At 41.4% G+C, this 143,173-nt stretch overlaps 5 protein-coding genes and 1 long non-coding RNA gene across 13 annotated transcripts in view; 3 read left to right on the forward strand and 3 right to left on the reverse strand.

Moving 5' to 3' along the window:
• Positions 1 to 39,243: 39,243 nt before the first annotated feature.
• Positions 39,244 to 64,703, reverse strand: MEMO1 (mediator of cell motility 1). Of its 2 annotated transcripts, XM_068676395.1 has the most exons (10): positions 64,494 to 64,606; positions 57,077 to 57,149; positions 54,426 to 54,507; positions 52,442 to 52,510; positions 50,424 to 50,536; positions 48,984 to 49,095; positions 47,932 to 48,074; positions 46,679 to 46,755; positions 41,253 to 41,357; positions 39,244 to 39,949 (listed from the first exon to the last, which is right to left on the reverse strand). In XM_068676395.1, exons 2-10 carry the CDS (start codon positions 57,105 to 57,107, stop codon positions 39,818 to 39,820), a joined length of 864 nt encoding a protein of 287 aa, XP_068532496.1. In that variant the 5' UTR covers positions 57,108 to 57,149; positions 64,494 to 64,606; the 3' UTR covers positions 39,244 to 39,817. The 2 variants fall into 2 exon arrangements, with proteins under 2 accessions (XP_068532496.1, XP_068532495.1); XM_068676394.1 differs by lacking the exon at positions 57,077 to 57,149 and having other exon boundaries at positions 64,494 to 64,703.
• Positions 64,704 to 64,772: 69 nt separating this feature from the next.
• On the forward strand, positions 64,773 to 71,517 carry LOC137853709 (uncharacterized). The gene is made up of 3 exons (XR_011094676.1): positions 64,773 to 66,735; positions 67,459 to 67,548; positions 71,393 to 71,517. It is a non-coding gene; the product is annotated as an uncharacterized lncRNA (long non-coding RNA).
• DPY30 (dpy-30 histone methyltransferase complex regulatory subunit) lies at positions 71,050 to 74,921 on the reverse strand. The gene is made up of 4 exons (XM_068676396.1): positions 74,688 to 74,921; positions 74,566 to 74,613; positions 73,356 to 73,498; positions 71,050 to 71,341 (listed from the first exon to the last, which is right to left on the reverse strand). Exons 1-4 carry the CDS (start codon positions 74,721 to 74,723, stop codon positions 71,269 to 71,271), a joined length of 300 nt encoding a protein of 99 aa, XP_068532497.1. The 5' UTR covers positions 74,724 to 74,921; the 3' UTR covers positions 71,050 to 71,268.
• Positions 74,922 to 79,510: 4,589 nt separating this feature from the next.
• On the forward strand, positions 79,511 to 115,485 carry SPAST (spastin). Of its 6 annotated transcripts, none has more exons than XM_068676398.1 (17): positions 79,525 to 80,214; positions 83,370 to 83,453; positions 84,764 to 84,847; positions 89,867 to 89,962; positions 96,921 to 97,108; positions 97,887 to 98,020; positions 98,327 to 98,420; positions 101,338 to 101,412; positions 102,575 to 102,646; positions 103,157 to 103,232; positions 103,798 to 103,889; positions 104,601 to 104,680; positions 105,479 to 105,521; positions 106,182 to 106,261; positions 109,653 to 109,723; positions 110,546 to 110,586; positions 111,658 to 115,485. In XM_068676398.1, the coding sequence occupies exons 1-17, from the start codon at positions 79,788 to 79,790 to the stop codon at positions 111,778 to 111,780; spliced, it is 1,860 nt and encodes a 619-aa protein (XP_068532499.1). In that variant the 5' UTR covers positions 79,525 to 79,787; the 3' UTR covers positions 111,781 to 115,485. The 6 variants fall into 6 exon arrangements, with proteins under 6 accessions (XP_068532501.1, XP_068532500.1, XP_068532504.1 ...); XM_068676397.1 differs by having other exon boundaries at positions 79,528 to 80,214; positions 83,367 to 83,453; XM_068676400.1 differs by lacking the exon at positions 89,867 to 89,962 and having other exon boundaries at positions 79,511 to 80,214.
• Positions 115,486 to 118,229: 2,744 nt separating this feature from the next.
• Positions 118,230 to 134,679, forward strand: SLC30A6 (solute carrier family 30 member 6). 2 transcript variants are annotated; one of them, XM_068676411.1, is made up of 14 exons: positions 118,230 to 118,371; positions 119,308 to 119,394; positions 120,232 to 120,316; positions 121,248 to 121,290; positions 124,003 to 124,068; positions 124,518 to 124,598; positions 125,758 to 125,793; positions 126,907 to 127,001; positions 127,825 to 127,873; positions 128,718 to 128,837; positions 129,119 to 129,221; positions 129,498 to 129,545; positions 130,155 to 130,223; positions 131,723 to 134,679. In XM_068676411.1, the coding sequence occupies exons 1-14, from the start codon at positions 118,369 to 118,371 to the stop codon at positions 132,218 to 132,220; spliced, it is 1,383 nt and encodes a 460-aa protein (XP_068532512.1). In that variant the 5' UTR covers positions 118,230 to 118,368; the 3' UTR covers positions 132,221 to 134,679. The 2 variants fall into 2 exon arrangements, with proteins under 2 accessions (XP_068532512.1, XP_068532510.1); XM_068676409.1 differs by lacking the exon at positions 118,230 to 118,371 and adding an exon at positions 118,750 to 119,002.
• A 1,976-nt stretch (positions 134,680 to 136,655) lies between these two features.
• Positions 136,656 to 143,173, reverse strand: part of QPCT (glutaminyl-peptide cyclotransferase) — a 13,978-nt gene continuing 7,460 nt past the window's right edge. The window contains exons 4-7 of the mRNA XM_068676408.1: positions 141,083 to 141,259; positions 140,106 to 140,205; positions 139,506 to 139,622; positions 136,656 to 137,396 (exon numbers count right to left, since the gene is read on the reverse strand). Coding sequence (XP_068532509.1) covers positions 137,248 to 137,396; positions 139,506 to 139,622; positions 140,106 to 140,205; positions 141,083 to 141,259 — 543 coding nt within the window. The 3' untranslated portion in view covers positions 136,656 to 137,247. The remainder of the gene's footprint in view (positions 137,397 to 139,505; positions 139,623 to 140,105; positions 140,206 to 141,082; positions 141,260 to 143,173) is intronic.

Here is a 143,173-nt window from a genome sequence, read left to right on the forward strand (position 1 = left end):
ATTAACTTCATTGTAGTGCACACAGGGTTTTGCAGCAAATTATTTTTAATACTGTGCTTGCGTCATTACTGAGATAAATATAAAAAACTGTGACAAACAAAAGGCCGCAAACAGGAGGGAGAAACATAATATTTTGAGACTGGTTTTCCTTTCATTTTAGTTTTTCATGAACAGCATTGGTATAAATCTGCCAGAAGATCAGAGCCTGACCACTGGTTTTCTCTTTTAACAGCTCGTCCTTTATCAGGTGACTTTCTTACCATGTCGATTGGTTTTCATGTTCTGTTCCCTGAGAACACCGGTCTTCCAGCAGAGAGGGAAGATGCCTTTACACCCACACTGCCCCACCTATTCCAGTTTGTGAGCGTTAAAACATTCTAGCCACTGAAAGTTACAAGAAGGTGAGGAAACACACTCAACTGTCTCACTCATGGCCGTTGAGACAAAATCACAGAATGAAAAGCAGGGGGAGCTTGAGGAGCACGAGAGAATCTTCCTCATCTGGTGTCTGGTGTGAGCGCTGAGTCCCCACGGCACTGAACTGCAGTTTCTCTGCTCACCAGAAGTTGGGTCATCATCATTGCAGACAGTCCCTCCTGGGAAATCAGCTACAAACGCCAACATGTTTCTCCTGATCACCAGAAACCAAGTATTTTCAAAGGCTTCTCACTTAGCACGTCCCAGATGTGAAGGCCACCTCCTGTCAAATGTCATGTGAGTGCTCCAGAGCTTGGGGGTGCTAGAACAGCTCAAAGAAAATGTCTTTTTTTTTTTTTTTTTTTTTTTTTATTGTGGTTAGCTATTTTCTTGCTATTTTCTTTCAAAAACAGTTGAATTGTTGGCTGACATTTTCCAAAAAGTTTGAGCGCACACCAAACTTGGGAAACAGCGGACTGTATGGTTAGAGCCGGCAAAGTTATAAACAACTAAAGATGGGGCATAACAATGGGAAATGCCAGGCATTGTTAACAATTTTGGGGATTTTTTTCCCCTAGTGGCCATGCAGCATGTCCTGGTCATGCAGCAATTGAGGCAGAGCATTTTCTGTTGCGTTTTCATGCCTGCAGCTCAGCAGCAGGAGTTGCCACCCAGTGCTGGTTGTTGCCATCCCAGCATGGTTCCTGGGTAGCTTGTGCTGGCAGCACACCCCGCTGAAATTTGGGTCAGGCTGGCGTGTTCTGTTAAAATTGGGAACTTGCCTGCAGTGTGCCGCAACTCCCAGCTGACGTGGCTGAGTTTCTTCTCCATGGAAATGGAGGGGTGCATGGTGGGGATGGGACCTGGACAGAGCAGGGTGGTGTCCTGGGTGCTCTGGGTAGAGTATGTTACCTAGCCAGCAGCGCAGCCAGGTCCTTGCGTTGACATGTTTATGCCTCAGTTGCCTGTGCAGGGTCTGTTTCCAACTATGCTGATTAGATGGATTTTGATTCTTGAGCTCTTACAATGGTCAACAAGTTCAGAAACAGGAAGTTTGTTGAATATTTTAGGTTTGTGGCTTGCCGAACATCTAGCAATTGTTTTGTATAACTGGGAGGCATGGAAAGTTTTCTTTTCTCACCAAGAACCCGTCTTCCTAGTTGTCTGTGCTGTTTCATTCTGGCTGTTGGCTCTGCACTGAGACTGCAGTCCCACTTTGGCTTCTCTGAGCCACTCCAATATCCAAACTATCTTCTGATGGCTCTCCATATCTAAGGAGAATCTACAGGCAGAATTTGAGCCACAGCAGTGCTCCAATGGTAGAAGTCCACAGGCAGCCTGGGACAAACCAGGGTAGCCCAAGGCCTTGCTCACAGGAAGACTGTGGGCTGCATGGAGTAATTCAGTGTGATGAACAAGACAATTGTCTTGGGTTTTGCAGTATGGACATCTGTGTTACACAGTACTTTAAACACTCACAATTGTGATAGAACAGTGCTAGCAGTGTTCTGACAATCCGTACTTTATGGTAAGCCAGCTCTGAATTGTACCTGTGTGATAAAGAAGGACGATGGTGTCTTGGGCTGCATGAGGAGGAGAGCTGCCAGCGAGCTGAGGGAGGGGACCCTTCCTCTCTAGTCTGCACTGGTGGGGCCACACCAGGGCTACTGTGTCCACAGGACAAGAGGAAATGGGCACAAACCAGAACACGGGAGGCTTCTCCTGAACATCAGGTTTTTTTTTTCACTGTGCAGGTGACAGAGTGCTGGCACGGGTTGCCCAGAGAAGCTGTGGAGTCTGCCTCCTTGAAGATCTTCAGAAGCCACCTGGACATGGTCCTGGGCAGCCATCTCCAGGGAACTGGATGAGATGAGCTCCAGAGGGCCCTTCCAATCTCAGCCATGCTGTGAGTCTCCGAAATTCTGTGGCAGTTTCTTCTAAACTGAGGTAGGGAAGCTACCAAGGAACCATCTGTTATTTGAACATTACTAACACATCTGTTTCAGTAACTAGATGGAATTCTTCATGCTTTTTGTGCATTTTCATTTTACCATATTTTGTTATCATAATCACAGTATATATAATCGCATTTTTATATAAAAATTGCTGGTCTTTCAAGTTATTTTGTTTTCCATTTTCAGTTGTTTAGTCTGCCACAATTACAAGACTTGAATGAAGCTAAAGACCTCATATAATCTCTTGAACCTTATATTTAGGACATTATGACAAACCACAATTAAAGTAGAAGTTGCAATTAAATTAAGATGATAATGCTGTATCACTGATGTAAATTGTTTAGTCTGGACAACTGCTTAAGTCTCATCTAGATCAGGGCTGAAACAAACATTAGTGAAGCAGCTGAGAATACGGGCATGTGGATTGCAATCCCAAACCGAATCTGATCTTTAGCAGCCTATTGAGAGGAACAGGACAGCTCATATCTTTCAGTGATGGTACTCCAGGCAGCCCGCAGACTCCTGAACCTATTCCTGCACTGGTCTGCCCTCAGCAAATATCCAAATGTTAGTTGTGAACTGCATTGCAAAATTAACTGTGCTCTGGACTGTCTTCCAGAACAGAGATCAGCTGGCATGAAATTGCCTGTATTGGTACAATTAAACTTTCCTAACCTCCAAAACAGGGTGGAGGCATGCCGGTTGTCTATGTGGAAGAGACCCTTGCCAACACTAACTGCCAAACCGTGCTTTATAATCCCAGTTGAGAGTTATTTGGTTTAGTCCATGCCAAAGATCACTCCAGCAATTTAACAGTTGCCCTCTAATGCACCTAGGAGCAATTTAGGGCATTATCCAACTTAGATGTGGCCAAATGTTGCCAGAATGTATTTATTTTTAAAGACTGACTATGTTCCACTGCACCATTCTGAAGCCCTTAGCAGTTTCTAAAACAGATTTAACACTCATGAAATCAACATGTTATTGTTAGTTAAGTTTTTAAAGAGATAATCTAGTGAGTGCAAACAATGAAGGACAAATGTCTCCTTGAACCATATATCAGAGCACAAAGAATAACGATGCATTTGTCATTCCAACCCCAACTTCTGCGGAGCTGCTGAGCCCCCATCTGTTAAGCTGACTCTTGGCCCCTGGATGTCCTCCCTGCTACCTGGCAGAAAAGCCCCTTGCTGATTTTTGGCTTCCTATCATCCTTTGCAAGCTTGGCTTTCACAAGCTCTGTAAGAACAGCACCTCACTTACTTCTCTAAAGCAAGTGTAAGCAACTGTTTCAAATAAATTTGCTTTGACTTGATGAGACCTAGCGGGAGGCCCTGTAAGATGAGGACCTTCATTTCCTGACCACATGAAAGAGTAAAGAGTTCTGGTTTCACACTCTCAACTTTTTTCTCCCTAACTTGAGTTACTTTGGGCACTTTTAAATCCATATGGTATTTACAAGTGATGGTGCCAGTTACAAGGGGAATTCTGTTTCCAAATCTGCCAATCATGTTTTTATAAAGAATGTTTTTAAAAGTGCTGAAATGAGCTATAATATGATCCTTGGTCTGAAAAAAAAAAAAAAAAAAAATCCTATAGCAATATTTTAAAGTTACTTGTTTTTTTAAGATTGAGAAGTGTCTTTATACATATGAAAGTACCTGGTGCTAAATGACTCTTCAGCTTATAAGAAAAATGTGTAACAAAAAACTGTATCTGGAATTCAAAACCAGACAACTTCAAAAAAAAAAAAAAAAGTCATATATTTTTAAAACTGGAGGCAACTGTCATAAAATACAATTTCAAAGAGAAGCAGTTGATTCTCCATTGCTTAATGCTTTCCAGTTAAGAATGGCTGCATTTCCAGAAGGCATACTTCAGGTCAGTGTAATTATCAAGCTCAATACATGAGTAGTTGGATAAAATAAAGTGGCCTCATTTAGGAGCTCAGATAAAATGAATTAGGTTCTTTCTGGCCTTGAAATGCATGGGTCTATGAAAAACATGAGGAAGCCATTGCTGGATCTATTAAATCCACTTCTGTTCTAGTTATAAGCACTAGCTTATGCAGCTGTACTGCTCATACCAGAAGGACTGTTCACTTCTTAGGTTATTGAAGAAGTTGGGATTAAACCTATAAATAAAGTGCTCTCCAGAACAGCGTGAGCCCCTAACAATACGCAGCCACCTCCACCTGTCATATGGAGCAGAAGACAGAGAAAATCAGTGCAGGCACGAAGCCACCAATGCAACCACTATCCCCTACCAGCCCAGCCTCTTAAGTTCAGCTTTTCACATACTCCATTGAATGGTTCATAGATTTGATCTCTGCAGCAACAGTAAATGTAGTATGGTATTAGATTATTTGAGAAAAGTTATGTGATCAAGTAATCAGGTGGACTGTCGCATGCAAATGGTATCTTATAGGTACAAGCCTACATGTAAATAACAGTGTATTTAATTTAAATAGGGCAGTGATGACAGAAAAGGTTGTGCGATGTAGAAGTTGGGAAAGCACAGTCTTGTTTTACTTGGTCCTCTGGAAGCTGTTTTCCTTGATTATACCTCTAATTCCTTATCCGTGTATTTTGTCATCCTCAAAGTTTGTTTTAATTTTGGCTCATTTACAATACTGGCACTGATCTAGTAACAGGACACCACATCTTTCTGTGCTGTGACTTCTAAACACTTGGCTGGAAAATCACTCTTTGCCATTTCTACTGACTTTCTGGCAATCTAATACACAGTAGGCAGACCCTTATGAAAGCATCATGCAGAATGAGAACGAGTTGTGCCTGGCAGTTACAGTAAGAATGTGGGTAACACTCAATCTGGGTAATCAAATGTACCCAGACCAATGTGTTACCTTTATACCAAAATCTGAAAAAGGCAATGTAGATTGTTGTCATTACAGCTAAAAGTCTACAGCCCACCATCTAAGTGCCTGCATGAACTGGAGGGGAGACACAAGGAGGGTTGGTCATGGACTGCAGAGACAGCAGTGTTTGCTACATCCACAAGGGCAAGATGTGGGGAAGAAAAAGCATGTGATGTGAGGACAGAGCATCAGTGTAACAAACATGATTAAAATTGTTTGTGGATTAGACCAAAAATGACCTGGTATGGAGTGCTCTCTACAGGGATACCAGGCGACATACATGTAGCCAAAAGGACAGTTTGCTGAACTGTAAGCCAACGCCAAACACTATGGCCTTTTTCCACATACATGTCTGTAGTTTTCATACTCCAGTTACCCTACCATCTCTTTTACATACTCTTAATCTCTGTTTGCTACATGTCTCTCCCCTCCCTCCATGAATTCATTGTAAATTCGTTGAAATTACTCGTAAAGACTTCTAGGATAGAGGAAAGACATAGGGCTCAGAAGTCCTATGGACTTCTGCAAGGTTCATATGGCCTTTTCTTATATTTCAAGCAAATGTTATACTAGTCACTGGCTACCCTTTTGTATTGGATTTAATCAGTACCATTTGAGAGGACACCCTGGGGGCATGCATTTTCTCACATTGTTTCTTCACACTTTGCTCATGTCCTAAGCATATACTCAAGCAGACAATAGAAATTTAGCAAGAGAAGGAATGGTTCAATATTTTACCCAGCACTTGGGAGATCTGCGTTGACTTCTCAGGTCTGCCTGAAACTCCACAGGTAGTTTTGAGCAAGTTCAGTCTAAACTACTCCACAGGTAGCTTTGAGCAAAAGCTCAGTCACTTTTTTCTTCCATCCCTGGTTTGTGAAATGGCAACCATAGCACTCCATTGAGTCACAATTCCCTGGCCTGCAAGGAAGCTAGTGTGTTCAGGATTATGAGCATCTCAAACGCTACAGTGCTATGAGCTACTTGCTTAAAATAGAAGACATGGGACTAAGCTGAAGGAAGTGTGCATCACCAACCCTGCAAGACCTTGTCATTGGCAGCAATGCTCCATGGCTCTGCCCATACATATGCCTTGGTACACAAAGCAAGGAAACAAAGTTGGCTGTGCTGGTGATGGAGCATTTCTGACTGCACAGTTTCTGAGGCTGACACATTCCTGGCATGATCTTAGACAGTATGAGCCACACTCATTTTATGACTTCACTATTGAAACATATTTTTTTATTTTCCCCATGGCAGTATTCTTTTAGGAATAGTTTGCCATTGTTCTTACTTATGTTTTAAGCATCTTTGTTTTTTCTTCTATTTCAGCATTTCCCTTTTGTGTGCTTGCAAGCTGGTATACAAGCACTGGTAATGGAAGGGCCATAACACATTTTACCTCCATTTTGCCAAGCTGCTCTGGCTGTTGTGCAGGAAGTACAAATCTTTATGTTTTGCACTTCAAGCACTTGATTGCTTTCTCGTTGTTGCCTTTCCAGAGTTGCTGAGCGTGCCTATGCAAAGGATTGACTGTAGCTAAGGGATATGTCAAATTTATGCTGTTTTTATTATTGTTTTTGTTTGTTTGTTTGTTTGTTAATGTGCTCCTGGCATGTCTCATGAGGGTGCCCAGAAGAAAAACACCTCCTGCTGTCTCTTTGGGAAGCACAAGCTGCCCCAGCCCTTGCCGAGGCCCTTTCCACCTCACACTGACATCAGCTCTGCTGCATCCTATGCCCCCTGCAGCCATAGCGCAGAGCCTGGGTAAGGTTCATTGCCTGATTCCTTTCACTAAACCCCATGGGTCTGGAGCAAAGCGGGGCGAGTGGAAGGAACAGGAAGGAAACAGCTTGTGAATCAAATGCTGGACCTCTGGAGTAGTAGAGTAGTAGTGGAGTAGCAGATTTGCTTATATTGTCCCCTGTAAACAAATTTTCTCCGGTGTACAATGGCGTTGCCAACAGCCCTTCCCAGAGGCTTAGCCTATATCAACACCTGAGCAGAGCAGAGCCCTTCTTCCCAAGCCTTTTGCTAGGTCACAGTGGTGGGACCCATGGCTTTCCTCCATCATCTCCCTATCAGCTGCATGGTCCAAAACATCACAGCTCAACAGCACATTGAGACTTGGCATGGGCCACTAGAAAAGGAGACTTGACCTCTACTTAGGGTATTATGGCAACTTTTTCTTTAATTTGTATCTCTCCCATGTTTAGAGACTGAGACTTGCAGTTTAGGAGCACTTTGGATCTGGGCTGTCTTTCAGAAATGTGGCATTTGCCATTCTCTCCAAGATCCACATAGGTTAGCTCAAGTTAGAAGTATTGTTATCATTATCTAGAGTTAAAGTCAAAGCTGATGGCTTTTATTAAGAGAATTCAAATAAGACCAACAGGATTCTGGCAGAATTAGAGGACAACTATAGCTGACATGCTGACCTACATAAAGAATGAGAACCAACGAGAACCTTTTCACTTGGTGTCAGTGAAAAGAGAGAAGCAACCTTCCCTGCACCAAGCCACATGCCAAGTCCAGTAACTTAGAAGTTCTACATATTGGCAAGCATACAGGACTCATGCCCTTTGAAAAGTTAGCAAATGCCTCCTTACGGCTTCAGGGAAACTCTAAAAATGTTTAATTGTAATAAGAACTGTGATGTGTATGCCAGTGGACTAAAATTAAATTTCTGGAACTAGAACCTACACTTAAACAAGTGCATATGCAGGAAAGATTTGGGAAAAAAAATAGTTTCTGACCAAAACATTCTGAATTTGTACATTAGATATCAAAGTATCATGTGCTTTTACAAATACACAGGGATTTCAACATATATGAAGTTATAAATCTTCATGATTTCTACATGATCTTAATATAACTTCTATCAGTCCCACTGAATGCAACTGTTACCGAGTGAGCAGCTGACTGACCTGCAGGCTTGCTGCACTGACTCAGCATGAGCCGTGTCTTCCTTGCTGTAAGACAGAGCTGGATAGAGAAATGTCTACTTTTCTTGGACAGCCATAGACACAGAGTGGCTGTTCAGTCCCCAGCCAGATGTCTGACTACGTACGTCAGCTGTAGTTCGGTTACTACACATAGCTACCAGATAGCTAGCTTCTGGTTGCACTGGGAAGTAAGTGAGAACTGATCTGCACACGGGATAAATAGGATCTGGAACCAATTCATTACTCTGGAATTAAAACACTGTAACTGGAAGCCTTTGGGAGGGGAAGGGGGGAATATCTGATTTAAACATCCCTTGCTAACATGAATGCAGAAAAAGACGAGCGTGTGCATCTGGAGCCAACAGTGGTGCAGTGACAGCAGCTGGCACAGCTAGGATCTGCAGAGCCACACCAAGTGAAGGTGCCTTTGTTGCTCAGCTAATGAAGCAGTGTTGCAAGTAGCAGGTTGTTTTCCGTGTTGACCTGCTGCCTGCTGGAGAGGGATGGAGACAGCCCTCACAAAGATGTTTGGGAAAACCCATGAGAATGGCAAGAAAGGTCCTACTGAGTTTCCAGGTGTGGGATGGGTGCTGTTCGCCCAGCTGATGGAGATCGCGTGTGTTCAGCCTGCCAGGAGGGCCTAGGCTGTGCTCATTGCAGACAGGTGTCTGGAGAATTAGCTGGCAAATTTCAAGAAGTTTCTAAAGAGTCTACAAGTCATCTTGAAATTTGGACATGTTTCAGTGTATTTCAGTGGGGATTGTCACCAGGATAAATTGCTGCCAAGTGCAAACTCGTAGATCTAAAACACGGAGGCTTTTTCTCACTTTAACAAGATGTGAGAAATTTCTGTCAGGGGAAATACATTACTTTTCCTTGCATCTCATTTTCAGAAAGACCGGTATCTTTCTTTGAATTAGTTTTTGAATTATTTTGCTATGATTGACTGCATTTTAACTAAAATATTTTGATTTTCCTAAAACCAAGGGGGGGGAGGGGGGGCGGAATTTATTGTGTTTCCCATAAATGTGATGTCCTCAAAACTGCCAAACATTTCACCTTTCTTTTAATCAGTCTTAGGCTGATAACAGGTATAGAAAACAGAGAAAGAAATAAAACAGAGAAGTGTTAGCAACATTAAACAGAGGCATTATTGCTGGCACTGCTTATAGCAGCTTCTGGAATAACAGAAACAAGATGGGCCTTCTCCACTGTGCTTATTTTGTTTTATTTATGCAAATTGAAGAAATTTGCATAAATATTAAGATTAAGAAAAATTTTTTTCTTCAACTATGTTCAACTATGTAAGAACAAGAATATTTGAATAGGGAAGATGAAACCTTATAGGCAACTTAAAAGAAACACACTAGCAACATTTCTTTCTTTCTTTCGTTCTTTCGTTCTTTCATTCTTTCCTTGTATAAAGACTTTAGTGATATTGTCCATTCCCCCTTCCCCATTTTTTTTATTTTTTTTTTCAGTTTAGCTCATATTTTGTCTCAAAATAAGTGGAAAGAACTCTGGTATTTTGTTAAAAATTGAAAGTAAAATATGTGTGAATGATGTCATGCTGATGTACATGTAAACTTGAACACCTGCTGCAATTAGCCCTGCCTCAGCCATCCCACGAGGTTGTAGCTTGTACTTGGACTGGCCTGCCTCATCACACTGCTCTGGCTTGACCAGTTTTTCTTGGCATGTTGTTGGCATACGCCAAAGAGCTCATGGACGAACTTAACAGAGGATCAGGCTCTATTGTAACAACTTGTTGAGGGTCTTTCCACAGAGAAGAGCATCCCTGTTGGCTTCTTCCCAGCCAGACTGTAAAAATGTATCAGGAGCAGAGAAAAAAGAGGTAGGAAAAAAAAATCTCCTGAAATGCATCAGGTGTTGTGACAAAGCCAGTGAACTGCAGTAGATTTGTACAATAGTATAAAGATAATGTCATCTAATCATCATCATCAGAACATCTCCAGTAAAGCTCATCTGACAAAGGAGCATTAAATTAGGGCACATAATACAATGGTACAAGAAGCTTTGCCAGGAGATTTAGCTGGAAAAAAGCCTTTCCATTTTCAGGCACTCCCCACAATGAAAAGAGCAAAAAGAAATTAGATTCCAAAACTGAAAAAAAAATAAGGGAAAATAACATTTTATCTATGCTGGCAGTTGGCTAACATTGTTATGCCATGTAACTGTGTGGTTTCTCTGTTCTGGTAACCCCTGCCTGGGCATGGCCTCTGTAGAAATGCTTCTTGGTCTCATGAATCGCTCCCAGGAGATGCCAAACATGACTAAAAGACTTGAAGACAAGACACATGCAACAGGACAAGAACCAGAAGGACTGCAGGATGACTGAAAATCTGTCAAGGGAATATCTATGCAATGACTGTGCAGGGAAAGGGACATGAAGGAAAGATGCAGGACGTGATCGCAGCAACCTTTTGCCTGTTCCTCCCTTGCTGCTGCTCACTTGCAGCCCTGCACAGAGCTGAGGGGTGAAGCAGTTGTCTTGCTGGTCCCAGCTCCAAGACCAGGAGACTGGCATTGGGCTCTGTGACATATACCTACCGCTCTCCATCGCACACATACGCTGTGCAATAGTTTGCTTGGCTCAGAGTTGACATTGTCTTGCTATTTATGAAATCAATAAAAGCTTTTTGTTTATTGGGCATATGTTCTTGGTTAAAAGGTTTATTGAAGCACACTCATCCCTCAGAAAACATGTGGATGTCTTCTGGGACGGACAGTCGAATTTTTAATGTCATAGGAGGTCGTATTCAATTACAAATACCATAGCGTATTAACAACACATGTACAGCAGCTTCAAAATTGATAATGTGCCATAACAATCTACTAAAGTTCACAAAAAGGGTTGGAGGCTTTTTGTGAATCGATGCATGACAAAGTACCGGGGCACGCGAAATGCCCCCGCACCCTGCTTTTGAAGATAAAAGTACGTATGGCTCCATACACTTGCCCGACTGACGCAGGCGCTGAGCAGACACCTCTCCTTCTCTCCTTCTGTACTCTGCTGGGAAGAGTTCTCTGTGATTTTGCCACCCACCGAGTAGGCATTTGCCTTTAGAAACTTCTAAAACACAATATGCATTGGTAACACAAAGCAGAAATGTCTCACATGCTTCAAGCGACATCCTGACGTTTCCATTTTTCTTTCCCTCTTCCAGAATTCGTGGTCATTCTTCAAACATTGATACTGTAGCTCAGAAGATATTTTTTTTCTCAGACTGCCACTTATTGAAAAGTCTATCACCCTGAGAGCAGCTAAAATCAGATTTCTTAAAATAATAGCACTATTAAGAGAGAATTTAATGTCAACAATGTGGGGTTGTGGAAAGTAGAGGGATGCGATACTTATGTAACCAAACTAGAGTTTGGAAACATCTTGGCATCAGACACTACGCCAATACTTTGTAAATCATTTAGCTTAAAGCAGTTCAGGGAGAGCAATATGGAAGCTTTTTTCAGATTCAGTTCAACACTTCAAAAAAAGAAGCAAATGAAGAGAAAAGATTAGCCCACGGAAGTCAATCATGCATTTCAAAAGAATGTTTTCATTTAAAAAATGGACAAATAGTAGTAGTAAAGGAGCTTAAAAACTACAGAGCATAAGCTAATATATCATTTAAAAAAGAAAGGAAAACAAAACCCTGCTATTTTGCCTAGTTTTTGTTTTGTTGAAAAAGAAAAAGGCACTAATCAATTACTTGTATAGCTCTGTCTGAGGTTGGCTGTTGTTTGACATTTCCTTTTCCCTTTGTTTCAATTTTAACACCTTTCTTTCAAACACCTCATCTTATCTCCTTTTTATCCTGCTTTTTCTTTTAGATTTATATATATATACTTACAGGTTTTTCTACTTGCTTTGAGTCTAACAGTGAAAGATGTTCAGAAGATATATTGTATAGGTGTGTTTTTCTTTCCTTTTTAACCTTCTCAGCTATGTTCTTCAATAACAATTCTTGACCCAGATTTCTGTATAAAAGCAGCATAAGCATAGTCACTGAAAATTAATTATACACTACCAAAAACAGGATTAAAAGACGCAGCAGTCTATTCTAGAATATGTTATTGTATTGAATAGCTTCAGCTAGTGTGGGTTGTTGATTTTGCGTCATAGTCTTTTAAAAGGTCACAAAAATACATATTTCACATATTTCTGCTAATATATACATATATATATAAACGTATTATCATGGGTCCATTAATTTCAAAATATGGATCCAATGGCAAATGATTCTTTTATCTTTCTTGGTGCAAAATTTAATAGGATCATCTCACTGTAGATCTAAGCACCTGCTGTGTTCTGTTTGCTAGCATACTTATGTTTCAGGTTTTGTCTTAACTTACTAAAAAACAAGTTTTACGCACATCCAGCCACGGTATCACCAAATTTCTATTTCTATCAGTAAGACAAACAATTTTTTCTTCATGGGGGAAAGAAAAGCAGGGTTAGCAGTAAAGGAAAGCTCTAGCAGAAAAAGTTCGCAAGATAATTAGAGTTGGCTGAAAACCAGAATTGTCATTGTGCAAAAAAAGTCATTTAAATTTAAAAAGTTATTTCAAATTTATTTCTAATTTAATTGAAATTCAAGACCACAATTTCTTTGCTTAATGTAACAGGGGCTAACAGTACTGAGTTTACTTTGCAAAACTAAACTTGGATTTACTTTGGGTTTGTGAACACATTTTTTCCTTAATATAGCACTAGTAGTATGGACTGAATAGGACTTTCTTTTGTGATTTCCATGCTCCTGTATTATTGTAAAAGCATCAAATAAATTGCCACTTCTTGAGTGACTGGCATCTGTCACTGTTACAAATCAAATGCTGAAGGACTTCCTCCTCCACAGAGAACTTTCATTTTTTTTCAATTGCAGTGGTTTCCGTGATGCGTGTGATAGGATGCTGAAGGAAGCTTTGAGGAAGACTTCCTACCTCCTGCAGATTTTAAATATAGGATGTTTTCCTGCAGAAACCCATTGGCTGCCTCCCTGCCAGACCCTCAGTGAATGGCTTTGCCAGGAGGCTGTGGAGTGACGGAGCAGCTAGGCCTGGGGCTGGGGACAGCTGTAGGACGGTGCAGTGCCCACAACCCGCCACACCAGCCAAGGGACACTGGGAGCCCCTGGATTTCGGGCACCTGGCAGCTGAGCTGCCCCAGACTCCTCTTTGGATGTTTTTACTCTGCTTGGAGGAGGATTTTTTGGAGGTGACATTCAAGCTCATGTCAGAAGAAAATAGCACTACCTCACCAAAAAAAGAAAAAACAGAGAAAAGAATTGTCTGTATGTTTGCCTGTTTTCACTCATTGCCATTGAAGATGGCCAAAGGAGCCCAGGAAAGGAAGGAGCCATGGCCCCACTTGGTGCCAGCAGGGTGCAGGCACCTAACCCTTCGAGGTGCCATGGAAAATCCCAGACCATTATGAAATCAAGCGATGCTCAGCTGTCAGCGCACATTCCAGCAAAGGCTGTATGTCTCTCATTTGCAGGCTCCAGACTGTCTCTAACTGTTTGTGCCTCTCTTTTTAGCATGGGAACAGTGCTGCTTCAGGGAACAACACCGCGTTCCTGGTGCATTACAAAGTAAGACCCTTGCTGCTCTGAAGGCGCCCGTGGCCGGCGATGTGGGGACAACAGATCCCACTAAAGATAGGTTTATAGTTTGGGTGTCAAAATGCCTCTCAAGGACTGGGCTTCCTGTTCAAGCTTTAGCTATATTCCCTGGTTTGCATTTTGCCACTCATTTTTCTCCATTCCTCTGCAGTGAGCTATTTTTCATGAATATCTAGCCAGCAGGAACCTACCCTGCTTCAACTTTACAAGAATCTTGACAATTGAAATGCTCCCCATCATGTGTTTCAAAGCAAATCTCAACAATTCTCCATCTATCCCCTAGCTGCGAATTGCACGGACATCTGATCCAAATTATGGCTTCAGCTGTCAGGAACAGGGGTTTGCTCAGTGCAAATCAATTGCTTCCAAACAGTTCGCTTCATCTGTGCAATATTTTTAAATACAAGTTTGAAGACCAGATTGGTAAGAACTCTCGGTTATCACTTATTTTCCACTAAAGACTATGAATTCCTACACCGTTTTCAAAACAAGTGGAAAATTTATTTCCCTGGAATCTCGTTGTTTAATGGGAATGTATCAGTTCTTATGCAAAATTTAAAAAAATAAATAAAATTGGAATTGCTTAGCAGGAAAACAGGAGATTGCTGAACAACTCTCAATGTCTTTTTAGCTGTCTCATTTCCCTTTTATTGTTACATTACATTTTTTTTTTTCATGTCAGAAATGCTCTTAAAAGGTTGTTTCTATGTCTTTGACATACCCAAAGACAAACCTAGTTGGGAACCTAGAATTTTTATTCTAGGTTTTGTTTGTTTGTTTAGATTTTGACTTTTCATCATAAGTTGGAATGAAAACAAGCTTCAAAATGTAAGAATTCACCTTGGAGTAGAAATTTCTTCCTCTAGCAGATCTGAATTTGATCACAAAACTGGCTGAATCATCTCATTGATAGGTCTCACATCACACACTGGACTCCAAAGAACTGGCCACCATTCATCTCCATCTCCAGAGAGATTCACTGCCTCAGTCTCAGGCTCTCTGAACCTGGGCTGGGACACACCTCTGTACCGAAGAGCTTTCAGTGAGGGCCGATGTGGCTGAAGCACATCACTGATTTCAGCTCCCACGTGCTTTCAGGTACTGAAGCTAATGGCATGGGTCATGCAATGCCCTTCCTTGCATATCTGCATTCCTCAGGGATCCACCTGTGCATGGGAACTTACAGTTCATCACTTACTTCTTCCAGGATAACAGGGTGAAAAGGGACACAAGGCAGGTGCAACAAAGGGCACCTTTGACTCCTAAAGATCCTAAAAACTTATGCACAAATTATCCTGAGCTGCAATGTCTCCACAGGAAGCCCCATCCATGCCTGTAAGTCTGAGATTTTTTAGGCTAGGTAGAGCTTCTCCACCTCTCCTTTGCTGCAGACCTTCTGGGGCACCTGCTCAGAGCAACACGTTTTCCTGACTCTTGTATACCCATTTCCTACCCAGCCAGCTGGCAATATCCAGTCTTTGCTTGTCGCCAGGGAGATTCTGCAAAACCTCCCTGTTCCACATCACTGCAGGCTGGGCTTTAAGGTCAGCTGAAGCAGATAGCTCCAGGCTGGGCGCCTCATGATGGCCCTTCAGCACATATCAAGTCAATTTTGTCTGAGCAAGACTTCTTCTGGAATTCCTTTCAATATCTTTGGTCTGACTAAGTTGAAAACTTGGTTCAAGATAGAAGGGTCCTAAAAATGGAGGCACCTACTGCAACATGGATTTCATACTTGGGTGTGATGTGGGGATGCTGCTCGGATAGAGGTTTGTCTCAGGGACTGGCCAGGCACAGACTTTGTGACCCGTGCACACTGCTCTCCCTCCATCCAGCCCTGCTACCTCCAGCACAACTACTTGTTTTCTCAGGTGTCCTTGCTGGGGGAAGCCAGGAAAATTCTTTGAGAAATTCACCATCCAGCCAGCTAGCTTTTGCATTACTGAGTAACCTTTCTAATCTTTTCCACGGCAACTTCCATGGGTGTAAGACCAATACAAGTGATTTAAAGGCCCAATTTTTATGTAACTTCCTAATCTCAAATCTTCACCCTGCTGACCTTGAGGACAGCCTGGAAATAATCACCTTTCCTTTGTAAGACTTTTTGCCTCCTCTCTTAGTAAGTCCAAACATCTGCTGTCCTTCCCATATCAATTAAAGTTTATTTTTTCTTTTATCTTTTCTGGAAAGCATGGTAGTGCTTAGGGTATTGGTCACATGAGCTCATTTTACTAGGCTAGATAGGGCTGATAACATTTGATGTCTACTTTGGATCGTTTGCTATTACTATTGGAGAAGCAGACAGATTTTATTTTACTCTCAACCTGCTTTTGCTACATGTTGTCTGGCCTTTATGTTCCAAACCTCTTATATTTTAAAACCTTATCATGATAAAGAATATCAGATAAGCTTCTCTTTTTGGAAACGTATCCAGCTTTAAAATACATATACTTCATGAGGGGAAAGAATAGGTTGGCTGTTTTAGAAATGAGCAAAACAAAATAATTCTATTAAAAATTACATTTCTGATTTATGACTTTTTCTAACGGAAAGTGTTTTGCCCTTTTTAAAATTCAGAAATGTGAAGTATGCATCATACCAGCGCTACACAGATTTATCTGTTTCTCTTGGGAGGGCTTTTGTCTTTTTGCAAAAATCACTCATTTAGACTCATTCCTTGATGGCCTAGGTTGTCTGCATGTTCTGGGGATGTTCTTTGTCAAAGGAGGTTGTGGAATCATTCAAAAAGAGAAAAGCTTTTCCTTAGGGGAAACCCTAACTTTACCAGACGCTGTGTATGGCTTTCGCTCAGTGCTTTCAGGGTCTCATACCTAAAAAATCTCAAAGAAGTAGCATTTACTGCCCAGGGCTAAGGATTTCATGGGTTATGGATCTTCTGGTTTGACCCTTGGGAGTGTGGAGGCAATGGGGTTAACGAACCTTCAAGACAAACATGCGAGGCTTGGTTTCCTCTCCTCTTGTCAGCCATGCACAGATGTCTTGATCAAGTGCTCACCCACCATGGACACCCTGTGCGATGGCAAGAGCAGAGCTGCCTGCTCTGGCAGGAGCTGTGGGCCTGGGCTGCAAGAGCCGTGCTGGAGCCCTGGCTGTGCTGTGAAGCCCCACTGACGCGCCCTGCGGGGACACACAAGCTCACTGTGAAGCAAACACGGCTCTGCAAGGACTGTTCAGACCCCCAGGGTCTGCCTGTATCCTACATCTATTTTCTATTGGCATCACAGTGTCTCAATAGTTTGTCATGAGTTTCCACAGGAGAGTTCATGTCCTGCTTGAACACTGTCCTTCGCGGCAGGAAACAACTCTACCAGCACCTTGTAAAGTCTCGTGAAAGCAATCCTGTCAGAGGCACCTCGTTAGCTTTCCTGATGGCTGCAGCCTCGGGAAAAGATTTGATGCAGCTGCCATAAACACAAATGCAAACAGATCGGTGGGCGGCCAGGAGTCAGGCAGGGGTCTGGGAGATCCACCTGTGCCCAGAGGAGGAGCAACACCGAACTCCAGCCTCATGTTGTCCCTCACATTTCCACAGCATGAACCCTCCACCAGTGACAACTGCCTCCTGGTGCCAGGTCAGATACTCACCTGCACAGGATCACACTTTTCTGTGTCATGGCTTATCTGCTATGTGCCATCATCTAAACAACAAGTAGAGGTTGTGGCTGGCACAAAGAATGGTATTTGGTGGTGCCACTTGCATTTCTCTTTCCAACCCACCTCAGCGTTTCTGAGTTTCTACTTTGACGCACGTGGTTATTCTCAGCCTTAAACCAGGAGGCCAGCTGCTCTGAGCATGGGTTTAAGAGCTAGACATTTACCTGTTGCTGCAATGAGAAGGTTAAAAATGAATTTGCTAAAGCAAGTTCTTTTACCAACATGTCAGCAGCATCATTTTAGCCAACAACTGCTGTCATGTCTTACCTAGATCTCCAAGGCAAATTTCCAGCATGTTATTTGGGAGTGAAGGAATTGCCACGTGAAAGAAGATCCGGAGTCTGCTGGCCTTCAACAGCAGCTGGTGCTGTGTGAATCGGAGAAACCCTGTAACAGCTGGCACACCTAACCAGGGCTTGTCCTGACACATGAGATGTGAGACATCTGATTTTAATGGGAAGGCCAAAGGGCGGTGCTTTAGAAACTTCTCATGTGATTAATGTTAATGAAAATACTCTGCACACGTGTGTCCCCTCAGTGTCTAACTTCTGTATGAGCCGTGAGTTGTGGGTCTGAGTGACATCTGGCTTGGCAGGGGGGTTACAGCACCAAGCCTGGGAACAGGGACGTGTTTGGTTGCACCATGCCCAGAGGAGGGTATGCTCAGCTGGGCGTTTGGATTAATCTGAAAACAGGATAGAGTTGATATATCTTTCTGGATTTTATTTTGTTTTAGTTGTCTGATCCATTTATCTTGGGACAAGTCTCTACCAAAAGCCTGACAAGTGGAAGTGGTACAGACTGAAGATAATGACAGCCACTGCATGCGTTGGGCCCGTGACGATGCCAGGGCTAGTGGCTGTGGGCAGCTTGGTTCTCAGTAGTTTTCTTGGGGGTTGGCACTTGGCTCCTCTTTATTTTCTGTAAAAAGTGTCACTTCATGAGCAATTCAAAGTGCGCGGCTCTTCAGAGAGACTCTTCTTTTTATAGCGCGTGTTTCTAGAGGCGATAGATTTATGTTTTGTGCCAGAGGTGCACTTGAGTAAAGACAATTGAACTGATGTTTTATTGAGTAGAGAATAGATGTTTTTCTTCAATGTGGTGTAGAGCGTGCAGCTCTGGCTTGATTTGATTACTGTTCAGGAAGATGTTCCAGGTTGTTTATTGGTGTTTTGAGTTCCTCTTCTGAGCAACATAATAGTTCCTTTAATGAATGTTTATGCTTCTTCCATACAGATAATTTGTTCTCTTGGCAGATTGTTTAATGACTGATTTTTTATTTTATTTTATTATTTTTTTTTCTGGGGGAGTGACTTGAGACGCTCTTAACTAGAGGTTACACAGGAAACATTTGGAACAGCATCCTTTCTGCTAAGTGATTTACTCTTGGCTCATGTTTGGTGACATTTCCACCCTGAGGAAAGACAGTATAACTCACTGAGGTTTAGTGCCACTCTTTTTTTGGTCCATTGGGCGGGCTTTAATGCTGTGGTAGATTATTGTTTTTCTATCTTTATTGTTTCTAATGCAGCTGTAGATAAGAGTTGGAACTAGTACTTGATAGCTTGTCTTTTCTTTCAAACCCTTTCCTCCCTTAGCTTTCTAAGACTCAACTTAAATGAAACGTAGTTGTGGTACGGTTGGCTTTCCTCCTAAAGAGATGGGTTTGCTTTGAGGGATGGCTTTTCCTCTGTTTAAGCATTGCTGGAAAGTAGGAAAGTGAATATTCGTTTCCTGTAAGCAACACAGAGAGCAGACAGCCCTGGGTCTTTGCCACAAAACGTGAAGTTCTGGGATCTGTAGAGCCAACAAAAAACTTTTGAGGTGTAACCTTAAGCGCTACTAAAAGTACAAAATAGCAAAAAACAATCTGATAGAATCACAAAATCAAAGCATCATACAATCATAGATTCACAGAATGGTTTGGGTTGGAAGGGACCTTAAAGATCACCTGGTTCCATCCCCCTGCCACGGGCAGGGACACCTCCCATCAGACCAGGCTGCCCAAAGCCCCATCCAGCCTGGCCTTGAACACCTCCAGGGATGGGGCACCCATAGCTTCTCTGGGCAGCCTGCTCCAGGGCCTCACCACCCTCAAAGTAAATAAATTCTTCCTAATACCTAATGAAAATCTACCCTCTTTTAGTTTAAAGCAATTCCTCCTTGTTCTGCCATGCCACTCCCTGACAGAGTCCCTCCCCAGCTTTCCTGCAGGTGCTGGAAGGCCACTGTAGGGTCTCCCCAGCACCTTCTCTTCTGAACAACCCCACCTCTCTGTCTGTCTTCATAGGGGAGGAGAATAGGAGCTGTGAGATGACAAAGTTTGGGGTAAGAGGTCTGTGCTCAGCTACTGACACCCCCAAATGTCTGCTCCAGCTCTTTTCTGTCTCACTCTGGGCTTAAGTGTGGGAAGAAGAAGGCAAATGGCCTTCAAATCCCTCCTGGCAGGGATTTGATTCTCTCCACGCTGCCCCCTGACCCTAGCAGCCGTGTTCCCAGGATGACACCCGGCATTCGCGTTTTGTCACGAGTTTCACAAGATCTGTTAGTGTCTTTTTCAGGCCACCTGAGAGAGACTTGGGGAAAAGTTTTGCCACTCAGCTATCACCAGGCCTTTATCCTGAGGCCTATGAAGAAAAAGAAGAAACCCTGGGGGTGAAGCAATGAAGAGTTTTGTCCTTTCTCTGGATGTCGTTGTTAGGTAAAAAGTATGGCAAATAGACTGCGAGCTGCATGTCATTTGGCTGGGAACACTCATCATTCCTCCTTTGATCTCAGTTGGGTTTACTCTCTGAAATATGCAACTTTTGCCTAAAACACATGTGGCTCTTCCACCAGGTCGACGTCTGTTGATGGGGGATGTATTTTGATTGTGGATTGAGGGCCCTTGGTCTCTGTTCCAGGTGGTTTTGGAGTAAAGGCTGCATTTATCTCCTGTGTTCAGTTATTGCATAATGCTTAGGAAATGAGACAGGTCGTTTGTCTTGTCAATCCCCATAACTTGTTATTACAGCCTCTTTTAACTGAATCTTGTTTAGGAAAATTGTGAAATTGTCTTTCTGACCTTTTCATTTTGCTTATTTTAGGCTGCATGTGAGTAAGCAAAAGCTTCATTTTGTAGAACATGCAAACAGGATTGTTTCTCGTGAGTGTGCTGTCTCCATCTCCCCTGCTCGCGATGCTCTGCTGAGCAGCCTTTTCCAGCATGAATCTCATCCTGGAAGGAGAATATGTTGGTGATTGCTTGGCTTCTTCCCTGTCCCGCCTTCCCTAGCTTAGCATTTCTTGTCACCTACATTTTTGTGTGCTTTTCCTTGTTATGTAGAGGACTTGGCCAGAAACTTAGTTTCTGGGGCTGAGGTTTAAGTTGATTTTATGAGAGCACTTTGAAAGAGTTTCCAATCCTTAAACGTATGAAAGAAGCACGTAGAAAGTGGACAGTGGGTCAGATTACGGAGGGTGAGTATAAACCAGTAGCACTACTTGTATTGATAAAATTAGAAAGGTGAAAGGTAAAATTGAGATGCAACTAGCAGGAGGCATCAAAGATAGCAGAAATGTATTAATAGATAAAGACCAAGCAAAGCATCAGTCTGCTAAAGGAGGCAGAAAGCTGTTGTGAGACAACATGAAGAAAGTCACAATACTAAAGGCCTTTTAAAACTAACTACAAAATGTTAAGTATAAGCAAGTACCCAAATAAATCAATATCAGCTGCAGAGGAGAAAGTTTTCATTCTAAAACAGGCAAAGAACGAGGTAGAAATTAATCAGATATTTAGAAGTTTTTGCAGTGGCTGGGACTGAGAGACTTCAAGTTGTGATCCTGAAGACCCGGAAGAAATAACCTCTGAACAATGTGATCACTGCAAACACTCAAAGGGCAAACAAGGTGGCCTGAAGATAAGAAAATGGAAAATGTGATGGCTTACTTTAAAAAGTGTAGAATGAAGATGGGAAATTATCAAATCAAATAATCACAGAGTGGCCAAAGGAAAATGTCCCTGAAAAAAAACTCTTGATGGAAATAGTTGAACAAACTGCAGCTATCTGCAAGACAAAGAAGATGAGTATCAGCCAAGATGGATTTGCCAAGCATAAATAATATTAAACCAGTTTTATTTCCCACTGCAACAGGGATAATAGGCCTTGTGGAAGGACAAAAGCAGGAGTTTCTACATACCATGATTCTAGCCAGACCTTTCTTGTCTCTATTTCATTTGATATTCTCATTATAAATTAAAGAAGCATGACTTGAATGAGATGTTTTCACTCTTTTCTAACATAGATCCATGAGGAAGCTCAGAGTGATCCACAGTAAGCTGCAACTGCTGAAAATATTCCTACTTCTCTTTGTTACATTTCAGAAACCACCTAAATGTAGCCCCTACCAAAGCCTAAAGACAATAATTTCAAAATCACTGGTTTACACAAAACTACCACAGGGCCAATAAAAAACTGGTTACACATACATGCCAACAAGTAGCCACTTGTGTCCACTGTTAAAATCCAAAATATATAGACAGGATTTCTTTGGAATCTTTTCTAGGTTTGCTCTGTTACTAGCTAATGAATAAAAAGTGCATGGGTCTCTAGAGCCACAGATCACAACTAGCAAAAGGAAGGTACGAAGCTTTCTCCAGAAAATAGTGTGAGAGGATTAATTAAATAACTTAATAAGCTGAACTCTATCAACAGTGCTGTTTTGGTGGCGAGAGGGCAAATACTGTTCTTGTAAAAGCAAGACTTTTTGTCTTGATTGTAAGACATAAGAAAAGACCACCCAATTCTACTCAGTGCTTGCTAACAGCTCAGCTGGAATACTGCCTGAGCTGCTCTAGTTTATGTCTCTGCAGACAGAGAAAGTCCAAGGAAGAGCAACACAAAATACTAGTGATCTAGAAAATACAGCTTATAAAGAAAGATTGAACGAACTGGGTTCTCTGGCCAAAGGAAAAGAAGACCAAAGAAGTAAGGAAGAACTTTTGTGTCCTTACATACATTTAAGGTTGCTGTAAGGAAAGGAATAAGCTGTTTCCTATATTCACAATGAAAATTGTAATAAATAATAGGATTAATTTATTAAAGTGGAGTCTGAGGGCTCCCCAGTGCTGCAGGTCTTTGAAGAAAGATCTTGCATCTGGGAAGAAAGGTGCAAATGCACTTGATGCAGCCTTAGGGTGATGGGCTGGTCTCAGACACCCACCCCTTTACAGCCTCTATTTCTAGAAATCTGTGAAGTTGTCCAAATTAAATGCTAAGAAGATGATTGCTGGTGGTGGATTTCAGCCAGCCAATGTGGCCAGCTCTGTGCAGCTTAAAAGGCAGAATAATTTACAATAGGCAGTTTTTAATAGTACTGCTTTATAGTACTACAAGCAGGTTTATATATTATTTTACTTGAAAATGACATAGATGGGACTATTTATGAATCCAGGTTGTAGCTGCTATTTGTTTTGCACCTGGGTTTTATTTCAGTTGTATCTTGAACTTTTTATGACTTTGTGCATTTTCACTGTTAGCAATCTACTTATAAATCACCATGTGTCTTGAAAGCCTTGACTGAAATCAGATGGGCACAGTCTGTCTGAACAGCTTTGTAGTCAAAGGATTTTGTTGCCCCACTGTTCACATCTGATCGTACACGTACATGCTGAAGAGCCTGGGCCCCAGCACTGATTGCCAAGAAATTCCTGGTCTTACAACCATCAAACTACAGAACGGTTTGATGAACCTTAAAAATCACCCGGTTCCACCCCCCTGCCATGGGCAGGGACAGCTCACACCCGACCAGGTTGCCCAAAGCCCCATCCAGCCTGGCCTTGAGCACTTGAGCACTTGAGGGATGTGGCATACACAGCTTTTCTGGGCAGCCTGTGCCAGTGCCTCACCACCCTTGGAGTAAAGAATTTCTTCCTTACATTTAATCTAAACCTACCCTATTTTAGCTTGAAGCCATTAACTCTGGTCCTAATCACTCTGCTCAGTGACAAAGAGTTCCTCCCTAGCTTTCCTGTAGGCCCCCTTTACATATTGAAAGGCCACTACAAGGTCTCTCCAGATGTCCCCTCTCTGTTGAGAAAACCTTGTTTTCTATTATTTTCTATTATTCAACCAGTTATTAACACCTTCTACACCCCTTTCAATTTCATTCTTTCTCAAACACTTCCAAGAAACAGCATGGCTTTGCTCTGCACAGTACGGGCCCTTTACCACCACACCATGTTTGTCTGTGACTGCGTCTATTCTGTGCCGTGTCCCTGAGTGGAAGTCGGGATCGCTGATCTGTTTCCTGGTTTAAAAATGAGTACCGCATCTGTCATCTTCCATTCCTGTGGCACCACAGCTGAGGTGCTACGTATGGATGGATTATGTATCACAGCAGTAGTTTGAAGACGTTATATCTGGGTTCCAGCTATATTCAGAACTCCTGTCTGTGTGAATACCTCCTGGCCCTGCCAGCTAGCCGTGATCCGTATTATCAGCTGTGCTGAAGTCTCATTTATTCACTCGAGCTGTAGGAAGCTCCTTGCCCTAAAGAAAGGACAATGCAGTGCACACGGAAAATTGACCGCTAACTTCGTTGCTGTGGCCTTTTGCCTGTCTTGCTTGCTCCTTTTACTGCTTGATATCGTATCAGCCAGGGGAGCTGGTCTGGGCCGCCTCTGGAGAGGGGGTACAGCATGACGCGGAGCAGTGCCCGTGCCGTGCTGTGTGACACCAGCCCAGCCACCCACCAGCTGAGGCTGTTGGCTCCAGGAGGGCCCCAGACACCCAAGGCCCTGGCCCAGCTCCCTTTTGGGCCCAGCTGGGGCTGGGAGCGCTGCTGACAACAAGACTTTAAAGCCAGGACCAGGGCTCGGCCCCAGCTGGGGTTCCCGGCCTAGCGGGTGCCATGTCCTTCGGCCTGCCACTTGTGCCCATGACTGGCTCACAGCAAGACAGGGCAGGTTTGTGGGGACGGGGCTCGGCACCCAGCAGGGAGCAGCCTCTTGCACACTTCTGCAGTTCCCGGAGAAAGGCTTTGGTCTCTGCAGCTGGTAATTTTATTGCAAAGATAGAAAACATCACACTTACCGGCTTTGCCAAAAGCACTTGAAAACAACTTCAAAGGAGGACATGGATCCCCGCCCCACGCTCAGAGGGCAAAACATCCCTTTACAGGGAGTTAAACCAGACCTATTGCATGGGGGGGGCACATCTTCTCAGACATTTGTTGCTCAGACAAACTCCTCCGTAACCATTTAGATATTAAATGTGACTTTGTGCTGACAACGGCTGCGCTTGTGTTCAAGCCTCAGAGTTGGTTTCTATGGTTGAAAGCTTGAGCTTTATGCTGTTAGTCACAGCGTAAGACACTTCCAGTTAAATTTCACACAGATGTAGCAGCAAACAGCAAGGTATGAGACCTACCTTCCTGTTTAAAGCACTCCTCGTGCTAGAATGAGCTTTGCTTACCAGAGAATTGGTTGTTCTCTCATTCTTTGTCATGAATTGAGCATCAAGCCCTGTGTTGCCAGCCTGGCAGAGCTTGCTGCCCCTGGGAAAGCATCTCTTTCCATAGGGACACCACAGGGAACAACAGGTGCTGCAGCACAAATACAAATGCGTGGCAGCATCTCCACAGCAGGTCCAATGCAGCCACACCTGGGGGGTTCAATGCAAAATGGACCTCAGGGTCTTAATTTCTAAAATGTTCATATGGTGAGGCACACACTAACTGATAGTATGCACAGATCTTGTTCCAGAGCAGTCCTGTTCACAGCATTGCCAACTGCACATGTCCAAAAATCACAAATCAGGCTCTCCCTTCATATAAAGGGACTGGTTTTATAGTAACGGGATTAAGAAAGAAAATAACAGTGACCTTTTGCATTGCTTGAACCCTTTAATCAAAACCAAGTTACAATTTCCAACTTCTCGCTAGCTCCTGACAGCTAGAAATTGAATTATTGCTTTTAATCAAGCCTGGGTTTGCCCTGTGCTCCCTAGGCTGTGGGTGCCGGGGCTCTCGGAGCCCTCTGGTACCATGATAGCTGCAGAGAAGCTCCTCGTGTCCACAGAGCACACCTGCAGCACCAGAATAGCAGCTCTGTGTATGGATTTCATTCTCAATAGCTATGGGATGAGCTTGTCTTCTCTTTGTAGCCATTTAGAGCTGATATTTCCAGCGGTAAGAACTGTAAGCCAGCTTCTATATCAGTGTGTGGTGATCAAACACAACCAGCTGCGTATTTACACGGAGATGCTGAGCTCAGCACAGCTGCCTTGGTGAGGCGAAGTGCCTGTAGTTTTTACCATAAAGGCGGCAGATGAAGGCACAATAAAGGCTGTGATACATAAATACACGTGGCCAGCCTTCATGCTCGCTCCTGAAGCCATGGGGCCTTGTCTGCACCTGGTTTCTACCAGGGCAGTTTTATTCCACGGCAGCGGCTCACAGCATGTGCCGCAGGGCCAGGAGGCACCTCCCTGGGGCAGAGGCCAAGCACAGCTCTGCAAAGCACAAAGAGGCCAGGTAGGAGGATGCGAGACTCAGAAGGCCATTGAGGTTCTGGTCTGTGTTCCCAAAATTATTTTCACTTTTTAGCCAAAGACTCGAGTGCAATGCATAAGCAGACCTGCCCTCCGTGCCCCAAGGACAGCCGCTCATCCCTCAGCCACACAGCCAGGCTCTTTCTTGCTGATTCTCTCTGATGTGGGTTTGAACATCCTCCAGCTGAGAAAGGCTTAAAACCCTTGTGTCTCATTTCCTGAGCACATGTTCAAACCACTAACTTAAAATTGAGCCATTAACCCCGATGGCAGCCTAACTCTGCTGTGCCAAGCATACAGCACCCAGCTGCGGGTCCCAAACTCCACCTCAGTAGCCTCGCGACTGCGAGCTGAGCGGCAGCCTCGTGGCCCTGCAACTCACCAAGGGCTTCAGAGAAAATCATGCAGGCAGGGACTGGTGGGACAGAGACCTGACGGCTCTCCCTCAACGCCCACCGCACAGGGAGGCTTCACGCTGAGTGTGGTAGCCCCCAGCTATTACCTCAGTCTGGTAGAAAATAGACTTAGAGCGCTTAAAATGAAACAAAATGTGTTCTACAAACTTTAAAATAGCCCTGTTAATTTCAATGGAGACTGTGCTTCTGCTGTCAGGTGCTCCGTGATTAAAGTGTCATCAGAAAACACACTTAATGAAATTATCCCCTTTAAAATAATCCTATCGCATAGCAAGAGCCTGATTAGTTTCCTTTTTAATAAAGTACCTAAGACTTCTCCATATGGATTTAAGAGGCTAACCCAACTTGGAAGTGTCCAAAAAGAAAACACTTTTTATGTGAAGCTGTCTTGTCCAAGAATTTAATTTTAGCCCCGTGTTTTTGTAGAAGAAGATTTACCATTGCTGAGAAAACCTTGTGCATTGTCACTCTAAATATAGATCTGCATGCTGCAGGAATACCGAATAGCCTGTTCTGATCTTCAGGACAAAATAATATTTTTACTTCAGCACGAAACAGTGCTCAATCTTCATCCCCTTTGTGGTTCCAGATAAGACAGTCTGGCCCACTGCAGACAGAAAAAGCTTTTTCTGAACTGACATGGAACAATGTTTTCTTATTCCAGTACAAATTTAAAAAACATATTCCTTTTCAGGGTGAGTGTTTTATCACGCCGAAAGAGGAAAAAATAACAGATAAACATTTATTTTGTCATAGACAAGGAGTTGCTTAGAGCTGTCCTTAATTTTCTAGACATGAGATCACTTCCAAACGAGACTTCAGGTCCCCAAAGCGATGCAGCAGCCCAGCCAAGTACCCCAAAATCCGAGGGGATTCATCACATCATCCCACAAGCCAGCGTGGGACTGGGATCCTCATGCTGGTGCCCAGCTCAGCTTCCCTCACTGCTACCCCAGGTGATGCCCTTGGCACCCCAAGCTGCTGGGAGGCTGGCAAGAGCTTCAGCCCCTTACATCAGGCTGGATGAACATAAAACTGTGTGTCTGGGCGGGTATCAGTGGTGGAGGTCCCCCCTGACCCCTCAGGTGTTGTGCCAGGAGCCCTCCCACCAGGGACGCCCATCCTCCTGCCCGCCACCGAGGCTGATGCCCTCCATCAGCACGAGCCCAGCCTCTGCCATCTGCCCGTGAGGGATTCTGTGCTTTGTTCATATTTTTTTTCATTTTTTTCCCTCTTTTTTTTTTTTTTTGTTTCCCATAGAAATATTTCACAACTATGGATGGAGGAAAATGGCTCAGGCCGGCAGCTCTGTCTGCAAGCTCTCTCCCACTTCTTGGCAAAGGAATTTATTGGTGGTGCTCTGGCACCATCGTGCACTCCCAGGCTGAAAAGATTAGTTGTTTTAGTTGTTTCTAATTAATATAGAATTTTAAATAAGTTTTCCACATAAATTAGACTCTTGAACTCTTCAGTAGTGCCAGATGGACAGAGTCATCTGTCAGAGATTAACAGTCATTAAAGGACCACTTAGTATTAAAACGAAATAACAATTCTGTAGAATTCCAAGAAAATTTTTGCTTTGTACATGGGCTGAACTAAACAATTGCATGGGAAACTGCTCTTGTTTTCAAAGATCAGCATTTATGACTGCTTGTATAATGCTTTGCTGCACTTGAAACAAGGGGTGGTTGCATGATTAACCCATTTTTACCGCTCGGGGACATTTCTGAGGGCCACTCGTCTGGGATGACGCTGCAAATGCTGCAGAAAAATGTGGAGAGTGAGAGACAGCACAGCTGGCACGCATCCATGGCAAGTGACAAGCAAATTGGGATTGTTGCAGGAAAGGGTTAAGCCCTGCATAAACTGCCTTTCCCTCTGACTTCAGAAGACAGCCCTGTATAGGGTCAGCAATGGCATTGCTCAGCTCATTGCTCAGCCTGCTTACCTGCAGGCTCCCCCCAGAGCCATCAGCACACAAGAAACCCCCAATGGCACAGGAATACAAAATGTAAGCTCCCAGCTCTCCAGAGGCTCAGCCCAACCTTTGGGTACCGGCAGCACAGGGTGGGAGCCTCACAGCAGGAGCTCGCTGGGGCGCGAGGTGCAGAGATCTGTGCAGTTTCGGGGCTCGGGTTATACCTGACAGCCACTGGAGATGGGGCTTGCTGGACCAGGGGGCCCTTCGCCTTCCCGCGTTTCTGTCACTTAAATCACTTAAAGATGCCACCAAGGACAGTGCTTAATAGATTCTTTTCTGTTTCCACTGGAAGAGTCAGGTGTGGTCAGACAGGTGACAGGACTGCCACCAAAAGATTTCAGGTTGCTAGAAAGAAGAGGAAGTTATCTCAGTTTACCTGAAGGGACCATCTATGTAAACCAAAAGTTTTCAAACCGGTTGTGCTAAGCACAGGTCACTGTAGGTATTTCCACCACCGACAGAGGCCAGCTCAGAGCAGGCTGAGGCTGAGAATTTGGGAAGGGCGACCAAGGTCGCGCAGCACTGAGCGGGGCAGATGTAGTGCCTGGCTTTATGAAGGGGGGACAGATGAGCAAGACAACCAGAGATCAGTTGGCTTAGCTTCAGCGCACAGAAAAACACTGGAAGAACAAACCTGATGACAAGAAAGATGCCAAGCTGATGAGTGATGGCAAACACAGATTAATGAGGAACAAAATGAAACCCACTTCAGGTTCCTCCTGCCAGAGGATAAAAGTGGAAGCTGTCATTCGACATGAGCAACAGACGTGCTCTGACTGCAGGAAAGCTCTGGTTATTTCCTCACATGGCATGCCTGCAAGGGGAAGTGACTGAACCGAGGGGACACTGCTGTAAGGTACATTCAGAGCCAGTCAGAAAGCTAGTCCAAATAGCCAGGAAACCTGTGGTCAGACTGGCAGGGTGCATCAAGCATGGCTCTCAGTGAAGCCAGCCCGTCTTACTATACACTGTCTTCATTAATGCTTTCGACACTGAGAGTCGACACTGGAGTACGATTATTAATTTTGCAGGTGATGACTAGGGTGGAAGGACTAGCGGTACCCAGGGGACAGCTGAGGCATTCAAAACAACCTTACCAAACTGGAGAAACTATCTAAAAACAGCAGGTGCTTTGACAAGGACAGGAGAAAGTGCAAGCCTGTCAAGGGCTTCTGGATGAACAGACACTTGACAAGGCAACACCTGGCTGCACAGCTTTTCTGCTGAACATGGGTGTTAGCCTGTGCCACAGCACCTCGATACTGTGGGGAGGGCAAGCATCACGCGGGGTGGCACCACGCAGCGGTGAGATGTGCGAGACCACGAGGTGATGCGCCCCCCTTTCGCACCAGTCTGGCCTCAGCAGAAATACCACGCCACTGGGGATGCTGCGCTTCAGGGAAGTGCTGGCAGCCTGGAGGAACGCAGCAAGAGCAACAAGTCACGGTGCAGGAAAGGAGGGAGAGAAGTAGGGCTGCTCCTGGAAGGAAGAGGAAACTGAGTAGAGGTACGATAAAGGGTTTTGTATTAAAAAAGGGTCAGTACAAAGGAGGTAAGCGTCTTGAACCAGCCTGCTGGGGCAGGAAGACAATACACGGGATTAAGTTGCAGACTGGAGATCCCAACTCAGTTCCCTCCCAGGAAGGGCAGAAAAGCCCTGACAGGACCATGCCAGGGACTGCAAATCACAGTGCCAGAGGCTTTCTGTGGACACATGAGAGAAAGGTCTGCCAAGGGTAATTCAAGTGTGCGCACTCTGAACCAGAGGTGGCATGGAGGACGTCCTGACTGTCACACTGTGTGACACTGCCATCTCTCCAAATGCCTGCAAGCAAAAAAAAAAAAAGACCTTGGCAGCTGTGGTGGAGCTCACTGATGTTTCTGTGTTGCTCGACTTCTAAGGGAAGTCAAGTACCACTGCTTTTAATGAGGAAACTGAGGCACGCATCCCTGCTTGGGTGAAAGCTTGGTGTTCGACCAAGCACAGAAGTGGGCGAGAAGGCCGGTGTGCTCTCCTCCAGACTGTGCACCCCCACCAACAGGGATCTGGGGGAGCAGACGCCCAGCTGGAATCTGCTTTTTGATGAAATCAAGATTAGTCTCGGATTTGTGGCTATGCTATGTTGCTCAGGGAAATCATTAGGAAAAACATTGTGTTTCATTTATATCACAGTTTAGAAGAACTTTAATCCCTTCTGTGAACCGTATGTGTAAGAGAAACCTGAAGGTTTCATTACACTTCATTTATCTGTTAAATCCATGCACATCCCCCCATCTCCGAGGGGGTCCTTTCTCCCCTGTAAATTTCTTTTTAGAGTCACACACTGCAGGAGGTGATGTATTTGTCTGTTAGGCCGAAAGGAAAAGGGCAGTTGAAACAATAGACTTAATCCTTCTGATCTGATGGGAGAGCTGAAGAAGCTTCAACCTCTTTTGAAAAATCCCAGGAGGGCAGGGGCTGAGAGCTGTTCCTAAACCATCCTTACAAAGCATTGCAAAATCCCTTGGTGAAAAATACCCCAGAGCAGTGACTACGTAACTACCCAGCTGTGCTGTACCAGCAGTGGTGCAGCCAGCAGATGAAGGGCTGCAGTTATTCCTCATCTCACCTGGGCCCTGCGTCCCCTTTTTATCCCCCACATTCGAGAGGGACACTAAAAAACTGGGGCACACCAAGATAGTGATGGGGTTGGAGACCTTGTCACGTGAAGACGGGCTGAAGGAAGCAGGGTCAGGCCAGTCTTTCGGTATTTGAAATGTGTTGGTGGAGATGACGATGGCACTTCCTTCACAGTGGGATGGATGAGGTTTCGTCAGCCCAAATTTTGTCACTGGATAGAAGAAAAAGTTCTCCACCGTGACACCAACCAAAGGTTGGGATATGTTGCCCAAAGACACAGCAGAATTTCCCTTGGTGGAAACCTGCCAGGCGTGGTGTGACGAGGCCTCGGATGGCCAAGCGTCCAGCCCCGCTGCCAGGACACGCTGACCCAGCTGCTCGCCCTGACCAGCCTGGGCTTTGCCCCAGATTTTGCTTTTCTCAGCACAGTGAGCTGCTGGAGACCTTCGCCAGGCTGGCTGTTGCCCCATGTCACCTCTGCTCCTACAGAGACGCAGCCGTGTGGTAGCACCAACAGGGCCCGAGCCTCCCTCCGGCTGGAGGCAGGGCGGTGCCCGAGGCCAGGCGGCAGCGGTGTGCGTGTGGAAAGGGCCAGGGAGGGCACAAGGCACCAGGGCCGGGGGGGCAGCCGCTCGCCAGCAAAAAGAGCAACTCGGCCACGGAAAGGGAAGAACAGGGATTTCGAAACGTCTTCACTGACCCAACGCTGCTCCAGCTGAAGTCAGCTGGAAAAAACGCGGACACAGTCTTTCTTTCTTCTCTTCCAGGCCTAGTTTTTAGTCCCTCACCTTCTGACTTCATTTTGGAGCACTGCTTGGTTATAAAATGAGCTGGATCCAGCCTGAGATCTCTCTCTCAGATAAGATGAGTTCAGCAGCTAAAAGTACCTCTAGTAATGGAAAAGCTCAAAGCTTATCTGTCAAGAAAATGTAAGCTAGCAATGTGATTAAAAAAAAAAAAAAAAAAAAAAAAAAAAAAGGCAACAACAACAAAATAATAATCTTGTAAAATCTACTGGCAGATGGGATAAATGAAACTCCTGCCTGGGGTCAGATGGCACGGACATTTGTCTCCAGCCACAATCAGAGCACCTCGTCCCTGTCCCCAGCTCTGTGCAGCGGGGGGAGCTGTCAGCAGCCCACCCACACGATCTGCGACTGGCACAGTTCAGGGCTTGGGCTCAGACTGATGAAACCTATCACACCTCTGCCACTGCCTCGTGCGGTGACAAGATGGCTTCCCTAACCACTTGCCCATACCGCCTCGTGCGCTGGAGCTCACAGGAAGCCTCTGTGTTTCCTCATCAAACCCATAGGGTGAGAGCAGCTCCAACCTTTAGCAAACTCCCACCTGGCCCCTAACTGAAGAGCAGTCTTCTGAAACACCAGACAAACCACAGCAGTTGTGCATGACTCCCTAAATACACGAGGGGCCATGGCCAGACATCCAGCCAGAGGTGCACCATCGCTACACTTTGTATGATTATTTATGAGCTTTGTCAATTAAAATAGTTGCATGTCATGGATGCTGTTGCCATATGTTTAGTGTGGATTGGGACAGAGGTAACTCAGTAGGTAAAGATCTCAAATGGCATTTTATTCCTTTTTTTTTTTTCAATACAGTATTGTAAAAGGACAGCGTGAAGATGGGCTTTTAGATGTAGCCAGAAAGTTCAGGATAAACTAGAAAATGAAACACTGATGTTTTACAAATAATAAAGTGCTACTGACTAGCAAGGACAAAAAGTACTGCAAACTTCTGTCAGGACATACATTGCACATTTCTCCACCAAAAGCCTCTACTCTTCCCCAGACACACGGAAGCCCAGAGAAGCACGACACTGACACCTAGTGTTAACCAGGGCCCCCTCCCCCAAGTAAAATTTAATGTAATTTAATATTCGTTAACTGTCTTCCAAGAAAGGTGCAGGGCACTCAGCTTTCCCTTTGTGGTCAGCATCAGTGAGATCACTGAAGTGCTCAAGCGTAGGCCAAGCGCTATTATTTTTTTGCTATTATTTTTTTGAGATTTCTCCCACGCTCTTGCATTAAGCAAACAGCAGAAGCAAGGCTGTTATTCTGCTCATCAGAATGGACTGCTTCCTTCCAGCTGGGTCTCTGCGAGGTGATGGCGGGGCAATTTCTTGCACGCACCTGGAACTGCCAATTCCTATAACGCTGCTCAGAGGCAGAAATGGTGCCGCGAGTATTTCCTTACGCTCAGCCACCGCAGGCACAGGGCAGTGCCTCGGGCACAGCCCACCAGGAGGCATGGGGGCAGGCAGCCCACAGGCCAGAGGGGCGGTGGGGGCCGGGAGAGGCCATGGCAGCAGCAACCTCCCATGTTCTGCCCAAGGGCTGTGCTGTGATGGGAGCAGCCCTGGGCCCCGTAGGCCTTTAACAAGACGCTGCCTGCAGAACAGGCTTTGGTTAAGACTTGTGCTGAAGGTCACACAGCGAGCAAAGGCAGGATTTTGAAAGCCTTGCTGACTCCTTCACTTAGCAGAGAAGGCCTGGGCCTGGCCAGTGGAGCACCCACCCACGTCCCATGCTCCTGGGGCACGGCCTCCCCCCCAGCCTTGTCTAGGCCCTCCTCAGGAGGCGAGCACGGTTGGAGTCATGCCTACCCCCAGCAGAAAACTGCTTATGTGTCTTTTTGCTTTACATGTATACATCCACACATTCTCTAAGTGAACACAAAAATACTCTTTAAGTTTCCATAAAGTACATTTGTGTCTGCTGCAATCCATGTTATCCACTTTACTGGAATAATTTTTCCATACAACCCCAGCATTTTGGACAGCGGCTTGGCAATGCATGAGACACACACAGGTGGTGTGTTGTGTTGCTCTGTCCCCGCTGTAACTTTCCTGATGGACAAATGTTAAACACTGCCAGCACTAGGTGCTCATATGCAATAACCAAGGTCATTTATTCCAGGACGGGGTGAAAGCGGTACTGTCAGCTCTCAGCCCCACAAACTGAGAACATTTTTCCCAGTGCAGAAAGCATCATTTCTCCTTGAATGTATCGTGACACCAGCTGGCATTTCCCAGCCATCCATTCCCCAGCCATCCAATCCTTACTGACAGGATTGTCTCCTTCAATTGTGATCATGAAGGAGAAAAAAAAAATAAATGTAGCATTAAAAAAGACACAGGAACTCAACAGCAATTCACCCCAGCTGAGCTTAGAGGCTCACTGTCCAAACCTTTGTAACAATTTCTGGAGATAAATGGAAAGTAATTGAGTCAGCAGTTGAGCATCAGCCAACACATCCCAGGACCTGCCCCCAGGGATGTGCCCCACAGATCAGCAGGAAAAAAAAATATCTGAACTTTTTACCCAAGCAGAGACTTGATGCAAGAGCACTGTTTTGTCGTTGCTTTACAATTTGCCACAGAGAAGATCTGAAAAGTTAAAATAGGAACTCTCCCGCCCTTAATATTAACACTGTTATATTTCTCTTTTCATTTGGGTCTTTGCCATATGCAGAGCAGATACTGTACCAGGGAAATCTGAAGCTGCAATGCTGGCATTGCTGACGGATTTGTGGCCCTGAGTCGTTTTGCAGGGGGACTTAAATGCAGAAAGTGAGATTGGGATTTTAATTTGTTTGAAAAGAGTACTTATGCAATTTTGCTTTCACAAGCTTTGGAAAGCACATATGGAACTGTTTGTTGGGAATACGTATTTACCACCAATGGCAATGGCTGAAATGGTTATTTTCCTCTCAAATCTACCACACACAGCCACCATCAACTTAGAAACTTGGGTGTTGCGGGGTGATGCCCATCAGTCACCTTTGCACAAAGGCCCAGGCACCTTTACCTACCTGTAATTTGAAGGTATCCACGTAGGATTCTCACCTTCGAGCTTCAATTTGTTGAATCCAATGCTGCCTCTCTTCGAAGCAGCAGTGACAGACTGCCCACCACTGCAGCAGAGGGGGCAATGTTGCAGCACGCCAGCTGCTGCACAGGACAGTGAACCAGCTGACATTAATGACAAGCTGCAACCATTTTCTTCCCACCAAAGCCTGTTCTCCTCATCTTTCTCTGCTCTCCTCAAAAAGATCAAAGTCTCTAAAAAAAGCAAGCAAGCTAGCTGATAATTGCATCTAAATTTAGCAATATCACCACCGTATCATTTTCATTCCTGAGGTAGAACAGGAGAGGGATCTCAAACCTTGCATCAGGGAGCACTCAGACTGAACAGGCACCCAGAAATGACAGGAAGAAGCAAATACTAAGTTCACAGCTCATACTTGAATAAGATAACCCCAAATGACACCAGGCATCTGGAAGCTGTCTGCAGTATGCACAGACAAATTGTTCCCAGAATTGGATAAAATCAAATAAGGAAAAAAAAAAAAAAAAGACACCAAAACCCCACAACCTTGAAAGAAAAAAGTTCTAAAGAGTTAGAATAGAGGTAACAGATTTTGCATGACATTTTGCAGTACAAAAAGATTACAGCCAGCTCATCACTGCAGACCAATTCAAAGCCACAAGGTTTTGCAACCATCTATTGACTGGTGCCGGTTCCTGCACCTGGGGTGCAACAACCTCAAGCAGAACTGCAGGCTGGGAATGAGTGGTTGGAAAGCTGCCAGGCAGAGAAGGACCTGGGAGTATTGGTTGAAAGTCGGCTGAATATGAGCCAGCAGTGTGCTCAGGTGGCCAAGAAGGCCAACAGCATCCTGGCTTGCATAAGAAATAGTGTGGCCAGCAGGGCTAGGGAGGTGATCGTCCCCCTGTACTCGGCTCTGGTGAGGCCGCACCTCGAGTACTGTGTTCAGTTTTGGGCCCCTCGCTACAAGAAGGACATCGAGGTGCTTGAGCGGGTCCAGAGAAGGGCGACGAAGCTGGTGAGGGGCCTGGAGAACAAGTCCTACGAGGAGCGGCTGAGGGAGCTGGGCTTGTTCAGCCTGGAGAAGAGGAGGCTCAGGGGTGACCTTATTGCTCTAAGTACCTTAAAGGAGGCTGTAGCAAGGTGGGGGTTGGTCTGTTCTCCCCTGTGCCTGGGGACAGGATGAGGGGGAATGGGCTGAAGTTGCGCCACAGTAGGTTTAGGTTGGATCTTAGGAAGAACTTCTATACTGGGAGGGTTGTGAGACATTAGGATGGGCTGCCCAGGGAAGCGGTTCAGTCACCATCCCTGGAGGTCTTTAAAAGACATTTAGACGTAGAGCTTAGGGATATGGTTTAGTGGAGGACTGTTAGTGTTAGGTCAGAGGTTGGACTCGGTGATCTTGGAGGTCTCTTCCAACCTAGACGTGTGACTACCTGGCTGCACTGCACACCCAAACCCAAAAGACCTCTCCTCTTTGAGGTGCACTGAACTGGTCACTGAAATTCAGTGTTTCATCACAAAGGAGATCTTCTCATCAGCTAGATTCAGGTTCAACTTCAAAAAGTTTCTCATAGAGGTAGGAAGGCAAAAGGTCACTAGACAAGCAACTTCAGCTATTTCACCATGAACATATTAGTTTAGGCAATTTTTTGAAAGCAGATCAGATGCTAGGTAGCACACTGACTTCAGCCCAGGCAACTAACACCTGCAAATTATAACGGGATGCCATTTGAAAGCACAGCTTCCTTTCATGCAGAGGAGGATTTTAATTTTTTTCAGGGGGAGGGAACAAATCCATTAAATGGGGGGGGGGGAGGAAAAACAGGGGAGGACAACCAACCCGGCACCAACTGCATGGTACCAAGCACCATGGGGCTGCATGTGCAAACATCAAATGAATCGCCAATGCCTTTGCTGCCCATCGTGCTCATGCTGAGACTTCCTTGTGCTCCTGAACTAAAACCTAGGCCAGGGAAGAAATACTGCTCCATTTAACTGCAACAACAGGAAGCTGAAGAATTTTTAAAACCACCTTTTATAAAGACAAAATTAAAAAAAAAAAAAAAAAAAAAAACACACTCGAGGAAGCCCTTTTGTAAATAACATGAACACAGGAAAGAAGAAAAAAAAAAAAAAACATTTTTTGATCATCTTCACATACTGGAGATTTTTCCAAAGTGTCAGAATTTGAAAACAATCACCCTCCTGGATGGGTTCATCACACCACAGCAGGAGGGTTAAATCCCAGTAATCCTATGCACAGAGAAAGCCTCCACAGCAGTGAACAGGACGGTGAAGGTTCGCTGCTGTGTAAGGCAGATACTGTTTGTCCCAAAAAGTTGCATTCAAATGTGGATTTGAGTGAAAACAAAATCTGTAGTAAAGACAATAGTGGAAACTGGAGTCTTCAGTGAAGATCTTGTCAGGAGCTCCTTTATTCTTTGTTGCCTTTCCTTCTGGCATTTTAAACTGAAACACCAGGAAACAGTGGTGAAGTCAACTACCTCCAACCCCAAAGCATTAAGATCCCCAACACTGAGTTCTTTAAAACCAGATGTATTCTGCTCTGAGCTTTTACAAAAAAAATAAAATAAAATCCTGAAGTTCGGGCAGACGTCACAACACAAACTTCGAAGTGGGCTTCTGAACTGCCATTGCTGGTATTATTAGTAGGCACAGAAATTCCCATTTTAATTAGAAACTTTATTTTGAAATACATTACACCGTTTACATGTGAAGTGCTTTCACTGTAAGGTATTTCATAACATGGCACTGAGTGAAAAGGCTGACCGTTCTCCTTGAAGCTCCTGCAGTTATGTTTTGCTCTTATTAACAGGCTCTTCGAGAACTAAGATGCACCTTAGATATTTGTATTCAGAAGCTATTACTGTGTTTACCTTAGGGAGAAAGCATATATTTAACTCTTCCAATTAACTGTGTGCTTCAGTAACAAAGTTAAGCATTCAGCATTAAGACTGAAAGAAATCTGAGTCGTAATTAAGCTTGTATCCACCACAGATTAAAAAATAACTCTCATCACCAAATCATTGTTAATAAGGCACAGTCAGACAAGTACTAATAGACTGGCTACCAACTCAGCTCTACTTGTACAGCCTTCCTGCTGGTCTGTCAAAAACAATATCAAAGTTGTTTTTCCTGTCTGCTCCTGGGAATTTTCAAGAACAAGACCGAGCAATGAGGCAAGTAAAAGAACAACCATGCAAGGAGGTTTGGCATTTGTGACAGATTCTGAACATCTGCAGAGGAGTTCATTCTGTAAGTGGTGTTCACCTCTCATTATTAACATGGTGGCCAACTGGGATAGGGAAGACAGAAGTGGTATAAACAGTGCCTGTTTGTAACAGAGGCTCTTGAAAGGATTGTTTTTGTTTTTAAACAGAAAAAAAAAAGGTGTTCGGTATGCTTTCAGGTGAAGACATTGCATGCAGCAATTCCCACAGCTTTCAAAGATAATCTAAATTGGATTCTGAAATTCCCCTCTGCTACCCAGAAAAGCTGAATGTAACAGGAGGTTGCTTGACAACAGGTCAAATATCAGGGAAAGAAATCTCCATTTAGATAATGAGCCGGTACTGCCATCCTATTTAGCATTCCTTATTAGAATGAAAGGACGTTTTGGGAATGATAATAGCTCAGACAACCACACCAGTATTTTGGCAGGCAGTAAGTTCAAGAACTCTGAAGATGCCGAAGACGAGATGATGTTTGAAGAACATGAAACTATTCATACCACCAGTCAAAGAATTATAAAAACAAAAAAGGGTGGGGAGGGGAGATTGGGGGACAGGGACAGGACACAGGAGAGAAGCCTTACCTTCCCCTCTCAATTAAATCTTTGAGGACTAATTGTTTGAGCATAGCACTGTATGGCTTCTGTGGACTACGGATGCGTCACAGATACTCTTAAGAATCATCACTTAAAGCTGTTTGTTTTCTGTTTTAAGTCACTTTGAACAAAAATACTGCATCCATTCCCCTTCAATAACCAAACTGAGCGTAAGAATCATTGAGAGCATTTCTGATACAGAAGTGTATCACATACTAAAAGATAATATTTTATAGATAATACTGTAAATCAAAATTAGAATATACAAAAGAATTTTAAAAACCTTTTGCATAGCTGAACTCATAGTGCAGGTTTAAGATAAGAAATCTTTAAATGAAGCAGTCATACCACATGTTGAATATCAAATACATTCTAAAGCACTTTACGGAATGCCTGAGTTATCAAGCCTAGGAACTGAGGATACAGGATGTTAATGACAAGCAGCCACATACAGAACACAAAGCAATAAGTTTAAATCAGACTTTTTTGGTTTGTGTAGCCCTTTATTAGCAACTAAAATAGAAGATATCTGTTGTACATCACGGGTAGTAACTGACTATACTGGAGTTTTATTATATTCTAATACAGGATCATTTATAAATGCATTGTTTTCCTTTTTTCTTTTATTAAAAAGCTTCCACCCCTTTTTCCATTTACAACTTGCAAAACTATTCTGAAAGCTGAGTACATGTGCACAGGTCTGCAAAGAGTGCAAATTTAGGATATGGTAAATGCTTTACATGTTGCATTTTTAAGGACTGTCTGCCGCCATACCTTCAGAGCCATTACCTTTTTTTTTTTTAAAAAAAAAAAAAAAAAAAAAAAAAGAACAACCCACAATGTTTTGATACCAGCCTTCCTTCCATTGTCCTAAACAAGAAAGCATTTTTAAATGAGTTGAAACTAAGGAAGGACTACACCTACTAGAAAAGAAGAAAGTTCTATTAGTTTGAGGTTTCAGTATACCCAAAGACCAGGGACTGTATCTTTGTAAGGGCTAGGCTGGGACCCCGTATACAGAGTGTGTGCAGGTGCCATCCCTGAGCATTCAGAGGTTCAGTGGACCATAAGTGCTCCAGCTGCGTAACTCACTGAGCTGTCTTGCCAGTTTCGACACTGGCTTGACTGAGCATAATTCAAAAATGAAAAGCTCATATTCATTCCATTCTTCTGGAGCTCATTGATAGCCTGAGGAGAGTTAAAAAAAAAAAAAAAAAGGATCAGTGAAATATTTCATGACATTTTCTAGATCTCAGTCCTCCCACTACCCCCCTGGGAATTCCTTCACACTCCCTTAATAAAACAAGAACCTCTGAGTAACTTGTGGAACTAAGCCATTTCTGTGCTGTTTCATCCACCAATGCTCCCCACACCACACTAGGTATATCCATGGAGCTATATTAAGCTATACCAAACAATTGTTCAAAACAGAACTAAAAGCATGGTTTCCAGAGGATCTCTGGGGAATTTACACAGAAACAGGCATAACCAGAAAAAAACACCACTATTAACACTTCTTCAATAGCTTTTTTTCCGTTAAGGAAAAAGAATGTATCAAGTATATTAAGTGTGAAAACTGAAAGAAACCAACAGTTCAGCTGAGATTAATTGCCTAACTAATCATTATTTGAGGTTAAGAATTGGGTATTTATGTAGCGTTCAGCCATAGTACTGAATTTTGGTACATGCATCCCCAATATTGGTATTGCTCATATAAACTTTTAGAGGGCTCACTTTAAAAGATTCCTCTTGATAATGTTCATACATTTCCAGTGAATTAAGTTTTCCCCCATAAAAAGGTTAACATGCCTCATGTTTTAGACTTAAATGACATTAAAAATATAGTAGAGATTCACTCAAGCAATATGATGAATCTGCAGCACTCCATAAGTAAAGCAACTGTGACCCAATTTAAACAACTAAGTTAAGGCAGGTTTATGCCTGCACTGCATCACCAGAGCAGAATATGGTAGCTAGAAAGTACCACTTTACTCATAAATTTATGGCAATTACTTCAGATTAACAGTGCACTGCACTCATACTTAGAGGCAATTTCTCATCATATTTGTAGAAACTCAAAAATACTGTCACACATCACAAGGCATCTATGATAGCTAGCTAACAGCAATACTGAACAAATACATACATAAAGTCTGTTTGTAAGTATTGGTTCATAACAGTATGTACTACTTCATGGAGATGGATTTTGTTTTAAGTGCCAAGAGAAAGTGAATGATTATTGCACTGAAATTCAAAACGAACGCGGTACCTCATCTCCCTCAGGCAACTGAAAACCTTTGCCCTTGTAAGAGCGTTTGCCTATGTGCAAGACGAGGAAATTAGAAACCAAACTGAGAACACTTGGGGAAAAATAAATTAATTCAATGCTTGCCACTTTAGGGCTAAGGAATACTCCAGCAATATTACATTTAAAACAAATGCAAATATTTTGCTAGAAGTTGTACTTTGGAACACATCAAAAATTACTTACATTTAATAATACGCCAATAGGATGTCTTCCACATATTGTATTATGGTATTTCTTCAAGTAATTGCTAAAAGATACAGGATCTAGTTGCTCTATAATGTTCATACCCTGAAAAAGAATTGATAGCCGTGATTACTTCACACATAAGCAGGTGTTCATGCATCACCTACTTATGACAACATAAAGCACTTGAGAAGTAAAAACCCTCTATGTTCTAACAAGGGTATCAAGGGAATCTCAGTGTGTGAGAGTCTAGCTTGTAGTCTTCATGTTGCCATCTCCTAACAAGCAAAAAGTGCAGGAACTCTTCCAAAGCTGTCAATGATCCGAAGATCTGTGAAGCTATCCTTGTAGACATCAATGAAGCTGATGTTAAAAAAAGCTCCTCCCGCAGACTAGATGACCCCCACCTCCACAGATGCCCTGCTTTCATAGGATTTTGCACTCCAATATCAAGTTTACAAAAAGAGCAATGCAGAAGGAAGCTTTCCTCCATCTCTTCTCCCTATTAACAGGGATCTTTACAGAGCACTTGCCTCAGACTTACAGATATCCAAACACCCTTGACAAACCATCAATACACACGTACCCTGGACACATCAAGCATTCAAGGCAGTTGACCTGTGCACAGGCTGGTCGTCTGCTCGGAGCATGAAAAGCAGATGCAGAACATTTCTAACCACAATGGTGCACAACAGAACCCTATGAGCCAGGAGACGATGCCCCCACGTTCCATGAGGCCGTCGCACCTAGACGGGCTTTTTTTCCATCTTAGTGAGACCCATGATCCCACAGTTAGTTATACTGTCGAAGCCAACACTTTGGTACAAAATAAAGCTTTCCACACATACAAACATTTGCATTCTCAAAAGGCAAAAAGAAACCTGCAACTGGCAGATACAGACTATTCTTGCTCTATCCCCATCTAGCAAAGCAAATACGATTAAAGTAGTTTAAAGCAGGTCTAACTTAATTATTGTCTGGGTTTCATCATGGCTTTGCTATTTTAGCTTTATTAGCCTCCATTCTCTGCTGTTTTTCCTCCCTCTGAAGATGATTAATCCCCTTCACCAGGTAAATGAGCCCCAGACACTTACTAATTCGGTACAACAGACAGCTATGCCTCTTGCATGTAGTTAAGAAACAGAGGTTTTCCTCAGAGACCATAAAAAATACACTTTGCATGGGAACAATAGGAAGTCTAATATTAGAAAGCAAGATCAGAGGGAATTTCTCCAAAGGCTTCTCTTTCTCTGATTGTCCCAACCCCTTCCCCTGCTTTTAGGGAAGTGTAGGTGAGAAAAGGAGAAATCCTGAAGCAGTCAGTCTGTCTGAAGTCTCCACCTCAGGAGTGAAACCTCTCAAATACTCTGCAAGGGCGTCGGCTGATCTGGCAGAGACGCCAATTATTCAGGCTGGATCTCAGCTTAGCACGGAGGAGCTAGAGCTTCCCCAGAGAGTCAGGGAGGATTAGGTAACAGCAACCATAACCACCACCTCTGTGTAGCTTTAAATAAAAACAGACATCAGATGATTTCATAAAGAGATCGATTTTATCGAAGAAATAAAACCGAGCTATGCTGACCAACTGCTGGCAAGAGTTCAGTTCTTCCAGGGTCGTGGACAGGGTGTTTGGGCCCCTGGCTGGTAACTACAGCTGTTACTCAGTCCAGACCTACAGAACCTGAACGATTGCCAAAAAACACAGGTAGCTATTCTCTGACCAGCAGTGATTACACAGACATCATCGCATTTGTAAGACGTTTAAGAAACATGTCTTTGAACCTTCCACTTGTTTGTAAACAGCACATGGCAATATACAGCTAGAGAAAGCAGACCCAAAATCTTATCTGTATTCTCAAGTGGGAGCAAACATGCATAAGGCACTTCGTCAGATACTGAGCAGCTCGTAAGGACATATTTTATCCATTAGTAAACACTCCTGTGGCTTTTTAAACAAAGAAGAATGGCTGCTCAATTGAGGGGCGTATATTATAGCTGTAAGTCATCAGAACACACCGTGCACTTGCATTTGAGCATTTGCCTCAAGTGAATGGCCATGGATTTGTCAGAATGCCTTGTAAGCTTATTTCAATGCACAGATCAGCACTGCAAAACATTTAGAGCTACAACACAGTTCATCCCAGCAAATATCATCTGAACTCCATATACCACGGATTTAAGAAAAGCCATAGGAAAGTGGTATTACCCTGTCAGCATTCAGCTGTACTGAACTAACGTATATTTAAAATTTTTGAATTCTGGCAAAGAAGCAAAGATTCCCCAGGTTGTTTCTCAGTCTAAAATGACTTTGAGGACGAAGGGAATATTTCTGTCAGGTTGTGTTTTGTTTATTCCGGAAAAAGTATGAAGCTAGTCAGAAATTACCAGCATTCAATGTAACTGTTCTGAATCATGTTCAGCTGTATTAAAATACGTGACAAAAAAATCACATGATAAAGATGCAAACTATCGCACAGCTCTGTAGCTTATCATCTGGTTATTATGGCACCCCACAGCAATAGCACAGCTCAGTTACCCAGACATTATAAGTGGCATCTGCAATACCCTAGCGTACTGCATATCATATCATTAAAAGCCCTTACAGTCTACAAAATGATCCCTCCAGGACCAAGTATCTACCAGTTCACAAAAACTCTAGAGACACCCCTCACAGGCTTATTTTACACTATAAACCAGTCAAAGGGTGGTAGAAGTTCAAGTTTGCAACCAGATACCTCAGCTGCTTCTTCATACTTAAATACCAAAAAACTAGTAGTAGCACACCTACGGAACTGGGAATAAACTTATGTTCAGCACCAGTCAGTCCAACTCCCCTTGCACGTATGAATCACTGGGACCAGGAGATGAACAAGCAAAAGGAAGCTCACTGGCTGGACACAGTAAAGAACGGAAGGCACAAACTCACTGTCTTGGATTATGCCCAAGCTAAAATTTCCTCCTGGGCTGAAGCACCACGGGAGGTGCTAACACACCGGAGCAGCACCGCAGAAACCTCTCGAGTTCAGCATTTAGTTGGAGCCACCTCAAAAGCAGCGAGGCTGCGCACTGCTTCTGCACAGCTCTTTGCCTTATCCTCCCCCATGTCCCTTCCCCTCTCAGTACTCAGGGAAAGAAAAACCTCCCATTGAATTGATCGAGGTGGAAGGTTTCACAGCTAGATAGAAAATGAGCAACCTGGCAGAGCGGATTGAAGCACACAGTCTGCATTTTCTGGCTAGCCATAATCAATGCATAATTACTCTTCAGTGATCTATTAGGGAATACTCCCCAGCTCTTCTGTAAGAAGTTGACAGTATCAGGCTGTGATTTACAAAGAGTGTTGTGCATCAGCTGCCTCACTGCAGCTCTTCATTTGAGGATTCCTCCCCAAGGCCCCCCCGTTAATCAGGAGGACACGTACCCTGGCTGTGGTCAGGCTGCAGGGTGCACTGAGGCACCTCCAGGGCAACGGCGAGCTCGCAGTAGGAGTTGCCACGGAGAAGCTGATGCTTCCCCAGCAGTATTTAGTACTCCGCATATTTTATGCTTGAGTCTAAGGGCTCTAAATAAAATAAAGTAAATGAAATTCCTCACGGTGGTAATAGATTACTAAATCTTCAATGCCCAGAACATTTCGCGTTGCTTATGCACTAGCTAGGAAAATCTCACACACACTTAAGGTCTGGTCTAAGTAAGTAAGAGACTGTTGTCCCCTAATAAGGGGATTTACATTACTTTCTCTTTGGAGAAGCCTGGTGGTTATAACAATTGAGTCTCTTTAGCACGCCAAATCACATCAGAAAAATTTAACATTCATCTAAGGAAAGAGGAGGTAGCTGAGCAAAACACGTAAAATTGAATGAACTCCTCTGGCAGAACATTACAGGGAGATCTTTGTGGCATTGTGCCCGATGTCCCAATGATCACATAATACTGCTAGAAAGAAACCTCCGAAACTCACAAGCCTAACCTGCTCTGCACGGAATTTGGATGTGGAATCATATGTCCACATATGCGTGGTATTAGCCCCCAGGGGAAAAAACAGCGTATTGCCATGCAGCATGTTTAGTTTTGAGACTGAAAAAAAGTACTTTTAGAGTTAGTAAACCACGTACAGTCGGCATCATTTTCAGCAGTGTTACAAAAAGTGTCATTTCCTGTTGGCTGAGTAACTACAAAAGGTAAGATTTAGCACAAAGCAATGTATTCACCAAGAGTAATTAAATGCCAAAGTCCAGTCCTCCTACAAGCTTTCAGTGCAGAAATTAGCAAGAGAAAACCAATGTTTGCTAATGCACCTTAATCTGCTCTCCTACAAAACAAACAGAGCTGCAAATTCTGGGACTCCACAAAAACACTCGTCCTCATAACAGAGAGAAACCTCTCAACTGAGAATGGGAATTATTAGAATTGGCGGAAGTAGAACAAAGGCAAATTTTATTCTGTTTCCATTCCAGCAATGAGTGGTGAAAACTGAAGATGTTAATACGGATACAGAAAGCAAAAAAAATCCAGAGATTTCTCCAACAGACTTATTATTTTATTCCTTCAAGACAAGTGGAGGGGAGAGGGGGGCATGAAGAGGAGGAGATAATAAAAAACATGCCCTAAATAACAACAGCTGTCTCTTCCAAGAGATTTACAAAAGTTACAGAAATGATCTGATATTTTTAGTTGAATTTTAAAGCCATTTGTTTCCAGGAGAATTGCTTCTCTTCTGTAGTTTAAATATAGTTTTGAAAATTAACAATTGTTTTTTCATTTTAAAAAAAATCCTTGGCTCCTGTGATTGATTGCAAAGAAAATGCAACAAAATTGGCATCATGCTCTTTTGTGCACTTAGCATTCCCTCCAGCCCTCTGCCAAACCTGGAACAAAGTACAGCCTAGTACTCTTCCCCACCACCTACTACAGCGTAGAAGGGGGGGGAGGGTTAAGACTGCTCCCAAGGAAACAGGGACTTCCATTTTCCTAACGAGCACAATCCACTACAGACTGCCCTCTTCAAAATGAGCGATGCTGAAACCACTGACATAATGACAGTGCTCTTTCCATATACAGTTATCACAGCTATCAAGTCTGAACTACCACAATACTCAATAAGTTTCATTGCTTCCCATAAACACAAGAAGGTGTATGGACAGAAATTCAGTTACACTAGTGGATTTCAAGTAGGTGAACATGCATTTATTCTCAAGTGATGTTTACTAGATTATACCCACAACAGACTGTGCACACTCAGTAAAACAGAAGATATTAGCTAAAAACAACAGCTAAGTTCTTTCTCTGGTAAGCAAAGGAAAAGTAAACATTTCATGAAAATCACTAATCTGCAATACTTTGTTAGAGAAATTTCTAAAGTGTTCAAAGTAATGTCAAGTACAGGAGAAATTTGTTAGTTAGTTCCACCAAATCTGAAAACTTACCATTTTATCTAGGTGCTCAATGGATCTATAAATTTCTCCTTGGGATTCATCATAGTAACTGTAACGGAACCTCTGACCTTGAAACAAAAATCATGTATAAAATAAAAAAGGGAAAAATTGTAGCTAAAACACTCCCTAGTACTTACAAAGTAATTGAAACTATAACATCTGTAAGTAGTAATCCTCATTTATTTCATACTTTTTAGCTCCACTGAGGAAATTCTAGGGCAATCATCCAAGCAGCAGCCCAGAACTGAAGTAAAAGAACTACATGGGAAGGGCAGCTGTACTTGAAAAGAAAAACCTGCTATGTAGAAATGACACTGCAGTACCACTTATTAATTGCCTGTTAATGCCTTGGACTCCAATTCTATAAATTAACAAGTAAAGCAGCATTTTATTTTATTTTTAAACTATCCCTCTTTAGGCAAAAGAAAACTCTGGAGTCAAGCTACTTGTGTTTGCACAAGAATACCCACTGTAAATAAAGGTTAAAGGAAGAAGTTCATGACAATTCAATTAACAGTTCTAGATGGTTTGTTAGCCACAACAGAGCACAGGTCATTCTTATATAGCTCCAGCTATTCCACAGTTCAAAGATGAGTAAAACATGAACTTAATTACATAAGATGACCAAAGATGACCATGAAAAAAAGAGAAGAAGGTCTGTTGTGTAATATCAAACATATGTTTCTGAAGCAGATCCTTTTCCAGTTATTGTCACACTTATAAGGAAAACAAAGCATTAAAGCAGAAGGACAGAAGTCAAGGCTTTTGAAGTTCTGCCACCAAGATGAACTGGGGTAACTCTGGTGAACTGGCAGAAATACTCCATTTGCTATCTTACCCAGCAATAAAATATACAAAACTTATTTCCAGCAAAGGGGGATGTTGCCATGTCTAGCGACTTTTTACCTAGTTAGCTTTGCAAATTCCATTGAGATGCTTAAGGGTAAAAAAAAAAAAAAAAAGCAAGAAACTTCAGATACATTTTATTCCAACAGTGAAGAGATGCTTATAAACCATACACCTTCACCACTTCTTTCCTCCACTATACTGAAAAGATGTTACATTATTTTTTAATCTATTGTTCCAAATCTAAAAAGACTTTTTTTTTTTTTAAGCTTTACAAAGGTGCTTACGTTTCAAAGCTACATTTACAAGGAATTAAAATACTTTTTACAAAAGATATTCTTTAAAAAGAAATACACAATATTTATCGTACTACTATAATGGAGAGATGCGAAACTTACCCCAATGGCAAAAGTCAGAAGAAACCACAAAGAGGTTACTAGGATCAGCTAGGTATTTACTGAAGAGTTTTCCAAATTCCTGCTCTTTTGTCTCACTCAGTGCTCCGACCAACACAGGAATAATAGTAAACTCATCCTTATGGCTTACAAGCAAAAGAAAAAAAGGTTGTAATTTAACTGGCATCTTAAGGTTTTTTAGGGCTTGTTAACACATGGCAGAATGACTTACAAGGACACTACTGAACTAAAAATAGAAATAATTTGATAAAATCAGACTATGAAGTTGTTTTAAAGCCTCAAACTACTTCAATTTCACAAAACAACTCCCTCCCCAAAACAGCATCTATTTTTGCTGCAAGGTGAAAACACCAGGTCAAAAAAAAAAAAAAAGATGCAGTGGAACTAATTAATAAGGAATGAAATTCTCTCTGTAAGCGCTGCACAAATGTTGGGTATTTTCCAAGAGCTGTGAAAATGCTCAAAATGGCAGCCAGATATATATTGATACTCCAGCAGAAATATAAAATGCCATAGAGGAAAAGTAAAATAAGACAGGAAATGAAAAGATTGACAAAAAAACACTACTTTTAATAATCATATTTTTTTCTGAAGTACTCATCTGAAATAGCAGTTGTAGACAGACCCCTGATGTCAATGATCCAAACAAATTTAAACTTGCACAGGGAACACCCATAACTATTTAAAATTTTCAGAAATGCCTTGCAAAAAGGCAAAAAACTCAGCTATTCAGGAAGAGTCCTGTAAGAATGTCAAATACTAACTCTATTAAATCAATATAAACGTATAAACTCTTTAATAACGGGTGTTCCAATTTCATTATTCAGGAGTTTGTTCCACTCACAGTTTCTATTACTGCAACAAGTCTTCACCTCTAAGCCTTCCTCCCCAAATTTTTTACTGGGAGATGAGGGACTGCAGTAAGAAAATCCCTATAAAGGGTATTAGTTCTTCCTACTGTACCTTCAATGTTTCAACTGCAGTTTAATGCGCCTAGCGCTCACTCTTGGACAAGTAGTAATTAGCCCTAGTACCTTTCCATGGCTTTAGCAGTATAAGGCAAATGCATTTCAATACTGTGTTCATCTTCATCTGTCTGTAGAGACATACGCTCAAACATTCCAGTCTTCCACAATTCTCCATAAACTGAAATGAATCAAAATAGTTATTTTTACCTCCAAACATAAAAGCAAAATACAGTGCATCATTATCAAAACCAAGTCCATTAAATCAAGTTACCTGCCTCCAAGAGTTGTCAACATAAACCACTTGGGTTTTTTTAATCAGTTTCGGATTAAAATTACATTAAAGTCAGAGACACAGACATAGCTTACTCAATTCACAAATAAGTGTGTTAAATCAGTGGCCTAGTTAGTATACAGAAAGATTTTCAGTTATGATACAAAATCTAACCAGCAGAATAAACCATTTGAAGATACGCATGCATGGGTCTAATCATTGAATTCTTATTTTCCCATACTACATCATAATGTTTCAAAAAGAGTTGATTAGCTGAGTCATTGCTGGACATATTGCTCTTTAATCAAATTTACCATTAACTGAACTATGAGGTCTAGAGACAGCAAAAACTGACTAAGTAATCCACACCTATAGGTTATCTTTCTTCCTCTGAAGTGCACTTGGTGAAATGCAAACAGAGTGATCTCTGCATTGGAGAACAGTCCACTTGCTGAACAGTTTGACGTCTGCTTTGTTCTCCATTCCATGAAGAAGTTCTACAAAAACTGAAACATTTGTTACCTACGGTAATGTCTGCAGGCACTGTGCAGAAAGCCTGAACTAGCTTGATTCATCACAGCCATAATGAAATAGCAACACAAATTTGGCTAATTAGCTCTACCGAAAACGCTAGTGTATTATTTAAGTATGCCTTGAAATACATGAATATTAAAACATCAAGATCATCTTCATTGCAGTTCTAAGCTTAGTCTGAAAGATTGGTGTTTCATGGACTAAAGGTTTTAGTTCTCTAAGTATTTCACTACTTTGAAAGTCACGTGCAAAAGAGCATCCAAACACAGCTAGCTTGTTGTTCCATCAGTAGAAATAAACTCGAACCAACTCAAGTGCTATCTTCTTTGCAGACAGAATACTGTACAGAACGGTTGAAGAGGTGTGTAGGGGGCTATTACTCAAATGTAACACTTTTTAATTGAGATCCTTTTTAAAGATCATTTGCCATCAGGCGCACACTCATAACGGGAAAGATAAGCAGAGACTGAGAGTTCTTTACATGCAGGAGCAAAAGACACATTCAGATTTTAATATAGCGATGCCTGCAACCACCAGGATCTTCCAGAAGTTAGCTTTCATTGGAGTAAAAAGTTTTACATTTGTATGCCACAAAAAAGCCATGACGTGCCCAACAATGCGAGGGTCCTCAGCACTGCACTGCCACGGTTAGTACTAAAGCCTCAGCAGTCTACAACACGTAAGCTTTATTAGGCACTTACTCTTTTGGTCAATTCGGAGATCATACAGAGGTGTTCTATAAATGTCCACACTGGAAAGTGCACATCGGGAAAGGGGCACGTGATGGGAAGGCCCAAGAATGAAAATTTTTCGGCTACAACGATTAACAAAAAAGCCCAGAATTTAGACAACAGCAATTGCACAGAGACCTGGTTCAGAGCAACAAATTTCAGAAAAACGCTGACGTACAAAGTGATACTTTCAGCAGTTACCCGGTGGTTAATGGTAGAGTTTGTCTCTACTGTGCATGAGACCACGGATCAATCAATGACCCAGCCTTGCTCAGTATCTGAGAAATGATTTGAGATCAGTTCAATAATGTGTCACGTAGCCTTAAGCCTCTTACACAGGTTACAGATCAGAGGGCACTAATCCATTAGCCATTGAGAAGACTCATTTGAAGGCTGAATTGTAGCCCCTTACAATTGATTTTTGGTTTCTTGCCATGGACCATCTCAACTTGCAGTTACACATCACTGTCAACAACTACAAGCATGTACCTCCAAACTGAGGATTATCGATTTAGCATCTTTATAGAGCCTTTCACTTATTTGATTGGCTTAAATTGGGATTTGGTAAAACTTGACGTAAGGCTATTCCCAAAGGCTGTTGCCTTAACGACAGGGATTTGGACCCACACTTTCATAGCATTAGCTGATACTGGAAGCTTTCACCCATCATCATCATTGTATCATTTCATCAAGTCATCAGTTCCAGGCTCTTGATTAGATGTTAGAGTTCTCCTGCCACAAGACTTGAGAAGATCTATAGGAAATTCAACTTCTTCCAAATCAAGATCCTAAGATGTTATTTCTGCACTCAGCTAAAGCAATGGGATGCATGGAAAGATTTTTTTTTCCCCTTGCATGTGGAATGTTATAGCAATCAATATTAAAATACTAAAGCTGTTGACAGTGCTCACACAAACAAAAAATTCAAGTGTTCAAAACTTTGGCTGAAAGATTAATTATACTCTGCCAAATTCTAAACATTCAAAGCAGTAAACCAGCAAACGATCCAGAAAGTTCAGTCAACTCACTGTGTCACTGAACCTGGGGAATGCAACTCGGTCTGAAAGCTTTAGAGAAACCAGTTCTCTGTCACAGTGTAAGTTATCTTCACTTTGTTTACAATAGCTTCGAATGTATACAAAACAATGTCTTTGGGGAGTACTACGTTTTCTCATAAACAACTGATAAACACAGACAGCTTTTATGATAGCACTGCCAAATACACGCTCCAAGTAAATACTGGAGACATTTTTAAAGAAATGTTGCAGTCCAAATATGTAAGAATTTTAATTATTTCTAGAATAAATGACTTGGTATTTTCAGAGGCAGGCACAGACTACAGAGGGGTTTTGTTTTGTTTTAATTTGGAGATTTTTAAACTGTGGTACTATTAGTAACAGAAGTCCATTTTAAATTATTACAACAAATAACTTTCACTGACTTCAAATATCATATACACACAATGGTCACTTTTTCTCCACAGCAGAAGAGAATCCTGGTAGCATTCAGCCCATAATCCTGCACTGAAAAACCAATGCAGAATTGTGATCAAATATTGTTATACTTAAAAACAAACAAACCTCCCACAAAAACAAACAAACAAACCACAAAAGAGAAACAAAGACACCCTGCAACCAGTTAAATAAACAAGGCTCAGACTTTTATAAAAGCATTGGAGCATCAAAGTAAATTGTGTGTTATTTGCTAGAAGAACACCTTTGGCCCCTCCCTTCCAAAGTAGTTGTCAACAATTCTGAAGAATTTTTGAAAATATCGCTTTATATTTTCTTCTTCAAAAATACTGCAAATTTTTTTCTTTTGTAAGATCCGATCAAACTGAGCATTTACAAGGTGGAAAAGGAGTAATAGATGTATAAAAGACTAAAAAGAATAAAAAAAATCAGTACTTCAAGGTATAAAAACAAAGAACAAGAAGAATTGCATTAAGAATCATCTCAAGCTTTCTAAAGAAAAAATTCAATACTTACGTAATATTAGGATCCACTTGTTTGTAAGCATGGGCTGCACAAGATCCACAATAGGTGTATCCTGCATGGCTGCAAATCAATATTTAATGCGTTAACATTTTGTACAACATATATGATGTTTTAACTATTGTTAAATGTTAATATCTTTATGCCCAAACAACTAAAAATAACAAGAATGATCGAAAAAGCAATTCATGGAAGAGCTGGAAAGCACCGTTACAGTCTTCTACATGGGATATATTTGTTAAATAACTGGCAGTGATTGGTATGTCAGCTTCCTGATCAAAGTACCTATCCTTAATTGTAAAAGATACCAGTGGGCAGACTATCCAACCACATACTACCAGAAACTCATGGGAACCCTAAGAGCACAGCCATAAGACATGGTAACAGCCAGCTGTTGGAGAAAGCTCTCCTGACCATGCTCTGGTGACTGAATAAGGACAGAAGGGTCTGGCAAAAACAAACCACATGTTACAGCAGGTAAAGGGAGTACAGAAACGGTTTTGTCAATGAAGAGCACCTCAGCAACAGAATAAACAGGCACATGGGAAGGAGTGGAATGCAGCACTGCAGCTTCTACAGCAGAGAACAGGACATGCTCTTATTTCCTATCATTCTCACCTACAGATTTTGCCTCATGTTACAACTCCGCTCCAGAAACACCTGTAATTATTCTGACTACTTGTTTCAAACACAACATCCAAAACTTCAGATCTTTAAAGAACATCCACTGTCCAAGGTTCCAGGCCAGGTGGTAGAAAACAGCTCATGATCGCTCAGCAGCACCTTGCAACAGCTCAACTTGAGCTTTCCAAACAACATTTTTAGAGAATGACACTGAAAGTGACGTGTGCTACAAGTCCTGGAACACGCAGAATGTTTGAAGATGCACACTCCCCACTGGCATTGCTGGAGTATTTTGTATTTGTATGTACGTGTGCATTCACATACATACCTGTGATACCTGGAGCAAGTCATCCTCAAAATTACTCCTGGATTTTACTCCAGAACAGTACTATTGTACACACTAGGTACAAAAACAGCAACTGAGATCAAGTGCATCAGCGAGGTAAATTATTTGACAATGCCAACAGAGCCTTCTGAAAGGCTGCCTCTGTTGCAAAATTTTTAAGTCTTTCACAAAACGTTATTAGCTCTATCCCACTTCACAAGAAAGGCATGGGTGAATGAAGCACTGTGGCAAGACCATAGAAAGATATCCAGCAGTTCTGGAAAAAGAACCCAAGTTACCTAACCCACAGCTGAAAGGGCTCTTTACAGATATTCCTACGACAGACTAAGGCAGACCTGGGACAATTTCCTCCACAGATTTAATACTAGTAAGGAATAGTTCTGCCATTATGTTAACACTGTGTTACGACAGGAAAAACAGGAAGTTAATTAAGGTACTTTTTCTAGCATTTCCTTCCTACTCATAATGAACTGGAATAACCAACATACTTTTCCTATACATCTCAACTACTAGAATTAAATTTAATGACATCTAAATAATTCAGACTGTCCCTGTTTCTCCTGTGACCAAAATAAACAAAAACTTTAAAAAAAAAACTCCAACACAAAAGCAAGCCATTTTGGATTGCTGAAAAATGTTTCACTACAGCTGATAAGCTTTGCAAAGTTGTCTTCTTTTTGTTGCTTTTTTGTTTTTTTACCATGCATAGCAGTTCTGTACTACAAGCGCATTGAAAGAGCTGTCATCTAAGGCTGCCATTCCACCTGTCTTAGTGGGTCACTAGGGAAATAGTATGTCTTCCAAGCACCTGTAAGAGGAAATTAATCATATACCAAAACGTGCATAGATTTATGCCACTTCCACTGCAGATTTGAAATATTTAGGAACCGCACAACATTCTTTTCAGTTACAGGCAAGTCTTCACCCATTCTCAACTATCACTCTGAATAAGCAACTGTTTAACAACTCAACGCATACATATGCACCAAAAATAAAGTTCAAACTTACGGTGCAATAATGGCTCTAGCAGGTCTCTTTGTGGACTGTACTTGAGAAAGCCAGCCTTCTAGTTGTGCATTCAGCTGGGGTCCTGTAAAGAGACAAGGAAATACTGAAGCCATAAAAAAAAACTAGAATACCTCCAAAATTAACAAATACAGTCCAACAGATTTAAAGTCATCTTAAACCTCAAACACCATATTTCAACCTTAAGAATGAACAAAAAAAGGGTAAAAACCAACATGCACATAATGTTAAAGTTCATACTAGAAAAGCTTCAACCTCCTAGGCCTTGAAGATCATTTATTGCACATCCATAACAAATCCTCATTGTTTCATGCTGTCTGGATAGATGCACATCTAGAAAGGGTGCCTACTGATCTCAAAAGGGAGGCTAACAGATGATTTATTCTTCCGGTAGTCATATTCCCCAAATTCAGAAGTAAAATGTCGAGACAACATTTGCCAGGAGAAGCCAATATGGAAAGATGGCATGCTTACATACTGTAACCTGGAAAACTGTAAATGCACAGCAGACAGACAAAGTGGATAAAGTGAGGAAACACCGTGCTAATACTAATTCCATAACCACTTCTGATCACTCAACATATACTACAAGTACCTATATTCCTGGCAACATTAGCTTGGGTAATCAGTCAACCCAGCATCCAACATTTTGTTTCCTAAATTCTGTCCATCAACAAATGGCAGTATCATTTGTCAGCTAGCTGAACAGAGAACAAAAAGGCCTTCTAGAAATACAACATTACAAGGCACATTTTTAGTATTTTTCATTACAAAGAAAGCTTTGACATAAACTACTTCTGAAGAAGCAACTCTGGTAAGTACAGCACAACTTTCTTTAACATGAAAAATACAAAAAATCTCCAAGTAAAAATCATTAACCTGCTATTGTTACAGGCTATTATTAGCAAGGAGGGAAGAAAAATACACTTTTTTCAGTTCACTCTGCTTTTGGCAGAACTGGATGTCAGCAGAGTTTGTGTGTAATTTATGACACAGTAAGCTGCTTTTCCTCCACCGTGCACCACATGCATCTTCCCCATGCAGGTGTAAGGCCACCAACTGCCAGGAAAAAAAAAAAAAAAATCAAATTAAATCCCTGAAACTATTTCACAGCCATGTTCCAAACTGACCAGATCTCCAGTTGACAGCTGTCTAAATAGCTGCCCATAGCTGCACAGAACTTAGCAGAGATAGCAGCTTCTGCAGGAGCCAGCCAGTCACTCCTCAGGGATGAAGCTGAGGGATGGAGGGGAGGAAGAAATCAAAGCCACCATTTTTTTTTTCTATCAAGTTTTCCCCATTTCATGGGGAAGGGTGGGACCCTCCTTTGTGGTTGCAGAGAATGAGGGTTTGATGTGGAATGATGAACATCATTTATTGGCTCGGCCCTGTCCAGCAGCAGGTCCCTTTTGGAGCTGGCCCTTATCTAACAGGGGGCACCTGCTGGACTCTTCTCACAGAGGCCACCCCTACAGCCCTGTGCTACCAAAACTTTACCATATAAACCCAATACACAGGTCAAAAAAACAGCATGGAGTAGCCATTGTCACTGCTGTAATGCAGTAACTTTGTGAAATGGTGAAAATATAAAAAAAAACATCAATTTTGTTCCACTGCTCCTGTTGCTTGGGGAAATTACAAGCAGCAGAGACACGCAATGGAGACAAGGACAGAGACAACTTAGAAAATGGAAGCTGTTAGGGAAGATAATGAAAAATAGATAGATCTATTTCCATCTTCTTTCCAAGCTACTAGGAGACTAACAATGCAGTACTCTACTCCAGGCAGCACTGTTGTTATACAGCTAACAGGGAAGATACTAATGACTTTGTAAAAAGTATGACTTTCTAATTCTCCCAAAATCCATACTAGTACTTTCTGAAAAAAGCTCTTTGGGAGACAACTTTTCCAAATATCCATTAACCAGAAACTTCAACTGCCCCATCTTCCCCCTTCTCCCTGAAAGAGGCCCGGTGGCAGCCCAAGTGCAGAAATGCCTGAACCTTTGGGACAGCCCCAGAGCGCCCCAGGACACTCCCTGAGCCAGGCAGGGTACGTGGCTTCCTCTGCTCCTTCTCGAGCAGCTATTTTTGATGAAGAAAGCAGTTAAGGCGATTTATCTTTAGGACGAATCAGGTAACTCTGTGAATAGTTTAAAGACCGAGTGCAGAATTTCTGTAATTTTCTAAAATTGCACATGAGTGTTCCAAGCTTGTGATGTTACAGCCGAGTAAGGCCATGTAGGAGAGCACAATGCCAGGGCTTGCTTAGTCTGTGAGTACAGACAGATTGACAAATTAACATTTTTTCCTAGAGGCAATAAAATACCTAACCTATCTGTATAACCCAAGGGACGAAACTTCTGTCAGGATTTCCTTAAAGACCAGATCAATCTGCTTTCAGATTTCTTCCCCTTTGCTGCAACTTTATGGTGCCTTTTTAGATCCCAAATGCAAGTTCCCATATGAGCAGATACGCCTTTTTTGTTCAGTGTTTTTTTTTTTTTTTTTTAAGTTAGCAGAAATAAGAGATTTGATTACTTTCTCCAAAAGAGTAACCCAGAGGCAGCACAGAGAGTACAACACATCTGTGTGACTTTTTAGCTAAACCCAACCCAAGAGCTCCCAGCCTACCTGCAGCTTCCTGTTCTTGCAAATACTTCATGAGGGACAGCCTAACACTGGCATTTTCTTGTTACCAAATTACCTAAGGACAAAAAACAACTGGTAGCATCAACTTCAAGTGTTTGGAGAGGCTTTTCTTCTAATTTATCAAACATGACAGTGCTTAAGGCATAAGTCAAAATATTTTAATTAAATTTATACAATATAAACAAACCCACATCACCACAGTAGGTATGCTCTGCCATATGGAATTACATTAAAGGAGATGAAGAGCTTCTTCAAGAAGAGCACTACGTTTTGTTCATGTGCAGATTTAGGCTGAACTAAAATAAAGCCTTTACAAACAGTCCTTGAGACAAGTGAAGTAGTTAGCTCCTAAGCTGAGGAGCAGGGAGGAGGAATAGTGCTGCCTACTGAAACTACGGCAGCGGTGGGACACAGGAGAGGTCCCTGCCTCTTCAGCAGTAGGTGGAAAGCCCAGCTTGAGGAAAACAGCAGATTGAGCACTACTGGGTTTTTTGTTTGTTGTTGTTTGTTTGTTTTTTAAGGCTAGTAGGACAGAAAGCTTTAAATGGATGCAACTTCCATGCTCAGTCAACTTTTAGGCACTGGCATTTGTGCTACAGCTTCAGCATTAATGCTGTAATAGAAGAGGTTCCATTGATGTACGATAGATTAGGCAACAAAACACAAGCTTCACTGAAACATAATATTGTGACCTGATTTCAATCCTATGACATTAGCTATAAATACAGGCTTGTAAACTAAAGAATGCTGAGTTATCTGCGGATATTTCACATCCTGTTTTGTTTAGGAAGCTAGCAGAAGTTACACCAAATCAAGAATTATTGCAAGTACAGACCAAGTTTTCACCAGACAGATTTATGAAGACAGCTACAGACAGCTTCTGTACAAATCTCCTGGCAAAAAGACGTTGTTTTTACAATCAGCATCATCCACTGCAGTAAGCAAGAAGGAATCCTTCCATGTTAAATACACGCCAACGTTATCCAATGAATCAGACACCTGGCAGTCAGGCACTTCGGTTCATCACCTCAATTTACAGCTGTCAGAGTACAGGCTTTGTGGCTAAGCCAACCTAGCACATCTTCCCCACAGCCAAGCTCACCTTGTGGGATGAGACTGAAGCGCTCCTGTGCCACGTGGCAATGCAGCACGCTGGAAGCTCGGTAGCAGTGGCTGCTGTGGCCAGAGAAATGCAAAACCTGTCCAGGCTGCTGGGCCAGATGCGGTGCTTGCTCTGAACCATCGTTCTCAGTGAACGCTGCTTTTGTTGGACGAGCATAAAGCTCAACCAAAATTCTGAGCAGCACCTGGGAAACCTGCTCGGAATCTCTCAGCTGCACGTACACAGCACTTGCAGCAAGGCAAGCAGTGGTGGAACACAACGATAGTAATGACTTTTTTTTTTTTTTTTAAATGTTCTGTGCTTTGTTTTCAGAAAATGGCGAATAACCAAAATGCAGAGCCTGTCCCCAGCTTACACACTTCCAGCTGGTCCTCATCTAATTATCTGCTACTCTACAGGAACTAACAGTTTTTTCTGCACCTTAGTCCTTGTATCTTTGCTTTACCTTTACCCATAGATGAGGAAGTCTACGGCTTAGAAGGATTTATAATACGTATCACAGCAGATATACTTGTTAAGTCTTCGGAATTGGGAGGTGTTAGAAAAAGCAAGGTAAGTAATAGCAAAACCTCGTGGGGCGAGCACACATTACTTTCATCACTGGAATTACTTTCATAACTGCTGGCTCCTCAACTTTGAAGAGGAATACATAACATTTAATTGACTTGGCAGGCAAACTGCAATCTGAAACATGACAGACGGCTAACAAGTTTATCATCATAGTTAAAACTGAAGAAAATACAATGGTAGTTTTACAGAACACAGGCCCCACTTGAAAAAAAAAAAGAACTCGAAAAAAAAAATGTTGCAGTTTCTAAACTGCAACAAAGGCCAAATCCTTGAATAAAGAGCAAGCTTTGTATGTACAAAGACTAGGATTTGTCAGGAATAGAAAATGATTTTCAAAGATTCCTGTTGATGAGCACATTCTCTGCTGCTGCCATATAGGCTCTTCCAATCCTGAATGCTGATGAAACAGTGCTATCAGCCTAAAAGCAAAGCAGAAGCTTACTTACGCAAACTACAGAACTGAAAAAGAAAACATTAAGATACAAGTGAAGATTATACTCAGGCTACACAAACTCCTATTACACACATTGCAAGAAGAACATAAAACAGCAGGTAATGCTTGAATGAGGGAAAATAAAGCTTAAGCTGTAACAAAGCATTGAAACCTGCTTTGGTGGCAGTTCCCACTAGCCTGTCCCAGTTTTCCTGTATTCCACCAGCTCTTCAATTGCTTTTGCTGAAAGCTATTGGGAAATAAAGTCAAACACTGCCTCCCATCCGCTATGAGCATCGGCCAACACGCACCTCCACAGCTTTATGAAATACCTTCCTTCCTTCCCAGTTAGGCCATTCCGAGATCCAAACCAATGCCCTTCTGCTTTGTAGCTCCATCAAAGCAATTTGGGCTCTAATGAGAAAATGCTTAGGTGATAAATGCAATCTGAATTTGTCAAAGTATTCGCTAGGTGATACTTGCAGGCCTAGTTTAACACCATTGGGAGCACGCCAAACGTGAAGCTCTTTTTCACTTTCAGTTGTACTGCAAAAATTGAATCCACATTCTTTACTTGGAGTGTCTTGCTTCCAAGTGTATTTAAGTGACTCATCCAGAAACAATAGCCCGGAAATTTTAAATTATTTTGGTATACTTTTGCAGTATACAATGTTGAATAATACAGTTGCATATTAATGTTGTGTTCCTTGATCAATTTGTGAAAGATAAAGCAGTGACGCACTTTCCACAGGATTTCAAAAAAAAAAAAAAAAAAAAAACACAGAAGGCCAAGTGGAGAAGAACATAATGCTTATTATTTAACCTTGCAAAGCAAATAATTTATATATTCGCAAGACAGTGCAGTTCGTTGTTGCAAGGTAAGAACACTTGTGCTTGGCTGTATTTGAAACACCCCAGCTAATATCACAACATTACAATTTTGTGATCAGTGAATTAACAACCTTGCTCCTGCACAAAGCTCCTTTCACTAGTTCTCACAACAGGTCGCTGCTCCCTCTCATTTCAGTGACCCTCACATGCATTTTGTATTTATTTTTCTGGATCCACCCATTCAAGACCATTCACAAACATCACGGTGATGAATTACTCCTACATTACGTTTATGAATGAGCCTTGATGAGTTATTCCAATTTGTGGGAATGTGCCAGGGCTCCTGGCACACCAGAGGTAAGGACTTCCAAAAAACTTGCATGAAACAGTGTCCATCTTCCTCAACGCCCTTCCTGCATCTGTGTAGGCTCAGACCCAACACTCTACAAAGGAGCGCCTCTGCGCTGAGCTGAGGTAGGATGCCGCAACTCTGAGGGTCAGCAGAAGACATCCCAACAGCAGCATTCACCCTGAAATTGTGGGCAGCAAGCCTGCTGAGAGGACAGCAACTGTACCAGGGCAGAAGGTGTTATATACCTACTGTGTATTGTGCGTTCAGCTTCCTCTGGGGCACGTAAGCCAAGGCAGCAGTAATGAGTACTGTGAGGTTTAACCTCTCTTCAAACATGATCTGTGTGCAGACAGAACGCTGGCTTGGCTCATCACACCAAACTCTCTGGAAGACAGTAAATGCAACGGCCTTTCAAGCCAGTACAGCAATTACTCTGACAACTGGTGTTTGCATCGATAAGCATATGGAAATTGACTTTCTCTGAGGTCAAAGGCTACCAGAAAGCACACCTCTGACCACTAAGGCTTAGTCACAGAGATCAGAGAAATAAACCATACCAACGACAAACTCGTTTTCCAGGACATATTTCAGCCCGTGCAGTAGTGCTATTCACACACTCAGTTGGATTTTGCTTGTGTGATCTGCAAATGCTTGCTAAAACCCTTGGTGTTTGTCTGTATCAGCACGCCACTGACGGGGAAAGGCTGCGACAGGACTTCCCAAACACCATTAAGCAGCGCTACAGCACTTGGTCAGCGCCTCCAGGAGGCAGGTGAGGCAAGCCAGCTGCCTTGGGCACTTAACCAAGCACATTAAGTGCCCTAACGTGTGATATCTCACTTGTGATGGCATGCTGTGCACGGAGTAAGGAGAAAAGCGAGGTGGATACACACACGCTAATAGTTGTTGTTGTTTCTTCAATGCGTGGATCAGTTCCACACAGAACTGGCTCAATGCTTACAGCACCTACTTGCAGGAAGGAGTAAGCTGAGAGAGAACATCCACACCATCCTGCAAACAGCCCATATTCAGGACAGCGTGCCATGCCTGTTACACTTTAGCTGCTCCTTTTGTATCTAGGAATGCATCTGTCCCGAATTTGAAGCCATGGGAAATGATACCATTTTTGTTTCATGTTGTCCTTAATCTTCTCCTTCCCCCTGCTGGTCAAAATCAATTTCTCAAGAGGTCTGGATGATAGGTGGTTGAATTACCCCAGCAGGATTCTCTTCCAAAAATAAATCAGTGTAATATTTTTCACCACAGAGCGATGATATTTTAAGAAAAAATTCTATGTGAGATCAGTGCAACAGGTTGATCATTTCCAGAGTATGCTTCTCTCATTTCTGAGAGTGTTTTCAGCAGCTGCCATATACCAGGTTGCTGTGCCAGAGAAGCAGTGGCCTGCCACAAACCATTTTAAACCTTTTTTTCAAAAGCAGACACATGGCTCAAAGCCTGCAAGTGAGAAAATAGGTTATTTAGACCAGTAGCCTACTATTGGCAACAGTCATATCACTATTTCAGTCTGGAAGCTTACCTGTAGAGCTTCCCATTCTCACTGCTGCGGAGGAGGAGGAGGAGGAGCAGCACCTCTATCTGTCTGACCGAGCTGACCTCTGCAGGGCCACATCTGAAGCCCACTGACACGCTACACAGACTGCTGTAGCATCAACACGCACTTCCCCACACCAAGAGTTCTTTCTACAAGAGAAGGTCTGAAAAATTCAGCCAAGACTGCCAACATCCTCAACTGCAGAACCTTCCCAAGCAAGTTCTCCCTTACAACAAGGCGTTCTGGATGAAGAACACACAGGAAGCCAAGCGATACCACCACTGCAAAGCAACTTCATCAACGAACACAAGTCGGGAGTGCTTTCTACCTGGGCCATCACTTTCCCTCGTGTAACCAAGTTGTTTACTTGCAGTAAGTCATGACATGCTAACATGCAGATGTGCCTGGGTGTGCTTAATTACGCAGCCAGTCTCACTGGCTCCGAGAAGTTTATTAGCATCATGTAATTAGGTGATGTATTCTCACTAGAGCACAGTGCATGTTTATGTTTTCCAGTGCAGAACAGCTCGAGAGTGCCTATCCCATCGCTGGAGAAAATGGAAAGGGGAACGAGAGCCTCCTTTCAGCAGAAGCAATTGCTGCCCCACAAAAACGATCAGCCTCTAAAGACAAGGGACAGTATTTCTTGTAAACCCTTCTACAAGGAAACAACAAGAAAAAAACACTCCAGGACTCCAACAAAACGTCCAGGGTGATGCCTCAAGTTCCACCCTCGGGTACCAGGCACCTCCGGATGAGCTGCCATGTAACTGAGGTCATCCTCACACAGCCTCTTCAAAATGCTTTCAGATGTAATGATTTTGAACACGTGCTTCAGGAATCACATTTCTTATTGCCCTTCTGGGCAGGCGGAGAACGCTAATACAGTCATCTTAGCTATGTAGCAGGATGAGGGTTTCCAGAGCATCTGCTTGCCCTGTGTAAGCAAGCTCAGCTCTATAGAAATAGAACAGTTTGCTGCAAATGGGAAGCTTAAATGCTAACTGGTTTATATATAAAACCCATAAATCACTTCTGGGCCTAGATGGTAAGCACAAAGAGAGTAGGTAGGAAGACTTGACAAGATAGTCCCTGGAGAATCACAGGAATGCACCCAAGAACTATTACAGCTCCAACTCGAATCCCCGCCTCAGCTGCATCCCTGGAGCTACGTAGGTTGAAACCACATGGTAGAATGCAGACTTTCCCCAGGCAGCAGAGTTGAGGAAACAAGCCCATGTTGGGCTAAAATACAGGATGCTACATCACGTCTATGGTGAACAGATGCCCTCTTGGTCCTCTTTTGTTCCCTCTTCAGTTTTTATGGACCCTCCCTAAACGGCCCTCAAAAACGAGTCCACCAGCAGCACACACCGGGCAGTCCCCTCGCGGAGCGGGGAGGGCTCCTGCTCTCACATACCCTGTGCTGATGGCACGTGATAGCTTTATGATGTCTCTTCCTGTAGAGCTGTTTTCTTGTTTAAGGAAAGCCCTACACAGGAAAATAACACCTCCCAAAGCTCCAGCCTATGCAACGTTAACCACCCACCCCAACCACACACACCCCACAGTTACCATTTACCTTATTACAAGTACAGTCACCAGAACTTGTTACAACATGATTCAGTTTAATATTGTGTTTTGTTTTTTTTCCTGTTTTCCTGCATCGGAGGTGCCTGGGCAGCCACCTCACACCTCCTTGACGAGCAGTAACCAGAAGGCAGCCCAAAAGCAACCAGAGCAAGGTGCTTCTGGCTGCCCCATCGCAGACAGGTCGTACTGGCCAAACAGGTCACGCACACTTACCATGGGGCAGCCTCACGGAGCTGGGCACTGAATTAGTATGGGGAAAGAAAAAAAAAAAAAAAAAAGAAAAGAAGAAAGCACAGTGCCTATGCTTTGTAAATGAATTATGAAGAAACTCAAGATCTTGTTTCATTTGCAGTATCTTGGTATGAAGTCCAGTACAAAAAAGACACAGAAGTGTATGTAAGGTCATTTAGCTGTTCCACTGTGCAAGGCATTTAGCTGCCATACGAATAAACGAAGATGGAAATAGCACAAAGGAGCTTGGAAGTTCTACCACGAAGCCTTCGCGTTTCATATACCCTTGCATACGTTTACATGCACCTTTGGCACGGCTTTGTCTGCTTGCTGTACGGAGCGCTGCCTGCCTCTCCAGCCGGCTGGGAGCCCCGTGGCGATGCAGTGCGAGGAGCAGCACAGCCCGGCTCGCAGCGCCAGGCCCCGCAGCCCCCTCCATTGTTGCCTCCAGCCCGCGGAGCCACCCCCGGCGGCCCGGCCCCTCCCGCAGCAGGACGAGCACCCCTGGGGGCTCCTTCGCTTCCCTTCCCCATTCATTCCTCGTTCTTTTATTTCCCTTCGCACCTCGCCCATGGCTGTGCCGAGCCGGGCTGCGCCTCCTGCAGCCAGGCACCGACCCCTGGCCCTGAGGCGCGCTGGCAGCGCCCAGCTCCACGGCCCCTGCCCCGACACCCCCCAAATTTCCCCTAAACCCCCCCAAACCCCCGGTACCTGAGGCTGTGTACCAGCTGCCGGCGTGGCTGGCCTCCCGGCAGAGCACGCGGTTGGACATCTTGCTGCCGGAGCCGCCTATGGTGCTCGGGGGAGGCGCAGGGGGACGGGCCCGGCCGCGGCGGCGGCGGCAGCGGCGGCGGCGGCGCTGCTGCTCCCCGTCCTCCCCCGGAGCGGCCCGGGCCCGGCGGGCGGAGGAGGAGGCGGCCGGGGGCGGCGGGCGGAGGGCGAGGGGAGGGGAGGGAGGGGCGGAGCGGGGCCCGCGCGGGCCCGGGGGGGGGGGCGTGGGGACGAAGCCCGGGGCCGCCGCCGCCGCCGCCAACTCCGCGCCGGGCGGGTGGGGGACGCGCAGCGAACGAGGCCGCGGCCGCCGCTGGGTTTGGCCCCGCTCGGCTGCCGTGCGCTAGGGGCCGCGCGGCCGCCGCGCCCCCATTGGGCGCCGCAGCCCAAGGAGCGCTCCCATTGGCTCGCCGCGCCGCGGAGGCCCCGCCCAGCGCCGTGACGGGGCCGGGAGGGAGCGGCGGCGACGCGCGGGGGAGGGGGGGGGGAAAGGGGAAAGGAGGCGGGGTCCGGCGGGGAGAGCCGCGCTCGGATTGGCTGGGAGCATGGCCCTGCTTGCCGCTTCTGGCGCGCTGATTGGCCGGGCCGTGTCTCCGAGCGGCAGGGGAAGATTCCGGGCGGGGGTCAGCTGAGGGGAGCCCGGGCGGGGGCTGAGGGGAAGCCCCGCCCCCTGCCCCCCCCCCACACCGTGCACGCGCGGCGACCGTTACCGTTACCGTTACCGTTACCGTTACCGTTACCGTTACCGTTACCGTTACCGTTACCGTTATCGCAGTGCCCCGCCCCTGCCCCTCCGTCCCCTTCACTCCCCTGTATTTCCCATCGCCGCAGCGGGAGCCAGCCCCGTGCCTGTGTTCGGCGCCCCGGAGCTCCCCGTGCCCGAGCTGCCGCGGCAGCTCTCTGAGGCGATTCGTGCCTCTGACTGTCCCCTGCTCAGTCCCTGCTGCCCCAGCCCGTCCATGTTGTGTAGGCCCGGTGAATGGAGCGCTGCCATGGAGACGCCAAGCTCAGCCCCAAACAGCTAACAAGGCGGAATTGGAGAGGGGAGCGCGGCCGGTTCCACAGGGGGGAAGGGGAAAGGCGACTTTAGGCAACGCATCCTCCCCCTCTGCCGTCCCATGTGCCGCTGCACGGCCTCGGAAAGCCTTCCAGCCGAGGCCATACACGCGGAGCTGCTGTTATCTGTCAGAAAGCAGAACAAAGGAAATGCAGGGACAAAGGCACCGGCCTGACACCAGAACGGCTGGTGCTGCAGGGTGAGGGAGGATCCACCCATGACACGGGCCTCCCAGCGCAACTGGGGGGCGATAACTGGGGTCCCATGAACAGCGTGTGTGACGAGGAAACGGGGACTGAACAGCCCAGCCAACGTTGAATGGTTTCAGTGGCCTTCACTGCTCTGCCTGTCCTTTCATTATTCAGTTGTCATTTTAGAAATAGCGCTTTGAGAGAGGTTAATGTGAATTATAACCGCTGCCGAGACCAGCAGCATTATCCTGCCTTACTGAGGTAACGTAAAACTATTTTGGCCGTTAAAATTCCCATTTTTATAAACGGGAGTTAATTCTCAAATCTTTTACACAAACTTCAGCACCGAGAATATTTCCTGACCTGACTACTAAAACCTCAATAAACTAAAGTATAATCTTTACTCTGGGTGGGGGGGAAAGTAAGAGTTGTGATTATATACCTACCAAAAAGGCCATGCCAGGGGATAATTCAAGTTTTCGATGCACTGTTGTCCCACCGTCCCCCAACAACAGCTTGAGGAGGCTGCTAGAAGGAATTCTATTTCAGAGGAATTAGAGGTTATTATTTTTTTAATTATCTGCTATTTCTTTCTACCATTTAGAGGAAGAGCTTCCACCTCCCTAAGCAATTCCTCTCCTTTAAAATTGAAAGATAAGAATTTCCAAGTGGTAATCTAGAGCGCGTAATGAGTAAAAACATTGCTATCAGATTACAATTTCTGTATAAGAAGAGGCAAGCACCAATGCCACATAATCAAGCGCCTTGTGTATTTCTAGACATTCAAATACACCCACATGCACTCTTGAGAGACACCATTAATGTAATCACAGCAAGCAAATTATTTGCCTTTTCTTTACTGTAGGTCATAGATCATCTATCAGAGCTCTGCTGCCATTTTCTGTGCCATTTTTACAGTCATATTACAGTTTTGGTAAGTAAACACCCTTCTCACAGCCTTCTGAGTTTGTTTTGGGTTACAAGCATACTAGTTTTTCTAAGTGACTTTTTTCTGGTTTTACTGCATTTCTTTATGTAGTGTTTTTTTGTTTTGTTTTGTCTATTTTCTTCTTCAGCTTGCCTTTTTAAATAATTCTTGGTTTTATCGTTGTCCATCACCTTGGGATGGATTCCTCTTTATGCTTTCTTTTTAAGTTTCCTTCTCCCTTGCTTTTCTCATAAACCTTTACTTCCTTTAGTGTAGATGAGGTGTAGACTAGGATGAAATCTTTACATAACATGAACGTAATATCATTGTAGATGCAGAGGAATAAGTGCAGCTCAGTGTTAGCAGGTCATAGAAAACAAAGGCTATTTTACTAATACTTTGCTTGTGGCACATGCCACAAACACTACAGTAGCCTGTTTTCTGGTGAATATTTGTCCTCTATTACCAACTGGCACTGTCCATTCAAAGCCCAGTGAAACTGGAGGACATCCTCCTCAATTTGTACTTTTGCCTGCCAAAGCTTGGCATCTGTAGTACCACAGGAGGAATTTTCAGTTTCCACTGGCAAGGCTGAAAGGAGGATTATTTTTTCCATCATTCCCTATCACAGGTGGGCATAAGCAGCATTCAGTGGTTAGTGTTCTGATTTGTGGTTTCTTCATAAACTTTTAACGATCACGTCCTGATCATGAATTGTTTGTTCAACAGCTCGTAAAGAGGCAGAAACAGACAAGCAGGCAGCTCTTCAGGTAAAAAGAAGAAGGCAGCACTCGGCTTCCGCCTGCTCAGGACTCAGAGGTATGAAAAATGTTCTAGCCACAGGCTGAGAAACTGGCCTCAGCTTTCAGGGAATGCTGTTGGAGCACGGGTTAGGTTGAGAGATACTCCTGCTTTGTCTGCAATTATTTTGAGCGCTGTTTGTAGGAGAAGTAACAGAAGCACTTGCCTGTTAGATCAGTTTCAATCATTTTTCTCTGATGTGCAGGGCAGAGCAGACACAGTGCACAGGCAGATCCCTCAGGTCAGCACACCCTTTGAGCACAGACAACCGCCTCACATGTATTTCTGCTGGCAGCTTTTTCCTTACCTGGAAGAAAAGCCTGAAGGCAGTTGCTGCAAGAACAACTTACCATTTAGAGTGCCCTTAGCGTGCAGGGTTTCCTGGAGTAGCATCCTGTGCTCAGCGTGGGTGGCAGGCACAACAGGGTTTCAGCTGGCCCAGCCTTCTGTGTCTGTTGCTGTCCTGTTCCTTGCTCTCATTGTCCCATTGCACATGCTTCATTTTGTGTTCTTTCCTGTCATGCTTTTCACAACGTTTACTTCCTGTTTCCCTTCTCAGGAACCTATCATTGCTACTCTATTTTATTTTTCCTCTTTCCAAACTGTCATTTCCAGCTGTCATTCTCCACCCAAGGAACCTGCTGTTCCTAGCAGTCCTTCCTTCAGGTATTAAAAGCAGGCCCCCCAAACTTCATACCCCTTGCAAGGGAAACATTACCATTTCCCATGTAAGCAATAGCATCTCAGCTCGTGTAAGAGGATAATATCCATCTTACAGATGCCTCTAGGTACACTACAGAAAAAGGAAGACCACATGCTCTCCAGCAGAAACTTCACAACGATCCAATAAACTGAATATTTTAAGTTCCTCACAGAGACTGGTTTATCACACTCAATTGCAAAGCCAGCTCCAGGAAGAGAGACAAAAGCACATTGGGAAGAGGGGTTTGGCACATTCCAGGTCAACGTCACAGTGGTACTGCTGTAAGCTTTCCTCTAGCTACTCACACACTACTTATATTTTAAGTCCTCACTTAAAACTTTAATTGAATAGCGAACAGTAGCAGACACTGTGCTGATGCTCTTTTCATCGTAGTAAAATACCTCTTGCTATAATATCTGGCATTCTGTACTCCTGTGATCTAAGCTATGTAGTCACTCTTAAAATGAATTTTGACTACATTAAATTGAACAGGGAACACAAGCTAAGGCTTGGCTAGGAATAATTTGTTACATAATTAGCACCATGACATGAGTAAATCAGAACCTGTATTCTATCAAGTTTGTTACACGTAGGGATTGTTCTTGTGTTTCTTTTCCAACCTACCATTTTCAGTTGCTTGCAACTGTCAGAATTTTCCCAATTTTTCATTTGTTTGAAAGCAGTTCTTTATTTCTAGAAAGTCTGATGGGGAGAGAGCCTTGGATATTCTTTTGATCAAACTGCATTCGCAATAGCTACACAACTTCAGAAAACTAGATAGCTCTAAAAGCTGTACTGATTTTGGAGATAAGTTGGAGATGAAAAAATATTTGGCAAGTCGAATTGCATTTTCCGGTGACAACATGTTTCAGGATTCGAGAATGGAACCCTGCGATCAGTAAATCTTTTAACGTCATCACCTTGTGAGCCTGGCTTTTCCATTCTCTTGAGCTAGCCTAGATGGGAAAACAACAGCAGGTGACAACCAGCACATCAGACAGCAGGTACACCAACAGCAGGTGACAAAAGCAGTGTACTCAACAGTGCTGGTGACAGCTGAATAGCTGGTGCACTGCTGTCAGGAACAGCTCACCTGAAGACTTGCACTAATGCGTAGGGATTTTAGGTCCATCCAAGAGCTGTACAGAAAGCCAGAGTGTTTTAAAGCTTTTGTGCAACTCCTAGAGGATCTTAATGCAAGCTGAGAAATCTATTTGCGTTCTGAACTCAGGCAAGGCTGGATGTTCTAAGCAAATTGCTATGTCTGCAGAAAACTAATGATTGAGCTCCTTCTTTTTGTAAGGCCTTGCATAAATTCTCAACATAGAAATTTGCGATCAGCATAGATTTTTTTTTTCAGATTTGACAAGTCTTACAGTCTTGAGATGTTGTTACCAACAGATCAAACTCTGGAATGCTGCTTTAGCAATAAAAATAGCAGTATCAAGCCTTTATGGTGTCTCCTCATCTTCACTTAAATGGTAGTATTCATTCCAGTAAGTCAAAACACTGTTAAAATCCTTTCTTTCAGTGTCTTTAAGTGTCAGCGTTTGACAGAGACTGTGTTCACCATAACACGATAGAATTAGTAACCTCGTTCCACAGTTTTTATGTGTTTTCCAAAATAGGAATGGGTTTGGGTTTACAGTTCTTTCCATTTTTTGCTTCCCAATTTTACTCCTCTTGGACTACACTAATTCTGCCACTAGTGCTGCAAATACAATACATATCTATAACTTGTCACAGGCCCGATGTGAGTTCTAAGCTTCTCTTTTGTCAATTTATGCATAGATTACTAAACAAATTATGCAGTCTTTAATCTTACACAGGAAAACCTCTAACTGTTGCAGCAGTAATTTAATTTATAAGGTTTTATGTTTGCTACATTAAATCAATTAAGTAAGAAACACTGAACAGTAAGATGTCAATGTTGAAGTTTATTTGAATAAAAATCAGGATTTTGATTAAATAAACAACTCACAGAAACCAAGTTTACTGTTCTGATGACCATCAGACAAATTACGGTCATTGTGGTCTATGAAAAGCTGGCCTATACTAATCTATTTCTGGAGTCTAATGCCAAATGCTAATGAACATATGCTCCTTGTTACATATTTCAGAAAAGAGAACTAGGAATTCTGAGGGCTGTCTAGTCCCTGCACACATTGCCAACAACCTTGTGAGCCTGTTTGCCAGCTACAATATTCCTATTTTCATAGCTTTCAGGGTATTTTTCCCATTTTTTTTTTTCTATCTCTTAAGATCTCTACTTCTATCTCAGAAGATAAGTTAAGAATGGGAAACAAACAAAACCGCATTAGTAAACCTAAAGAAAAAAACAACCCAGGAGATTCAGTATTTTACTGGGTTAGATCAGGATTACATTTGACAAAGAAAGAACGCACCAATTAGGATTAGCAGTACAGATAATTGAATTACAGAACCAAATTACAGAATCTTAAGTCCCTTCAGACTTTTTTCTATATTAAACTGTTAAATCCAGCACACCACGCATGGGAGATCCATGACAAACGCTGTACAGCAAACCTCATTAATAGAAGCACCTAAAATGATGGACACTGCAAGTGATCTGCAAGTTCCCTCCTCTCTACTTAATCAATCCATCTTCAAAATCACTTTTACTTTTAATGAGTTTGCATTCTGTTTAGGTACCTTGCACAGGAAGGGTGCTAAATAAAACCAAATTAAGTTATAGACAAGATCACCAGCATGATTCCCAAAACCAATTGTTGCTTTCTGTTTCATGCATTCGGGTGATGTATGCCCCGGGAATTATTCAGACGTTCATCCAATAGTGCAGTTTCAGTACTTTATTTTCAAAGTCTTTTACCAGCTAGTTTAAAACAAGTGAACAAATGAAATGTAAAGTGTTCTTTATTAAATAACTCAGAAGGTAAAGCAAATTGGGCGATTAAAAAAGACGTCGTGTTTCTAAAGGATTTTTACAGCAGAAAATAAATTGCGACCAACAAGCATTTCAGTCTAGCAGCCACATTGTCCTCACTTTAGTGGAGTTAATTTCGGTCCTCAAATTGTGACTTGTTTTTTAAAAGATACGCTGCTAGAAATTCAATAGGATTTGGCGGTCTGTAAAGAAAAGTAAAGAAGTAATTATTTTTTTTTGTTATATGAAACTAGGTAACTGAAGAACTAATTACCTTCTGTGAAAAGCAACATTAACTCTTCTCAAACACTTGGAAGCACTGACTCAGGGATGGCCAACTACCTAGACAAACCCAGTAAGTTTCCAGTTTACATCTGATCAGTAGGTTTTTAAGAAAGAACTGCTGGTTCCTTATTAAATTCTGTAAGTCCTCAACCTGAAGCAAAAAGTTATGTAGCTTAATTATGTGATCTGTGAAGAATCACCTCCTTTTGTTCATTTTGGATTTGCTACCTAGTAGCTTAATCTGATTACCGTATAGAAGAGATTACATAACAGTAATAATCCATTGCAATCCATCGCCTCCATGCTATTCATGATTTAACAGATTCCTAATACATTGTCGCTCAGAAATCTCTTTTCCAGGCTACAGCACTGTCTGTCCAGCCACTCTGTACGCAGCTGTCATTCCATACTTCTCACCACCTTGTCACTCCTTTCTCTTACTTTTTAACACTGTACTAGAATACAGGAGAATTGCAATTACACTTAATATTCAAAATTAAGAAAAAAATATATTTAAATAGCAACATGCTTGTTTGTACCCGTTCGATTTCTAAATCATCGCATTCAGAATTTGCTTTGACTAAGCAATGCACTGACATAAAAAACAATTTAAAGATATTTTTCACAAGGGTAACGGTCACTTTATAAGTTCACAGACAATTATTTACAAATTGGTCAACTTTGAAGAACAACAGAACAGCATGTTCTGTAAAAACTCCACCAGCATCATTAGCAGGTTTTGGCATCAGCTACTTTTTCAAATTTTTACAAGTGATCCTTTCCTTGACTATAGTGCTGAGCTTTGTTCACCATGGAAATGCATCATTTACTTCTACCCTAGGTCTTGTATAGCACAGCGAGTTCCTCATCCATATAAAGGCTTTTTCTTTAGTCCCACAACAATTTACTCTCTTTAAAAGCCTTTCGTGACAGACTGTGCCAGAAGACTTTTGGAAATTTACATAGACTGTCATTTGGACACCTGCTTACAGGTGCCTTTTGACTCCTTTAGTGAACACCAAGAGACTCATAAAAGTGGTGCTGATGCCTCCCAAATGGCATTCAGTCTGCAGGACAACTCCCACAGCTGGCAACTGAAGATGGGCATCCTGCCTCTGGGGCAGGGTGTACCTTCCTAAATGCTCTTTTGCCTATTTTGCAGCCTGCACAATTAGTTCAAATTCACAACTCCTTCTGAGGTTAAGACACTGCTGGTTGCTCTTCTGGCTATAGGTACAGCGAGGTGGTTGTGGTCATCGCACCAGGTTTTGATGGTATTTCAGCAAAATGGAGAAATGGTTCATATGCCATGGGACTTACCAATAGTTCAGACAAGTTCATTTGGATAAGGTGAACACCTGTTTGTTACATTTGAAGAATTCACCTCTCTATTGACTGATGAGAAATATGGGGCACCTCGCAGAAGAGCCTTTACTGAAAACATTAATCATCAGTTTGCTTCTTATCATGTTACAGACACAGCAGGGTCAGCCTCATCCATTAAAAAGTGTTTTAAATCTTACTAAGATGCACGTCAGGCCACATTTGTCTTTGTTTCTTTCTTTTGAATGGCAAATTGAACTCTTTTTCATCAAACACTATTGAAATCTTGTTCACAACTAGAACAACTTCTTCCCTTATAAGGTGAATTACATGACAAGATAAATGAAAAATATTCTTCTCCCTCCAAAAACTTTGCAGTAGCACACCTCATTGGAAAATAAGAAATTCACTGAATAACTCTTCTGTTAAGTGAGAAGCACATCCTGCTGTGTTCACCCATGGTATTTATGAACCTGTTGTAAATCATCTCTTACAACCATGATGCTAACAAGACCATATCTGGTGTATGAGATCAGAAAAAGTTACATACTGCTTATGTCTGAGACCTACCTTCTTCCTAAGAACAGACGGAAGACTTCAGGATCTTACCTCTCTTTTGCAAGAACAGCAAGTCCCTGTAGCAAGATTGGTACAACCGTCTGATCCAAGTAGGCACGCGTGGGTAACGACTGGAGATCCACCTTCTGCTTTGATGTCTTTTCTGCATTTATTTTTTCATTTTCTACTATCCTCTGGAGGAGTAAGAAGTAAATGAGCATTGGTAACAGTGGCAAGATCTACTTTGAAGCACAAGTGCAAACAATACACATTTCTCTGCAAGTTCACTTAAGTTTTAAAAAAGATGTAAAGAAATGTTTTTAAGTGCGCAGTTTTCCTTGAACAAACCTAAACCAGAGGAGCCTTCTGCTTAATTCTTACATTTTGAGAAAGTGTTAGGAAGTCCTAAGTTTAATATAAGCAGTCCCAGTCGAGTATTTCCTGCACGCATGCACTTCCAACACAAATGCTAAAAGGATCAGAAATGTAGCCTTAGTCTGACAGAAGAGACCCCACTCTATTGAAGCACAGATGAATACTTTAAGATACACAAAATGCTTCCAAGCCTTTTGGTCAAAAGCCACTGAATTATCTTGAAACTGGTAACTGTGGCTAAAGAAAGGATACCCTACCACTGCCAGTGAACCAAATGTTTTCAACACAACAACCAATGCAAACAATGGATAAGGTTACAATTCAGTAATGGAAACTGAGGTATCAAGGCAAACAGTTCTCAGGGAGATCAGTAAAAAGGACATGTAAGAAGTTTCTGCATGATCTTAGCATACAGGATGAGGTTATAATGGAGGAAGACAGGAGGCATTTCCCTAGCGAGCAAGAAACAAACATCACAGAGTAAACAAACACCTAACCCACGCGGCTACCAGGAGCAGCCACACTGGATTGTGTCTACTCTCAGGGTAAGTAATTAAAGCCGGCCTGAACTATTCAGATCCAACATCCTTATTTACAGCAGGACTAAAGGAACTCCTCCCTTTGATAATTTCTTAGAAATGCCATCAAATGCTCCTGCTCCCCTCCCTGCCGTAAAAGCCTGTCTGGCTTTTTGTGGCATAACATGTTTACAGAACAGATAACCATCACAGCAGAGTTCCCAAAGAAATCCCATTGATTCAGGCATCACCTCTGCAGCATCTACCACATAGGAACCTGCCGCCTCCCCCTGAGGGACATTACGCTTTAAGTTTAGCTCCAACAGCCTCACTGTCGATCAGGATTACGACTCCCGCTCCCCCCTTACCTCCACGTTTTCGGTCAGGCCGTACTCGGCGTGGGGGTTTTCCGGCACCTGTAAGACACGGGGGGCTCAGCGGGGCGCACACCGGCCCCACCCGCCCCGCCCAGCCCAGCCCCGCGCTATACCTGCGGCTGCCCCTCCATCATCTGCTCCGCCTCCATGGCTGCAAACGCGAGCGCCGCTCGATGCACGGGCACCCCGGGAGGCAGCACACGCGGGCAGGGGGCTCACACGGGGCCGCGGCCGCCCCAACCCAGCACGGCCCCGTCCCGCCCGCACCGCCGGGCCCGGCCCCCGCCCGCCGCGGCTCCTTTCGGCCTCACGGAAACTGCCGCGCCGCCGCCACGCGCATGCGCAGGGCTCAGCCCCGCCCACCCCCAGCGGGCGCTGCGAGGGGCGCGGCCTTGGGCGGGGTCTGCTCCCCTCACAGCCCCTCGTGAGGGAGCTGCCCGCTGACCGGCACCGGCACCGGCAGTGAGGGGAGCCACGCGCGCTCGGTCGCTTAGGTTCTAATGTAACTTAATGGTGCTTCATGGTGATGAATCACGGAATCACCTAGGTTGGAAGAGACCTCCAAGATCATCGAGTCCAACCTCTGCCCTAACACTAAGCAGCCCTCTGAGCCATATCCCTAAGCTCTACATCTAAACGCCTTTTAAAGACCTCCGGGGATGGTGACTCCAACACTTCCCTGGGCAGTCCATCCCAATGCCTCACAACCCTCTCAGTAAAGAAGTTCTTCCTAATGTTATAAATGAGGTCTCAACTCAATCTGAATTTTGTAATACTTATAAAACAAATATTTCTAAAAGGTATAAAAGCTATAAAAGGTATAAAAGGCAAGTAAACAGCGCTGGGTGTGCGGGGAGTCTATGCTCCACCAACACTCACACACAAACATCAAATGCTCTAAATATACAGAACATTGCTTGACATACTAAACGCAAGTATGCCTATGCATACGTACAATCAGGAAAGGTAACAAACAATCCTTTAAGTTCCACAACTCAACAGGCTCCATTTTCCACTCCTTTTCTTGATTACATACAAGTCTCCATTTTCCATTCCCTTTGAGCAATATGTCTTGCTTTAAGTTGTCAAGCAACTTGGTCTTCAGGCCTTATGTATCCCGTTCTTCCCGGATCGAAGAAAAGCACATCCATCTCCTTTTCAAGGCCAATAGGCCTGGGTCAAAAGGCACGTCCAGGTCACCAGGGGGCGTAACAGCAAAGGCCTGCGATGGCTGTAGCAGCAGAGGGGCCCATGGTGTAGCAGTCGGATCAGTAGAGGAGCCCGCAGCTCCCTCACTATCTGGCAAACCACATGCTTCTGACTGTGGTCCCACAGGGCTCTTTAATGCCTCAGAGACTGCTCACCAGGTGCAGAGCAATACCACTGCAACCTTGTCGTTTTTAGTTGCAGAGTCCCACACCTTGACCTCAGTTTGGTCCCATATTTCAGGCTCATAACCTGTCTGATTGTTAATAAGGAGAATAAGCTGTGAGGTTACCAGGACAGTCTCTGTTCCTAAGGACGTATGATTCCCCATAATGCGCAACTGCTTACCAGCGAGAGGCAGTTGTGTGCACAGGTCTGCTTCTCTCAGCTCGAGCTTCTCTCCAGCTCCAGTGCACCTATTCCCAGTGACTTTCTGTCTCTGAGCGGTTTGCTGAGTCTGGCCAAACCTATCTTCATGAGGCAATCAATGTGCCTGTTCCCGTCCTGGTCTCCATTCTGCCAGCCTGTTCCTCTTCACTTCCTTTTCCTGCTTCTTTATCAATGTAACTTCATCGTGTTGCCTTTTTTTATCTTGAGGGCAGGCTCCCATCTTATACCCTTCTCTCCACAGCAGTTCTTTTCAAAACAACTTTTCATTGGTTAAACAACTTTGAAGGTAACAACAAAAGCAAACACCCAGAAACATCCAGGCCTTAAGGGCTGGAGAACAAGAGAACCAGCTGGAGAACAAGAAACCAGAGACTGCATGGAGTCTCATGAATCACCCTTCTTTGTTCCCTCTAAACTCTTTTATATTCCTGATGTCCTCCTCCTTAAGAGTCTAATGTTATCTCAGCCACGGGGCTTTCCAACCCCCATGGCCACATTCCCAAATCTCCCCCTTCTTTATTAATATAAACCATTTTCTTGACACGAATTACCACTCCATATATAACACTAATATCCAACCTAGACCTCCCCTGGTGCAACTTTAGGCCATTTCTCCTTGTCCTGTCACCAGGCACGTGGGAAAATAGACCAACACCCACCTCGCTACAGCTTCCTTTAAGGTACCCAAAGACTGTGATAAGGTCACCCCTGAGCCTCCCCTTCTCCAGGCCAAACAAGCCCAGCTCCCTCAGCCACTCCTTGTAGGACTTGTTCTCCAGACCCCTCACCAGCTTCGTCGCCCTTCTCTGGACTCGCTCGAGCACCTCGATGTCCTTCTTGTAGCGAGGGGCCCAAAACTGAACACAGTACTCGAGGTGCGGCCTCACCAGAGCCGAGTACAGGGGGACGATCACCTCCCTAGCCCTGCTGGTCACACTGTTTCTGATACAAGCCAGGATGCCGTTGGCCTTCTTGGCCACCTGAGCACACTGCTGGCTCATATTCAGCCCACTATCAAACAATACTCCCAGGTCCTTCTCTGCCAGGCAGCTTTCCAACCATTCCTCTCCCAGCCTGTAGCTCTGCTTGGGGTTATTGCACCCCAGGTGCAGGACCCGGCACTTGGCCTTGTTGAACTTCATGCAGTTGACCTCAGCCCATCGGTGCAGCCTATCCAGATCCTCCTGCAGAGCCTTCCTGCCCTCGAGCAGATCGACACACGCACCTAACTTGGTGTCATCTGCACACTTACTGAGGGTGCACTCAATGCCCTCGTCCAGATCTTCGATGAAGATATTAAAGAGGGCCGGCCCCAGCACCGAGCCCTGGGGAACGCCACTAGTGACCGGCCTCCAACTGGATGTGACTCCATTCACCACGACTCTTTGGGCCCGGCTATCCAGCCAGTTTCTAACCCAACGAAGCGTGCGCCAGTCCAAGCCAAGAGCAGCCAGTTTCTTGAGGAGAATACTGTGGGAGACGGTGTCAAAAGCCTTGCTGAAGTCAAGGTAGACCACATCCACAGCCTTTCCCTCATCCACCAAGTGTGTCCATTTGTCATAGAAGGAGATCAGGTTCGTCAAGCAGGACCTGCCTTCCATAAACCCATGCTGACTGGGCCTGATCGCTCAATCTGCCTAGTGCCGTTAAAGATAACAAAAAATCTTTTTACAAATACATCAATGCAAAACGGAGGACTAAGGAGAACGGTTCCTACAATGCATTGAGGACAATTTTCTGATGGATCTGGGAAACTGCAGGTCAGTCAGTCTTTCCTGTATCCCTGGAAAGGTTGGGGACCCAGGAACTGGGGACCCAGGAACTGCAAGCTTTGTCTTTTAGTCGTTCTTCAGCTTTCCCCGTCTCCTTAGTCTCCTGGCCAGATACCAGAGACTTGCATAGTGTCCCATGCAATAGTCATAATAGTTAGCAGCTATTCTGAACCCCCCCAGGTATCAGAGACTTCAAGTAAAAGCCTACAAATACATTTCCCTTCAAGCTCTCTATTGACACGAATTGCTAAAACATTCCTTTGCAAGGTACAAGAACTACATACATGTACATTAACCACTCTGTTTTTCTTAGACTTGTGCTTATAGAAGGGTCTGTAGGACAGAAGGTCCCATTCATCATACCATTCAGCCCTAGCATTGTTCCATACTGCCGCAGATCAGATGAACACATTTCACACCACTGCCACTGTTGAAGACAGGGAAAAACTTCTGAGCTCTCCCATAGGATTGTCTGAGGGCTCCTCAGAGAAGGTAGCGTTCCCAATCCCCCGTCCAGTATCCTCTTCTTGCATCCCCCCGGGGTAACTGTACCTGCTGCTTCCCTAAAGTGCCTGTGCACGGAGCGTGGGAAATAAACAGGATGAGCTCAAGGTCTGCGTTCAGACACAGGGCCACGATCTCATTGCGATCACACAGATCAGGAGGAGGAAGTCGACGAGGCCTTCTACGAGCAGCTGCTAGTAGCCTCACAATCACGAGCTCTGGCCCACATGGGGACTTCAATTACCCAGACATCTGCTGGGTAAGCAATTCGAACGGGCACGAGCAGTCCAAACGGTTCCTACAATGCGGTGAGGACAATTTTCTGATGGATTTGGGAAACTGCAGGTCAGTCAGTCTCACCTGTGTCCCTGGAAAGGTATTGGAGCAGCTTGCTTGGGATGCCACCCGGGACCAGGACTGGGGACCAGTACCGCTCCCCAGTCCCGCTCTGAATTTTCTCAGGAAGAAAGTTCTGTGCACCAATTTTCCCATTTCCAGTGTTAAGGGTTGCCAAAGCACGTCTCTGTGGTATATAGAGTTTGTACTGGTTGCACTTCACCCATTAGGAGAGATGTACTGAAACTCACTTCTTTTTTTTTTTTTTTTTTTTTGATAGAAACACATCATTCTTTTACTATACAGAAAATAAAATACTTAGTGAACATTATTGTGTTTTTTTGCACTGGTGGGTTTGCTGAGAGTGTCACGAATATGTTGTTGCATGTGTTAATTCTATGCTTTGTGTGCTGACAGAACTCATTCTTAAAATAAAGCTGCCCTCCTCCTTTGAGAAAAGTAATGCATATTATCAGGGGTGGTTTTCTTTACTAGGAATGTTTGTCTGTGGCATCAGCAGGCACTGAATGCCACAGCTGCTGCACTGAGCTGATTCCCATATTGATAAGCCCCGTGGCCAGACTGGATCACTGTGTACAGTTTTGGGGTGTGGAAGGGCAAGTTCGTGCCGCAGTGCTGTCAGTGGTGCTGCTGGGGCACCGAGGTGCGTGTGGTGGCAGCGAGCACACGAACAAAAACCTCGCTGTGGGGCGGCCGCTCCCGGGCCCGCCCTCCCCCCAGCCTACAGCTCCCGTCAGGCCTCGCTCCGCCCCGCGCGGCGCCGCGCCCTTGTTTTGCTCCGCGAGGCATGCTGGGAGCTGTAGTCCCTCCGCGGCGCCGTCCCCGCCTCCTATTGTGGCCCGGCCCGCGGCGCGCCGGCAAGGGCGGGCGGGGAGCAGGGGGAGGAGGAGGAGGAGGAGGAGGAGGGGGCGGTCGTCGGGGCGTCGCCGCCGCCATGGCCGGTTGTTGTCAGTCGCTGGCAGCGGGGCATGGCGACGGCGGTGAATGAATTCCCCGGGCGGCCGAGGGAAGAAGAAGGGCTCAGGCGGCTGCGGCTCCGCGGCCTCCCCCTCCCCGCAGCCCGGGCCGGCTCCCCCCGTGCCGCCGGCGGGGGCGGCGGCGGCTGCAGCGGGGTCCCCTCGGTCCCCCCGGTGCCCCCGGTCGCCGTCGGCGCAGAAGCGGAGCCTGTACTACTTCTCCTACCCGCTCGTCGCCGCCTTCGCCCTGCTGCGCTTCGTGGCCTGCCAGCTGGGGCTGCTCCTCGCCTGGCTCTGCGAGCGCCTCTCCCGCGGCGCCCTCATGGCCGCCAAGGGCGGCGGGGCCGAGCCCGGCGGGGCCGAGCCCGGGGGGGCGGCCGAGAGGGTGCGGGCCTGCCACAAGCGGGCCTTCGAGTGCATCTCCCTGGCGCTGCGCATCGACGAGGATGAGAGAGGTGAGGCGGAGCTCCGTGCCCAGCGGCAGGCCTCGGGGTGCTCCCGGCACGGCTCGGAGGAGGAGGAAGGAGGCTGGAGCAGTGTGAGGGGCCCTCGGTGACAGGGGCCATAAAAGCCAGTGTGTGAGTCTGGCGGCGCCTCCACAGCTGGGGAGTGGCGGTGGAAATCCCTGGGGAGGGGGGAAAAAAAAAAAAAGAGCGTCATGTGCATCATGGTTAGCTGCCAGGAGATGCGCGGGGTCGGGGCGCTGAGGCTTGCAGGAGGTGAGGTAGCGCCGTGCCACAGGGGTGGCTGTGGCCATCTCAGTGCCAAGTAGCCAAGCGCTCAGCTGGCAGATGCAAGCCACAGCAGGTACCTTGGTGCTTCTAAGGGTAAACCTTCAGATCCCGAGCCTTGTCAGTGGTTTGCCTCATGAATACCTTGTCACATATGAATTAGTTGCACAGGTCATGTATTTAAAACAAAAAAAACCCTTTGCTGCTAGCACAAACGGTTGCAAAGCTGTTTTAACCCTGCAAACGCAATATCCATCCCATGGAGAAGGAGCTCACTTTGTTTTAATGCATAGTCTTGTTATTTGCTTATCTGTTTTTATTGGCTGTACCACTGGAATATGTGGCATAGCTCTTAATTTATTTGTTAATTAAATAGATTTTCATAAATTCCAACAGAAAATAATGTGCCAGGTATAGTATATGAACATTGGGATTTCTGGACTGCTTAATACCCTGTCAGTTACGTGGAGTTGTTGCTGTTCTGGAGGCTGTGCATACTTCAGTAGTTATCATATCAGTTCTGATAACTTATACTCCTAAATTATTGTTGAGTTGTTTGTTTGTTTGTTTGTTTGTTTTTGTTTTTTGCTTTGGTATTTTCAAAATCAAGCTTAATACTTCATTTTTCTCTGGGCAACCACACCGAGGCAGCAGCAACTGTGATGAGTTTTATGGAAACCCCAGTGAGCAGCTGGGCACCTGCAGAGCTGCTCATGTATTCCCTTCAGCAGGGTCAGAGGAGAGCAGAAGTGAGAAAACCTGTAGGCTGGCGTGAAGGCAGTTCCATGAGTGAAGGAAAGGGGAGGAGGGAACAAGTGATGGAAAGGCAATTGCTCACCACGTATTTGCACACAGAGCAATGCCTAGCCAGTTTCTGAGCAATGAAGGTCAGCCCCCTACACATACACCAGCCCTGTTCTTCCCCTACCTGAGTTTTTATTTCTGAGCGTGGCATTATATGACACGGAATATCCCCGTGGCCAGTTTGGGTCGGTTATTCTGCTGCTGCACTCCCAAGGGAGTAGAGTGAGAAGAAGAAATCCTTGAGGCTGTGCAAGTAGCGTTCAGCAACAGCCAAAACATTGGAGCGCTGCCAGCGCTGGTGTAGTCACAAATCCAAAACAAAGCTGCGGACAGGCAGCTATGAAGAAAACTAACTCCTTCCTGGCACATCAGAGACTCGTTTCATGTCCTCATCAGTGAGAGCTGGGAAATTGTTCCGTTTGGACCCAGAGCACGGCCCCTGCAAGCAGCTCGGCTGGCTGTCTCGCTTTCAAAACTCCAGCTAGAAGGTGGAAGCGGGATTTTAACGATGTGCTGGGCACATTTCAGCTGCTCTTTGGAATAGCAAAGCAATTCAGGCAATAGCAAAGGTGTCTGGAATCGCCTCCAGTTTGATTTCTGATGGCTTTCAGCAGCACTGAATTTACACTGCAGTTGAAAATGCTTCTGTAGGTGACTGGGGGAAACTTAAAAAAGGCTGCAGAGGAGATCAAAGTCACAGCTTTTGCTATCTCATTTCAGTAGCGTTCTTTAGCAGTCGGGATATGTGATACTGGTGGGGAGAGGGCAAAAATAAAGCGATTCCCAAGGTGTGTGATGTACGCAGCTCTAGGGAGGCGCTGCTCCTGTGGTTTCTGTTGTTAAAAGAGCAAAGTAAGGAATTGCCTCCCCAGGGTAACTTGCCAAATGTTGCTAAAAGATTTTTGCATCTGCAGAGGAGGAAGAGAAAAACCTTAAGAGGCTTCTGGAAATGTATTTAAATATTTTCCTGGCGCTTCAGTTTCATAGAAAATAGGTTTGGGAGTGAAGTCACGAAAAGGTTTGAATGCAGAAGCAACACAATCTTTGGTACCTGGTATTCAGGAATGTTTTTGTTATCTTTTCTGAAACGGGGGTAACCAAGATTTCATTCTAGGTATATTTTTTCTTTTTTTTTTTTCCTAGTACTGGTAGCTTGTTAATGCTAGTCAGGTTTAAGTTGTGATACCTCATGTGCTATATTCCTTTGTGGAAAAGCACGCTCAGTTATGACATTGCTACCTTAAGAGTGCATGCTTCAGTGCGCAGTGAAATACATCCTGAATAGAGAGTATTTATAGAAAGGGAGGGATGGGAAGTAGATGGGAGTATCTTTGCGATAGGGCACTTGATCTCAGGGTGCCAGGTGGTGCGGGTTCGGTGTGGGTGTGCTCGTTGCTGCATGTGCTGTAATTTCCCTTTTGGACGCTGTTGGTACACCGGCGTGCTCCCAGTGCTACGTGCGTTTTATTTCACGGAGAAGCTGACGTTCACCTGCAATACAGCAGTTTCGTGATAGGATGAACAAAGACATATTGCTGTGGCAAATGAGCTGCTGTACAAAATTAACCAGAGGAAAGGTATCTCCTTTCACTTGGGGAGTATCTCAGGCTCATTGGTTTCCTTCCTGAATTTCCATGCTTCCAGTGTTACTGTGTTGATGAATATCATTGGAAGATTAAAAGGCATGGCTTGGTTTGATGTTCCAGAAAGAAAAATAATGTTAACTTTACCATTTCTGTTGTGAATATGTGTAGGATACCTTATTTTATTTTAATTTTTCTATGTATATAAATATTTTTTTTAGGTGAGATGATCTCTTTAAGGTAGATGGAGAAGGATTCCTAAATCAGGCAAAAGTGATTTGAGGCTGGTGTAATACCTGTTTATAATAGAAAAGCTTATTTGAAACTACATAGCTACAAAGTTGACAGTGTCCCTTTAAATGTTTCTTTAAATCATAGAATTTTGTTCCAATATATCTTCCTTCATGTTACTTGTTTTACACAATTATATGGAACCATTCCTGAGCTTCAGTTCGCTGCGCAAAATAATGGGTTCACTTCCTTTTTAAGCAGGACAAAAGGAACAAGCTGTTGAATGGTATAAGAAGGGAATTGAAGAACTGGAAAAAGGAATAGCTGTCTTAGTTGTTGGTCAAGGTAAGCCAGTTTTGGGTTTTGTGGGAAAGATTTGCCTTATTGATTAATTCTGGTTTATGGCTTCCTCAAAGCAAGAAACCGATACCGCTAAATATGGGAGGTGCTAGGAACAGCCTGCTGTATGAATTTATATGGGTGTATTTTTGTTTCAGCTGTAGGTGCACACTGGTCCGTTTGTCTGTGCTACCTTAACATTCTGGTCTGCAATGCATGGGACTCCTACTCCAAATATTCTTGTGTTGTACAAAGTCATAAGCAGTTCATGAAAATAAGTCTTAAGTAAAATACCTTCTTTCTGAATATTTTGGCATTCCCATTAAGAGTTAAGTTTTGGTTTTCCAAAACTGACAGTAGTGGAGTAGTTCATGTTTTCACTTACTGTCATTTGGAATGGCCTGATGTTGTATTTCTGGATAGCTTCTGCCAAAATATCAGAACGCTTCCAACACAGGAAGAAAGTCTGTGTATATGGAAACATTTTAAGCTGTAGTCTAGAAGGAAATATGCGCCATGGAGAAGTAGCTGTAGTGAAGGACTCAGTAAGAACCTCTGTCCTCAAAATAAGTGTGTGTGTGTGTCTGTGTGTCTCTCTCTCTATATATATGTACGTATATATACATATATATGTATGTGTATATATATGTATAAAAAAAAAAAAAGGAAAGCAAAACAAAATGTAAGATTGCTTTGCCAGACTGCTGTTTTCTCAGGTATATTTAGAAATGCTTGTGAACAGTATATGCTGACATTTTTCTTATCGAACAGCACCAGTGGCATTTGATACAACCTAAATTGCAGAATTGGGAGGAGAAAAAAAAAAAGCTTGACTTGAACAGACCACTTTTAAAGTGGTGATATCGTTGCCTGTAATTCTATGCCTTTTGAAATGTAAAGGGACACGGTCAACTGAATTTAAGTTTATTAGTTTTGTCAAAATGAATGATTTTGAATTATACTTGCCTCTCAGTCACTTTTCAAGCTTTTTGAAAATTTAATTTATATGACTGCTGTTTAGAAAAATGTAGTGAAAAGGAGCATATATTAGGTCAGCATGAAGTGTCAGAGAACGGGTTCACACCTCTCTACAAGCGGTATTGTAAAAGAGACAGTGACAACTAACTTGAAAACTTTATTTAATAAAACTAAATTTGGTTAAATAAAAAGCTTCATTAGTTTTGCAGTGCCACTTCTTAGTGGAGGGGTTAGCTAAGGGGTGGGAGGGAGAAAAGGGATGGCTGGATGTCAGTTTTGTAGCTCTTTAATAGGTTAATTTGCCAAATTGTGTTTTAACATTGATTTTTCTTTGTAAGGTGATCAGTGTGAACGAGCTCGACGTCTGCAATCTAAAATGATGACAAATTTGGCAATGGCCAAGGATCGCTTGCAGCTTTTAGGTACCAGTTACAATTCATGACTTTGGAAAGTTTTTCATTACTTGCACAAGTTGATGTAATGCGTTCTTCTAAACTATGACTTGTGATTTTTAAAGTGAAGAAGTCATTCTCTGTGTAGGCTCTCTTAAGTTTGGTTTTTAGCTGAGTATAAGTAATATTTGTCAATGCTGTTGAGTTCTGAAATTTCCTTAGAAAATAGGTGTAAAGGTAACTGAGAAGTCTTTTTACCACAGCATGCTTGACTTGTAAACTGGACGAGTGTTACAGATGTTGGAGTTAGTTTAGGATTTCTGTGTCAGAACTGTAGTAGAACTTGTGATATATTGCTGATCATGAGTGATAAGTGCACCTTCTGCAAGTGTAACGTCTTATTCCTCTTAGTTTTGCTGTCACATTTACAAACAAAAATATCCTGATTGTTCATATGTACTTACATATATACATAAGTAATAATTCTTCAGCATTATGTAGACCATAAGGTTGTGAAATCCTAATTCTTGTAATCTTTTTTCCGGTAGTGTTCTATTTAATACCTAGCAGGTAAGATTACTTCTTTTCAGAAGCATAATGTTGCATAGTTTGGGCTTTACTGAATTTAAGTGGTGTATGTAAGCTCTTAATGGAGAGAGTAAAGCAGGCAGTCTTGGCAGTGACATCTTACGGTGCATGATAAACAGAGAAAAGCCCTCCCTTCAACTCACAAATCCACAGCTTTGTGTGCTGTATCCTCTACCTTGAGAGGTTTGAAGATGCTTCCAGTTCAGTAAGTAGAGTGGAAATAAGGCTATATATTGTTCTGTTAGGGTAGAACTAACAAAAACACTGTTTAACTTGCACGTTTGTAGCTTTATTCTTGCACTGGGGTCTTCTCAGTTCTACTAACGCCCTCTCCTAGCAGCATGCAGAGCTGACAGGAAAACTTACTTTTTTTCTGTGGTTATACTTTGTGAGTGGTGATTGTCGTGGTTGTCATAACATCTCTGCCAAAGTGAATTCTTCTGGTTTCTGTTGAGTTCCTGGTGTCCTTAGCTCTTTTTGTCAAGATACGAAGGGAAGGTGGAATAAAGGAGGCATGTCTGTAGAACCTTAGTATGTGCAGAAAAGACATCTCACCTACAAACTGCTATTTTGCTCATTAGGGTTGGGGCTGACTCCCAGAGGTAACAGAAACTAAGCAACAAAAAAGTGAAAACGATTGCATGCTAGCAGTATTCAATAAGGCAGGGCTTGTTGCTGACATCCTAATGGCAAGAAACTGATTTCTTCAATTTACTGTTCTCTGAACCTTGAAGTAATAATGTGTCAAATTTTGTGGGTAGTGCTTCATCCTTGCTTGAGTCCCGGCAGTAGCATTTACGAAGAAGAGTTGCTCACTTGCTGTGTTCTGATTGAGAGGATAAAATGGGTAAACTTTGCGTATGAACCTGAAGTCAGTTGAGGTCAAGCTGGTATCCTCATCTTTACCACCATAAAGTCTGATCACATGCTATTTGTATTCTTCATTCAGTGTGCAAGTTGAAAGGTAAGCAGGTAAAATAGTGTTTATTGCATAAGTTGCTGTCCAATATGATTTCCTATTTTATTTACTTTGACACTATTCGAGGCTTAGTACTTTGTTCAGCTTAGGCTCCTGTTCAGTTTGCACGAAGAAACTGCCTCAAGCAAATACATGGGAGCAAACCTTGGATAGGAAGGAGCAAGTGAAATCATCTGTCATGTATGAAGGAAAAACATGTTGTTTGGAGAGATTTTTCCAATTGACTTAAACCCCTACAGGCTTGATTGTTATAGATCTACTTGAGTAATACGTGCTTGATTTTACAAGTCATTTTACAGGAATTTGTGGAAATTTAAGGTGATCTAGAGTTGAATGGCATGTATAGGTCTAAACATAGCTCTGAGCTTGCTACTTAGGGTAACAAATTATCTGGAAGCTTTCCAGTGGTGCCTAGAGGTGCCTGTGTAATGGAGCTAAACCTGAGGCTCGTGAGGCTCTTAATTCTGAAGATCAAGGAGTAAACTTTTTTCTCTTGTTATGGGGATTTTCCCTGTTTCTTAAGGGAGAATGAAATAAGTCTTTTATTGCATTAGCTAGAAGGATCAGACATGTTTAAAGTAGACAATAATGTCAGATATCCTGTTTGATAGACAAAGATGTGATTGCAGATTGCTTAAATAAAATTCGATTAAGTCAAGCTCTGTGACATTGGTAATATATAGAAAATGAAAGTTAAGTTGTATGGATTATAACTGTCACTGACAAGCACTCGTTGTTCTGTCTTTCGAAGTGCGTTGGATCATCAATGTAAGTTTAAGTTACATGACACTGCTGATGGTAGTGGTGGTCTTGGCATTCCTATTTTGATCTCTATTTTATCTTGTTGTAAATTACTGTCTGGTGTTCTGTTCGCTGAAGCTGAAGGTACTCCAGGAAGGCTTCAGTGGACCTCAGGGTGACTCAGGCACTCTGGCAGTTCAGTGAGTTCTGCTGCCTGTCAGGGGCTTCCAAATGCTACCACACTGAATTGGTGGGGGCCCTGGAGAGAGACTCAGTGTACAGTGTTTTAAGGGATGCTAGCTGTGCAGTAATTAAGATGAATAGAGAAATCCTGCTCTGATAGCCTTCATAGATCTGATTGCTCCTGGATGGCTGGTCACCCATGTTAGAATTGTTATCTGTTTTCCACTGTCAATACAAAAACTCAGTGTTTTTTTCTTCATAAAGATAGATAATCACAATGTCCAGCGCAACACTATTCAAGTTTAAAGCTGTGTGTGTTTTGCACCATCTGTGTTCTTCAATTTCAGAGAGATTTTCTGTGAGGGGACAGATTTTTGTCAGCACAAGTACATTTTGGTGTACTACGTGTAGCTTCAGGTGCTCTGCTTGAAAGATCTGTGTGGCACATAGCTCCAGTATCTTCCACCAATATCCTATTTGGTAATAATTCTTCACATGGTATAGATGTGAGCTTTAGTAGACACCTTCTGGGGCTCTTCTAGCTTCTTGGAGGTGCTGTTTTTGCTTTGGGCTTGTGTTACGTCATGATTTCTCTTACTAGAAATCAGTTACCTTGAACTCATTGCTAAACGTAATGTTGCATGAATAAGATTACACCTGCAGTGGTGTTTATTTGCTAGGATTATGCCAATGTTGTATCACTAAGGAGAAATAATGAGATTCTGTAAACAATTGTTATCCTTTTTTTTTCCTAATGCCTAGAGACATAGGAAAAAAGCATTAAAATGAAAGGTGATAGTATCCTATTAATCCCCTGGAATAATATTTAATAGCTTTATTTATTCTGGAGGGCTCTGCAGCTACACTGCCTCTTAAGAAAAGTGATATAAGTGCATGATGTCATTTTATGTGCAATAACAAAACTGCATGCTAATATGTAATGTGATGGGAGGACACTATGTGAATTGAAAGAGGGCGACTTCTGGATTACTTTGTTGTTGTTGCAGTTTTGGAGTTCCTAAATCTATGCAACTGTTTTGGATATAGCAATTGATAAGTGCAGTAAAACCCCAGTCTCAAATTGCATTTGAGATTGCATTGCAAATCTCAATTTGCAGTGAAGCAAGTGGGATCTCCTGAATTCCTGCCCAAGCCAGTTGATTTTGTTATGTTTACTCACTAGAGCTTTCTTCATACAGTTCAGGAAATAAACCCTGGGTGCCTGTACTAATCTGAAGTTTGGATTTTCATACTTGCCTGTGGTTGCTAACCTTTCACTCTAAACTACCTGTCATTCATTTTGGATGTTATTAGTTGGATGTAATCTTTTAAACAACTGGATATGAAGGTACTTTTTGGGAAAGCTGCAGTGTGAGTGATCTGCAAAAGAAGGAAGGAATCAAACAGTCTGGGAAGAGAACTGTGCTAGATAAAGAAGCAGCTTTAAGGAAGTGGTTTTGCTTACTGGTTCTATGCTTGACAAGCTCTGAACGGCAGTCCTCCCTCCAGTCAGGGCTTTTACATTCTTGGGTGTAAACTTTCTCAGTAGAATTCAGCTTCTTCTGCAGAAGTTCTTCGTTGCCAGAGGACCTCCCTCCTCTACTTGGCCACCTGTTTTCCTGCACCTTGCTGACCAAGTACGCCTTGCAACCTTACCTTTTGTTTTTACAAAAAGGGGGGGGTGCAAAATAAAGGCGGAAGATCTTGTAATGGAGCTCAAAAGCAAGGTCTAGGATGGTTTCCTTTTTTTTTGTTTTTTTTTTTTTTTCCCCAACTGCAGTGGTACAAGCAGGACTGGTGAGCTACACAGAACAAATAGACCTGAGACCTAACTCTTGTTTCAGTGGGGTTTGCAGCCTTGTACCTTTTTGATTTATGCTTCGGCTAGTTTATCATGAGTTCAAGTTCATTTCTTTTTCCTTAATCTTTAGTCTTTTAAATCTTGTGTTCAGATGTTTCTGAAGTTAATCCTCTTAGAGAGCACAGCTTGCGTGACAATTTTATTGACTTCCTTTTTCAATTATATTTCTAAATAGAAGTCTTTAAAGACATCTTTATCGTGTCTACATGGTGTTTTTATTGAATAAATGAGGTTTCTGTAAAACGTAGATTGGCTATTACTACTTCAGTGAAACATTTAATGTGTAGAAAAATGACAACTGCAAGGAGTCTTCAAAAGTAAGACTGTGGGGAGGACTTTGAGAACCGGGTTATCAACACAAATCTTAGTAAATGAAATTTGAATTAATCCTGATCACAGCTTGTGGCAAGTAACTACAATCACTAAACTGGAAAGATAGTTTTAATGAACTTCACCATAAATTACTACTTTTTAAGCAGTTTTCGTTCATGTACATACTGACAGAATTTTCTTTCAACATTGCTGAACATGTAGAATAGATAGAAATAGTACATTTTATCTTTAACCCTATGCTGAGTGTAACAAAGCCGAAGCTGACATTTGTGTGTTTGACATACATAAGTTTTCTTGGTTCATTTTTGGTTTTTGTTTGTTTATTTTGTCCTTTTTCCTCCCTTCCCCTCTGTCTGTTATGTAGAGAAGCTGCAGGCAGATTTGCAAATTTCCAAGCCGCAAATGGAGGTCTATAATGACAGTACTAACCTGGCATGCCGCAATGGACATCTCCAGTCAGGTGGGTTTGGTTTTACCAGCACCTAACAATTAAGGGGATGTTGTTCAGTTTTTGGTATACTACGAGGAAAAATATGCTATGCTGTGTGTTGGCCCCTCGAACTTAAAAAAAAAAAAAAAAAAAAAAAAAAAAAAAAAAAAGTTTCATATTTCTGTTTTTGTAAAGGCTTTACATTAAATACATCCCATCCTTTCTATGGCTTTGACAACGCTGTTTTATTTTGTAGTATGAAGTTCTGTCTTTAAAGTAACTATCCTTGTTTCCTATTCATTAAATCAAATATTAGAATCCAAAACTACGTACAAAGACCACGTTTTAGAAAATTACTTCTCATGTTATTTACTTAAAGGAATTAAACCTGTTTTAGAACGTGTCAAAAATCAATGTAGGATATATAGGCTATTTAATGTGCCTACATAAGCAGCTCTTCCTTTATGATATTGTGAGAGTGAATGTGCATTTGCGTTAAGTTTCCTTACATTTCAGGGACTTTTAAGCTGGCAAAGTGATACGTAGTTAAAAACACAGGGAAAATGCTTGTGCTAGAAGGATGTTTTTATCCTTTCCGGAAGTAAATCTCTGTTTGTCTGTGTACAAGGAGTGAAGTTACTGTGATGTTTGTGAATTGTTTTCAAGGAATGTTTTAAGCCAGCAGTAAGCTATTATCAGTTGAGATCGTGGATGTGATAATTTGTACAGTAGACCATAACATAGCGAAATTAAGTGCAATAGTGAGCCAAGAAGCAACAGAATTCACAAAGCTTGTCTATTGAGTGAAGAGTAGTATTCAGGTTTTCAAGTAATTAAACTTGAAGCTTACTGTAAATCACATGCTTTTTTTTTTATTATTATTTTCAGCACCATTCCTAGTTCTGAAGTCGTCTTAGTGTTTGCTTTATTCTTTCTGATGTATGAGGAGTTAAACTAGTGGAACTATGAATGCAGTGATATAAAGGTGCTTAACAAAACACAGTATTTTTTGTCAAAACGGCATTTGTAGAAAAGATGTAGCAAAAGTGGTTCTTTGTTGTAAGCTTCTACGTAGACCCTACATAGACCAAACTTGAGAAAACTTTAGTTTAAACGATCCGATAAAACCACTTTACTTTTACCAGATTGGCTAAAGATTGAATGAGTAAATATATGTGTACACACAAACGTTGATAACATGCTCCATCTGATTCAATGTGAACAGCTTTTCTTAAAACTCATTCCTTCTGATTTTTTTTTGTTTATTTTCTCAACATAATCTCAGAACAGGATGCTGCAGAAGAAGGTCAGCCTGAACCTTCTTTCCTGTTAGAACTGTTACTTGAGTTACTTCCATTTGTCAGTTAAAAAAAAAAACAAACAAAAAAAAAACCAAAAAAAAACATTAGTATCTACTGGAGATGAAGAAACACTCTAACACTCTGCCTGCTCTTGGTTTCGGAAAAGCTAAAGGCTGTGTCAGATGGGTGCTGCAGAGTCCCTCTTGCAGGAGTGTAGGCTAACCAAGAATCCTTCATATACTTAGCTCGGTGGGAACTGAGAGGAGGCAGAATGAGTGATTAATTTCAGCAAGATGTCTGGAGGCTTGTTCCATTTCCATTTGCCATTTACCTTGCAAAAGCTAAATTTTGGTTTCATAACATGGAAGTCCAGATGTTTACCCAAAGTACTGAACTTTCCCTGCAGCTTTTAGATCCCTGCTAGGGCTGGAAAAGTCAGCCTATTAATTGTCCTGTGAATTCTTTTTAAGAGGTTCTTGCTGCGTTCTCTCTCTCTCTCTCTCTCTCTCTCTCTCTCTCTCTCTCTCTCTGAGTCTTGTTTATGTCGGTGCTGTGCTTACTTCTTAAAGTATTAGTTCTGCTTCAGTCTGTTAATTGTTTTGCTATTGTGCTTCCGTAATGCATCTTGTATTAAGGATGGTGTTTTTCACACTGACAGCTGCACTTATTTAAAAGAATGCAAAATACACAATAAATCCTTAGAAAAAACATAACAAATAAACTAGCAGGTCACTTGGGATTGGGTTACTGAGAAAGCAGAGGTACTAAGACAGAAGAGTCAGGTGTAAGGTTCATTTTTCTGTCTCTGTGAAGTATTACCTGTGCTGTTGCCTAATAAAGCTGGGCTTTTGATAAGTCTAGCATTTCAGGAGGTATGACGTACAGTCATTTGTTTTTAATGTCAAGAAGGGGCCTTTTTGCAGAAGGACTGAAACATAAGAAATGTTTTCCTTCATTTGCTCTTAAAGCAGGGACTCCCTACAGCATCTTTTTGCAACTTAATTCTGCCTGGTATTATATTTTTACTTTTCTAGTGCACAATTCCTAGATTTCCAGAGTGTTAATGATTTGAGATTCTTGCTTCTTTCAAGATACTATTTCTATCCGCCTTCTAGATAAACATACTTGATTCTAGCAAATGTGACTAACTATCCCTGTCGTCTTCATTCACCACTTTCTAACTGAACTGAACACTTGGAAATTCTTCTTGAAAATGTATGTTATGGGAGTTCTATAAAACTACGTTACAGCCATATCACCTGCCCTTCAGCTGCAGGAGACTATACAGTAACTTGTCTTAGGAGTGTTAACGAGTAGCTTCAACCCAAAGCTTTATCTTGGAATAAGTATTTATATTTTAATATCCATCATTCTTGTTCTCATAGCTGTCTTGAATCAGATGTAAAACAATTTAGCTGGATCTCTTTCTTCAGACATGCTTGTTTTCCTTTGTGTTGTGTTTGTTTGTTTTTAGTGTTGTTGTTTTTAAGTGAGGTGCAGAAGATTATACCGATCTTGCTAAAGGCAATACAAGATTGTTAGTGCTGGAGTAATTCCAGTATACCATTTTACACTTCACCCATAAATCTCAGCATGATATGCAGTCAGCAAAGGTGTGATATTTCTCTTTATCCTAAAGTTAGTTTGGCACAAATAAATAGTGTTTATTTTAGTTTTCACTTGGTAAGATTTGCTAGTATCTCTCTAATGGTGTGCATATATTGGCAACGTTTTTTGAGTTGTTGCAAAAATTCAGCAATTAATACTTACTTTTTTAAGGAGTTTCCCAAAATAGGAAAACAAATAGCAATAAAATTGGTTTTAACACCATAACCTGGTAGTAGATGTTTGGCTGACATGGCTCTGCCAATTGAGAAAGGAAGACAACTGTATCCCTGAGTGGTGTAGTTACACTACCATTCAAAATATGGAACAGGTTCTTGTTAGCTGCTGAAGTTCTATGTTTTTTATTACTTGAATACTTGAAAAATCTGAATGCTATCTTTGAAGAAATTATTATTTTGGGGGATATTGTAAATGTCAATCCTGTATAATATTGGCTTGGAATTGCTGCATGAATTTTGCTATGCAGTATTTGCAGAAAACATGTAGCTATACTTCTTAATTTTTTTTATATATATATATATATATATATACACACACATAATAACTATGTACATTTCTAGACCAGTCCATTTTTTTTTCCAACTTGGGGTCCACAGACCACAAAGGAAATTTTCTTAGTCACTCTGTTTGTTATCAATAGCCACAAGCAGGGAATTCCTGAGGAATATTCCCTGATGATTTTCAGGGTATCACAGCTAAAGGCTGGAAACTGTTCTGCAGTGTTGGAATTGCTGCTGCTCATTTTTATGCCAACTTTTTTTTTTTTTATGTTTAAGGACTTGAAAAACAGCAGAAACTTCTTCATTAAGACAGGTGTTAATAGGTTTTAGATACATAAAAGAAAATATAACTGGGTTGCTTTTAGAAATGCAGAGCATACTGTTATCTTGATTAAATAAGCTAGAGCTGCATGCTTCACAGAATCACAGAATTGTAGGGGTTGGAAGGGACCTCAAGAGATCATTGGGTTTCCCTGATTATTTCTTTGTTTCCAGGGGTGTAGTATAACCAACCTTCTGTTAAAGTTGTTCAAATATATCCTTGGGTTTGTCTTTAAAAACAGTTAAATATAGTAAATGAATCATAATGTTTCTTTCTGTGAGGGAGCTTGGAATTAGGCATGTATGTCTGCAGCTTATCACAGTTTAACCAGCAGAAAACCTCACCAAAAATTATGCTCTTCGCTTGTTTGTGACTTCTGATGTATATATATTTGGATGGAGGATTAAGATTGCAGGGCTCTTTTCAGGATCAGATAGTGATTTCTGTATGATCTAGTGGCATTTGCCAGGAGTCTTAAAGTAAATTACTCTGTCCAGTCAAGAATGGGAGAGTAAAAAGTAAAATGTTCAATCTCCAATTACTCTCCCTTAAATATGTAAAGCAATAGTTTTACTATTTACAAAAACAATAGAATTGTTTCATGATTTAAATACACTTGAAATACAGCGCTCTCTTTTTGTGATCTCTAGGGCCTTCTTTACAATTTTATATGAAATAGTGAAACATTTGGTGAAAGGCTGCTAGGGATACTACAAAGGTTTTATGGCCTCTTGCAGCATATATTAGATTTAAAAGTATGTAGCTGAAAAATAAGGGAAAGAAATTACAGCAAAAGACATTTTACGTAATGAAGCTGTAGGGGCCATCAGTCTGACAAGTGACATACATATATGATTAAACACCTCACACTTCATAAATCAGTAATCTTAGGTAGCCTTTCATTTGGAAAAAGTTTGATCATGCTTTTTTATTTACCCCTTCACTGAGAATTTGTTTATAAAGCAGAGCATGCCTACGGAGTCGAAACTGAACGCCTGTGTTCAAGTCCAGTTCTTCAGCATTTCTTTCCGTGTTCCCCTGTAGGACTGACCACAGAATATATGTGAGCTTAGTGGGTTTGATTCCTGCAGGTACAAGTAGAGAAAACAATCACTTATTTTTAAACCTTTCACACTTCCCTTTTTGGGGGAAACAAATTATAATTTACTTTGAAAATTTTCTTTACCCTTTTTTGTTCTTCCTGTGTTTCCAGCTTCCTGAATTACTCTTTATCTGTGCAATTTGTGTGATACTAAAAATGGCAATGTGTGCCTGTCTTCTTCTTCTTAATAGGTGGGGAAAGTTCTGGAAAAGGGTGATAATTGAGCAACATGTTAGGGTAAAGGAGTTAATAGGGAAGTTATTTTAGCTTCTTGAAGCCTTCCCATGTTGACTTCACACCAGCTGTGCAAATGGAACCTTAAAAAAAAAAAAAGTGCCTTCTTTTGATTAAATTGGGCAAGTCAAAAGCAGCTAGGGTTTTTAACAGATTAATAAGCTGTGTTTTGAACTTGAGTTACTAAGCATGCCCAATCTGAAGAGCTTTTGACTTGGAAATTACTGTGCAGGAACAGCTAAGTGAATTTATCAGCTCCAAATCTGTGTGTGATTTGGTCAGGTAGCTGCTTCTTGGAAGAAGTAACGTCAGACCTGTAAGATAATAGTTAAATGTATTCTTCAAGTTCCCCTGTGTTTTGTGTATTGATGCATCTGCATTATTGATGATAACCCCTGCAGAGTTTCTTTAACTCTCCAAAGGGGTAGATTTGTTACTGAGAGAAGGTTTTAGAAGATTGTTAGCCAAGTAATCCATCACATGGACAACTGCAGACTGTAAGGATTTGCTTGTGGTAATATATGACTTTGTTTAAAGAGGCTGAAAACATGGTAATAACTAATTTGCCTTTTTATGGTAACTCTTTGAAGCATTCTTACTTGAGTTTTTAAGCAACTGTCAAAGTGGTATGGCTTTCTACCTTAAAGTATTTTTCACTAAACTGCAATTTTGTAAACAAAAAATTCTTCATAGAGGTGTTAGTCACCTTAAAAATCAGTTTTTTGGCCAGTTGTTTAACAAGACCAATTGAGTTTCAGATTTCTAAAATCATATGGAAGAAACTTGCACCTAAAGTCAGTCCTGAGCTTCCTTACCTCTGATGCCGTATTTCTCTATCTAATCATAAGGTTTCTTAATCCCTTTTAAAGGATATAAAATAAGGCAGTGTTTACCGTTTTCACTGCAGACAACAGTACTGTACTGTACAGAGTCCAGTACTGTGCTCCCAGCACACACGAAGGCAATCAGATGGTGCACTCAAATCATGAACAATTCGCCTGACCAGCCTGTGTGCTTGCTTCTTACCTCTCAATGTTCTACACTTGCCAGTTCTGAGCAAATGGACCTTATTGCATCATATATCCCAGGTGGAGAACATAGAAATCAGGCCATTTCATTTGCTCTAGACCAAAAATGGCCTTCGGTAGCTTGATCGCCTGTGGCCAGTACGTTAAATTACACGTCCCCAGATGAAAGAATGAAGGACCTTCCTGCTCCATCACAGAGGTTGGAGCAAGTATAAGTATGAATGGAATGAGTGGTGATGTTTCAGTTCGGTGGTGTAAAATCTTAAAACTTTATTTGAAGTGTAGGAAGGGAAGCCACCCATTCAAGTTTACTACTTGAGATCGCTGAAGTGAAACAAAATTGTAAGCAAAAGCTTTTAGTAGTTGCTTCCAGGTATAGCTATTTTAATTTTCCCAATTTCAAGTTCCACAGTAAAACTTGAGTGTGTGGAAGGTGCTAGACTGTGTTAGCTAGTGCCTGAAGTAACTAGCCTGCTAACTTCACTTAAGGAACAAACAGTCTGAGTCTCAAACAGCTTGAAATTGCTGTTTTATTATAATGATTGTTTATAGAAATTCTGGGGAAGAAAAATCTTCTGGCTGGCATTCTGATGACTTCTGTCTTAAGAGAGAGATGCTATTCTTTCCTTGCTACACAACTTGGGCGTCCCTAGCTTTTGTAAGCTGGGTTTTGAGAGCTCCTTAAAAAAAATAATACAAAATTTTAGGATGAAGTTACAGTTAATATATCCTTGAAAGTAAGAAATCTCTTCAAAAATCTGTGTTATTCTGGTGTGATAGTGTACTGTCTGTCAACAGCACTATCTTCAAGTTAGGATTGATGATGAAGGTACAAATGCTAAAAATGCTCTAATAACATTTGGTTTTCTTTATAGAAAGTGGAGCGGTTCCAAAAAAGAAGGATCCCTTAACACACACAAGTAATTCCCTTCCACGTTCAAAAACTGTTGCAAAAACTGGATCCACAGGCCTTTCAGGTCACCACAGAACACCTAGCTACAGTGGGATATCGACTGCTCCTGCGTCTAGACCAGCAGCAAATCCTACAACTTCAACTCACAAGGTATGGTGACAACAGATAGAGTGATATATACTGGGGGAGCTGATGTAAAATCAAGAACAAACCCTGCATTTATTGCTTTTGTGGCAGCATTGTAGTGGTGTGATAGCAACAAGATTTTAAGGAAAAACAAATGACTAAAACCCTAAATTTTTGGACAAGCCTTTTGAAGTAGGCTGCACAGTGGATTTTAGAAATCAGGGGGCATTGGGTGGCCAGGTGGGCAAGTGGAGTTGAGTTGTAATGACAGTAGAAGCATTAATACGTGGTTCTGAAAACTGCATGGGAAGCTGAGGAAAACTGAGCTGGGATAAAAATAAATGTTACTCCCAGTTATGCAGAAGATGGAGGGAAGAGAGGAAGGAATCTCTTGGTCCAGAACTATAGATTTTTGCCCACATGTTCCTTCTCCAAAACATGCATGCCTAGGTTGTATTGCAACCATATAGAAAAGTAAATGTAATTTAAATTATGGTTGAAATACAAAAGTAAATTCTGTACTAGTAAGAGAAAAATGCTGTATTTCTTTTGCCCTATTTGTTTCCTTTTCCTCCTTATTTCCCCACCCTGTCCTACCCCTACAGTAAAGTAGAACAAAGAGTAGAATGTGTAGACAAGAACATCAATGTGGTTACATGTTACTGTTTCTATAACCTGATGGCTTTTAAGTGGCCTGCTGTCGAAGTATTGCAGCAGTAGGAATTCTTGTTTGTAGATATTTAGCATCTGAAACAATGTGCTTAAAAAGTATTAAGAAGTTATTTATTTTTCTCCCCCCAAGGCTGTTCCTAAAAATAGCAGAACAAATAAGCCTTCTACTCCTACCCCAGCTGCTCGAAAAAAGAAAGACATGAAGATATTTAGAAATGTGGACAGTAATCTTGCCAATCTTATCCTGAATGAAATTGTTGATAGGTAAGTCTGAAGATCAGTAGTCTTTTTCAGAGCAGAAAGACAGTTTTTCATTCAACAAAATCCTGGTGCTCTTGAAATGAAAAATTGCACTTCTTGTTTGTTTCTTTTTTTTTTTTTTTTTTGTTACCTTGTAAAATGAAAGAAAATTCACACGTGAAATGCTTATTTTTTGAAATGCATAACAGTGTAAGATGTAGATTTCCTCAAAATAGTTCTTTATAAATCGTCAAATACATTAAATTAGTCAGCTGCAGCTGAAAAGAGTATCTCATTGTTAGACTAATTAGTATTCCATTTCTTTGTTAGTGGGCCAGCTGTCAAATTTGATGATATCGCAGGACAGGAACTGGCTAAACAAGCCTTGCAAGAAATTGTTATCCTTCCTTCTCTTAGACCTGAGGTAAGCAGCTTGGTATTGTTTTTGCTCTGGCAGAATCAATGAAATTTGTTATTTAACACACAAAGTGGTAATTCTGTTACACCATCTTTGCTGGTTATGGTTGTTATCTATAGTCAGTGTAGCAGAAAGTGACCGAGGAGCAGCTTCAACACCCACCACTCAAAACAAACAAGCAACAATAAACAAAAACCACCTGAAAATTGGTGAGTCTGACTGTTCCAGATAACTATAGCTGTGTGTGTGGAAGTGTAGAGGACAAAGCTCAGAAGTGGAAGAGTGAAACATGGGAGATTGCATAGGTGACTTACCTCATGGCATTATTGGATTTAGAAAATATTAATTTTTTATTGTGGTCAGTTCTCTGGATAATCTGAACAGCCTATTCACAGCAGGAAAGGATGCAAGGAAGCATAGCAGTGAACAAGTATATTGAGGTGTATAACATCTGAGGGTAGATTTGCTTTTTACTTGGCTGAGTGGAAATTAGTTATTTAGGCTTTTGATTAATTTATTGTAGGTGGTACCCCAATTACTTTGACTACTCGGATTGAGGTCTAGCCTATATTGCATTGGAATTCTGAGCTTTTTTTGTGTGAAGTTAATGGTTTCCTATAGTTGCTGCACTTGCTAGAAACTCTTGCACAGACTGCATGCAGTGCTTTACTGCAGCGCTGATTATTCAAGTGAAATTGCCGTTTGTTCTTTGTTTCTGGGGAGTCTTTTGTGACATTGGCTGGTGACTGGAGTTGCTCTCTGCTCTTCCTGTTCCCTGTAATGCAGTTTCTGGATTTGAAGTGTGGTGGGGAAGAAACTTAAAGCTGGCGTTGCGTCAGAGGAATACCAGACCTGTGGGAAAATAAGCTTTGGCATTAAATATGCATGCTCAGGTGTTCTCACACAGAAGGCAAATGTCATTATACTGTCTCTGTTATTACAGTGCTTTAGTATGTAAAGTTGGTTGTTCAGTAACGCCAGTACAATGAGCTGGGTGGGAAGGACTTTGAAATGTGAGCCTTGGAATAGTTATGACTCCTTCAATAGTAGTTGATGTTTTCAGTAAGATCTCTTTCATAATAGTGTAGTTAGCAGTGGATCTGGTGTTGGTGTAGGTTGAGATATAACAAGGACAGAGAATCCTATTAATTCTTAAACTTAGTTCCCTGGAGGAAAAAAGGCTTTTTTTTCTTATATGTAAACATGGTAAATGTGGTAACTATAGGGGGGTTATTTAATCAATTAAATAGTACTTTAGTTTTAACCTCAACATTCTTGTTTAAACAAACCAATTAACAGTACTTTTGTAGGAGAGCAAAAGTTGAGGTGAATGAAAATGCTGGCTAGAGATGCGATGGCAACCATTTCAGTAATAAGATGCCAATAAAACAGTAGCAATTAGTTCAGGCCATATTTAATATTAGTCTATTAATAAAAACTTCAAAAGCTTGGTGTGTCTTAGTGATACATGACAGTTGTAGCTTAACTGTATAGGAGAAGATCAACGTGAGAGTTGTAAATTTGGTCTGGAATATCTGAAAATGGTAGAACTCTGAAAGAACAATTCATAATAAAAAGTGAGGCAGGGGGTGCATGTAGTGGTGTGCAGCATGGAAAGCAGAAATACAGAGTCATCCAGATGAAAGTGCTCAATAAATCAGTGGTGCAGGTGGTATGTGTTAGTTACCATGTTAACATGTTCCTATGCCCTGTTTTTAGGGATCAAGCAAAACAAGCAATCCTGTTTATAATGAAATAATAGAGAAAATCCATGTTGGTTGGTCATGTTATAGAAACACTAAATTGTTAATGGAACCATTTCTGATGTTGGATAATGAGGAAAGGAGTGTCTGTTGCCAGTGGGCTTCAGACATGGTGTATATATAAGTGCCTCCATACTGTCCGTTCTCTTTGTTTATTGGAATTACTGGAAGCTAGAATGGAGGAATGAGTGTGAAGCCAAAAACAGAACTCTGAAACTCTTGAAAGTGGTAAAACAGGCTACAGAAAAAACAGAAGAGATGCATTGTGTGAGAAAGCGTGCACTTGCTTTCTGTGATGGGAGGTATGATCTGTGCAATTTCATAGCGTAGGAAAAATGAATCCAGTGCGAAGTGGGAGTGAGGAGATTACCAGTGGAATTTGGAGGGAGTAGGTGGTGGTGAAGTAATACTTTAAATACCTTCAGGTTAAGGCGTAAGTCTTCAAGACCTTCATTTAAAAAAAAAAAAAAAAAAGATGAAGTGGTTCTTCTATATGGAGTTAAAAGGAACACTGCTTTTACCCTCCTACTGCACACCTGCGTGTGCACACTGCCTCACATTTTTACATGGAATTTGTTGCTTTAGCCTGGTAGGCTGGTCTTTGGGAATATATTACTGCCTCTTATGCTCCCTTCACAGTGTGTCCGTGCCCAGAATTATCATGGTGTAATTTAACCGTTGTGTGAGAGATGATAGGCACCTGCATTAGGGCAAGTCAGTAATAAAATGTAGAAATTCCCTAAAAAATACATACAGCTGGAGAACTGTTGCTATCATTGCCAATGTAAGCCATTCCTTAATCTTTAGTCATTTTCTTATAAAGGTATATCAGCGTTTCTTTGTCATCCCCCAGCCGAGATTAAATGGCTTGCTTTTGGATGCAACAATCATTGTTGATAAAGCAGAATTGTGATCCTAGGATTTAAGCTAATTGGAGACTGTTAATGTTGGTAAGGCCTAGAAACAGACTTTAGGATTTCCTTTGGTATTTAATAAAACTCAGATTTTTTCATAGTTTTACAAAAAAAAAAAAAAAAAAAATTTAAAAATCATCGTCACGAGTTCTCCATGTAGTGATCTTGCCAAGTGTTTATATATTTATGCTAAGTTTCTAGCACTTCAGCTCTTCCAAGGTAATTTATGATTGTGTATTTTTCAAGTTATTTACAGGACTTAGAGCTCCTGCACGTGGACTGTTGCTGTTTGGCCCACCAGGAAATGGGAAGACAATGCTGGTGAGAAAACGCTACTGCATGCATGAGTTGGTGGGCTTAGAATGTAACCATGTGGGGTGGCTTTCAGTTTTTCTGCACTTGTTTTTCCAAGTAACCTTTATGTTGCGTAATTTAGAACTACTCTTAAAGTGCCATCTTTTATGGAAAAATTTAGATATATTGTGCTTTAACTGGAAGCTTATTGGTGTTATGTCTGTACATTGCTCTGTGAACGCTGTTAGAACTTCTAGCAGAGCTCCTCCAGCTGTGTATGTGGAAAAAATGTAATGTCTAAATTTTATTTTCAGAGAGAATGAAAGTAACGTGGTTAATTGTTTGTATAAAGCAGCACTTAAAAATAGCCTGCTCTCCACTAAAACATAGCAGAAATATGAGTATTTTTTGGAACTGGGGAGAGAGCACAGTAGCAAGAAAGGAGTTGTCTGCCTTCCACACCGCTGTGTGAGAAATGCAAGTGCTGGAGAACTGCCTGGCTCCTTGTTTTACAGCCTGACGTGCAGAGTTGAGGGAGCTGGAGTGAAATGGCTGTGCAGCAGCCAGGGAACACTGTGTGTCCTGGTGCAGCTGAGCTGGGCGCATCCTCCCGCATCACGTGGCAAGCTGCAGCTGCACGCTGCCTTTGCTGAAGCTATGAAACACATGAGCAGGACTGCTGAGCGGCTCACTTGGGCTCTTCTGTTAGGTTAACCTATTGGAACTCAATTGGTAATCAGTTCAAAACAAACAAAACCCACAACCCTCCCCTCACCCCTGCCAAAAAAGCCCCGTAAAACTAGGGAACCATAACTTCTTGAGTATGGTGAAGCTGTTAAGGAAGAAGGTAATGCATTCTGGCTGAACTGATTCTTTTTTCTAGCTTTCCTCTGAAAGCAGTTTTTGTATAGATGGGATGAGGAGGAAAAAATAATAATGTTAACGTGGCTTGATTCAACTGCTATCCTAAATTACTACCCTAAATGAGTTAAAACTGTTTTCAGTAGCTTCTCATGATACATTGAGAGAAGCTGGAGACTGGTATTCTTCAGTAAGCAAGTTGTAGTTGGCTGTGGAGGTGTTGTGATTAGAGAAGTGTAGGGGGTTTTCAAAGGACTATTAAGAATATCAGTGAGAGCTACAGAGGTCTTGTCAATTTGTTTTAAAAAGTACTTCTTTTCTGTCTTAGGCCAAAGCAGTTGCTGCAGAGTCCAATGCCACTTTCTTCAATATAAGTGCAGCAAGCCTAACTTCAAAATATGTAAGTAAATTGTATTAATCTGAAAACACATGTGCTATAGTTGGGGCTTAAGAAGGACAGGACTTCTGACAAGTCTTTGAACTGGTTGCATATAGTAAATATGAAGTCCTTAGGGAAGTGACTTGTGAAGTAAAAACAGTGGTTTATGCTTGTGATAACTCAGTGTCAAAGGCTTTTTTTGCAGTTCAGGATGATACTGGCTGTGATACGGAGGAGTGGTGGTTGTTTTTTCTTCTCTTTTAAGAAAATAATGGTCTAAGATCTCTCACGATTTAGGTACCAAAACCTCTTGATGTCCCAACTGGAATCATAAGTGAAGTTGTGATATTTAAGACAAAAAAAAAAGTGTATAAAACACTCAGCTACTGGTAACCTAGCTAGGCATGTACCAGTGGATTAAGTGTGTTTGTTTTGTCAGAATATTTTTTTTTTCTGGAAGTCCTTGTGTGAGGGGTCTTTTAATAAACGCTTTCTAAACTCCTTCTAAAAAACAGTTTATTGTTGTTTCAGGTGGGTGAAGGTGAGAAACTGGTGCGTGCTCTATTTGCAGTGGCAAGAGAACTTCAGCCTTCTATAATTTTTATTGGTAAGACATTAAACGCTGTTGACTTTTTGTGTACTTCCTTAAACATTTTGACGACTTAAGTTTGAATTGCCAGGTGAACTACTTGGGGTAATTCTGTAGTGTAAAGGCAACGTCTTGGTTATGATCTGCTGGCTAATCAGTTCCAACAGAACATGTTAGATTGCTGCTATTTTAGTGCCGATAGGGGAAAAAATAGCACCAAGAACACACAGCCTTTACTACCTTTACAGAACAAGATCATTTTAACGTTAAACTTCAAACATAAGAATAGGCTTTGCTTGTCCCGAGTTACAGTTTATTATCCAGCAAGGTTTTTTTTATCTGATCTATGGTTTGTATTGCATATTTAAATGACAACACACAGCAGCATGGTAAATCTAGTCAGAAAATTAGACAAGCTTTTAATGTTTGCTTAAATATTAAAAATGGATGTGTCTGTCTCCTACAGAAAAAAAGATTTGATCTTTCTTTCTGGAGCCCTATATTAGTGAAAGAACTTAAGGGGCTACGAAGACTTCAGTGTTGTATGCATAACTAAGGTGTATTTCTTCTGTTGTTTTTTTAGATGAAGTTGATAGCCTTCTGTGTGAAAGACGAGAAGGTGAACATGATGCCAGTAGGCGTCTAAAAACAGAATTTTTAATAGAATTTGATGGTGTAAGTATCTAGTCCTAGTTGTTGATTGATTTAGCAGAATTGGCTAATGTAGTAGATGCCTGTACAAGTTGCAGATGAAGCACAAATTCTATTTGGCTGCTGTTTTTTTTTTCTCCAGTATTCCCAAACCACCCCCTTGGTTGGCAAACTTTTTTTTTATTGCTGTTTTTTGCCTGCGTACTACAATATTCTGGAAAATTTGGTCTGAGTTGAAAGGTAGGAGACAGTAATCTGGAGCTGAAATAATAGGTTGAACAGAGAAAAGAGAGGAAAGGATAACAAATGGCTATAATAAAGGAGCTTTGAGAACAAGTGATTTTACAGAGCAAGGACACTTGGGAGGGTTAGGCAGAGGTGAATCTTTGTTTGCAATTGCATGTTTCTTTTTGGTAAATAAAAGAGAATTAAATGAGTTTTAACTAGTATCCTTTTTTTCTTTAAGGGATCTGCCTCATAAAAGTGCACTTTGTTAAGGGGTAATGTGAGACTTAAGTGATAATGATTTCAGACAGACTAGTGCAGATCATTGGTATACACAATTTATTAAAATTTTTTACTTTTTTATTATTATGCCCTTACAATATTATTTGTATAAAGGCCAAGTTAATTGCCTTTAAAAACAGTAAAATCCCATCAGTGCACTGAATGCATAACAAGTCACTAACTATATGATGTTAACTGAAAGCTGTCTTGCCTTTCTGCGTTATGTAGGTGCAGTCTTCTGGAGAGGACAGAATTCTTGTGATGGGAGCAACAAACAGGCCACAGGAGCTTGATGATGCTGTTCTCAGGTATCAAAACGTCTCTTCTCTTCTTTGAAGGCAATCATATGATGCTTGTTTTATGAACAGCAGGTTTTGATGTTTAGTGTCCTGCTTGTTCTATGTCTTGGACTAATTAGGCAAAATTGTTTGGCAAAAGAAAATTATTTACTTTCTCAAAGAGGTGCTTGTCTCTTCTCTTTTGGGATACATCTGCACAAGTATGGCAGTCTTGCTGTTGTCTAACACAGCAGTGCCTGTGGAGACTAAGTCAGCATTTTCTAACTCTCACGTATCTTACATACTGCTTCTTTTATGTTTGGAACTAAATGACAGCCTGAAGAAAGAAATGTAATGAATGAAATCTAGTATTTCTTCCGTGCAAATATTGGAGTTTCGATGTCACCTGTGGTTGAAGATCTTGCTGTAGATTTGCCTTAGGACTTATTTTTGCTGCAAATTCTCGTGTTTGCTTCTCTTCGTTTTTGATTGAGGAAAATAGGCACTGTCTGAACAAATGAATTGCATTTTTAATAATTCAGAAGTCCTCCTGTGAGGGGATGCTTCATTTATTTATTTATTTATTTATTTTTGCTGGTAGTGATATATTTACCTTTAGATTGTTTTCTCTTTGGAAGGAGTTTCATGACTTCAAGAAGAGTAAGGTGACACCAGCAGCTCATGCATGTTATTTATTTAATTTGTAGTTCTACTCTCTAGAACTAGATTATGTAAGTGAAATTGACATATCTATCAAACCAAATGCTAGATCTGTATGCACCACAAAACTACAGAAGTGCTTGTATTTATATATGTGTTTTTTCCTAGACGATTCACTAAACGGGTATATGTATCTTTACCAAATGAGGAAGTAAGTATTGGTTTCTATGTATTTTCTTCAATTTTAGATCAATTGTATTTGAAAGAAAAACAAAACAATCCCCCAAAAAGCATTTTGTACATTATCCTTAACTAGCCCTAATGGATGATTGTTTTTTTTTTTTTTTAAATTTAATTTCTGACCCAGCTTGGCCATATACACTGTGTTTTAATTCTGGCAACTACATTAATCAGTTGCATTTTTCTACCCTTGATATTAGCAAATCTGTTAGTATCTACTTTGTTAGTGCGGTGTTGCCTTACATACAGGCAGGCATTGACAAGTCTGAAATATGGCATGCAGGAGCAGGTTTGGTTGGCTAGAGGAGTGTTTACTGCAAAAGATGAAAGTACTTTTCTTAATATTTTTTAGCTGAACAGCAATTTAGGGCTTTTGATGAGGATTCTAACATTCTTATTATTTAGTGCCTTTTTAGAGCAAGCATGACCCTTGTCCTCATTATTAGCAAATCCCTCTCTCTTCCTCTGGGGAGACTATCGTGTACAGTCTAATCCACAAAAGCTCTATAGGCGAGTTTAAACCAGTGAAGCGCAAAAGCTAACCTGACAAACAGATAGTTCTGTTGTTGCAATTTTGTGTATCATAAAAATCAGTTTTTACATAAAAATCTGTTTTCTTTTTTTTCTTTAGACAAGGTTGATTTTGCTAAGAAATCTTCTAAGCAAGCAAGGAAGTCCATTGACCCAAAAAGAGTTGGCACAACTAGCTAGGTAAGAATTCTGTAACTATACTAAATAAATACTTATCTACTAAATTCATTCAGACTATTTTATTCATTCGAAATGTAACTGATGTTGTTGATCATACAAAAGTGATAAAACTTACTGTCAATGCATTAGATGTATTTTAGGAAGGTTTCAGGCTGTAGGAAATCGTTTTCCTATACCCTTGTATACATATGTGCTTGTTTTTTCCCTGTACTAACTGGCTAGGCTTCTGATGTTGAAACATGCTGTTCTGTACTTCTTTCTGTGGAGATGAGAGGGAGATGCTTCTCTTCGCTAATCCCTCAGGCAGTCCAGCTCTCCTCCATGATGCAAATACCGGTTTTGCATTGCTCATGCATTTCAAAAGCAACTTTTATTTGGTTGTCTGCTGGGTTTATTAAAGATATTACCAACATAACAGAGCAAGCACTGGATAATTTTAGGTTCTTCTCAATTTCATGTATGTTTGGAAAAATGCAAGTTAAAGGCCTTTCCTATGACAAAGCTAGGTGTTGTGTTTTGTTTTTCATCATTAATGTTGACACAGTAGTGCTGTTCTCCATCTTCAGAAGTAAATGTAGTGGGTGTGAAGGAAGGTAGACTAACAAGTAGGTAAAGTGCCTTGGGCAGGAAGGAGTAAAAACTGACTGTGAGTAACCAAATATTCAAGTGGATGTACTTCAGTCTCTGTTTCTGTTTGTGGTAGTACACAAGAGGCGAGTACACTATTGGGTGTGGCATTTGTCAACCTCTTAATAATGTTACAGAAACTTGGCGTATAATCCACCTGAATAAGTACTCTGTAATTCAAGGATGCTAGCTGAGGCCATACTTAGGCTGCAGTGATAGCTAGCTGGAGGAAGAAGGCAGTGATTTGTATTCTAACTGCAAATTTACACACCAAATTACAAATGCAACTTAAGTACACTTCTTCTGGAAGAATTTAGACAAAAGACCAAGGTCAAGAGCCTTGTGTGTTCCATCTCATCTTTTTTTCCACTCCAGAAGAAACAGGAATTTAACCTCCTTTATGATTCTGTGAACTTCCTTCTCTCCTCTGCAATTCCTTGTAAACTATAACATTGTTATCTCCAGAAGGCAGGGCTATGAAGTTTATTGTAGAATATCCCAATTTGGAAGAGACCCACGCGGATCATTAAGTCCAACTTCTGACCACCTAAGAGTTAACCCAAATGTGAGCGCTGTCCCAACACTTAGAATCATAGAATCACTTCTTGAACTCCAGCAGGTCGGTGCTGTGACCACTACCCTGGGGAGCCTGTCCCAGTGCTGACCACCCTCTGTGTGCAGACCCTTTCCCTAACCCCCAGCCTGACCCTCCCCTGTCCCAGCTCCATGCCGTTCCCTCTGGTCCTGTCGCTGTCCCCAGAGAGCAGAGCTCAGCACCTGCCCCTCCGCTCCCCTCGTGAGGGAGCTGCAGGCCGCCATGAGGCCTCCCCTCAGCCTGCTCTGCTTGGGGCTGAACAAAACAAGGGGCCTCAGCTGCTCCCCGTACCTATTACCCTGTAGAGCCTTCACCATCTTTCTTGTGCCCTTTGGGCATATTCTAATATCTTTATATCTGCATACTGTGGAGCCCAGAACTGTGCACAGTACCTCCAGGTGAGGCTGCACCAATGCAGAGTGTAGTGGGACAATCACTTCTGTTGACTTGGCTGGCTATGCTGTGCTTATGCCCCAGGATATGGTTGGCCCTTTTGTCTTCCAGGGCATGCTGTGACTTTTATTAAGCTTACCATCAACAAAAACCCCTGGGTCTCTTTCTGCAGGCCTGCACTCCACATGTCCCCCATACATACATCTAGGATTGCATCATCCCAGATATAGAATCCAGAATTAGCTGGATTTTGTTAAGATTGATGTGCTCTAATTTATGACGATGTCTCTATAAGGCCTTTCTATCCCCAAGGGAATCAAGGGTTCCTCCTAATTTCGTATTGTCTGCAAACTTATTTTGTGCATCTCAGCTCCTGTGCCCAGGAGTTATTGACTGAATAGTCCCAAGTTAATGGTTTTAAAAAATAAAAATTGAGAACTGGCCCTGAAATTGAGTCTCAGGGAACCCCACTAGTGACTGACTGGCTGCCAACCCGATTGTACCACACTTACTGTAACTCTTGGAGCCTCACCTGTTGGCCAAGTGTTTGCCTGTTGCATCGTGTAGTTATATAGCTGTGTAACAGATGTCCAGAAGGATACTGTGAGAGACTATCAAAAACTTGTTTGCTAAAACCCACCCAAAACCTATTCACTGCCTTTCCTTCCACCCCTAGGTGGGTAACTGTCATAAAAGGATAGTAAGTTAGGCATGGCTTTCCTTCAAGGAACCTGTGTTGGTTTTGACTTCTTGTTGTAGCCAGTCACTGCTATAAATTGTTTTTTCTTTTTTTCTTTTCTTTAGGTAATCCTTACTTCTTTTCACCTGTATTAGCAGTATTTGTGGCTTCTCAGTTCAGTGGAGAGCTTTAATCTTTGAAGTATTTAAGGCTTCAACATGGGAATAAGTTGACGAGTTAGACTTAGGCTATGAGAGAGACCTGTTTTCCATTGTGTACACTGTAGGAGGCAGTTTCGGTTCTCTACTAAGATGCAGACTGCCAATCCTGAGAATTGCTTGCCAAGTACATTGAGAATATAGTCTATCTTACTGAGTATTCAACACTGGAAAAAGGTCTTCCACCAAAATTAATGCTGTTTGTACTGCAGCTTGCTAAGCAACAAGGTGCTGCTCTTAAGACTTGTTACTCTGCTGAATTAATAGAATGTTTTCTTCTCTGGCATCCACTAGTCAGCTCCTGCTGTTGCTTTCCACAAAAGGCATACTGTGAAACTATCACTTTCAAACCCAAACACTGTTAGATTTTTAGTAATGCCTGCTTTTACCCTTTGTATGGCTCCGGTGTCAACCAGAAGTTTTATTCAGAAAACCAGTCACCTGATCAAATCATCAAAATGCGTGGTATTGGATTCTCATTGTATTGATTTACAGGACAGTTGCTTTTTGGTTTTATACTCACCTGCAGCAAATCACGACAAACTGGTGGTAGGACATTCTTGTAACAGAAGTAGTAACGTTCTTGGGGTTAGTTTTCATCTGCAAATCTTAGTTGGCTGCTCTTTTTACTTTCCTTAGCAAATTATGCAGGACTTGACTATCTGTACCTAAATTTAAGCTAGAGAAGACTTTTAAATATAAATCATCTAAGTTGAATGCACTTGTAGTTTATTAATGTGGTTTATTGAACTCGCAAAACCAACATTTTAATAGTATTCTTTTTCTGATTAAGTAACATGTTAACCATGTGTAATTAAAATACTTAAGCATTTAAAGCTTTTTATTTTTCCTTACTCCCTACTTTTTGCTTTTACAAAGAATGACAGATGGATACTCTGGGAGTGATTTAACTGCGTTAGCAAAGGATGCAGCACTGGGTCCTATCCGAGGTAAGTTGGATGGCTTTATATTTAGGCTTTGCAAAAACTCAGTGCCCTTGGAGACTTTGAAATGTTAATTTAGAGTGGTTGATTAACAATGTATGCATTAAGGTACGCAGGCTTTACTTTGCTGGCAAATCAGTTCCCATGCAAGTCCATTTTGAGAAGAGACTGCATAATGTTTCTTCCACCTGTTCCTGGTTTCCAAATAAAACATTTTTTAAATGTCTTTAATGTCAGCCTTGGCAATCCCATCTATGTTTCTTTTTCCTGTGCCCTCAGAGCAAAAAGTGTGCTGTAATATGTTGATACCATAACAGTATTTCAAGTAGAAAACTGTAGAATGGTGAAGAATGATAGAATGATCAGAACACTCGCAACCCCCGTACTGTGTATGGCAAGATGTAATCTTACATGCGCTGCCTGATTTGATTTTTATATGCTTGGCTAATGGTAGCTTTCAGTTCCCTGAGAATTATGCATGTTTTCAGGCTGGGGAGGGTTGTAGATTCCAGGAATAAAATGGTGGAGGACAGCTGTTATGTTTGGATGGTGTTCCTGTACTTTCTGAGGAAGGAAGTAGTTCTGCCTAACGCCTTGTACAATATCTGCAATGAATCAGTGTGGGAGGAGCCTGGATAGGAGTTGATAAATGGGGAGGAAGGAGAGGAGAAATATCACATTTCTGTACAGGAGGTTATGTTGAGGCAGGGAGGTATAAGTCATAGCTGTGTTGTTTTTTTTTCAGGTTAAACTACTTCTATCATGCTTTAGCTCACAGAAGTGATGAGTTTTCCTGTGAAACTCAATGATCTTTCTTTATTTTTACAGAATTAAAACCAGAACAGGTGAAGAACATGTCTGCCAGTGAGGTACGCTATTCCAGCAGTTCTGTTTCCCCTTTTCAATGGAACGTATGCTCAGCAGGCATTTGTCATGTAGTCAAATAGTGACTGCGAAGAAAACTCTGTGCTTAGATGTCCGAGGTTCTTTGCATGGTTTTGGTTATCACACTTAGGAGCACCTCTTTCTGATAATAGGCTTCTGCTTTTCATAGTTTCAGGTAACTGCCCTATCTTTCTCTCACTGAATTGCAACTTCATGTTACCCTTCAGATCATGTCAGAGGCATGGCTTTCATTTTCTTGGTGTTACTCCCCCAAAACCTTCCTGGAATTATTACATCAAACTATTATTTTTTTCCCAGCTTTACATAAGACAAGTCGTCTTAGGAAGAATCTCTGTGTGATTTTAAAACAGATATGTTTTTATTTATAAACATAAAGAAAAAAGAAGAGATTAGTCCTCTATATAAAATTTTCTTTTCAAAATGCACATGGAAACCACAGTTATGTAGGGAAAACTATGAAGAACTTAATTTCCATGTTGCTTACTACATTTAGCCTTAGAGCATGGCTAAGGCTACAAAGAGATGGAAGGATTTCTTCCAGGAAGAACAGTCCCTTTTTTGTGAATGCAAGTTTCCCTCCCATAGTTTGGAAACTCCAGTCCCAACAAAACCTGGGGGATCTTCACCAGTTGTAATGTTAATACTCGTTTAACGATGAGACTGCTCTTTCATGCACTTTGCTTGTCTTCCACCTACTCTCCTGGTCTGCAGAGCTTTACCACAAAGACTTTAAAAAAGTCACATGTCCAACTACTCTTCACTCAGTCCTGTGCCCTGATAGGCACTGGCTTGCACCACCTAGTGGAATAGGAAGTAGTAACACAGTTTCATATGCTATTAAGTCTGACATGACTACCAAATGTTACAATAAAACTCTAAATGCTGATAATCTTAATTTACAAAAGACTTATGTGTCAGATCAGAGGAAGCATCCCTAGAACATTCTTTGTTAAAAGTGAATACTGAATTACTTCGTGAATAAACTGAAGGGCATAAACCACTTGTGACCTGGAGGTATTTCGCTTTTCTTTTAGATGAGAAATATCAAATTATCAGATTTCACCGAGTCGTTGAAGAAGATAAAGCGCAGTTTGAGCCCTCAGACCCTGGAAGCATATATTCGCTGGAACAAGGACTTTGGAGATACCACAGTGTGAAACACGACTTGCTGTGAAACAAAGTGCTGCCTGAGGAGCAATTGGTACAGGCTACTGGAAAGCAAACAGTTTACAGGACTTTACAGATCTTTAAGTATCTGCATTAAAACTTGAGAGCAAGAAGAAATTATACAATGTGAAATGTGTTCATCAAAGCCTCCTTACCATTTAGGGAGGATTTACACACTGTAAGTAAGAGCACAATAGGACTTGGGATAAGATTCCTAGCAATCTGATCATAGTTTGAACAATAATATGTGTATTTTGTTTCAGCTAGAGGGCTCTGATGATATTTATCATTGGATGACCTTTTCCTTATGTTCTGTGTGTTATCTTTGTTTTTAATTTTGCCATGACACACTAATGTCTGGCTTTCTTCCTGACAACTACTAATTTACGGTTGGGTTTTTGTAAACTTCGGCTGTTTTTGACTTTTTTTTACCCTTAATGTGCCAAATAAAACAATTTCCCTATGCAAAGACGAAGAACAGCACTGGGAGATTAAGATTATTAAAATGTAAAATGCAGCTGGTCTGTTATTATTTGTCTTTTTGTTTAGTTGTAATGTGACTGCATTGTTCACAGAACAGTTTTAAAAAAGACCTTTGATAGCAGAACAGCAAAAAAGCATATAAAACCAGTTCAAACTGTTTTAAAAGAAAGACTAAATAAAAAATAGACTAAGACATTCATTTACTGGCAGTATTTTCTCTTCATGCATTTTGTAACGCTTCCATTGGTAGAATGTTAGCTTACGCTTATGGTGTATGACTTGAAGCCCAGCTGATGTCTGAGAGAGTAAGTGATGCTAATTGTCAAGTTTGAGAAACAATGTGTTTCTACTTTGTCTTTTGGTCTGGTCTGGTTACAGTAATTGAAAGTAAAATTTCCATTGTGATAATTTTTTTAATCTACACATGTAAGCATTAAAACACAAGGCTACATGTTTAATACACGGCACACATTAATGTTTTTATAGCTTTCATATGTTTTGGATTATGTATTAAAGTATGAAACACTCGACTGATCTGCTTTTTTAAAAGAAACTGCATCTTTGTACAAATACTTGTTTTTTTATTATATAAATGACAAGCTTTTAGAAAAACACAAGTGATAGCCTTTAAATACTGTAATAAAGGAAAACATCCTTGCCTTTACTTCTAAAGGCCTGACATCTTGTTTACAAATTCTGCATCAATTAAACACTGAGATGTTTGTAAGGCAGAATACTAGTTCCTTGTTAGAACAGTTTTAAAATTTAAAAAAAAAAAAAAGACAACTCTCCAAACTTAGTGATGTTACAAAGTTGCATATTGTTTACAGCTGTTTTAACTAATTTGATTTATTTATTTTGTTTGCTCTTGCTCTTAACAGGAAATTTTGTTCTTAGCTTTTCCTTATTTTTTTATTGGTAGGAGTAAGTCTTAAATATTTCTGGGACTACTCATCTGAAAAATTGACTATATATAATATATTTTATATATGTGAAAAAGACATAGCTGATGCAGTGCAAATACAGTAATACCAGCAGAGGACTCAGTGCTTACTGTGTGGTATTAGGTAAAAAAAAAAAAAAGCAGAAGCTGTGTAAAAATTCTGAGACACACACATGCAATATGTTTGGTATTCTGTTTTTTGAACCAGGGATGCTTTTAACTTATTTCATTGTTTTTAATATAAGAGAAGATTGTGTTACACTAGTATGCCTTTTGAAATAGTCTAACCAAACCAATTCTAGCCTTCTAAGGGTATGACTCTATAAAATGTATGGCTGGTGTAAATGAAATGTGATTTCTGTTCCCCTGATTCACCTTCCTGGAGAAGTAAGAAATGTTAAAAGATTTCAGTATCTCAGATCTCATGTCTTGGTTGCTTTGCCTTAGTTCTGCCTTCAGTAGAGTATCTTTGTCTAAGATTCCTGGCTGATTTTATATGTATTTGTCATAGACTTCATAGTGCTAAATACAGATACTATTTTATTACCAACTGCCAAAAAGCTAAGTAAGGCCCCCAGTCTTCCCATTGGTATAGTTTGTAAATTTTCACTGAGATCCTTTGCAAATGGGGACCTCTAAAACCAGAATCATTACCTTCAGTGTTCTTAAATACTCGTTATCAAACTCAATTTTCCTTCATTTAATTTTGAGGAATATACTGGTATTGATTTCAAATATGTGTGTTGGCATGTGATAGGTACCTGAAGAGTAGGGGGAGAGCTTCCCATCTGCTAAAACAGTAGCATGCAGCACGAAGGGTCATAAGTCTGAGCTGCTACCTCGGAAAGAAATTAGTCTCATTTGTATGACCAGATTGGGTCAGGAGTCTCTGCGTGATGTTGTACTGCTTTTTGGTACCTATCCTGCCCCGATTGTTTCCTGCCTAATGGCTGAACCTGAAGCTCTATGAATGACTCTTGAAATGCAGTAATAAGAACTTAATCTTGTTCTGCAACATCAATTTGCCCCACAGCTGCTGGATTTTAAGTCCATGGCCAAGTGCCATTTGGTTCATAAATCGCATTTACACTATTTTCTGAATAGTGTCTTTGAATAATAATTATGTTCCCCTCAAGGTGTTACATCACATTTTCTGGTTTCTTGTGCTACATATACTAATTCCCAACACAGTGATTTTCATCTGCATGCTAGATTAACCATGTATAAAGGATCTAAAAACAAAAAAATCCATAAATCTGTGGTATCTTTATATAGAACTTCACAACCATATTTGCCATAAAATCAGATTGTGTTCTAATACATAATTTTGAATTAGCACAGGATTATCAGGACAGCAGCCTGGATGTTTTTAACCTTTATAAAGGGCAGGATTGCATTAACTCTCTAAACTGTCTTTATTTTTTTCATTTCCCTGAACCTGCCCATTGCTAATGAATGAGTGACTTGACCTACTTCTTTGAGATGATTAGGAAGCAGCTCGTCTGGCCCTCTGCATATGTTTTACTGATGTAAAGTTTAATAGTTACTGATTGGAGGGAAGGGGAAATAAATAAATTAAAAAAAAAAAACGTAGAACAAGCCCCTTTTGTTTTTTGACAACCTTCCTTACACATCTTTGCCTCTTATTAAGCAGGAAATGCCTGTTCTGTGCTTCTGCCTGTTGGTAACAATATGTGCTAAGGCAGCAGGTTACTGCTTCTGGTGGCAAAACAGTAGGGGGGAAAATATGAAGCACTGTATTTATGCTCTTCCTTAAAATGAGAGTATCTCGTGTTATGATGTCCCTTTTATTAATGTTGACTCTTGTGGAGAGTACATGAAACTTGTACTGGTTCTCTTCATGTGGCTAAGAAAATAGTATGGAACATGAAATAGAAGCTGAAACCTTGAACTAGGATATTTATGCACATAGTCTATTCTGCTCTCTCTTAGATTTATGGAGTTCAGTACATTAGGAAGAGGTTTCAGGGCAGAATGCTCATCTCTGACTACATCAGAAAGTCAGGCACTAATACAGTTTTGTTGAATATGGCCCTGCAAATTGCTTTATGTAGATATCAAATGTGATAGCAACACTTGAAAACTGAGAAGAATGGAATCTCTGAATGGAGAAGGAAGTGCTTGTCACTGCACTAATTAGAGGCACATGCTGATTACACTGTTAGACTCTCTTGAATGTGATTAAAATGATGGTTTTTATGCATACAACTTCCTGTGACAATTAAACTTACCTTCTGGTGTAGAATAAGTTTTTGTTGTTGTTTTGTTTTTGTTGTTGTTTTTTGTTTTTTTTTCCTATTCTAAACAAGCAGGTTTTAGCACGGGTTGGCACTGCTACAGGGTACACTTTGTGAAATTTCAGTACAAGGCACCACCGGGAATGCTGAAGCCAGATATGTTGCCAAATTTAACTGAAATATCTGTTCTGCAACTGATATGGAAAGCACCATTCTACTTAAGACTTGCTTAACCATCTGTGGTGAAACTTCGTGCCCTAGATTTGTCTACTGCTTTCCTCCCCAAGACAGGGATAATGTGTAGTTGTGCCTAAGATAAGTTTAGCTTTTCTAACGCTTTAGTGATGCTTCTGCATGTGGCAGCTCTGGGAGACGGCAAGCACTGGCACTATTGTAGGTTACAGACCTCCACTGATTCTGTAGCAGTCTTAGGCTCCTATATTTTTAGTGTAGGGGTCCTCTACCAGCTATCAGAAATAGAATGAAATGTAGCAGGCAGGTAGTACACGCAAGAAGTTACTTTGATCATGGTGCTAATTAGAGGCAGTTGCTGATTTCACTGTTAGATTCTCCTGAGTTGCTGTTCAGTGTTGAAGGATGTTGTTTCATCTACTTGAATTTCCATGCTTGGAGTAACTGTTGGTCATCCTAAGAGATGACCAGTAGATTTTTTTTTTTTCCTTTAAATACTGTTACTATAATTCAACAGGATGTGGAAGTAAACTTTAGTTTCCTGCAAAGACAGGATCATCTAAAGTAAATGTGTATTACATTCTTACTCCTTCTCTTGTAAATTAACCATTTTGGTGAAAACTATGTAACTTGTCAATAACTACCTCCTGAGTTCAGCAATAATTGGCAAGGTAAACACTCTTCTGGGGGTTAAATGTATTGGCTAAACCCTGTGGGTCAAATCAGAATGCTTCAGTTTCTTCTTTAGATTTGCAAATTCTTGACATGATACCTGGTGATCAGTTGTAAGATTTTTTTTATTTTTTTTTGTCTTCATAAGAAGCACTTTTAAAAGTTCTGTTTCAGAAGAGTGGCTTTGAGAAAAGATCAACATTATTAGTAGATGGTTAATACAGGTATATTCTTTGAGGATGCTAAGGGTGTTGCCTCTCAGATCTGCAGGACTTTTATTATTTTCTGCCGTTAGAACTGGGAAATACTTAATCTTATACTTGAATGCCTATAAAAGATACTGGGAACACAAACTGTTCTTGCCACAATTCATTTATTTTTTTTTATCTATGTGGAAGGCTAGTCAGTGTTTTTCAGCAATCTGGATTAAAGAGACAAAAACCAAAGGTGGAGACAAAACAACTGCCCCCATTAAATACCATTGAGGGACTCCTGTTTGGGATGGGGTTAATTCTTGTATTTTGTTGTTTTGAAGGACTTTTGCTTCAGAGTGTTCCTTTAAGAATGTTTTTGGAAATGTTAAACACCATTTTATTAATAAGTGATGTAAAAAAGCATGATGAGCAGTCACATAGCTTTAGCTTCACAATAAAATGTTGCATTTATCCCGTTCTTACTGTTTTCTTGTCTGTTTATCAGATAAATGTCCAAAACTAAGAACCTTTGCATTAAACCTGAAGTCTATAAAATTACTGCTGTTTTTTAAAAAATAAAGTGTATGCCAGATGATGGAACACTAAATCATCAATAACTCAGTTTCTAAAGGATGTGAGTCAATTCTTAAGACTAATGCAAACAAGTGCTACCTCTTAAATCTGTTGAGACTGAGCACATGCTTCTCTTAGTCTTGCTAAACTAGAGTGGAAAACAGGAGCTTTCGCATCAAAATTAGTCATTTTGTGTGTATGTTAGATATCCAAATACTTTCCTTCTTTTAGAGAAGATGATAAAGTAAATGTAGTGAAGAACCACAAGGCTTACACCAATGTTCCCGTGCTTGATACATTTGGATCTGTGTGGATTATACACTCAGTAGCATACCCTGATCTCATTGAAATATATTTTAATGCATTAGGTTTGCCAGTAAATGTGAGGGTTTTTCATTTTTATTCACTCCTGCTATGTTTCTGGAAATTTCCAAATACTTTAATTTCCAAATAATTTACAAACTAGTGAAATCCAGCCTCTTTCCCACAAGGAGTGCACGTTACTCAGGGATGGGTAAGAGTTACACAACCTCCTCTAAGTCAGTTTTCTTTGTGTAATCACAATAGAGAAGATCTCATGTGGTGGCAAAGGCAGAAAGATAAAATCGAACTAAAATCCATCCACCACAGCCGGTGTAAGTGATTTAGTGCAGGTGCTGCGGTGGGGCAAAAGGAAAAGAAGTGGGGAGTTTCAAAGGGCTGCAAGCTGAACGAGCAAAGTGTGTTGTTTTTCCCAAATATATATTGTGCACACAATATGTTTTAATGTGACTTTATTTTGAAATTTCACTTCAGTAGTTTGTAAAAGGTGTCAGTTGTAAGGTATTGGTGAAGGCTGTTAGGTGCGAACTAGTAGCGTCAGCTGTGCTGTAACCTGTGGTGTTCCTTCTGTGAGTTGTCTGAGTGCACCTTTTGCCTCTTCTGGAGACAAATACCCTAAAACGTTAATAAAACCAGCTGCTGAGGTGTTACTAATGAAGTAACCCCCCACTGGCACTTCGGGAGGGCACCGCACTCCACATCCGAGTGCTGCTTTTCCCGGTCCGTGTAGCCGGGAACCTCACCGGGGCTCACCCCCGAGAGTGCCGCGCTGCGGCCGTTACTGGCCGTTAGCGGCCGTTAGCGCCCGTCGGCCGCCTTGTGCGTCACGGCCGCTTCGGCGCAGGGCGCGGGGCTCGGCCCGTTGCCGGGACGACGGGAGGGCCTCCCCCCTCCGCCTCTTCCGGCCTCGCATGGCGCCTCTCTTCCGGCGCGGGGAGGACTATGGTGAGCGGCCCCGGCCGGGGGGCGCCGGGCGGCGGGGCGCTGCCGGGCGGGGCGGGGGGCTCGCCCCGGGAGCGCGGAGGGGCTGGGGGCGGCCCGCAGGGGGCCGCACGGCCCTGCCCTGCCCGCCCGGCCCGCGGTGACGTGGCTGCTGGGGGCCGCCCCGCCGGGCCGGGGGGGGGTCGGGGGTCTCCGCGGGGCTGTGGGGGGCTCCGCGGGCCGCCCCCTGCCCGCTCTGTGCCTCGGGCTCCGGGGCCGGGGTTCCCCTGCGTGGCCCTGGGGAGGGGAGCAGGGCACCCAAAGGACGCCGAGCTTGGGGTCTGTGGCGCTGCTTTTTTAACTCACAACACCAGAAGGTGTGCGTTTATCTGCACGTGTCAACATCAGCGTGAAATTAAATTTCTATCTGAGTAAGAGAGGGCACGTCTTTACTGCGAGGGTGGCAGGGCACTGGCACAGGCTGCCCGCAGAGCTTGTGGGGTCTCCTTCTGTGGAGATATCCAAAACCCGCCTGGGTGCCATCCTGCGCAGCGTGCTCTGGGTGACCCTGCTTGCAGGGGGTTGGAGCAGGTGGTCTCCAGAGGTCCCTGCCCGCTGTGTGGAATACAGCTGCCTTGACAGGCATGGGTGTGAGGTGAGTGGGCCTGTTCAGGTGGCCAGCCTGTCGGTACCTCTTTGGGTCTTGAAGTCCAGCCTGTGTCAACGTGAAGCTTGATTCTAAGCCATTCATCATTCTGTCATCACACGTAGAATGTAAAAAAAAAGTATTCAAGAAGTATTGTTGAATTTAATGTTTGGAGGCTATGTCTAGTTAATTATATCAAAGTATCCCAATAAGGTTTCTTTTACAGAAGTGGTTCATAAATGAAGGTTCCTCTTTTGCTACTTTACAGTATGGTTTGAGTAAAATATTTCATTACACTTCGTTTTTTTTTTAAGGGGACAATACATCTGTTCCGCAAATCACAGAGATCGTTGGTCGGAAAGTTAACACATGAATTTAGGCTGGTTGCAGCAGATAGAAGGGTAAGTATTTTATTTTTTTTGGAAAAAGAATAATAAAAACTGTAGCTGTGACAAGTTAAAATACGTTATTAATTTAAGCATAGTTCAGTGTAAGTGTAAGTTCTGTTATTTTTGGAAAATTGACCTCAAGTTTCGTATGTACCATTGGGACTTACTTTTGCAAGAACAAGGCACTGGAAGTAACGTGCCTTTCTGCTGGACAAACAACCTTGAAATTACCTTTATTGGGTTTCATGTGTGTTTTTTGTGGCATTATATTCCTTGTAGTGAATTTGCAAATGAAGTATTGTCTTACTATTAGCCTTAATACACCGTGTAGTTTCTTTGAAGTTGGATTACTGTGGGTTGTCCCTCTTAATTAATTTCCCACAGAATTGTACTTATGTTTGATGTGTTCAGTAGAGCTGTAAGCTGGAGATGCACAAATGTTTTCGGGTCCTAAATTCAAGCATGAAGAAGGGAACCCACTTCAGTCTCTTGGCTGTTCCTTCAGGACTAAGGGCGGGAAATAGAAAGCTGTATAATTCTGTCTTCAAAAGTCACATGGTGTGTGTGATAAGAAAATGCAAATATTCTATTGGTGTGATTTTTCAGACCAAAAAGATACTGTAAGCCTAACACATAATGATGCTTAAAAATGAGTTTCGGGACAATCTGTAAAATAAAAACAGAATATGAGATTGTTGCCCTAAATGAGTTGCACATTTCTGGAAGGGAGGGATGGAGGGAGAAGACTGCTTGCATGATGACATACTACAATGCTGTTTTTTAAAACAAGATAAATTTTTGTCTTGTACACTTTGGAAGATGTAAATATGTTTTTATTCTCGTCAACAGTCCTGGAAGATCTTGCTGTTTGGTGCTATAAATTTAGTATGTATTGGCTTCCTGCTCATGTGGTGCAGCTCTACGAACAGCATAGGTAGGTGGCTCTCTTGCACTGAAGCTGTGAACAACTACCACATGTTTCTTCACTCATGAAGTTCCAGTGTGCTAAAAAATGCTGCACATAGTGGAGTTAGGTGACTGCACAGCCAGGTTTGGACAGGCCTCCTTTTGATGTCCCACAGTCAGTTGAGAAGCATTTCTTGCAGACATGTGTAAGTGGTTGAAATGTCTTCTAAGTGTGCGAGGTTTTCCAGACCTGCTCATATTTATTTTTTTTTTCTATGTGGTACCCTCTTTAACATTGCAGGAAGTAGACTTCTAAACTACTTTTCAAACCTGTTCCTTATATAAGTAGTACTAGTGGCATAGAGAGATCCTCACTTGCAGTTGAATGAAGGCATTTGTAGTGTGGCTAAAGTCTTCTTCAATTTCAGGAGCATCGCTTTTTAATATTTTCTATTATGTCTTACTTTTTAGAGGGGCTTCAAGATGCTCCCTATCATCAGTACTGAAAATAGAATGTCCGATATTTTTACTTTGCGACATAGGATGGAAAACAAAGCAAATAGAAATGCTGTTGAACCTACTTTTTCCTGCAATAATACGCATAAGAGATTTGCTTTGGGGAGGGTGTATTACTAGAAGGTCTCCTGACTTTTCTGATCTTAAATTCTTCGTCACAACTTTATTCTTGGTAGCTGAATACCTTATATAGCTGGGCATTGTTACGTGCTTTATTAGAAGTAAGATTGCCATAATCAACCTGTTCATGAAGTGAAATGCATTGTGTGTTTAGAACATTCATATTACATACACATACATAAGACAGACTTGAAGTATCAACAGAGATGATTTGTTTATCTGGAAAATGGCACAGAGATGCAGTAGAGGGACTTAAGAGAAGAATATAAGTGATTGAAAAATGGTATTAAGCTTTAATACTTGCTTTTTTTTTTTTTTAACAGCTTTAACTGCTTACACATATTTGACAATCTTTGATCTTTTCAGGTGAGTGTTTTTTCCCATTTAGTCTTACAGTTCATTTGTGCCTGTCTTTGTGTATTTCCATACATACAAAATTTATTTACAAACCCATTCTATTTAGAATCATCAGTGATGAAACACTAGCCGGTTTAAATGTATGTTATGTGAGTATAAAACTGTACATCACAATAAGCAGATGATAATAAACACCATAACTGTATGGGCAGTGATTAGTAACTAATCCATTTGGTTGTGGATTTCTACATGCACGTGCCTAATGACATGAAACGGAACCTAGCATCAAGCTATCATGTGGTGCTTCACTCAGAACATCTCCCAAGTGCCACAGTCATTGCTTCTGAAGTATCCCTTGGTTTTTACTTCAGGAAGCAAAGAGTATATAATGCTATTTCTATTCCAGAATATGTCAAGAGATAGATCCCATGTTCTTCCAATAAGGTTGTTAAAATAGAGTCTCAGCTGCAGTCTGTTTCGACCAGGTTCTAAAGACTAATACTGTAATTTTCCTACCTGCTATTGAATGATACCTATAGCATTTTTTTCTGTTCCCTAACAAAATGTTAAAACTATTTTAAGTGTGAAAATTCTGGACACTTCTGATAATATTGGTAATAAGACATAAAATACATTCAGTTCTCATCCGATGCTGGCTGGTAGCAGTGACTGGGAAATAAACTGTGAAAAATGCAGTCATTTTTTTAACGATTAAACCATGTTATTTTCCTTGCTAACTTACAGAAAAATATGGATCAGCTATCCACAGAGACTATTTTTCATGCTAAATACCATACCATATCTGACTGATAGCGAAATAGTGAAACATTTGGCATTGTACTTCATATTTGTATAGAATACTATTTTTTAATTTTAGGAGAAGATGGTATAGCCCTAGCACTATGATGTATTAGGTTAATAGGGAATAGACTAGAAAATTAACAGTAAACTCTGTCAGGAGTTTTAACTTGCTGTAAGGGTGAGCAATGCTCAGTAATTCTGCTGCAAAAACAGATTTTGTGTTCTTTCATTTTTGTCATCTTACCGGAATTTATGACAATGTTACTGAGTATATGACTACTATTTTGTATACAAGCAGTAGTATTTCGTCTGCTTTTGCTTGTACTCCAAGCAGCTGTGGTTCAGATTGTGAGGGTGTGAGTATTCAGCAGCTGTGGGGATGGCTCCTTGATTCTGTCTGATTTAACGTCATCGTTAATTAAAAAAGGGCTTCATAAAGTCACAGACGGCACTGATTCCATGAGTATCAATTAAAAAAAAATTGTCTGAAGGGGTCAATAGTGGAAAAATAGGCAGAGGAAGTAAGACTCATGCTTGAAGAATTCAGTCTAGTACCATTGGGATAAAAATAATGTGAATTTCAGACATTCAGCATGAGAGAAAAACTTGGAAAGAAAAAAGCAAGAGACCTGTAGCTGTCTGAGAATGGCCATTTACATGAGAGCTGTGCGGAGATGAATGTAGCCAAAAAACTAAATCTGTTCTGGCTACACATGTAGATATGTTATACTGTGGAAAAGAAAGGCCGTGCTTTGCATAGCCCAAGACTTACTCTTGAGTGCTAAATCTAATTCATGATATATCCTTATAGGAAGGGTTTAATGGAAAGTTTTCTGCTCTTTTTGAGTAAGTGACACAAATATGACAGTCCTGTCATCTTGCTTAGTGCGTTCCTTCTCATTTTAATGGCCTTTCTTGGGTTATGTATTTCTAGGCAAGTTCATAAACTGTAAGTTAGTGTTTACTGTGTGTGTGCTTTGTTAATTTCATAGGCTTTAGCTTTGTACTCTTCATTAACACGTGTGATTGTACTCTTCATTAACACGTGTGATACCAGACAGTATGAAACGGATTGTCTCATACCACCTTTCTGTGTTATTCAGATTCAGTCCTGGCCTCCTGTTCTCCAGTTTCCTTTTAGGAATTCATAGAGCACATGCAAAATAAACACTGGTTGTGCTCTTGTGTTTCAGGATTTCAATGGTCTGCATTGTATTTGAGGTTATGGTAAAGTTGGGTTAGGCTGAGTGATGTTCTGTGTGGAAGAAGGTTGGTGGTAGCCTTTGGAAGTACAGCATGCCATTAAGTACGGCATTGGGCTGTCTCCTGATATCACAGAATCACAGAACTGTTGGGGGCTGGAAGGGACCTCGAAAGATCATCGGGTCCAACCCCCCTGCCAAAGCTGGTTCCTTAGAGCAGGCTGCCCAGGTAGGCGTCCAGACGGGCCTTAAATATCTCCAGAGAAGGAGACTCCACAACTTCCCTGGGCAGCCTGGCCCAGTGCTCCGTCACCCTCACCATGAAGTTCTTTTGCATATTGGTGCGGAACTTTGTGGGCTCTATCTTGTGAGCATTACTCCTTGTCCTGTCAAGAATTAGACTGGCTTACCATTTTGCTAAATTAGTTGCTGCCTATTTTATGGGGACAGCTGAGATGCCGTTGCAATCAGAGTTTCATTTCCAAACCCCACCACCTCTGGGTTCTTTGGAACCCACATTGTGATAGTGGTGAATGGGTTGAGTTTATTGTAAGATGAACTTAAGATTCGTTTATTCATTTCTGGTGGCTGAAGTGTATGTTTGTACTAATTTATAGTAGCAAACTATAAACTAAAATACAAACAACTTTATAATTTGTAAAGGTAACCGTCGTTTATCATGGTGTAATTCTCCCTTTTTTTTTTTTTTTTTTTCCAGTTTGATAACATGTCTAATAAGCTATTGGGTAATGATGAAGAAGCCCAGTCCAGCCTATTCATTTGGGTAAGTACTAATAACAAGATTCAGTGTTAGATAATACAGCATTTGAATCATTGTTGGTCTTCCTTGCCTGTATTTTTTAACAGCCATGACAAACAAAGTGTATGTAATGAGCGTGAATATTAGAGACCCAAGATTGGTTGTGTAAAAAAGAGTTGCAGAACAGTAAGAGAAAAGGGCAGGAACAGCAAAAAGAATTAAGAAATCCATAATTTTAAGCTGAAAATTATGGTCTTTTGTCAGAATAAAGACTTGTTTTTGATCATTGGAATGTTGTTTTAAATGAAATTGAAAATTATGCCTACTCCATGACCTTTCAGTTTCTTCTCATCTATCTCCACTTGAAAGAATTAGAAATAGCAGGTCTGTTCCACTTGTTCTTGCACAGACCAGAATGCATGTGATGAATTGTTGAGCTTTCGCTGTTTCTAAACTTAATTCTTAAATTTCAGGTTTGAGAGGTTTGAAGTTCTAGCTGTATTTGCTTCTACGGTTCTAGCACAGCTTGGTGCTCTTTTTATACTGAAAGAAAGGTAAGGATCTGTACTTCTTTCTTTGCATTTTTTTTCTTGTATGAGTAGAAAGTTCGTGTTGAGCAAAAGCAAATGGGTTCCACAAGTGCTACCTGTAGTGATACATTGTAGAAAAAAATCCCTTTTTTTAATCCTGCTTAACCCTACTGCTAATTTATATTGATTACACTACATGGAGACCTTAAATAAAATAATAGGATCTGGTAAATGTAATTAAACAACTTTCAGGGAAAAGACTCCATATTTTTAGGAATTGTTTTCTTAACACTGTTAGGGACTTCATTAACTCTTGACTTTTTAAGTTAACCTATAAAGAAAAGGGTTGTTTACCTTCTCTTATATCATGAAGTAAAGCAATTTCATAATGTATTAAGGATCCAAATGTTTAAAGTATCAGCTTAAATAGTTCTCAACAGTGTGTAAAGCATTAATTTAACATATAAATTGTTCCAAATGTAGATGGTATTTCGCCTTAAACCTACTTAATTCTTTAAAAATGAATTTTTCTTTTGTTGACATCTGGAATTTAAAACTGAGGGAGTTTACCTTCCCTTCTCCTCTTCGGATTTTCTTTATAAAGGGATATGTTAACAACTTAGTAGCGTTACAATATAGGTAGATCTGTTGCACCACTGGAATGAATTTTGATAACGAGCCTCCAGGCTTTCTAGCATCAGTTTTAGGGAATTCCCAAAACTTATGCTAGGTTTTTCTTTGTTACAGCAGCAGGTTATCTTGTATTTTACTGGTGCATTTAAAAAAAAACGCATTGTATCTCCACTACAGAATCTAACATCTGTTTTATTTAGCTTTGCTTAGTGAGAAGCTCCAAGTCAGGGATTTCAAACTGTGTTTGTTTTGCTTACCAGCACTGGTGGCAGTAGCAGTGTTTTCTGGCATGTTCATTTACAAGCATCCTTTTACTAGCACCGACGTGGCATGTATGGAAATGGTTGGAAAATCTAGATTATATACTCCCTCATTATAGCAACAGGTTAAACTAGTGTGCTTAATGAGTAATTAATTTTTTCTGATGCTTTATCCACCATTTTTATTGATGAATGGCAGATAATTAGCCATTTCAGAATACAAAAAGTATGCTTCAGGTGTCAAGGTTTTATTGCATGAACGTAACTTGCATTTTCAATTGTTTTTGTAGTGCAGAGCGGTTTCTGGAACAGCCTGAGATACACACGTAAGAAATTTCTGACATGTACAATGATAGGCTTTTCAGTGTCCCTTTGTATATCTAATTGTTAATCTAGCATATATTTATTATAACAAGTTCATTCAGCACCAAATTGGTTTTGGTACCTTGCTATTTGTTTTGAATGATGCACAAGCTATATTGGAAACAGTTTCTTTTAAGGTACAATTTAAATGTAATCCGTATCTCTTCATAAATAATGATTTAGCTATGTGTTGCTTGTTTTGGTAATTTAATTATTCCTATGTTTTAATGTGGTTTCTTGAGGACATTAGGCATTTGTTATTAGTTTTTGTCTCCCTATAATTTGACAACATTTGAAGATAGTAAATTAATATGATTTTTTTTTTATTTTTTTATTTTTAAACATTTGGAGGTTGAGCAGAGAAGAGAAAGCCAAGTTACTGCTCACATTGTAGGAAAAACTGTGTGAGCTCAGCAGTTACTTTTTAACATAGAGTACAGTCTGGCTGACTGCCCTCTGAGCACATTCATAGTTTGGAAAGAGTTGTAGCCTCTGCTGCCTCTTGCTAACTCACAAATTAGGAGGCCTAGTATGCTGAGGGAAGGATACCGGGACCATTAGGGAATTGGACGTATTGCAAAGGTGATTACAACTGCAAAGAACATGGGGAAAGGAGGAGAAGGTGTTGATGTATGGTGAAGTTGTAATTCTCCTAGGAAATGGTGGGAACATAAGGCATAGTTCTGTAGGAAACAAGGCTGAGGAGACAGTGTATTTGTATCTTCAAAGGACAAATGTGTGTGTGTACCTGCATATATTTGTATATCTGTGTTTGTACACAGATATATGCAATTAGGTAAGAACAGTTACTCAACACTATGAAGATTGTGTTCAGCTTAATGTGATAACATGAGTATGATGTATGGTGTTTGGCGATCTCATATATCCCCCTAAAATGCTAATATGCTGCCAGTTATTAGACCTTGTGCTAATTGATCTTACTCTCATTTTCATGCTCAGTGAGAGATACCAAGCAAAGTATTTTGATATTGTTACTATTAATTACAGTTCGATTTCATGTATTGTAATGGTAATGTGAAATTAAGATGCAACTTTTTTTTTCTTTTCCTCCCTAGGGGGCGACTGCTGGTTGGTACTTTCGTGGCTCTCTTTTTCAACTTATTTACAATGCTTTCCATTAGGAATAAGCCTTTTGCTTATGTCTCTGAAGGTATGTGATAAATTGATCTGTACTGAGAATTATGAAAAAGTTTTAATGTTCTTATTTTATCAATGTGTAACTAGTCAGATAACTATCTTAACTAGCAGTTATAAATTATTATAATCTCCATAGATATAACTTAATGCAGTTTTGAATTGCTTTCCAAAGTTCATCACTGGTTTGCTTACGTGACTCAGTATTTAGTTATTACTGGTAAACTGAGTGATAAATTCTGCAGTATCCTTAAATTTCTGTCCTGTAAATTCAACCAGTGAAGGTCATCTTTTAGATTTCAGGTGTTAATTTAAGAACATTTTATTGATTTATTAGTGGATTAAAAATAAATGAATGTAGTAATTCATCTTAATGGCCCTTTTACCTGGAACTTTTTCACTGTGAAGTAGACTTGTGATCATTCTCACTAGCTGTTGGGGGACTGTTGAGCATTGTGAAAACTAGTAAATTGTGAGAGGTCCTCTTTTTTCCATCGTGTTCCATGTATTTTGTGTGCATAATGCTTCATTTCAGTGAATATAGTTTAGATTAAGTTGTAGATATAATTACTGTATATGTATTATACTTTATCTAATATAAAGATAATAAAAAATATAAACTGCAATTACATTTGTATTTAATCAGTTTAGGTTATTATATGAAACAGGCATTTTATGTGCTGCCTAGAGAAGTCAGACTTTGCTTTTTCTCAGGCAACAGTGAATCTGTTGAGATAAATCTATTCATTCATGGTGTCATAAGTCCTTCCCTTAAAATAAAACTTAATTTTGAAATGGATTGCTTTACTTGTAGTCATTTTATTAACTTTCCCTTGCAGCTGCCAGCACAAGTTGGCTTCAGGAGCATGTTGCAGATCTCAGTAGAAGGTAATTCTGTGTAATGTTTTTCAGAATTGTTAGCTTCTGGAAGGCAATGTTGTTTTTAATTGTGTACAATAGCAATTTTAAACACATACTGAGACATGAACTGTTGTATTTTAGAGTTTTTAAAATACCTTTAATATTGTAGATCTAGTGTATGGACTCTAGTCCAAACATCGTTTCTCAGGTGTGTCAACTTAGTAGAAATACATCTTTCTACGTAACCTTTCTTTTGAATGCATTCTGCACATTGTATGTAATTCTTGAATGAGGTGTCAGAAACTAGCTTTGTTTGGTACAGACTCGAACTGCATTCTCAACAACTGTTACCTGTCTGATCAGTGTATCTTAGAGTAATTTATTTTTAATTACTCGGTGGGGTGGGCGAGCAGTTGGGATGATTGCAGCCTGAATGTGCCATGTGAGATAGGTTTCTTGCTGAAGCATAGCTATGGAAGTTCCTCACCTGTCTATCAGGAAAGTGGAGGGTCTGTGTCTTCCAGGCACTGACTCAGTGTTTCTCATTCATTGCCTGTTAACTCTCAGGCTGAATGCAAGATAACACCATTTGCAAAATATTTTTGTCAGATAACAGAAGTGTTTACTTTTAGTCAACTTTTGAGTATTGATGCTGCCAGTATCAAAATAAGAATGTCAAGCCATATTGTATAATGTTAAGTGTAAACAGAATTAGAAGGGCTTCTAGGGTCCTCAGAGCCATAATTTGCTGTGACTGCAAGGTGTACTTAATGTCAAATTCTGAAGTAAAGTGTGTAACTCTTACGGGTTTTGAAGTACTGATGAATGACTAGCTGACCACTGCTTGCTTGCTTGCTTTTTGTTTTTACAGTATTTGTGGAATCATCCCAGGATTGAGCAGCATCTTTCTACCACGAATGAACCCTTTCGTCTTGATTGATATCGCTGGAGCTTTAGCTCTTTGCATTACATATATGCTCATCGAAATCAAGTATGTATAGTTGTTCGATGAGTTCCTTTTATGTCCTCTCTGTGGGAAACTGCATTTTTTTTTTTTTTACCTGAAAGGAATGATCTCATCAAAAGCTGTATTATGTATGTTTGGGATTGCAGCTGCATGAATATATTTGGCATTTTTCAAAGATCTGTAGTTCAGATGAAGGTTAGCATACATAATGTTAACGAATTAAAAAAAAAAAAAAGAGAAAAAATCCTTATACCTTTCAATACCTTAAGTACCTGTTTTTCTGTATTGTTTTTCTTTCTCTCTAGCAATTACTATGCTGTAGACACAGCCTCAGCTATAGCAATTGCTTTGATGACTTTTGGTACCATGTATCCTATGAGTGTGTACAGTGGGAAAGTATTACTCCAGGTAAGGCAGTGTTGCAAAACAATATTTTTTTATTTGTTTGTTTCATTTTTGTTAAATGTCCTTGTTTGTTCTAAGGATGTGTATGAGAGATATTCTAAGGAGAATATATGATAAAGGGCCAAAGGAAGGGCAGTAGAAGGAGGTATCATGAACTTAGAAAAATGTTATTACGTAATGTCATTGGTCTTTAGGTAGAGGGGATTTAAAGGATCTCTTACTTAAACAGCACTGATTAATCTTTATTGTAACTTTTTTCTTTTTTTTATGTGTTTAAAGACAACTCCACCTCATGTGTTTGGCCAGTTAGATAAACTTCTTAGAGAGGTAAGTTGGTGTATAATACGTGACACGGCATGCACAGTCAATGTTAAATAAGCATTCAGAAATACAAAAAGATTTTGTGAGTGAGTAGTCCAAGAAAATCCAGTAGGAATTTACAATATTTTTTTTTCTGCACGTAGAAAATGTGGAGCTTATTAACTAAGACGAAGTGTCATACAGGTGTATAGAATGCATCTGTTAAAGCAGTGCAGGTTTTTGGTTGTGTGTTTTTTGTTGTTGTTGTTTTCAGTTTAAGAAGATATTTACAAACATGATTTGGGGGGAAAAAAAAGAAGCGAAGAACACTTTCCATACAGCATGTGAAGTTGAGAAAACGTTGCAGTTAGACAGCAAGAGTTACCAAGTTACCTAAGTAACTTGAGTTACTTAAATCCAATTTTCTGATGGATTTGGATGTTTATAGATAGCGAAAGTACAGTAAATAAACATTAGTGGCACCATGAACAGACTTGTTCCATTCTGCAGCCTGGAGGCTTTTATTTCATTACTGAGAATGCTGTTACTCATCTACATGAACAAGTATATCACTAAAACAATTTGAAACATCAGTTCTAACTATTTTAATATTCCTGTATATTTGTGGAAAATTAGGTTTCAACCTTGGATGGTGTCTTGGAAGTTAGAAATGAGCATTTCTGGACGTTAGGTTTTGGCAATTTGGTAAGTTATGTCTTTATCATCTTTTAAAAAAGTGTTGGTTACTACTTTTAGGTTTTTATTTAAATTAATTAAGATGTTTATTTTTTATTTATAAAAGCAACAACAGAAAACAAAAACAACAAACAAAACCCTAAATGATCCAGTCAGTACTTAGTGTTTCCCTGTGACTTACTGTAAAACTTCTCTTCCCCCACCTTATATTTTTTAAAGCTTTATTATTGGTTCTTACTATTTCTGTGTATTGCAGCTCTGAATCATAGCATGTATTTTGCAACTTCAGAATTTCTCTTGTATTTTGGCAAGGAAGAAAACCCCACACAATAGTAAAGACATTTTTCAAAACATGTGCTAGTGTAAATCCTCTCTGAAGGGAGAAGAAAACTAAACCTTCAGGTGCAAAAGGTCTGTGATAGAATCGTGTTTTAAGCATTTCTGGGGAACAGGGAAAAAAAAAGCCAGTTATAGCAATATGCTCAACTGAAAGAAATTGAGGTTTTTTTGTCATATGGAATGGTCACACAGAAGTTGGTCATTCCTGAGTTGATGCAGGTATGTTTTGACAGCCAGAAAATTGACTGTTAGATTTTTTTTTTCTACTTCTGAATTGTTTCAGTAAGCTACTTTTTGAGGGATCTAGAAAAAGTAAAAGTGGAGGGACTCTTCTGTCATGCTAATGTGCAAATTGCCTTCAGTTTATTATTTTGTCATGCAAAATACTGCATTACAGCATTTCTGGATTGATCAGACCTTTGTGTTTGTGTTTACTCGTCAGCATCCAGACTGTAGTAGAAACTTCAGAGACTTGGATATGCTGTCAGCTGCCCAGTCGATATAAAAATGCTCTTTATGGCACAAGCTGTGAACCACATTCTTTATTCGATACAAAATTAAATAGGAAGCAAGGGGTTCGGTTTTGTGCTCTGTTCTATTCTGCAGCAGTAGTTAAAGGTGAAGGAGATAGTGTTATTGAAAGGTAGGCAGGGGCAACCTATCCTACCATTTCCTAGCATTTTCATCAGGAGAAGCTCTTAGTCTGTTTTGTAAGGGGCAGTGCCTCTGTTCTTGCTAATGGTCCCAATTTGAGTGCATCTCCCATGCATGTTGTCTTCTGTCTGCTCCAGCAGCACAGTGATTATGCGTTCTCCTGAATTTGGAATGTGGAGTTCGTCTGCATTTTTTTCTTCTTTTGGACTTTGTTTTAACCAGTTGTTTTCTTTTGTTTTCCTGCATTGCATGTTGTATTTCATAGTTTGGTTTCAAGACTAACTTTTTGTGAATGATGATCTTGATGTGTTTGTAAGAGGTTAACACACTAGCAAAGATCAAAATCTGCCCTGATTATGGAATTATTTAATATGCTTTCCAGTTTAGTCAGTGGTCTCCCCTGAGAAAGGTCTTTGCATAGTTCTCTGCAGGGTGATTTACCTCTTCTTGAATGAATGTGGAGGAGCTTCACTGAAGAGACAGTTAACAGCCAACTTATTTTTATCATTTTCTAGGCTGGATCAGTACATGTCCGAATTCGGAGAGATGCAAATGAACAAATGGTACTTGCTCATGTCACTAACCGATTATACGCATTGGTCTCTACCTTGACTGTTCAGATTTTCAAAGATGACTGGATCAGACCTACCTTATCATCTGTGCCTATTGCAAACAATATGCTGAACCTTTCAGATCATCACATTATTTCAATGCCATCTTTGAAAGCTGCTGACAACTTGAACCCTATTACATCTACTCCAGCTAAGCCCAGCAGCCCACCACCAGAATTTTCTTTCAATACGCCAGGCAAAAATGTGAATCCAGTTATCCTTTTAAACACTCAGACGAGGCCCTATGGACTGGGCCTTAATCACGGATCCGCACCCTACAGCAGTGTACTCAATCAAGGATTTGGAATACCAGGAATGGGAGCACAGCAAGGATTCAGAACTGGTTTTACAAATGTCCCAAGCAGATATGGAACAAACACTCGTGGTCAACCTCGACCATAATAAACACCATTATTTATTGTACTTAAGGGTATTGACTTAATTCTTTTATTACCCAATTTTTATAAACATTTGGAATGTCAGAACATTCTAAATGGCTGGGAACAAGTGCATTGTTCATATTCATGAAATGGTTAAATTGCTTTTTTTTTTTTCCTTTGCGTCAGCAATAGCCTGTGTAATGCCACAAATGTTTTCCAGACTTACAATACTTTACAGGTAGCTTTTATAGTGTGTCTACTTTTATTCAGCTTTTAATTCACTTTCCTTTTTTTCCCGAGAAAGTATTAAGATATAGCACAGCTCTGTAAGAGAGTAAAATTGTGACCGGGTAATGTTTTTTCAGATGAGAACTGCTTATTGGATGTTGAATGGCTGAGAGAATAAGAAATTGCAGAAATGCAATACTCAGTTTTTAAGGATGTTTTGATTGCTGTATTAAGTCTTCTTTTGGCAAAGTCACAATTACTTTTTCCAGGGCTGCAAAAATCCATCAATATTCAAATTGTGACCATTGTGAAGACAATCTGGTACTTCAGATTCTAATTAACTTTATGAGACAATGTTTTTACATTTTTTTTTTGTTGATGCCTTTATGGAAATTCCGATGATTCAGCAACCATTTTCTAGTTGTAAGTATTCCATATCCATCTCTGATATTTCTTTTTGATCTAATTGCAAAATTACTTAGCAATATAGTGGGAAATAAAGGATTTCAAACTTAAGATTTTACAAGCACCTCTTTTTTACAATTAACCCTACTTAAGATACAGAACAGATCTCTGTTTTGTTTCTGAAGCCAGTATTTCATTTTTCAGTATGGAAAGTATTCTTCAAATTGATTGTGACTTTGTATTTTTCCTCTTTGTATTTTTCCTGTAGTTTCAGGAGAAAAAAAATAATCTACTTATATGCCTGGTTTATATCCAGCGTACTGTCAGTGATCACTGACAGTTCTTACTGTCTGTGCTAGAGTGCTTAACCTCTGGGGCACCCTGTGAAGAAGACTCCCTAACTTGTCTCTTTACGCCTTTGCGTTATTGTTCTGCCATGCATCCAGAAGGCCATGCTTCTTCACAACCTTTCTCAAAGAGCTCTTAGCTCTGGTTGCTTTTTCTTCATTGCTCCAGTGGTAAGAGGGAAAGGCCTTTTAGAAATAACTTTAATTAATGTTTTTTTCTGTCCTCCCCTGCAATATGTATCTTTTAATTCCTTAGTCAGTACCTTCTCTGCACTTTCTTCCGCATCCCTTGGCTGTTCAGGAATGGGTTGCCCGTTCTTACTGTTTCACTTGCAACTCAGGGTGCTCTGTATTGGCTTCCACCGTGTTGATGTATATACGAAGTTAGTCTCTCCATTTGTCCAAGGTAGTTAGAGAGCTACATTATCTCAGGGACTCCAAGTGTATTGATGTTACCTGAAGATAATGGGTTTAATAGAGAATTTTTTTTTCTCCTGTAAAAGTGAGATGAGAAGAAGCAGCCTTCATTTGAACTTTCAACATCTGTAGCCTCTTCATGTTGGCTGAGGATTTTTTTTTTCTTTTTTCCTTTGTCTACTGCCTGTGTTACTTGCTCTGACACGTGGGGAAGGTTGTCACTCTTGCAAGCAAATCAAGGTGACGTTCTGCATGATGGGATTGCTGGGATTTTGTAGGCTGAGGGTAGTGTCCAGTCTGCCACTGGTTACAGTACAAATAGGGGATCTAGTTCTGTACTTCATTGGCAGCAACAAGAATAGTTTCGCTGCTGTTAGAGTATGTAAGACCTGGAAAACTTCCATTGAAAAATGGCAGTGATCCGAGGTTACCGTTCACTCAGTAACCACCTTTGTTTCATTGCTCTGTCTGTACGTGTAGCCTCTTGGATGTGCCATTGCTGCATGGAAATTCGCTGAAGTACAGAACATTTGAACAGTTTCCGTGTATCTCGTGGGTGCTGAACTAGGCTGCACTCTCTGCAACATCTGCAACACCTTAGAGCCAGCAGAATGTTTACAATTACTACTCTCATGTGGCCTCTGAGAATTGTTCCTTACTCGTTTCATAACCAAACACTTTCCCTTTTTGTGATATTTCGGATATATTGTATTATATTGATTGCATGCCTACTTGTTTTTAATAGAAAATTAAAGCTTCATTTTGTTAAAAAAAAAAAAAAAAAATACAAAAAATGAAGCTGATCTGTGATTTAAAATGCGAAGGAAGAACGGAATTCCAGAATTCTGAGTGCAATATGATCACTTTTACAAAATTATTTTTGGAGTGATTGTTTACTATATATATATGTATCATATGTGCAGATGATAAAGGTTCTTTTAGAGATTAGAACAGCTTTTTAGCTGCTTTATTGTAATGAATATATTCAGAACATTTGTTAAATCAGCACAGAGTAAAATGTCTCCTTTTATATGAGGAAAATAAAATCAGTGTCATCCTTGAATGACGAGGAAAAAAGTGGTAATTTGTCTGCAAAATGTTGTGGTTATCTTTTTATGTATAGCTATGGTTTAAATGGTGCTCTCAGGTGATACTTCAATCTCAAAGAGCAGCTGTGTGAAATGAAGTGTTTTGCTGGGTCTGCTACCAATGTAGATTGGGTCCTTCAAAAAGCATATTTTGCCTTTGATTGTATTTTGCTGCTGGGTGGTCACAATCAAAATGTTTATTTGAAACATGGTGAATAAGAACTGCTAATTTATGCTGTCTTCGTTCCTGGTGATAGGAATGTTGTCCCAGCTAGAAGAGAAAGAGGACTGGTACTCGCTGTTTCTTCTGCCTACCCCAGGATTCAGCACTGTTACTCCCTTAACCTGTTCCAACTGTGCTTGCGTAGGATCGCTTCGCTTGTAGGTAAACGAATCACAGAATCACAGAATTTCTAGGTTGGAAGAGACCTCAAGATCATCAAGTCCAACCCCTGACCTAACGCTAACAGTCCCCACTAAACCATATCCCTAAGCTAATGCATCGAGCGTTAGAGAATGAGGGCTGCACACTTACATTTCTTGTGACAGACTGCATCGTCCTGATATAAAAGGAGCTAGAGTTTATACTACATGTAACTAATGTATGGTGTTTTTTTTTTCCAGCTTTACCTACTGAGTAATGGCTCTTGAGTTCATTCTGTTCTGTTCCCTTCCCCCAGGTAATACACGCACCTTTAGGACTGTGACAAGCCAGCGACAGCCTCTTAAGGGCTGGTGGATTGATATTTTTTTTCTATTACTTTTCTTTTTTTCTTTTTTTTTTTTTTACTTGACATGTGACAAATCCTGCTGATTTGCATAACTTTAAGATAACCTCTGGTAAGAATCTGGTGATTTCTGTCTCCTGCTGCCACCATCCAACAGGGAAGATGACTTTTAACATAAAGCCCGTCTGAATTCTGAACTGATTATCTGTACTGTGCATGCCCAGATCCTGCAGATGCACTTAGTGATACACACTGTTGAAACTGAGAGATACCAGTCCTATTCTTGTCACTTGTCTTTCCCGGGTATTTTACCAAATATGTGGATTCCTTCCTACCTGCTTTTTCTGCTTTGGCTTAGTAGCAGTGAGGACCTGTCTTATATCGTGTCTTTACTGATAAAGGACTTCAGGTTCTTGTGCATTTGGGGTCTTAGATTTCTAGTCACATGGGTACTGGGCTCATGTACGTTTTACATTCAGCAGTTGTAAATGCAGTTTAAGTTTTTGAAATGAATGATCGTTTAAATTGCTAAGATGATGTCTAAAAATTATAGCTATGTGTCTCTTTAAGGAAACCCTTCCTAGGGCTCAAATGTATTTGAGAGGGCCCTCTTCCTGTCCAAAAAAAAAAAAAAAGAAAAGGTAAAAGAAAAATGCCTTTTTTTTTTTTTTTTTTTTTTTTGAGAACAACGAAATACTACAGCAGCCTGTATCTCCACTTTGAACTGAGTTAACAACTCAGGAGTACCGCATGCTCAGGCATTTAGAAGTTTCTGACAAAACTGGCATGCTGGACAATTGGTTTAAATTACATTTTTCATTTATGTTTTCAACTAACTCTACTGAGTTGAAAAATTTAGGCTTTCCCCAGTTAGGACAACCCTCTGATCCCATGTTTAATAGTGAGGCCTATTTTAAGTTAACGTTCAAATACTTGAAGAACCAGAGTGGCAGTGCACATTGCATGTGCCTAATGAATTTTTCAAAGTTTGAAGTGCCATGAGTTAGTGTCTAAAACTGAAATTAGCCACACAAACTTGATTAATATTTCTGTATACAGCCATTTTGCTATCTTCATCTACAGGAACTTGTACAGGACTGATCAGAGTATTCAAACTGCAGAGATAGTAATTGAGAATGTTACTCTCACGGGCCAAAGTAGAGGAGAATAGGATAGCAAATAGTTTTGATGTAGTTGCACAAATGTACAGTAATATTTATCTGAAAAGAAACACATCTGACCAATTTTTAGAATTTGTTTTCTACTTCAGAAGTTTTATGCACAATAGAAACATTTCTCACAAATGGTAAAATGGGAAAACAAAATGCATTTTTGTTTCATCTTGAGCAACAAAGATTCAGTTTCATTTTCAGACTGTCATGTAATATTACAATTTAACAAATTTGTATTGTATTATTTTAATGTGATTTTTCCCTCTTTTAACAAAGTGTTATAAATTTCTCTTGCTGAAGACGGCAGAAGTTGGTTGCACATTTTTTTTAAAGTAGCTACACACGTCTGGAGGCATTTCCTACAGGGATCTTAATATGTGACATAAAAACTGTGATAACAATGTGGGAAAACTCGGGTTTTGTTTATTCAGAGGTAAGACATGGAAAGATCAAATTCTTTCCAGGCTGAAACTAGTTCTTTTTTAATGCTATCTTTTATTTGTTTATATGGAACATTGAGCCAGGAACAACTGAATCAGTAATCAGTCTAGCAGAAAATACCACCGTATTTTCCTTCGCTTTAGTGTTTTCTGATGTAATTAAACGGCAAAACTGAAGGTGGGTGAACAGCATTTAAAATGGAGCACGATTTGTTGCCAGTATCTTACTGCAGGTTCAGGTATTCTAGTACAAACACTTGCAGGATTTTGCTGAGATTGTCGATAGTGTTTTTGTCAAGGTTTTCTTCAGTGTCCTCCATGGCGTGCCATACTTGAGGAAAAGGAGACGGAATCAGATGGAGGACTGGAACCCCTATGAGGAAAATAGTGATATTTGAAGAAAAAATACTGCAGGAGTTCTGCTAATCAAATTGATACATGACCAGTTAATGATATTCAGGTCACTACCCAATACACGTACCTCAGAGAGGAATGTGTGTCATTGCAGTTTCCTTTTACAATCTCTTTTTTGAACCCTGTGACTGACTGCAGCCTGTTTGATCGTGTGCTTCCTAAAATTGATACTATCCTCTTTTCCCTTAAGTGCTTTTTCTCCTTTTTTAAGGCATGTGTAGCTAATAGTTTTACTGTTGTGACACCTGCCCTGTTGTATTTATTTTTTACTTTTTAAGATTCCATGCATTGTAGTGGCTAATACTGTGTTTAGTAGCTAGGGAGGGGCAAAGAAACCACTGCAGCTCCACAAACCCAAACTGATTATCATGTTCTCATGCCAACGTTAGGATCGAGCACTTTTTTGAGGCAGTTTTTAGTCTTCTCCCGAAGTGGTAAATCAGTATTACTGTGTTTTTCTTCTAGCAAGTAGAAGCACTATTATCCTCAGATAAAAGAATTTACACTTTAAAGGATCTGTAATACTGTATATACATATAAAAAGTCACCGATGCATTGACACGTGATGCAATTTTTCTGTAAAAGGAATTAAATCAGTCTTCAGTTTCCTGATCCTTCTTTGGGGGCAGTGGTGGAGCATTGTTGTCTCCAGCCTCTTTCCTGTTTTATTGCTTTTCCTCTAGTTTTTCAGCCAAATACTACAGAGGAATATTTTATTCACTAGGCATTGTTTACATTATTATAAAAGGTTTTGAGGTGTAGTCCCTTATCAGCTTCCCTCGTGTAGTTTTTTTTTGATATCCCTGTACATGCATGTGTGAGCTGTGTAGATTTCATTGGACCCATGCCCTGCCTTGCTGTGAAAAATGAAAGATTGATGGAGCTGAAGAGACAATGAGCGGGACAGTAAGTGAGGTGTGATTGCTCTTGTGCCTGCTTCCAGAGCTGTGTGCACATGTTGCAATACTCAGTAGTTAGAGAGAATAAGCAACAGGAAAATTAAGGACTAGATAGGAAGGGATCTCCCTCCTTTCCTAGGTAGATACGCTCTGCACTGAACTCATGTCACACTCCTTTTTGCTTAACCCTTCTCTAGCAATATGACTCTTGTAGTTCTTGCTGTGTGTTGGGAAATTTCGACCAGAAGAATGCACTATATCCAGTACCCTTCTTTGGCCCACATTCATTTTGAAGTCGCTATACTGAGTGCTTGAATTGGGGAGATGAAATCCATGTCTTGCATTTGGGCAAGTGCTTTAGCTGTTGACCTGTAGCAGGGCAGCACCAGTGTAACTGCTTGCCCTTTCTTTGCATCCCAAGAGAAAAGAATGAATGTAGAGTCAGAGGGCAGTAGTGTAGGTGTCTGCCAGGAGAGATGCTCAGGTAGGATATTCCACTTCTAGGTACGTGCCTAATGCCAGGAGGGATTTCAGACATAGTGTGGCCTTTGCTCTTCCTGATGGCTGCTATATACATCTTTCCCACCCCTCAAGCTTTCAAGTTGTCAATTCTTTTTCAGGATTGATTTCAAGTTGTGAAATCTCAGTTTGCTATAGGGAATGAGGATGTCTGATCTGAATATATGAGTTTTTGCAGGAGTCAGTGCCTTCAGATTTAAACAGGTAATTGTGATCATTTAATGTAAATTTGACAAAAGGTCTTTAGAGAATTTTGTAGTCTTTGAAGATGTGAAGTGTCTCACTGCTTCTAGAAAAAGTGACTAGCCATAACTGGCCAGTAACTAGCATAATGTAGCATGCAGTGATATCCCACTGGGGCAGAGTTACCCATTTTTGTAGGATGCTGTACTGGTGACAGAAATTGCCATTACTTCTGTGCCCTTGGAGCTGTGCTCGTGCAAAATGATGAAGGGCATGTTTTATCTCTGCTTTTGCTCTGCGATGTTTTTCAAAGCTGTGACTCTTGACCCTCATAATGTTGGATTTGGAAGCTTCAACCTGGGGACACACAAGCTTGAAAAACAGGTTCATGTGCCCTTGCTTATTTTCTAAATGGAGCATTTGTTACTGAACTTATGTTTTTAAAGTGGTATTAGAGCTGCCTTTACCTCTTAATAAAAATGGAACATGGTCATCTTCAACCAAGCCTCGATGTAAATTATTCTGGAAGTACTGCCTCTCAACAAGGTGATTCTTCAACAGATTCATGCCGTGTAGCTTTTCCTCTGAAATTCACAATGAAAGTGGCTGTTAATGTGTTTGGACAGTGTGAGGCATATTAGCACATGGGGATTATTTTTCCTCTCACATGGAAGCTTTTCCCGTCAAAGAAGAAAAAGAGCTGGGGACAGTCTTTTGCATTCGTTTAGTATTTAGAAGACCTCAAGACTGGTGATATTACCATCATTTTATGGAAGTGAGAACTGAAACAGATGTGAAGTAGTTTGCAAGAGTCACAAAGTGGCAGTAAGAAGTAGAATCTGTTTCATGGCTTCCAAGTGTCTGTGAGTCTTACTCAGATGTTTATTAATTAAACCTGCATGAAGATTTCAATATTTCAGATGCACCAAATTTAACATTTACATTCTTAAATATTATAACAGTAAACCAGAAAAAGTAATTTAAAATCTAATTTACATGGCTTCATTCCTTACAAACATAAGGAATAAGCTTTTAGATTTGTCAAGAGCCCATGCCCCTCTCCTTACCAATTGCTTGAAGCCTCTGAAACCATCGGATAGTGTTTGGAAAATAATTGGGAAAGACTGGGTTTGGTGCACCGATTAAATCCAGTAGTACAAGCAGGTCCTACAGAGGAAAGAATCTTTAATACAGAATTCTTTACATCGCTCCACCACCAGCAGCATTAATGACACCTCATGGTTCCTGTACTGGTCATGACTAGGTCTTTGGCTCTTGCCCAAGACCTGGCTTTTCTACCATGGTGCCTGAGAAGAACTCGTTAGCAGAACCTGACTCAAAACTAATGCATCCTGCTGTCTTTCCGAGGAGGAAAAAGGGAAAAAAAGGAAGAGTGTTTCTCTGTTCCTCATTCTGAAACAGGCTGTGCTGCTTTCTTTGCAGTGTGTGTTTCATCCCTTTAAAAGAAAAGCTATGGTGGGGGGAAGAGGAAATTGCTTCTTCCCTGGAGAACAACAAAGTCTGTCAAGGGAAAGACATGAGTCACGAGACACAGGGACAGAAGAAAAGTGTCTCAGCAATGAGTTGGGAAACCAGAAGGCAGGAGGGAGAGGGGAGGAGATGACAAAATGTAGGAATCAAAAGGCAACACAGAGAGCTTATTGTAGCTTAGTGCTGAGGGGTCTGAAACCACAGATGAACTTGGGGAGATTTTTCAAAGACTCTAAAGTTCTGTGTTCTTTCCTAATTGCTTTGAGTGATCTCTGTTGAAGGAGATGGGTATCCTAGCTTGTATTCTGATAAATCTGTGTATTTTGATTTTTCTAAAACTTTTCCTTACATTTGCATGGAGAAGATCTAAGTGGATCCACCTGAAAAAGTCTTGCCATTTCTGTATTTTATCATCTCCTAAATTTCCCACAAGTTTACTTCTGTTAATTGTGATGAGGTTCATGTTTCTTAGGAGTTAGGCCAGTTATTTCCAAATTAAATATTAAAGAATTGGAACTTATTATTACTCATTATGTAGGCATAGGGCACTTACCATGCCCTGGAGCTGATTTGTGGTTGTTGAGCCAGGTGGATGTGGAGTAGATACCATCTTCTGAGCCAAGTGCTGAGACCCATAGAGGGAATCGGAAGGGGACCACTGGACAAAAGCTTCTTCACCATCAAAAAAAATAAGCTGAAGTGAAAGGTCTGGTCTTGATGTTGAGCTGGTCTGTTGGAAGAAATTAAAAACAACATAACTGCTTCTGGCTAGAGCATTAAGTAAAGGACATGCTGTAGTCATAAAAGCTGCATAAGTGCAGGTATATTCTCAGGGCACGTTGTGCAAAGCCTCCTATGGCTGTTAAACACGTTATAGTGTGGTAGTGGTAGTCATCAATCATTATTATTTATCCAGCACAGTGACATGTCTCCAACCTGGTATGATATTGGGTTCTGGTTAAAAGTTTAATTTCTGACTTCAGTGGATGTGAGCTGAGTATGTTGAGACAGGTTTGCAAAGTCAGGTAGCCAAAACCCCATTTCAGATAACGGGAGAGACATGTCAGCAACAACACCTGCTGTGAGTACTAACATCGCATGACTGTGCCACAAAGGAATAATACTTCTGCTGTAGTTATGCATCAGTGGAGGTGAATTATGTAAAGTTTGTTCCACTGAGGGAAAAAGAGCAGTTAGTCGTGAAAAGAATGATCATTTCTTTTCCTTCAGGGGGACTTGCAACCATCTAGGTAACTATACCCTAAAACCAAAGCACAGACAGTGGAATGGATACACCCTTCCTCTTCAACTGAAAATAGCACAGTAATGGAAACTGTTAAGAATATATATGATTATTTAGGGTCATAAAGGAGGCATCTGTGTGAAATTTCTTCTCGATATAGGATCCTCTTTTCTCTCTATTTACTAACTGAAGCCTTGTTTGCTCTGGCAGCGTTTCTTACTAATCAACAGCATGGCTAAACCCAGTTCAGTTCCAGCACATGAACAGTTTCGGGAACTGTATTCTTGGCAGTTGCCATGAATATTTTAATCCCTCTATGAATTAATTTCACTTCAAGTGAAACTGCATGATGTGGTTAAAAAGGTGGGGTTGCTGGCAACGGTCGTGTCCTGTATGGGCTACACCTCCCAGCTCGCTGGAGCTGATCCAATACAAACAATAGAGGAAAACCTCTATAAAGTGTCGCTCACGTAGGCAAGATGATTATTGATTACGCTTACAGTAATGTATGGATTTTTCTAATGGCAATGCTTTCTTGCTGCCCTTTGTCCTGTGCACTAGATGGAGCACCTTTGATACCAGTTGTTTTGCATTACATTTTGGAGCAAACTGCATTAACAACGTTTGAATTTTAGAAAGCAGTAGTTTTAGTTATTATTACTGCTCAGCACATTGCCGGGTCTGGATAATGTAGAGAGGAATTTTTGCCCTTTAATTTTAAATTTACTCTATATAATTGGAGAAACATCAGGGTAAAGATCACGGTTTCAAGTCGAAGTATAAATAGATTTGGCTGAAAACATAACAAGGTCTGTTATGCTGCTATGAGCAGAGCGAAAAGGTCACAGCTAATGTATTAAGCAGATGGATCCCAAAGTGTATTTTGTTACAGGAGCGTACAAACGATAGCCTGTGTGAAATAATTAGATTGCCTTTTTGTCAAGTGCTGTCATCTTACGTGATTAAACAATCATGAAACGATGTATTAGTTGCCAAAAGATCCAGTCCTTAAATCAGCGTACAGGTTGTTCCATAAATAACAAGCAGGCAAATGTTTGCTAAATGAAGCTGCTTCTAAATGGAAGCTTACGTGTGTATTACAGGAGTGCTTCGTTCTGTGACTAAAAACCTTGGCATATTCTTAATCTTTCAATTCTTAAATATTCTAATGTCAGAAGGTACCAAATCAGTTTCTGGAAACAACTGGAGACAGGTAACCATAATACTTGAGCTGAGTGTATTCCAATGCTTCATAAAGCATTTGAGAAAACTTTTCCCGTGAAAGCACTGTTGGTGTTTGGGAATTATTCTTCTGTAAATAGTAAGTAAGGAACCACTAGATGGCACTCATGAGTGTGTGAAATAGCTTGTAGAGCTGGTAGGATCAACACGTTCTTGTGC

Source organism: Anas acuta, chromosome 3, assembly GCF_963932015.1.
Source record: "Anas acuta chromosome 3, bAnaAcu1.1, whole genome shotgun sequence".
NCBI classification, from domain to species: domain Eukaryota; kingdom Metazoa; phylum Chordata; class Aves; order Anseriformes; family Anatidae; genus Anas; species Anas acuta.

Coding starts and splice junctions, on each gene's coding strand:
- MEMO1 (XM_068676394.1), bottom strand. CDS start 64,554: ATGTCCAACCGCGTGCTCTGCCGGGAGGCCAGCCACGCCGGCAGCTGG. Junction 54,508..64,493: donor CAGCTGGTACACAGCCTCAG/GTACCGGGGGTT, acceptor GTCTCTTTACAG/GACCCCAGCTGAATGCACAA. Junction 39,950..41,252: donor CTATTGGCGTATTATTAAAT/GTAAGTAATTTT, acceptor AACTCTCCTCAG/GCTATCAATGAGCTCCAGAA.
- SPAST (XM_068676397.1), top strand. CDS start 79,788: ATGAATTCCCCGGGCGGCCGAGGGAAGAAGAAGGGCTCAGGCGGCTGC. Junction 98,421..101,337: donor TTCCTTCTCTTAGACCTGAG/GTAAGCAGCTTG, acceptor GTATTTTTCAAG/TTATTTACAGGACTTAGAGC. Junction 102,647..103,156: donor CAAGCCTAACTTCAAAATAT/GTAAGTAAATTG, acceptor TTGTTGTTTCAG/GTGGGTGAAGGTGAGAAACT.
- DPY30 (XM_068676396.1), bottom strand. CDS start 74,723: ATGGAGGCGGAGCAGATGATGGAGGGGCAGCCGCAG. Junction 74,614..74,687: donor TGATGGAGGGGCAGCCGCAG/GTATAGCGCGGG, acceptor CGTGTCTTACAG/GTGCCGGAAAACCCCCACGC. Junction 73,499..74,565: donor GCCTGACCGAAAACGTGGAG/GTAAGGGGGGAG, acceptor TTACTCCTCCAG/AGGATAGTAGAAAATGAAAA.
- SLC30A6 (XM_068676411.1), top strand. Junction 120,317..121,247: donor CAGCTCTACGAACAGCATAG/GTAGGTGGCTCT, acceptor TTTTTTTAACAG/CTTTAACTGCTTACACATAT. Junction 124,069..124,517: donor AGTCCAGCCTATTCATTTGG/GTAAGTACTAAT, acceptor CTTAAATTTCAG/GTTTGAGAGGTTTGAAGTTC.